The following is a 102,076-nucleotide window of genomic DNA, read 5'->3' as shown; positions in this document are numbered from 1 at the left end:
TAACTTACATGGATACAAACCCTTTGATGGTTCAGTGATCTGACTGGCGCTATACTTACCTGGATACAAACCCTTTGATGGTTCAGTGATCTGACTGGCGCTATACTTACCTGGATACAAACCCTTTGATAGTTCAGTGATCTGACTGGCGCTATACTTACCTGGATACAAACCCTTTGATGGTGCAGTGATCTGACCGGCGCTATACTTACCTGGATACAAACCCTTTGATGGTTCAGTGATCTGACTGGCGCTATACTTACCTGGATACAAACCCTTTGATAATTCAGTGATCTGACCCCCGCTATACTTACCTGGATACAAACCCTTTGATGGTTCAGTGATCTGACCCCCGCTATACTTACCTGGATACAAACCCTTTGATAGTTCAGTGATCTGACCGGTGCTATACTTACCTGGACACAAACCCTTTGATGGTTCAGTGATCTGACTGGCGCTATACCTACCTGGACACAAACCCTTTGATGGTTCAGTGATCTGACCCACGCTATACTTACTGGATACAAACCCTTTGATGGTTCAGTGATCTGACCCACGCTATACTTACCTGGATACAAACCCTTTGATGGTTCAGTGATCTGACCCACGCTATACTTACCTGGATACAAACCCTTTGATGGTTCAGTGATCTGACCGGCGCTATACTTACCTGGACACAAACCCTTTGATTGTTCAGTGATCTGACCGGCGCTATACTTACCTGGACATAAACTCTTTGATGGTTCAGTGATCTGACCGGTGCTATACTTACCTGGACATAAACTCTTTGATGGTTCAGTGATCTGACCGGCGCTATTCTTACCTGGACACAAACCCTTTGATGGTTCAGTGATCTGACTGGCGCTATACTTACCTGGATACAAACCCTTTGATGGTGCAGTGATCTGACCGGCGCTATACTTACCTGGACACAAACCCTTTGATGGTTCAGTGATCTGACCGGCGCTATACTTACCTGGACACAAACCCTTTGATGGTGCAGTGTGAGACTATACACATACCTGGATACAAGAAACCCTTTGATGGTGCGGTGATCTGCTAGGCGCTATACATGTACTCACCTGGACACAAATCCTTTAATGGTCCAGTAGCAATCCCCTAACTGTTGTAAGGCTGATAGGTCCCTGATTCTGACCTTTCCTGCTATCCCGATCCCAACTACAACTACACCATAGGGACTTGCTGCTGATCCATCTGCCATTTTTGTTTTCTATTGGTAATTAAGCCACTCTATGTACAATTGTAATTTAGACTCATCAAAGTCCTTGGTACATGTACATCTTATATGGACCTGTAAAGAAAATTTACAGGTTTTCAATAGTTGTAAAATATATACCGGGGTATCAATTGTAGAAATTTGATAAGAAAAATAAGCTACATTTAGAAATATTAAAGGGACAATTCAGTCTAAGAGAACATTAAAATTTGTACATATATCGGTAAAAACCCAGTTCTAATGGAAATTCAACCAGTTGGTTTTTCTGTGATATGTCAGATAAGCCCATGGTGATGAAATGCATGTGAAATGTTCAAACTCGCTCGCTGTCCGCCATTACACATTGTGGTCGAACATCTTGTATGCCGAACTCTGTCCCTTGCTCATAGAGTGATGCTACTTTTGTCTAGAACTGCTCAAATCGCTCTAGCATTAGTGTGTTTACCTTATTAGGTGAATTATCTTGCCTAAAAAATCATTTTATCACCTCCACAGTGGTTATGTAGTTCATTTGTTTAACGTGCGAGACTTTGGCTCGGATATGGGTACAACGTACATATTTTACCTGCTTAATCGTATTGATCAACGATTTATAATTACAACGGTATCAATTAAAATACTAAATAATGACGTGGAATTTGTCAATATTTTATGTTCTGTGTTTCATAAGAAATATAAAACAACACATTTATGCCATAATTTGCTTATTGGTTATGTAGAAGAATTAGTCTGAGTGAATTGTCCCTTTAAGCATTGCATTTTACATTAATATTTCAAACATCAATCGACACTGGGAAATTACCTGCGGACTGGAAATGCGCTAATATAACGGCAATATTTAAGAAAGGAGATCGGAAGGAGGCTTCAAACTACAGACCAGTAAGCCTGACCAGTGTTGTTTGTAAATTATTAGAATCAATAATAAGGGATAAAATAATGAGTCACATGAAAAGAAATAAGCTATTTAGTAACGCTCAGTTTGGTTTTATAGACAGTAGATCCACGGTTCTTCAACTTATCAATGTCATGGATAAATGGACAGATATTTTGGATGAGGGAGCATGCGTGGATATTATATACTGTGACTTTATGAAGGCTTTCGACAAAGTACCTCATGGCCGACTAGTACATAAACTCGCAAAATATGGCATCGGTGGTCAGTTTTCAATCTGGATCCAAGCCTTTCTGTTTGGAAGAAAACAAAGAGTTGTAGTGAATGGCAAAACGTCGGAGTGGAATCCAGTTTTAAGCGGGATACCACAAGGATCTGTGTTAGGGACCACTTCTCTTTGTTCTCTATATAAATGATATGCCCGATGTAACAAGTACCGGGGACAGACACCTATCTGTATGCGGATGATACGAAAGCTTTTAGATCAATAAAAAATGAAGAGGATTGCAAAATATTACAACATGATATATATTCATTAAGCCAATGGTCAGATATTTGGAAACTCTGCTTCCACCCGGACAAATGTAAAATGATGCGATTGGGATATTCAAATACAACTAAATATGGATACAGACTGAAGGAAAATGCCCAATTTTTAAAATTTGTTGACTCGGAGAAGGATATTGGTGTCACCATAGATGATAAACTTACCTTTGACAAACATATATGTGAAAAGGTCAACAAAGCAAATTCAATCATGGGAGTGTTGCGGAGGACAATGGAATACATGGACCAGAACAGTTTTAAACTTTTATACACGGCATTAGTTAGGCCTCATATTGAATATGCTGTTCAAGCCTGGTGTCCGTATTTGGAAAAGCATGTAACAACAATAGAAAACGTTCAACGTCGAGCAACAAAGCAAGTGCCAGGTCTCTCAACTTTGCCATATACAGAACGTTTGCGTAAACTCCAACTTCCAACGTTAGCATACAGGCGGTCACGTGGGGATATGATTGAAATGTACAAAATACTTTCTGGAAAATACAAAAGAAGTCGCAGATTTGTTTTCAATCAACCAGGGATCAAGTACCCGCGGACATGATTTGAAAGTGTACAAAGAGCATTCAAGGCTGTGCGTGAGAAAACACTCGTTTACCCAGAGTCGTGAATACTTGGAACAGTCTCCCATCAAATGTTGTTCAGTCTAGGACAGTTAAGCAATTTGAATATGAACTCGATTCACATTGGAAAAATCAGCCACTAAAGTATTTATACACTGAAAAAATAAATCCGTGAATTTCTAAGAGTTGACTATTATAGGATTATAAAAAATCCTGTACATGTTAACATGTATGTTGTCAGAATAAATCTATGTATCTATGTATGTATATGTTGAACAGAGTAAACAGAGTTGTTGCCCTTTGTTCAATATATTTGCTCATGATCATGACCTGCAAACTATACATGACATTACATGAAGCTATAGGTCCTCAAATATCTAAACTTACATGTAAGAAACACGTTTTCGGTTCACATGGGCAGTGAGGGTTGTTCGACTTTGCATCATTTGTACAAAATATATCCATATACACGTACTGAGTATATACATACATTGTATGCTTATTTTGCGAATAACGCGTACGAATCATATGCATACTGATTACTAATACTACAAGTGACTGTCATCCATGCATATATGTTTGTACACTTCTGCAGCTGTCAAACTTACATGTCAGTAGTATACGTTTTAATTAGAGTAATGCAAGCACCGGTAGCTGGTTCGGCTATCCATGCCAGTATACACGCGTGTAAACCAACACAGAAATAAGGGAGGTAATTCTATACAGTGTCGCGATATATACTTGTGGTCGCACTACACCAATGTGTTTTCAAAATATATATAGGGATTGGATTTCGCTTTCATGTTAACCATGCTTGTATGGAGCAATGCCTCTAAGAATATATTCTATGGGCGCGTTCGAGTCACAACTTAATAGAACCGATGCCAATATACATATATTTATCCTGCAACTGTCCCGCATACTGACCGATAACTACTGCCGGATAAACTTGTGCTTTATCCGTCAATACGATATGCTTTATCCGTCAATACGATCACGTGAATTTGTTCCATATCTGACGGAACTTTTTCTAACTTGACCCAGAACTTGAACCTTCCGGTGAATGAAACGTCATTCAGTCCCGCTAAAACGTGACGTCACATTCATCGAAATGACGTCATTTTTACGATATCGAAAATCTCGTATGGCGGTGTCGTCTTTTTCTTGGCTCATGACAAAGGTATGTATTGTTAAGTAATTCTTTAATGGGTATTGGTTGTTATTTGAGTATTTTCATTTCCTTTCAGTGATATATCACCCTGAATAGAATTACGGTTACTGTTTGTGAATGCGCTTATTTATTTCCCACGGCAGTAAAAAGGAGTACACTCTCATTCGGTTAAGGGAATGAATCTTTACCTCCGCATCAAAGAAGCGTCTCGCTTCGAGCGAAACAAAGTAAGGAACTGTCAATTTGCTTTCGTTTTGAAAGCCATAATGGTTGCAGGATAAACAGAATACACGGTTAGTATCTTACAATACAAGTTTTATTTTGGTGCTCGACACGGAAAGCCGAGATGACTCGGCAAAGCCTCGTCATCTCGGCTTTCCTAAGTCTCGCACCAAAATAAACCTTGTATTGTAAGATACTAACCCTGTATTCTCTATATATACGTAGTACATGTATCTACAACATTCGAATGGTATCTACAATGTACATGTATATTGCGCCTGTAAACTCCAGTTGCCAGTAAACGTCGAGATATTCAGGGTGGCGTCCTATGGCCATCATTCTTCTTGTGCAAATCAGAGAATATTTTGGATATTTGTCAAAGAAACTACATAAGTTATATGCCATATTACATTTGTAACGAAGCTGCGGTGTTATTTTTTCCGGAAATTAGTGCTGTTTTTGTTGTTGTTTTTTTTAAATCTTTTACTTTTGATGTTTTTGCTTTTGATTCTGATTCTTTATTTCAACAAATTCATAATATGCTTTACTACGGAAGCGTATTAGGCTCACGTACGACAATATTTTTCAGGATAACGAAAATGTTTTATTTGGCGGCCGCCATATAATTATCTCGCAGCTGCCAAATAATTATCTGGCGGCCGCCACTTAATTTATCTGGCGGCCGCCACTTAATTATCTGGCGGCCGCCAAATAAAACATTTTCGCTATCCTAAAAAATATATTTTCGGACGTGAACCTAATACGCTTCCGTACTTTACTCCAAAAGCAGTGGTTGCGCAAATTTTCTCATTAGCAGTTTTCTTTTAATATTCAGAATTTCTTCACCAGTCTACGATAACTTGCCAAGTGAGATTCGAAATATCGATATATCAATTTCTAAATAATGAATATTGATACATAGTATTTTCGAGATGAATACGAACGCAAACATCGGTAACAGGTTCACAAGTATTAATCCATCTCCAGTTGATGCTAAGTACCATCCTGATATAATACATACTATATAGCTAGAACATGTTGGAAATGTGGTTGTTGGAGTGGATAAAAATAATCAGGTCAATAATCCTGAAATGACAAAGAAGCTTGAATTCCAAATTCTTTTTTTTTACCCTAGGCCTGATGCTGACGCTGAACAGAGAGAGAGAGAGAGGGGGGGGGGGGGAGACAGAGAGAGAGAGGGAGAGAGAGAGAGAGAAACTTACAGCATTTTGCATTCTGTATAGTGCGGTAGATCTTTCAAGTTAGAAAAGTGAAATCTATTGAGTGTAAAGTTAGTGTATATGTATAATACTCAAAATTTATAGGACCAGAGCTTGTGGAAATCCTCAGTAATCTAGGTCGTCGCCAGAACAGAAACATACACTGGCATACATCCAAATTGGTTTGTAGTGCATAAATAGGTGCATATATTATACATGTGTACACTTTGATTTGTCCACTTATTGACCCCAAAAGGTGGTGGTAGCTCAAATTACATGGCCAACTTATTTAAACGAAAATTGGACGGTGATATCACACAATTGGTTATCTGTTATCACAGATACCATGTATAATTCTGTGCAAAAGAAGCTGCAACTTTTTCACACATAAAATCATTTATATGTCAAATGTTAAGAGAATAGACCTATTCCATAATTTGTAAATATTTTTTGGATTTTGAAAACGGTCGCCTTCCGTATTTTGTCTATAACTTCATAAATAGCCCCCACATTAAGAATAATGCTTAACTAACCATTATAAAGTAAGACAACTTATAACTTTGATGTGACATCTAGTTAACTTGGAGATATATATTACATCAGTTGTAAGATATCTTGTGTCTTTATAAGATTTCTTTACTATTTACTAGACTGGTCATTTGATAGGAATACAAATGCCATATCGTATAACGCTGATAATATAACCGTTATACCTTTATATAAGATATATAACATGTTTATGTCTTGTAATATATGTGTGGCAATTATTGAAGATATCTTATATTAAAAAAAAAAGTATTTGGTTGTATTTTAAAACCTGTATTGTCATCATGATGTAATAAAGCCTTAAACTTATAATGTAATTTTGCGCAAATATGCCGTATACGTATCGTAATATACATGTATCTGTCAATTTGCCAGTGTCCGCGTACGTACAATGAATGGACAGTTGGCCATGTCGACGCAGGTTTGTTCAGTTACATAATTTGACCATAAAGTAGTATACAACCGTTATTTATTATAGAAAAGACTAAAATCAACAATCATTTTTTTTTTAATTGTATTTCTGTGTTAGTAACTGCTTTTTCAAACACTTTGTAATGATTAATGATGCTCAATTTCAAATAAAAATCGCAAATTGTATTCAAAGCCCTTTTGAATAAGAAAAAAAACTTTGACTTTGTGCTGCAAATTCTTGAGTTTAATTCCTCTTTATATTTTTTCATTCAGAGTTTCATAATGTCACTATAGCCAATTAAGTCGTTAGCTAATATTTTTATATGGTCTATTGTATTGTCCAATGGATTAAAATATATAGAGTAATAATATCAGTTTCAAAATCTGATGCACGATTGTCAGATCGTGGGAAGGTTCCATTGTCAACCATTAGTCCTCATCCAGTCACTATCTCCACCTGCAAAGACAATGTGGCAAATAGCTGTATACAACATTAGTATTTTAATTGATTTACAGTTACTGTGTATTTTGACAGTACTATTACTATTTTTCCGTACAATTCTGTATAGGAGAAACACTGAAAACTGTGGAATAGTCTTGAAAGATAATGAATTGTTCGAGGCCCGTAGGGGCCGATAACTATTTAATTATCTAGACTATTCCACAGTTTGAGGTGTTTTTCATACTTAAAACATGGCACCGAAAGTCACTGGTACTCTCCACTATTACACTGGGTATTGTTTAACTATTAAAGATGCTCCACCTCCGACAGAGCATAAATGACATTCATCATTTGATCAATAATTGGTGTTTAATCGTGTTTACATATGTCTAATTAACACAAAAAAATATAATAAAATAATTCATTTTGCCTGTGGTGGATGCGCAATTAGTATTTTATTCCATATAGGATATAGTGACACGGAATTTTTTCGGGATGCAATTAATTATTTTTTCAGATTTTTAACTTAATGCAAAATTTGAAGCTCAAACTTTTCAATTGTGGTAATGGTGTAAAGTGAGTAACTTTTGTAACTGAATAAAAATACTATATCGTTTGCTCCTGTTTTTGATAGTGAACAAATACCATTCGTCAGCGGTGGAGCATCTTTAAACAGCTCCAGGTAAACTCTTACTGCCTATCTAAACCTTGAGACCTATATGTATTTTAATCTAAATGTATTTAAAACATGGCTGTGATGTCATCTATTGTTATAGCTTGAGGTATAGTCAGAGCAAAGTCTACTATTATCACCTACTACTGTGGAATAGTTACCTTTTGCTGTGGAATAGTTTGTGAGCATAATGAGATTTTAATAACTTCATAACAACGTTTTAATTATATCGATGCTTTGATAACTTTGATTACTCATTATATCACATTAAGATATTCTACTCTTTGAATCAAAAATTGTTGTAAAAAATTGTGACCCTGTGTAGAATATCCCTATCCTTAAATTCATATCCATATATGAAAGAGTCTTATATTATGCACCTTCATAAAATTTGAATATTGTATGTATTACCGAAGGAATCTCATTTTGATAACTGTATACTTTCACTCTCGACTCACTGAAACAGTGCTGGATAGTGGTATTACATTTTTTATTTTATTATTACTTGGTGTATTAAAACTTGATATCCATGAGTTAGATCATGTGATTTTGATTATCTTACTCTCTGTGCTGTTCCAGAACTTATATGTGTCAAACTGTGTCCTCCAGTGTGAAAACCGTTTGAAAACGGGTGTGCCTCGTGATGATGGAAATAATCGTCGTCAGAAATGGTTGATGCATCGATATCTAGATCTTCGTCCGCCTTAGTTGCTGGAGTTACCTATCACACTTCACAAAACGGGGAATTTCAGCTTAATGATAGAAGAAACCTATATTTTGTCCAACTCTTTCATCATTCATTGTTACAATCGTATCTTTATATTTTTTCCGAATTTCGTTCTAATGCGTGGGTCAAAATGGTCAATTGAGATATAGATTATATGATGCAAATATAGTGTATAGGGAGTCATCTCAATAATCTCAAATACCTCTATTATATGTAATTTATGATATTATAAAATAAATGTATTTACCTATGATCAATTTGTCAAATTATCCAAACCCGAACAAGGGAAATTAGGAGGTAATGCTCATGCAAAGTCAAAGTTGTATAACTTGGCCGCGCATGCGCATCCAGTTTGTTTACAGAGACTATTTTCACTGGAAGTTTAGAAAGTTGAAGCGATAAAGTTTTATTTCGACCAAAAGCCCCCTCCGACCCCTTCCTCCTTTGTTTTCTAATTTGCACTTTACATGCTATGTTTGATACGTTGCAAAGTGTATAGTAATCCTCATTGGTTTACACCGAACGTATAATTTCATATTGGTAAAGAGAGCCTCATTATGTATAACAATGAAGGCGCTATTTTAGCCCAACCTTTGTATAAAAGGGGTTCTTTGTGATTACATATATATGTCAACAGATAACCTTTAGTACTAAAAGTAAAGTTGAATTTTATGTCGTCATTTATAGCTCAAATAAATGACATAATTCACTCTTTTACGAACATTAGACGAAGACTATTTTTGAGAATAAGTGATCAACTGCTGGGGCAAAGCATGCAGATTTGTGGAAATGCACTTAAACTCTTTAAAAATTTTGTTTTAAAGCCATTATTCCCACTTTGTGTAGATGGCATTTTATCTACCCAATCGGACAGAGATATCTGCACTTCCGATGACGATGCTATTTCTCTGTCTTACCCAAGACAAGACAGCCTGCACGCGTAGAACAAACCGGAAGTTGTAAAACGTCATTTACATATGCTAATAAAATTAACCTGTGGACAGTCAAAATCACATTCGAACTCGAGCTCGTGCTTCACGGGCGTGCTGACTTTTGACCTAATGATCATCACAAACGGAATTCCCATACCTATTCATATGATTTCATACCCGGTAAAATAATTATTTAACTGGTTTTCATACAGTATTAGTTAGTATTTCTATGACTGGGAGTATTTCAAAATGATTAAGAGTCTTGTTTGTCGCAGTGGAACAAGTTTAACAGTATTTGAGAAAGTAAAATTGAAATCTCCATGTTGATTTATTGATTTTTCTTGGGTTTTGTTCAGTCGCGTATTTGTTGCTTTTAACATTTCTGGCGAAATTTCTGGGGCAGAAAAAGGATCATTCCCTACCTATACCCTGAGAGAAAATTCACGACAGTCTAACCCTGGATCTTAATCACATTGGACCCATATATGCCATATCTCCATGTTATGATATATAGCCGCAATTTACACAGCAATATCAAAAAGAATTTAATGTGTATGCTTTCGTAAAATCGAATCCGATCAAACCAGCGCTCCTAGTACATGTACATGCTATAAACACTAGCAAACATAATGGCATGGTTATTGGGTGACAGAAATATGTACTGAACCCTATATACTTACTAAACTGAAATGTACATTTTTTGGCATATTTTGCTGTCAATATTTACAAACAATCTACTAGTCAACAGTGATATCTAAGGTTAAGACGGATGCATAGATACTTTATATCAACTAAGTTATGTTCAAGTACACATAAGAAGTGATATATAAACATATAAAAAAATCACGTAATATCACGTCGGCTGAAGCAACGTTGTCAAATTTCTGAAACATTCAGTTGGATAGAAAATAAATATACTAAGTTAATTAATGCTTAATTTACTTACTAGTTAACCTAAAAACAATTTATCGTAATTAAGAATAAATATAAAATCATTAACAGTTCTTACATGTACAGCTCCAGTTAAACATACTGGACAAACATATGCAGCTTGGTGTAAACCAAAAAAGCCAAATACAATTCCACCAATACCAGCAAAAGTTTCGGGAGCGATGATGTTTTCAGAGATACCCGTCATCATAACTACCTGTTAAATAATTATAAGCAAAATATCTATCAGTGCTATAATATGTTTGGTGTCAATCGGTGCCAAAGATGGAAAACAACACAGTAAAATGTATGTTATGGATTATGAAAAAAATCATAAGCAATTTTTATTTGAGTAATGAACCTTACATGGAGTATACATAATCTGATAAATATGCAGAAATTACAAGGGAACATTGCTAGACAGATTCTGTAAATCAATGGTTAATAACATTTTAGTGAAAAAGTAATGCAGTATATATTTAAGATATTTCAGGGCTAGAGAAGTTCAATATATATATATATTGTATTTCAAATATCAAATGCAATAGATACTACTGACTACTGCACGACATCGCCAGGAGAAAACTAAAGAAATGAGATGCACCTAAAGATACAGAATAAATCAGTTGTGCCTACCTGATACAGAATATATCTTTGATTCAGTCTGCTTGATGAAATCTATTTGAGAGTGAAAACAGTCTGACATATTTCTTTATATACACATATTTGTGAATGTAAATCACGTGGTCCAGCTGTGATGTCGGCTACGGAACTTAAGTCATACCGCATCCTAAATTATTTATAGAAGCGTAAATTCCCATTTCTTAATATAGAAGTGACAAACTCGAATATGACAACACATAATGTATTGTGCTAGAAATACCTTTTTTGCGTTTAAAAGTTCATAACACGGCACATGTTCCAAACTTGTGTAACATTAATTTTTTATTTTAAATTCTTAATGAATATTCATATTCGTGGCAAACAATATGCCATACGTAACTTGCTATCCATATAAGGAACTCTGTAAAGAATGTTCTGCTTCATGGTACATGAAGATGCACTCTGTACTATAGATAAAAAACCTAAGAAACATATTATTAAGTCATTTATCATGTTTTGAGCTTTGACAATGGCAAATGCCACAGACGTAAAAACGTATTTTTGTAAAATAATTTATGATATTAAGATTTAGAAAACAAAAAATAAAATTACTTAAATATCAATGCAAAAATGAAAATCCCACCAACAACTGGTAACTGACAGAACTTTTCTACCCTAAAGGCGACTACGAATATCATTACGAGTATTCTAAATGTTGTTCAATATGCATTTTGAATAACGAAGAAGTAGGTATTAAAGTATATGATATTCCCCTATACTATTAAAGTGTTCTCGCCAAGTATTTGGTAAATGGAAATACCCAGACTGATATGAATAATTATTGGAAATCCTCAGAAAACTAGGCCACAACACGAGCAGGTATTTCCATTGGCAAGTATTAACTTTTGTCACGCCTAAGGTGCATATGGTAATCGACAGATCTTGACACCATTGATAATGTTTTGATACGAATTAAAAATAAATAAATATCATCTTATGGAGAAAGCAGGGGGAGATAATTGTAATGATAAATGTACTCTAAACATATTTATATAATAGTAAATGTCCTTGGTGTTGGGATTAATAAAATGTGTACATGCTATTTTTTTCAAATGTCAAATGTCTCCTACGATATCGCTAAAAGGAGTTAATCCACTGATGAATAGAAAACAGGAATGCCATTGGATACAACTATGGGATGTTCCATAAGTGATTCTTAAAATACTTAATTTTTGTTTTAATCTCACACTTGTGTTGTCAGCATATAATTGCTGACAATATCATGGTCAGGAGCAGTACTAGTATTACGTAACAGCGATGAAGGAATTATATTATCCGTTTTGGATGGTAGCGACCAACATCACGATCCCAGCCTTGCTCATCTCTTAAGTCTACGATAGCACTGGCCATGTTCAATTCGAAATATCGATATTCATTTATAAATTTATATTGATAAATTGATTTCGAGATAGATGTTGACCCAGATATTGGTAACAGGTTCATTTTATGCGTTATCATTTTTCAGCATTCTTGATACACCAGGGATTACTGTCACTATCGGTATATCTACCCCTGGACTATGTCACATAAAGAAAAACTGAAGGCTGAGATGAGACAGATAGTTTGTTCCTTTGATTTACATGGATATTTGAAATCAGAATGTGTAGCTTTGGAATTTGGTGTCGATGTCTCACTAAACATCAGGAAGTCTCTGCTGGCCTGTGATTGGTCAGTTTTTTTTATCTTCTGTACTGTCTTAGGATTCATTATTACATAGTCCAGAGGTGGATATAACGAAAGTGATAGTAACTTAAAAAAGATACTTCTAAATTATGATTTTACGAAAGGAATGCAATGCATACGCATAATAAGTTTTACAGTGTGGTATTTTTAAGTCAGAAACCGAAAGTGAAAGCTTTTGAGAATAAATTAGTGTATATCATGAAAGGATCAGAGCTTGCGGGAATCCTCAGAAGTCTAGGTCGTCGCCACAACAGATATCTCCCCTGGTATACATCAGATTAGTTTTTAGTGTACAATTATGTGTATAGCTATCACCAAAACACGCAATCAATCAACATAACGTAGGTTCTGTGTAACAAAACAAACAGTCTTCACGTCAACATTTAATGTGAAGAATTTAATTATAATTGATGAATGCATATGAAGTGAACCTACGTGACTTATACTATATATACAAGTGCAAGCTGTGTTTTGTCCACAAACGGACAAAAAACGTAGTGGTAGATCAAAATTACTCGACCAACTTATTTAAATGATAATTGGAAAATTTTCTCATACAATTGTTTAAGTGGAATAAAGAAATGCATTTAGCCTATACAATGCGATGTACATATCTTTAAGTTTATTAGACATGGCCTGCGTTTGAACTTATCATGTTGGCAAATACACAGTGTCGAAGTATTTTGAATGCATATTTTTTTTATCTCTAAAGTCTTATTATGTTTTCCAGAGTATAGATAAAATCATGTTTATCAAATAAACATTAGACATATGAATTTATCTTCATTTAGTTTTGTTCAAATCTTCATAGTTTCAACCATGAGGATAATTGAAAATATGTAAAAATAGAATTCTTATATGTACTTGTCTAAATATATTCTGTGTCTGTACGTCCCGATTTACTCGATGTTTTACAATGTTCACCCTAATGACGCAAGTTCTACGTTTCAAAAATAAAAATGTACTAATTTAACAGAACTTTGTTGTTTTGTCACATTAAAAATATAAACTATAAAGTTCAGTCATTTCCAGTATATGGAAAGCCAGACCCGCTAATTGAAATCCTATGATAACTAGGTACACTTATATAAGCAACAAGACAGACATTCCATTAGCAAACAAATCATTCTCTCCTTCATCTGTTAAATTGGGGCAATGTGTCGAAAATGACACCCTAACCACCATAGCTGACTATAGACCGTCATGGCTGAATCTCTTGGTTGAATAGAAGGTAATTTTCTGACACTGGACACCAGATTTAATACTTGACAGATAATGCATTCACCTAACATTTAAACTATCACCAAAGGGTTATATAAATCATATTGAAAATATAAATACTTTTTCAACATTTCTCTCTCTTTACCAATGTTATTTAAATCTTGTTACAACTTTCTTCATATGAGATTTTAGTATTTGTGTTCCTTGTCAAAGGTTTGCAAATATGTCATTCTTTCTTTTACTAGATAGAACTGATATGCCAAGGTTGTTCAATAGTCTGTATTGCAAATTAAAAAAAAAAAAAAAAAAAACACATCATGTTTTAATTTTTAATGTCTGGTAATGGTGCTTTTATTTTATGGTTGAGAGTAGCAATACATATGCATACCTGTCAACCCTCCCGGACTCTGCGGGAGTCTCCCGGAATTTAAAAACACATATGATATGTATATACAGATGAAATCGAAATCGAAACTATTTGAAATGTAATTCCTAGATCATGTCAATCATAACAGCGTTCGATATAAAAATTAACCCACGTGACTTACACCTAAACAACTGTATTATTAATCGGATCTCCTCTTGATTTACTGCATTTGTTGGCAGATGTAGACGGAGTGTTCTGAATGCTTTATTAGTATTTAAGCAAGTTGGTCCGGGCATTAATTTTACTACGTGGCAGAATTTGGAGCTTTCGCTGCTTTTCATGATAATGAAGTTGTTTTCACTTGATGAAGACATATTTCGTCATCAGGTATGTCATAGTTCTTACATCTAGGTATCAAATTGTACAATTCAATGTATTTATTATATTAATTCAACACCATACGACTATTTTATACTAGGACACGCCAATGAAACTTATGACCATATTAAATGAAGACTGCAGATGCAGTGATCACAGAAACCAATATTTTCTAATAAATATTTACGAAATTTGCTTTTAAATGTCCCTTTATTTGTTTCTTTCCGTCAGAATGATATCCGACTGAATTACCATTTCTCTTTATGCTTTTTGTTGGTAATCTATTACCCTAAGATAATGTAGTTCTACTCTACTGTACTCTAGTTGAATTTTCATTCTATTTGTCTGACATGTACATGTAAGTAACATATAATTTATATGCTTAGTTGCAGATGGCGGAGAGTCATTCGGACGACACTGGCGGTACCGGTGAAGGTCCTAGAGTAACAGACGTCTCAGATGTCACTGCAGGACGGAGTGAACTGAGTGACCGTGTGACATATTAAATGTTTTCTCAGGCTGATTCTCCTACATCTGATTGTCGGCTGGGCTTCAGTTTCAATTCAACTGAGTATTCCACTAGATGCAATTACAAACTTTTATGTGATGTGAACAATTTATCGCTCATTCGGAAAATTAAATTGAAACAGATTAAAAATAATGTTTAAAAAGGAGCACTGGATATCTTTTTTTTGGAACGGACAACATATTTTCATTAAGAATAGAACTGAAGACACTTTATACCAGCAACTTAGGACCTTTATTATTTTGAAATTTTAAATGATTGTATTCCGATCTGAAACAGCACTTATAAAAACAGGAATTAAAATTTGGAAATACAAATATTATTTTAGCTTTTGTTTTTATTTCTTTAGAATGTTTGCATTCTTGTGCAACAGCATAGATCAAACAGTTTACTAAAATTATGCAGTACATATGCCGGGGCAGTAACTTTTAGAGAAGGATAATACTAATATCAACGCTTTTAGTTCCGGTGTTCTATATACGGTGACGTAATGAATACAAACATCGTAAATGTAACAATAAAAAATTAAATTTCAATGTTCTAAAAATAAAACGGGTATAGAGTAGTTCGATAAACAGTACCATATGACCGGTTATTTTAGCTGGTCAAATTTTTCACGATTTGATATAAAAAAACAAGAGTGTAAATTTTAGCGATTTTAAATTTTTGAGATGCCGCTTTTAGGGTATAAATGATTCAACGATTTCTTAATATTTCGCGGATTAAATTTTCGTGATCATAGCAATGTACCATGAAATCACGAAAATATCATCCCCGCGAAAATAAATAACAAATAAGCACAACACCGACATCCGACATACAAATAAAATCAGCGTCAACTCATACAATAGAGTACTATACTACAATACACTGATCCGACCTCATATCACACAGAGAGATACGACACGTTGGTGTGCATACCACAGCAGACCTCATCAGAAACTAGGGAACCCCTTTATGTTTTCAGCTACCAACTAAACGTCTGATATGGAAGATTTGTATTCAAAAGTTTGAATATTTATTGTTTCGTTGATAAATGACGATATTTTTTCAAATTACGTTTGTTTCCAAGACTCCTATCCGTCGTTGTTGGGCGACAGATTTCGTTGCCATAATACAGCACATTAAATGGAGCCTATCACCTTTACAACATTTCGAGAAAAGGTCACTTTCGATTTCATTCATGTTTGTTAATCCTGGACGGATCGACATATACATATACCTGTATACATACACTGATCTGATCAGTGTAAATGGCAGTATGGGATATATAGGAAAAGGCAAAAATATTTAAACAGAATCGCACTTCATGATCTTTCATGAAATTACATTTGGATTCTGTTTAAATATTTTCAGTACGGGACACTATTTTACGTGTTAGTCCTCATAGCCCCCAAATATACGTAATATATACGTTTAAGGGCCTTTTACAATGAAATACTTTGTGAAATAGTTCCCACTTTTGAAACGTTACACTTTAGCCAGTTGTAATATTTCCAACCTCTCTGTCAGTAGTGAAAAGAGGGCATGGGTCATATATATTTGTAGTGTTGCAATCGATAATACATGTACATGTTTGGTATGCCTAGTTTCGGTTCCTCTATCGTGTCTTGTCTGAGTGTACCTAGGCCCCGACACTGGGTCAGGTTATGTAAAACCTCCTATCAGTAAATCTGGTGTCCTACATTGTATAAATAAAGTGTAAGAAAAAACAACCTCTGAAAACGTCTGTTCTTATATTACTTATAATCATCAAAGAAAAATGGCTATAGTAGTTAGAGTGGCATTTAGCGACACTGCAGAAAGTAAGTGTATTCAAAGAGAAAAAGAATGTAAGTATGAATATTTGCCATTGCAAATTCCTGTCTTGGCGATATCAGTATTTCATCAAGCGGGTCTGGCTACAATCTATGATGTTACACACACACACCATCTCCACACATCCTCTCACACACCCTCACACACCCTCTCTCACACATCCTCTCACGCACCTTCACCCTCACTCACACATACATACTATAAATGATTTAATGTACTGGTTTCGATTTGTAATGAGACAAACAAATAAACTAATATTTTAAACTGATTTTTACCTTGTATTAATATTATTCTTAATGATATATCTCTAAATATATGAACCCATTACATATTTGAACATTTCAATTGGAATAAAGACTGCCAACTGTTAAGTCCCTGAGATGTAAATGCATTGTACTACATTAATATTGTACGTACTTATGAATAATAAATTCATACTGAACCACGTGGATGTGAATACAATAATTTGGGTATTTCATACATATCGACAACAATTTGATTTGGTTGGAAGGAAAAGTAAATCACATTAAATTTTAAGATTGTTTTATTTAATTTTGTATATTTTTTTCAAACAACAAAATGTATTTAAAAAATAAGAGGATATAAACAAAGAACAGTCCAGATCAATAAGTAAACAAAGTAGTCATAATAACTCTTAATATAAAGATTAAAGTTTCCATACTGCTGGCGGTCGCCTATATCTTCCTTTTAACAAAACAAATGCATACTTTCTTTTTTACATATATTGAATTATCAATGTTCGTTAATTTCACCATATAGATTTATCCTTAACAAACAATATCTAACGAGATATGCCAGATAGATACGGGCGCCCACCATTGAGTGATCTAAGACTGTCACAGGAAAGAAGGATATGTTCTCCGCTTTTCTCTCCTTTCCCTTAAATAAAAAGTAAACATCCAATATGGCCATGTGTCAGCTATCTTCTCTCCCAATTGATTCCAAAATGTAATGTGTAAAACTGGACACAAAGATGAACATGTATATGACTTTTGATAGAAATATCTTTATTATTTACTGAGAAATGGTAGATACAAATATTTGAAGTTTTATGTTTGAGTACGTATTCAGTGTTAGTAATTTTAACTGTTGACCAAAATTTTGCATTCATTTAGCAGCACGGTAACTTTAAGCTTTCTGTGTATTTTGACAATTTTTCTTCGAAATGGTTCCCCTAATTTTGTCCTCTTAGAAAGTCCAAAACATTGAATTCGAAAGATCTCAATTTGTTGATTATGTTTATTTTCAGATATTTATCTGAAGCCACGTCGATTATCGGATATCTGACAGATACCATGGAAAAATGTGACCACGTCGATCACCAATCTCATCAACTTTTCCTGCTCCGAGGACTGCATACTGAATATAATTCTGATGATTTTCTGGGTCAAAGTGATTCCTCACTCCGAGATGTCTGTCTTTGCCGTTCCTGAATCTTATCATTTCGTTTGGAGCATTCATTTTCTGCACATAAAAATAATACATCGATTACAGACATAGTTTGGCAACCCTGGTAGAGAATGAAATTCCCTACGTTATAATATTAAATTCGATACAATCGTGTTTGTTATCAGCGTGCTTTACTGTATCACCTATTACTATTGATTTTTAAGCAATGCGATCTGAGTTTTGGCGCAAATATCTGTTTCATATTTAACGACACCATTATAAATTCCAGGTCAAAAATACACTTTCCCTAGTCTCTTCATTTATTGTATTTGATTAATATGACATTGATTCAAAGGTGACGTCATAAAGAGTGACATCATTTTTTTATTCCGGAGCATCCTACAATTTCCATTATATGTTGGCCAATCTGAAGAAAAGCAAGGTTAAAATGTGTTTGTGATTTGAATAAACCAAATACTTACATTTGTATGAATGCGTTCACCACACTGGCAGGTTTCATCATTAAAATCATATGTACGTGATGTGTGGAACACATACCCGTGTCTTGGAAAATGTCATCGACATGATCACCTGCCTATAAAGAAATTGATTACAAACAATGATGCCATTGTGAACCCCAGTTATTAATGGCACACTTATACATGTATGTTATTTATGAGTTGTGAAACTAAACCCCTAATCACATCGTAAACCAATTTTGACATAACAAAACTGCAGGAAAAAAACAGCATGTCAAAATTTTCATCTAGGTATGGCACATATACATTGTATCTTTAAAGAACAAATTGGAAACGGGCAATTCTGTGTAGATAACACTGACTATTTAAAGGAAGATTGAATAACATTTCTATCTCACATAGCGTCTCTGGAACTTACGCAGTATTCTTGACGACGAAATGCACCTTTTTCTTCATTGTCCAATAAATACTGTCACTAGATCACAGTTCTCCATACAACAGGAAGAACATTTAACCGTTATTTAAGTGATCACACCAATTTTCACAAATGTTATGTCTTCATCTGACAATAAAATCATTTTCAGACCTGTTTATTTATCAAACAGTCTTTAGAATTGAGAAGGACGGGACTACATCCACTTTAATCTTTATGTTCCATCTTGTAAATGGAACGTCATCATGCTTTTCACTAGCTGGCCGGGATTTAAACCTCGGCAGTGGAGGGGGAAAGGTCATGGGTCACCTGCCCGATCACGTGGGTTTTCCCCGGGTACTCCGGTTTCCTACCGCTTAAAAAACTCTAGCGCAGTTACACCTGAGCTATCGAAAGTGATTTGTATAAGTTATATAACTTTTGCAATCGATGTAAAACAAATAAAGTTTATGTTATACTTATTGTATGTTTATTTTGTTCATTTGTTGTTATTTGTTTAGCCATCGAATTACATCTAATTATTAAAGTGTTAATAAGGACTGCTGTTGTCAAGTTGCTCTACATATGATGGTATATATTTTTCTTTTGAAACATTTGCAGTTTTAAAGATATTGTTTTACATTCATGTTTTAATCGGTTGAAATAATTAAATACTATTTGTTATATACCATTTATTCCATAGGAAACAAAAAGGATGCACGTTAAAAATGCATTAAAACAATTAGATTTCAATATAAAAGGTTTACCTACCCTTAATAGAATCATGCCAACACGGTATGTGGAAATGTAATGTAACATCACGAAAAACAGCTGAAGCTACGGTATGCAATGTAACTCCTTATCAATTGTTTGATACCGAAGGGGACTGCTTTATATACTAGTACAGGTCTAAGTCACGTGGATATCCATAACGGGAAGATTAAGTTGTTGCCTGGCAGCTAAATACACAATCTTAACCTATTGCCAAATTCTTATGCATGAAAAGCAGATGAGGTGATGATAGACACATTCCATCACACAAAATCTCTACGACAAACATTGATAATATAAACATAAGCTCGTAAAGCAATGTTAAATCGCAAAATGACCTGGACGAGGAGCAGAGGAGATGTGCATTGGTCAACAAAGGGCATAGATGTTGCATTAGGAATATATTGAGGAAGTAGTTAAGATTAAACAATATTACTGGGCAGTGTTGTCATGTTTTGCTTAAATGCAAAAGAACAGGAAAAAGTCTTCCAACGAAAGAATAGTGACGTACAGCTCAGAAAAAAAGGAACAGCAGGATGAAGCACGAAGAATGAAGAAATAACACATACAACAGTGAAACATGGAAATAAACTTTCCGACAAAGCTGTTAGCAAAAAGATACAGACTAGTCGTCCATTTTGGAATGTAATCAGCTGTTGATTTAACGTTAGGTGTAAGCCATATCATTTCTAACAAAAAACAACCTTACTTTAATCTAATAATATTTTCAAAACAAGTTGACGGGAGAAGAAATAGACCTTCTTGCTATTTTGGTTTGCATTTGGACTATTTTCAAACAAACTTAGATTTTAAATTTCATTTATGAAACTAGAGATTTCGATAAACATGAATGCGTCACATTTGGTTGTCAAATACAAAAACGTTTTAGAGGTACAGACTATGGAATTTCATCAATATTCTAAATAGCAGAGTTAATTATTGTGATGCTTTCGGTGATCGTCGTCTCAATAAAACCTATCCAAAGGGGACGTAACGCTTTGTAATTAACGACGTCATAACAAGCAAAACACTGCATACAAGGTGTTACTACAACTACATATCCATATATTGACACAAAATTGACACTTTTGAGGCTTCTCTCTAACTTAAAACATAATACAGTCTGACAAATATTTCATTTCCGGGTACCTGCCGATGCTTCTCATACCTTGTGTGCAATCATGCATAGTATATATACACGAAGGTACCCTCAGGACTCTTTCATTAACGTAATGGACAGTTTGTCCACTAATTATATAACTGCCCATGCTTTTCATACTTTGTGTGCGCTGAAACATAGCATGTACAAGTAAAGCAATATTAGTTTAAAAAATGTCGTCAGACGGAGAGGATATGTTTTTGACGTTTTCAAATAATGTGAACACTGTCTTGATTTAGAAGAAGAAACTTCACTGACCCAAACGGAAAACATAATGCCAAATTTAAAATCGGATATTTTTTTCCGAGATAAGTGATGAAAATGACATGCCTAAAATTACACAGGGCATTGAAGAAAATACAATATTCTAGAAGCTTTGAAAGGAATAAGATTTAGATTTCGATTAAAGAGGAAAAAAATCGAGGATAAATCAAAATGGGTCCTGAACGTGTTCACAACCTGGCAAACAGAAAGAGAAAAGGCAGCTTCTTTAAACAAAGCGGTGTAAATTTCAAAGGGCATGCTGGATATGTCCAATGTGACTCTAAATAAGGCATTGGAGTTTCGAAATTATGTGAAAAGGCTGAATTCCATGGACATTATACGAATCATTCCCCATGGGCCACTGCAACTACACGCATGTTTAAGGATGAATTCTTCTGAGGTTTCAGTCCCGTTGAAGTCTCGTTTCAACATAGACCAAAGAAGTTATGAGATTTTCAAATATAATTTATCAGTATCTGTAGCAAGTTGCCAGATGCAAATTTTGTCAAAAAATTACATTTCTATTTTTAGTAGATTTTTTTTATACGGGGATTTTAAGATATGGCCCATTTGGCGGCCATTTTGAAATTGTGTCTTTTTTTGCTTCAAGTAGAGCCACAGTTTTACCATTTTTTACTGAAATTGTTTTTACTTAAATCATTACTGCGCCGGCATTTTTAGCTGTATTAAGCTAATTTTTGCTGCAAATCGTTACTAGGTTCGTAGTAATTAAAATATTGAGCACTAATATGTGAAACGATACACTTTTGTGACTTTATTTTTACATTTAATGGTAATTTGGGCACTTTTATTTTTTACTCTAAAATAATGAAAAATAACAAAAATTCAAATGGGGCAAAAAAGTAAGCACACGGACCCCCAATTTTTCTTCCTGATTTAGAAAGAACAACCGTTTCCCTATTGATATGCAAAATAATAACAAAAGTTTAATACCAGAACTTTTTCTATAAAGGGTTAAATTTGGCAAAAATGGCTGAAAATGGTGCATTTGGTAGCACAAAATTAAGGGGTAGGGGTAGCATAAGTTGTTATTCTGAGAAAAAATATTAGTCTAATTGATCAAAACTGGTATATTTTTAAAGAAGACTACTAGAAAATGAATTCTACAAACATTCATACATGTCAAACACCTCATTAGGAAATTATGGCTTTAATCTCTATCTTATATGGTCAAAACGGCAAAATTCCCATAAAATCCAATATTTTGTCAACTAGGTGTCTTTCAGTGACAAAAGCTCAAAAACGAGCACACGGACATATGTTTTTTCTTACATTTTCTTTTATAGCATGAACTCCTTTTTCCAAAAATCTATATGAGAAAAAAAGTTTAATACAAGAAAATTTTGACTTCTCAGAGGTGTACATCCTTAATGCTGGAATTAGCTAAATATTACAACCAATGATATGTGCCTATCATTCATATTCTGAAGGAAATCTGTAACAATGTGGATTATACCGAGGTTATAATACACAAATATGCATTATTTATGTCCATTACTGTCCATTAAGTGACCAAAACTATCCATTAAGTTGTTAAATTATTGGACAGTGCAGTTCACTTAATGGATTGATTACCAAAGTCCTTCCATTCAGATATTGGACTTATTACACGAAAGATGATATCACAACTATGTTTTAATATAAATACCCCTTCCCCTTTATATGCGAACACGGGCTTATGCTGACAACACTCTTGAAAAATTTATATAGTTCGGAAATAAATCAATAAATCACTTATGTCATTAGATAATTTCTTTTCTATGGCCATAAGGTACCTGCATATGAAAGGAGACATTTGCATCAACATCAGGAGTAAACGGGATGTTTTGTGCATTTAACCGGTCTACTGTAATGTTCCCAGACCAACATTTAGTTGTTTGAGAGCATTTTATGCCATGGGTACATGTACTTTTTCTACCTGTGACTGCATGTGGACAGGTGTTGACATTGAGGTGTTTGTAACTTGTGTGCACTGGTATAAAGATACTCTTAGCTAGCTAGGAATAAACGATTACACAGCTGGAGGAGTTACATTTGTTGGAAAAAGAGGATCTCTACAGAATTGTTAGCGTAGTCCATATCTTGTACCGTATGTCTCAATAATCGCGTAGTGTATTTATGATTATAAATAGTGTAAATAAACATGTGATAGTGTATAGAAATATCATAGTGTTTTCTTTTCCTGGTAAGGCTGTGCCGCTCTTTCCACAGTTACACTGTCCGCCATTATAAATACATATACGCAGTGATAGTGGCCTGGTGATAGCTATGCACCTACGTGTGCACTAAAAATCTAATTTGGATGTCTGCCAGTGGGAAATCCTGCTTTGACGGCGACCTTGGTGTTTGAAAATTTCCACAAACTGTGGTCCTTTAAATTCTTAGTATGCAATATTGTACACACAGTGTAGTGTGACTTTCACTTTCACTTTAGGTTTCTAACTTCACAGGGCTACGCCGTTCTCTTATTATTCCTTCTTGTTGTTATTGTTGCATTTTGTGTTTTTCCGAATCATTTCTCAAATGTTTCTTTAAATAAATAAGCAAAAAGTGTCCCAATATCGAGTCGTTTTATCAGAATCTATTCTTCGATTACGTATGTTTTGTTTTTAGTTTTTTTTCTCAATAAATCCATATCTTCTAATCTTCGAAAAGTCGAACTCAGACCCTCTTAGTGAAAGTTGAATTCGATGCCGCTGCATACCATTATAACGATGCCTATTATATGTTTTTTGAATATAATAACCTTTAATAATTATTGATACAAAATGAATCTCATATTGCAATCTCAGTTTTATGGTTACAAATATTTAGCCTGAACAATATTCTGACTACGGATTGAAAATTGTGAAATATGCTGACGATGGGGAAAGCTGTTAATACACACAACCAGGACAGACTACAAATAGATTTTGACATTTTAAAGACAAAATTGGATTTTTTTTATTCTCAATACCTTTATCAATTATGTTGATTTCGAATACGGATCATGCCTTATCTTATAATGCTGTAAACTAGAAATGTTTCCTACATGAAGTTTTAGTAACTCATATTTAATACGATCAATAATCTTTCTAGATAGAAATCAGACCACAGCACACTGTCTGTGCATGTAAAGATACTATTTATAGAATCATTCTTGTCACGAGGTGCAATGCGACAAGGAAGAATAAAAAAAAAATCACGGCGGGGTTGAAAATTCTTTTTAAAAATAAGGCTAGGGCAATACTTTAGGCAGTTATGTATTATACTTATATAATCTTATATAATCGTCTACATAGCGAGCAGAAATTTCCACTTGGATACTGCAATGTGATAAAGTAGAATTCTATATAGAGTTCAAATACAAATATCACAATACATGTATACAGAATTGAGAATAACACTTTAGAGATCAATTGTACCTACTGACCAATTGTATGGTCGATAAAGGCGACTAACATTCCCTTTGACAACGTTTTACTGTACATTCATTCGCATGGAAAGCCCTGGCCATGACATACCAAAATCGATAGAATTGGTAGTTTTTTCTTCTGCTTAACACAAAGGACTTGTTTGCTCGTATAATGTGACCATGTGGGGTGTGTTGTTCAGTGGCAGCATGCTTCAGTGTGATAGCAGTATACAATACCAGGGGGCTCACTATTGATAGAATACACGACGAAAATGTACCAAAGCTTTCTAAAACATACATACATTCACACACTGCTATATTGTATACTTGAGGTTTCACAAAGTTTTAACAGCATATAAATGAGCATCGTATATGGTGTACTACATATATTATTGCTACTGATAACAAGTTTGTGTTTGACTATTATATCATTTTGTATTTGATTAGAAATGGAAAAAAAATGGATTATGGTCGTGAATAACATATCAACAATCCTGTTGTGTCAGTCTTAATAATTCGCGATAACTCCCCTGATTCCAAAAGAAATTAATCACATTTTTATGCTTTCGCAGTAATTGTACAACCAGGCATAGTTAGAAACATGCAATATAATGGGTTATTGCATTAAGACGAACACATGAAATTAATAAGATAATATTTTATGTTAAATCTGTATTATTCTTAAACCAAGTTTTGAAGTATGATTGTTTGCAGTTGAAAAATGAAAAACAAATCCAATCTGATTAAAACCAGATATTCGAAATCAAAGATATGATTTTAATCAGATGGAATCAAATCGATACGGATAAACCGTTTGCTGTTCCCTTCGAATTTCATGCGCACTATACTAGTACGCGATATTTGTATAACGTGATGATTCATCATCATGGTCTCGTCGAATTCGAGATAAAAAGCCTCGGTTGAAATGTATTGTAAACGAATATGTTCATTGAATTGTCATCTCGGTATGCAAATTTCGATCTAATATTGAAATAAAATTTAAAAAAAAATTAATTTTTTATGATTAATCTTTTATTTTATAACTTGTAAGATTCTCTCAATATGTTGTGATTTTGTCACGACCTTTCAAACTGTTCAATGTCATTTTTCTTGTAGAAAACGACCTATTCTCCTGACAAAGTTCATGGTTGTTAATGGAAGGAACGTTTACGGCAATGGTCACCGGTACGCTTAGTCACGATCCAGCATGTACGTCTCCGAATAAGGTTGTTCTTGTTCCAATACCCCATTCACACTTTGCATCATGTTGAAATCAGCTTTCAAACTGAGACCCAAGAAGACAACCTGATGCGTAGTTGTTGACTCGGGAAAATATACTAGCGTCGATATTGTGGATTTCTGCCGGTAATGACCCATCCTTAGCAGCTTTGCTTGGTACATGGAACTACAGTACAGAAACAAGCACATATAAGATAGTACAAATGTATGTCATTAATCATTAACGTTATCACCAAACTGTAATGGTTTAAAATATTCGTACATTACTTTAAGTATGTTTATAATGAACGCTATATTTCCTGCTGGAATTAATGACATGATTTGTTATCACACATGTATACAACGATTCCTCTTCTCTTTGATAGTAATTAAAAGTTCAGTTTAATAACACTCAATAATTATAAAAGCGTGTATTGGTCATATTTCATAATGTTAACTACCACTTTGATGAACTATATTGTGTCTAAGCCAGGGTGCAGAGCCCACGGCCTTGCTCACAGGTGCAAGAGCTGAAATCGAGGCCAAAAGTGAGAACTGAAAACTGAAAACTACCCTCCTGCGAATGTTGAAATCTATATTTCCATATAAGAAACTAATCTCAGAAGGAACAACTTGCAAGTTTTGAACAAAGTAAAGTTCTAATTACTAAAAAATGGATATATATGTAAATAAAATTTGATAGATATTCGCCTATTGGATGAAGTATTGGTTCTTTTGTAAAGTAATTTAGACAATAATTTGGATATGAAATGAATAGTAATAGTAACAAATATCCGTAATGTTTGTCATTTATTTATTAAAAAATATAGGTTATGATATCGCACGTCCTTCGTTATACATACAGTGTATATAAATCGTCAGCAGCCGTAGAAATGGTAGTGTGTAAGACATAGTATTTCATGATGGATATACATATTGGTGCAAATGTTCCAGTATCGAAATTCGAACTTCTTGAGCACAGTAAAAATAAAAATTTAAAATGTTTATGTCCATCGAAATAAGTTAATGTTAATGCTAAACCACTGGACCAAACCTTAAACCCGATAATTGTAACATGTTATAGTTATTGAATAAACATATACAAAGTAATCTAGAAATAGTCTTTTTATAACATGCTAAGAAGAAAATAGCTAAATCTAAATATATGTTTTATCTCAGTAACAGTTGTAACAGATCTACTTACCTACAAATTTTGCTTTAGGATCGTTACCGAGAAAAGCAGCGGAAGTTGTACAACGTCTGGTATGAATACATATCATCATTGGATTCTGTTATATATAGTAGTATACCAAACTCACGTGAGCTGCACTGATAACGTAGATAGATTTCTAGGAACTTTGTACCGCCAGAAGTTATTTAAAGGTTTTGTTTTTAATTAATATTGGAGATTAAACACTGATAGATAACCTTTGTGATAGATAATCGGATGTCCCAGGCGCACACTGTACTAATACAATAGATGATTCAGTGCGATATCATCATATACCCATCTTGGCCATTTAAAAACTTATCGGAGCCTCCCACTAATAACGCAGTACCAATATGTCACATACATCCCCTGTTTGGATAACTTGATCTGATGCATGCTATTAAAACAATGAACAAGGAATAAGGAAATTAGAGATTGTACCTGTCGTGTTACCCCCGCTCCGAGACTGCGCTAATACCTGTTGTTGTCTATGTTGAAGAGATTCCATAAGGGCAAAACCACCGCATGACTCTGAGCTGGGGTCGAACCCTAACTCGATTCAACCATCACATATATCGTAACAAATCACCTTTAAACATGTCCAAACATGTAAAGATAAATCGTTCTGTAATCCGGTCTTTGTATGTGTACGGACAACTGTCATTTTAAGGTTCATTTATAAGGGGAGGTTATGTTAGAGAAAATCGGAGTACATGTTAATAAAATTCACGTACTCAGTTTGCAGGCAACTTGGCCTCATATCTTATCATGTCCGTATTCGGCCGTCTTGGGGATGGTAAATCCCGTTACCACTCTGCTAACAAAAGCAAAATTGTGCACAGCGAATACATTTATGAAGGCAAATGATCTCAACCCTCGGAATAAGAATCTTACCCCTCGGGTTGAGATTCTCCTGTCACACCCCAAACGGGGTATAAGTTTCTATGGATTTTACCATAGGACAAAGGCAAGCTACACGATATCTTTGTAAGTTCTAAATAATGGTATGACGACGCGGTAACATTATCATGACGCCGTGGTAACAGTTTAACGAGGTCACGGCAACAATGCAATGACGTTGACGGCGACGACTACAGTTCATTCAGGTCACGTCATCCTTGCTTTCATTGCTGACGCGACATAATAAGAGACACTAAGTGGCGCATAGGGTTAGAGAAAAAGAATTTTTCACCCTCTTTGTGGTGAGACCGAAGTGGTAAGTCTTTGGTAAGCAACTTTTGCATTTCTGTACCGATTTAGATAGGCTTTTAACAAAATAACAATGTCCCGCGAAATCGTGAACATATCCCTCGGAAATAACTGAATATACGGTAATATCATTGTGGTTGTAAGTGACTATACGGTAATATCATTGTGGTTGTAAGTGACTATACGGTAATATCATTGTGGTTGTAAGTGACTATACGGTAATATCATTATGGTTGTAAGTGACTATACGGTACATATCATTTGTGTTTGTAAGTGGCTACAGCTATACGGTAATATCATTGTGGTTGTAAGTGATCATGACTATACGGTAATATCATTGTGGTTGTATGTGACTATACGGTAATATCATTGTGGTTGTAAGTGACTATACGGTTATATCATTGTGGTTGTAAGTGACTATACGGTAATATCATTGTGGTTGTAAGTGACTAAACGGTAATATCATTGTGGTTGTAAGTGACTATACGGTAATATCATTGTGGTTGTAAGTGACTATACGGTAATATCATTGTGGTTGTAAGTGACTATACGGTAATATCATTGTGGTTGTAAGTGACTATACGGTAATATCATTATGGTTGTAAGTGACTATACGGTTATATCATTGTGGTTGTAAGTGACTATACGGTAATATCATTGTGGTTGTAAGTGACTATACGGTAATATCATTGTGGTTGTAAGTGACTATACGGTAATATCATTATGGTTGTAAGTGACTATACGGTAATATCATTGTGGTTGTAAGTGACTAAACGGTAATATCATTGTGGTTGTAAGTGACTATACGGTAATATCATTGTGGTTGTAGGTGACTATAAAGGTAATAACATTATGGTTGTAAGTGACTATACGGTAATATCATTGTGGTTGTAAGTGACTCTACGGTAATATCATTATGGTTGTAAGTGACTATACGGTATATCATTGTGGTTGTAAGTGACTTACGGTAATATCATTGTGGTTGTAAGTGACTATACGGTAATATCATTGTGGTTGTAAGTGACTATACGGTAATATCATTATGGTTGTAAGTGACTATACGGTAATATCATTATGGTTGTAAGTGACTATACGGTAATATCATTGTGGTTGTAAGTGACTATACGGTAATATCATTGTGGTTGTAAGTGACTATACGGTAATATCCATTGTGGTTGTAAGTGACTAAACGGTAATATCATTGTGGTTGTAAGTGACTATACGGTAATATCATTGTGGTTGTAAGTGATCATGACTATACGGTAATATCATTATGTTTGTAAGTGACTATACGGTAAATATCATTGTGGTTGTAAGTGACTATACGGTAATATCATTTTGGTTGTAAGTGACTATACGGTAATATCATTATGGTTGTAAAGTGACTATACGGTAATATCATTATGGTTGTAAGTGACTAATACGGTAATATCATTGTGGTTGTAGGTGACTAAAAGGTAATAACATTGTGGTTGTAAGTGACTATACGGTAATATCATTGTGGTTGTAAGTGACTAATACGGTAATATCATTGTGGTTGTAAGTGACTAAACGGTAATATCATTGTGGTTGTAAGTGACTCTACGGTAATATCATTGTGGTTGTAAGTGACTATACGGTAATATCATTATGGTTGTAAGTGATCATGACTATACGGTAATATCATTGTGGTTGTAAGTGACTATACGGTTATATCATTGCGTTTGTAAGTGACTATACGGTTATATCATTGTGGTTGTAAGTGACTATACGGTAATATCATTGTGGTTGTAAGTGACTATACGGTAATATCATTGTGGTTGTAAGTGACTATACGGTAATATCATTGTGGTTGTAAGTGATCATGACTATATACGGTTATATCATTATGGTTGTAAGTGACTATACAGTAATATCATTATGGTTATAAGTGACTATACGGTAATATCATTGTGGTTGTAAGTGACTATACGGTAATATCATTGTGGTTGTAAGTGATCATGACTATACGGTAATATCATTATGGTTGTAAGTGACTATACGGTAATATCATTGTGGTTGTAAGTGACTATACGGTAATATCATTGTGGTTGTAAGTGGCTATACGGTAATATCATTGTGGTTGTAAGTGAATATACGGATAACATTGTGGTTGTAAGTGACTATACGGTAATATCATTGTGGTTGTATGTGAATATACGGTAATATCATTGTGGTTGTAAGTGATCATGACTATACGGTTATATCATTATGGTTGTAAGTGACTATACGGTAATATCATTGTGGTTGTAAGTGACTATACGGTAATATCATTATGGTTGTAAGTGACTATATACGGTAATATCATTGTGGTTGTAAGTGACTATACGGTAATATCATTGTGGTTGTAAGTGACTAAACGGTAATATCATTATGGTTGTAAGTGACTATACGGTAATATCATTTTGGTTGTAAGTGACTATACGGTAATATCATTATGGTTGTAAGTGACTATACGGTAATATCATTATGGTTGTAAGTGACTATACGGTAATATCATTGTGGTTGTAGGTGACTAAAAGGTAATAACATTGTGGTTGTAAGTGACTATACGGTAATATCATTGTGGTTGTAGGTGACTATAAAAGGTAATAACATTATGGTTGTAAGTGACTATACGGTAATATCATTGTGGTTGTAAGTGATCATGACTATACGGTAATATCATTATGTTTGTAAGTGACTATACGGTAATATCATTGTGGTTGTAAGTGACTATACGGTAATATCATTTTGGTTGTAAGTGACTATACGGTAATATCATTATGGTTGTAAGTGACTATACGGTAATATCATTATGGTTGTAAGTGATCATGACTATACGGTAATATCATTGTGGTTGTAAGTGACTATACGGTAATATCATTGTGGTTGTAAGTGACTATACGGTTATATCATACGGTATGGTTGTAAGTGACTATACGGTAATATCATTGTGGTTGTAAGTGACTATACGGTAATATCATTGTGGTTGTAAGTGACTATACGGTAATATCATTGTGGTTGTAAGTGACTATACGGTAATATCATTGTGGTTGTAAGTGACTAAACGGTAATATCATTGTGGTTGTAAGTGACTATACGGTAATATCATTGTGGTTGTAAGTACGGTAATATCATTGTGGTTGTAAGTGACTATACGGTAATGACATAAGTACTATACGGTAATATCATTGTGGTTGTAAGTGACTATACGGTAATATCATTGTGGTTGTAAGTGACTATACGGTAATATCATTGTGGTTGTAAGTGACTATACGGTAATATCATTGTGGTTGTAAGTGACTATACGGTAATATCATTGTGGTTGTAAGTGACTATACGGTAATCATTGTGTGGTTGTAAGTGACTTATCGGTAATATCATTGTGGTTGTAAGTGACTAGACGGTAATATCATTGTGGTTGTAAGTGACTATACGGTAATTATCATTGTGGTTGTAAGTGACTATACGGTAATATCATTGTGGTTGTAAGTGACTATACGGTAATATCATTGTGGTTTGTAAGTGACTATACGGTAATATCATTGTGGTTGTAAGTGACTATACGGTAATATCATTGTGGTTGTAAGTGATCATGACTATACGGGTTATATCATTATGGTTGTAAGTGACTATACGGTAATATCATTTTGGTTGTAAGTGACTATACGGTAATATCATTATGGTTGTAAGTGACTATACGGTAATATCATTGTGGTTGTAAGTGACTATACGGTTATATCATTGTGGTTGTAAGTGACTATACGGTAATATCATTGTGGTTGTAAGTGACTATACGGTAATATCATTGTGGTTGTAAGTGATCATGACTATACGGTTATATCATTATGGTTGTAAGTGACTATACGGTAATATCATTGTGGTTGTAAGTGACTATACGGTAATATCATTGTGGTTGTAAGTGATCATGACTATACAGTAATATCATTATGGTTATAAGTGACTATACGGTAATATCATTGTGGTTGTAAGTGACTATACGGTAATATCATTGTGGTTGTAAGTGATCATGACTATACGGTAATGTCATTATGGTTGTAAGTGACTATACGGTAATATCATTGTGGTTGTAAGTGACTATACGGTTATATCATTGTGGTTGTAAGTGACTATACGGTAATATCATTGTGGTTGTAAGTGACTATACGGTAATATCATTGTGGTTGTAAGTGGCTATACGGTAATATCATTGTGGTTGTAAGTGACTCTACGGTAATATCATTGTGGTTGTAAGTGGCTATACGGTAATATCATTATGGTTGTAAGTGACTATACGGTAATATCATTGTGGTTGTAAGTGGCTATACGGTAATATCATTGTGGTTGTAAGTGAATATACGGTAATATCATTGTGGTTGTAAGTGACTATACGGTAATATCATTGTGGTTGTATGTGAATATACGGTAATATCATTGTGGTTGTAAGTGATCATGACTATACGGTTATATCATTGTGGTTGTAAGTGACTATACGGTAATATCATTGTGGTTGTAAGTGATCATGACTATACGGTTATATCATTGTGGTTGTAAGTGACTATACGGTAATATCATTGTGGTTGTAAGTGACTAAACGGTAATATCATTATGGTTGTAAGTGACTATATACGGTAATATCATTATGGTTGTAAGTGACTATACGGTAATATCATTGTGTTTGTAAGTGACTATAACGGTAATATCATTGTGGTTGTAAGTGACTATACGGTTATATCATTGTGGTTGTAAGTGACTATACGGTAATATCATTGTGGTTGTAAGTGACTATGACGGTAATACGGTAATATCATTATGGGTTGTAAGTGACTATACGGTAATATCATTGTGGTTGTAAGTGACTATACGGTAATATCATTATGGTTGTAAGTGACTATACGGTAATATCATTGTGGTTGTAAGTGACTATACGGTAATATCATTGTGGTTGTAAGTGACTATACGGTAATATCATTGTGGTTGTAAGTGACTAAACGGTAATATCATTGTGGTTGTAAGTGACTAAACGGTAATATCATTGTGGTTGTAAGTGACTAAACGGTAATATCATTGTGGTTGTAAGTGACTATACGGTAATATCATTGTGTTTGTAAGTGACTATACGGTAAAATCATTGTGGTTGTAAGTGACTATACGGTAATATCATTGTGGTTGTAAGTGACTAAACGGTAATATCATTGTGGTTGTAAGTGACTATACGGTAAAATCATTGTGGTTGTAAGTGAATATACGGTAATATCATTTTGGTTGTAAGGTATTAATCTTTTTATGAATTATATTACCTACCATATCATGTCTAATTTTCTAACCAAACTGATTTTTGATCAATACGCACATTTAATCAATATTTATATGAATTAGCTTGTTTTATAGATAATGAATGCTTTTACATTATTGGCAAAACCACATCAGCGTATTGTAAACTACAACCTTATTTATTATATTACGGGTCCTTGTGGAGTAGCATGACCGATTAGTATGTTATAATATGGCTCTTTTTGTGCATGTCGTGTAATATTATCACCATCAAGATAAAAACTCAAACAACCAATTAATTTGGAGTATTTCGTTTTTAATTTCAATATATTAATTTTTTAATCTTTTATTAAATTATGTTATGACCAGAGGAATCGGCAAATAACTGTATATAACATTATAAAATCAGACTGATGTCTGTTGAGATTTACTCAACGTTGTCCTGAACGTATTTTTAAACATAATTAATCAGTTGTTCATTCGGAATCGTCATTTCTAAAAAAATAGATGATATGTTTTTGTTGAGGACTCCACGAACAATCAGTACAAATGCTGTAACAGTCGGTTTTAGATGTATCAACCATAGGTATAATGGACATGGTTACTTCGCTTCACCATTCCAGTGGTCTTTTGTTGTGAGATTTCCTAGAATCTGGAGTATATTTGGTATGTTGTCTAATGTTTCTGTTATAATATGGCATTCTGTATTCCAGTATCTTGATTTTTTTCCTATTCACATCCAGAAGATAACAGTTCGGAGTTTTGTCATCGATTAAAGTTGCTGTACTTTAACATTAAATTATTGTTTGTGGAATCACGTGTTTGATTGTGATTATAAATATTTCCTTTGTCCAAAACATGATCCCTGTCCACGAAAAGGGATTTAACTCCAATCTTTTGCTGCATCATGTTGAAATCAGTTTTATAACTGAGGCTTAAGTCAACAACCCGACGCACAGTCGTTAACCAGAGAAAAAAATGTGTAAGGTTTTATTGCAAACTATCCATATTGGCTGAAAAGCAAACGAAAAAATGTATTTTAGAGATCACTATATATATATAAATGATGAATAGTTTAAGACAATAATACAAGTACATTTATTTCAGAATAATATATTAAGTTATAACATTATTTTCATCTTCAGAAAAAATGTTTATTTCGACGTTTCTTTTACAATGCAACATATGCATTTCAAAAAGTAATGATATATTATCTTCATCATAATCTTCTTCACGAATCCATGATGAAAGGAAGAACAATATAGATACCATAAATTATTTACCAAACGCAAGTATTTGAAAATATCTTTTATCTTTTAAAAGAAATGTCAACACTATGTATGAAAAGTACGTTCATTTGATTTGCTGTTCAATGTCATTCTACCTCACACTTAAGAGTACAGGAGCAGGGCACGACACAACTGACCAATACCACGTATTTAAGTAAAAGGGTCACGATAGACTATTTACACAATCGCTATGGAATGGAAAATATAGGTTATTTTTATACGGTAACGTTCGAAAAATAATGAATATAATTATTAATTTAAATTTAAATGAGAACCCTTAAACGTTTCGTAGTCCTATCATTCACGGAAAAATGACGAAATATCTATAAGGGGAAATACAATTTAAATTGATCCATCACATAACAGTTTATTTACAGTGAAATGAACATTTTTTAGGCAACCAAAGAGAATGGTTTATTTAGTTCCGTGATTAATTATTGCAGAGTAATTGTTGGTAACAAATTAAAAAATTGACGAATTGATTTTATATACATACAAAACAAAACTGTCAAAGCATAATCATTATTACATAGGCTTTGCCAGTTGTTTAATCAAATTGACATGTAACATCTTTGTCAATAAAATTTGATGCTTGAAAAACTGACATTAATTATGTAGTGTTTTTGTATCATTATCATACGAGGATGTTACAAAGAAAATAAAGATGCTAAATAAAGCAGCATGATTTTAACAAAAATATTAAAAGCTAACTTACCGGCAGAATAATCTGAAAAAACACGAAGGATGATGTACTGTGCTGATACGTATACTTGGACTAATAGGCTATAATACAGTTTTGCCTGCCTCTGATATATAAAGGAAGGCGTAAAGATCACGTGGTCGCCTTATCTGAAACATATGCTAAAAGTTTACTAACGATTGGCAGTTGCGTAGCATGTCGAGATGGGACGAAAACAAAATACCTTTCGATTATAAATACCATCTACAGAATTAATACAACATCTATTGCCATGCATGGAATGCATTAACATACATAATTTCTTTCTTTATTCCTCATATTTTTCACATTAAAAAGGTATAATGATATAACTTGATTAATATTTATATATTGACAATAAACGATCAACATTAGAAACAAATGAGAACAACGTATACAAATGGATTTCTTCACATTATATATATTTACTAATAGCTTCACCGGTACCATGGATACTAGTTATTTGCCTTATGAAGAGTTACTTTACTCTTGTTTTGTAAATTGTATATCACAACTTCCTTCTATTCATATGATTTTCAATTTGGCACGAACAGGGAATTCAATGAATGGATATCATTATTGCATTGTAAATGTAAAAACACTGATAAACGACATGAACAAATTCTTTGTAAAAAAGTGAGTGGGGTTGATTGGTGAAGACATGTTTGCCTCCATCAAACGTGAATGTGGTTGGGTGTTTACAAGACATGTTTTTGTCCATCAAACAAACAAGCGTCGATAGTTACACACCATATTCACTAAAACAATTTATTTGGAAACATGCCAGTAGAACTTCATGATCTGTCGGCGACCTGATTGTATATGGATTTCCATCAATTCCTGGTATACTGTGGAGCACAGTAACGTAATGTTTCACTTTCGCTTTAAGACTTCACAGAACTGCATGGTAGATATATCAGTAGTAGAGTATTGTTCAGTACATCCTATCAAACAAAGTCTGTCATACTATTTTATTGGGTATGTATGCTTCAGCCATGTGATCACAATGAAAATTCACAATGTACAAGTATGGTCAAAAACTAGACAACCACTATGACTTACATGTATATATTTGTCCCTTAATCTACCATATGGAAATACCATTCACTTAATGTGTTGTTATTCTATTGTTACTCAAAGCATTTCAACAAACACCCAGGTGTCATTTATTTAGGTGTATGTTGATGTGCTTCCAGTAACCTAAATAGAATACCAACACATTAAGTAAAATGTCATTTAATTCAGCCTTCATATAATTATGCGATATCCATAGCTTACTACCACTTTCATTATATTCCCTCGATATGTCAGCGGTTACTGTCACTGTCGTTATATACCCTAGATATGTCAGGGGTTACTATCACTGTCGTTATATACCCTCGATATTTCAGATGTTACTATCACTGTCGTTATATCCCCTCGATATGTCAGGGGTTACTGTCACTGTCGTTATATACCCTCGATATTTCAGATGTTACTATCACTGTCGTTATATCCCCTCGATATGTCAGTGGTTACTATCACTGTCGTTATATCCCCTCGATATATCAGGTGTTACTATCACTGTCGTTATTTCCCCTCGATATGTCAGGGGTTACTATCACTGTCGTTATATTTACCCTTTGACCATCTCATGAATTATTTTCAGTTTATACGTGTAATTTAACGAATAATAAACTGAAGCATTTAGTGAAAATTAGACTAAAGTACGGGATTTAGGTCAGGACATTATCGGAATCGAAACTCGGTTTACCTACACCGATTCCGAAATCGATTGAAGATATTAAGTTCTACTGGAGATGACAGCTAATGTTTAATGTGTTCATTATACCTTCCTCATTGTTCAGCATAATGTTATTGTTCAGCGCCACAGTAGTTAGGCTATTTTCTGTGTGCACGTAGACAAATGTTATACAGGTAGGTAGTTAGTCTGGCATCGTGCCTCCTGGTTTGGGGTCTGTCTTGAAAAGATCATAGATAGGTATTCCCATATATTATGTATATAACATGACGTGTTTGGAAATTACCACTGATTCTATTTTCATAGTCTTACGTCAACGATACCAATGCATGCTTTTCTACCGAATAAAAAAGACAATGAAAGGTGCTACATTGGTCTTCACATGGCCAACACCGATGGGGAGATATTGTATTTCTTTTGTTTACCAGTACATTTAGTTTAGGTGAAAACGCTCTGACGTTAAATAAAGATTTTTTTCTGAGATCATTTCGAAATAAAACAATGGAGGGTTACATATCAATAACTACATGTTTTTATAACATCCACAATTACTGTTGGTATCTATCCATCTAGTTATGTTTGCAAAATTCTTCCCAAAATCACGATCCATTGCCATATATTTCGTATTAAAATGACATATCCAACTTACTATTGCTGTACACAAAAAAAAATATGTTTTTCATTACAATTTGAAAGCAATGACATTATTATTACGGTGAAGATGCTGAAACCAAAAGGTCTTTAATGCGATTAGCACATCGAATTTAATGGACATTAAGACTCTTTACGGAAACTCTTGATACGGAGTGTTCACACGATGGAGTTTGATAATACACCAGTCTTGTTCCAATTTGACAATAGAAAGAATATGTCCAAAAAATGACCGTTTGAACTCCACTTGATTTCTTTTAAAATTTGCGGAAGAAAAGTGAAATATGTTGGTATTTGTAAAAATAGATGTAATAAATACCGTTTGATTGATATATTGAAAGTCTCAAGATGTATTACAAACAACAACAATGAACTGATTACTGATGATATTTAATATCGGTTTCATGTGTAGTAAGATTATATTTTCTCATCCAACAGTAAACGTTAAATTTGTAAAATAAAATATTCATTCATCTTTTATAAACTGTTTTTCAAGGAATTTTCGAACATGATTAAACACCTCTTTCAATTTTCAGGTTTCTCAAAAATATGGTTCTTTTATCAATGCCCATTCTTGAAAAGAAATTAAATAAGGATTATATACATTCCTTTTGACATTACAAGTTTGCCCAAACGTTGATTTGTCTCATCAGTCTGCTGGTGATATTGTCTACCTACGAATGAATCGAGAATAATCTACCAAAGGAGAATATATATCAATGTTTATTTTACATGTCCATGGTGATGATATGTATGTATTGTCCTAACTTCTCCAGTCCCGTCCAGATGGCGAACGGTCTCCTTACTGTCGCTCAAGTACATTGTACTCCAAACCTTTGCTGCATCATAATAAAACCAGTTTACAAACTGAGACCCAAGATGACAACATGATGCACAGTTGTTGACCTGGGAAAGCTGTCCTAGGGACTGTTTCTTAGAAACGATTCATACTTTCTGCGTTATCAAGCTAGCAAAACTGTATTGCCTGGAGAAAGAAAAAAAATAAACCGTTAATTTTAATTAGTGGTATGAATTTCGAACTATAAAAGTAATTTAAAAAAGCAATGCATGTAGTAGGGACGACATTGATGTAATAATGAAATTGTCTCTTTGAAAAAAATAGTGAGAAACTGTTGAATAATTATCAGATATACAATAACATATATTGGGTCTTAAATGAGTGCTCATTCCATTTGATATTTTATAAAACGAGCCTTAGATGTGTCTATTTGTGTGAGCCTTGGCGAGCAAAATTAAAACATCTAAGACGAGATGGGTTGAGTATGAATGTTTAGAACACATGCCGGTAAAACTTTCATTTTGTTGTTGTGATTACTAAAGCAACTAAATGTCAATTGCCTTAAAAGCGCGTGTTAAAACACAAACACTTTTGTTGTCAAAATTACAGTGCTTAATAAGATATAACGAAGTAAACAAATAATAAAATTTGAATTTGTAACATATCAATGAGAAATATGTGACATTCTGTGTATATATTACTTTTGAGCTGCCAATATTCAACGGCAATTATTGAGTTAAACTCACCAGAAAAATCCGATTAGCAGTCCACGTTTGTAAAGTTGATGTAGATACGTGTATTAGTGTAGTGCTTTGCCTCTTGAGGCCCATACAATGAGGATTTCAGATTTTCACAAGACAAAATATATTTATATATAATTGGCAAAATGTGTCATACTATTGTTCTTTTATGTGACTAGTGTTGGGTATTCATAACGTAGTTTTAACATTGGGTCGTCAGACTCTTCTGTGGTGGTAGTCTACTGTAACTTTATTAGATAAATAAAAAATACACAAATGTTGGTCTCATTTGAAAAATGAAAAAAATAGACAGGTGGTCGTTAAACACGGTGTCAATATATAGTAAAAACGCACTGGAGTCTAAAAAGCGGTTGTTATATCACGAAACACAGAAAAAAACTGTGTGATCAACTGGGAAAACTCCGAGGTATTAGACAGAGAAAGTAAACTCTTGAAGAGGCAGACAAAAGCAGCCTTAATTGTGGATACCCGCAGTAGGTCAGTAGACTCTCGGACATATACTACAAGGCGCAAAGATCAGGAAATGGAATTAGGAAAACTTTCAAAGTGTTTATCATCTTCCAAACCTATTTAGGATTTTGGATCAATATATCAGCTTTTCTCATATTTTATGTGTAACGATATATCACTATAAAGAAACGGCTAAAATATTTAAAATGAATCTTTGTAATTTACTTCTAAACTTAGAAAATTAAGTATGTTCGAATAGATTAAAACAAATAAATAATATCACAAATGTCCGAATATGAACCTGTCATAAACCGCGTGACAATTCTGCACCTGTCCGGTAAGTTAATCAACACCTCGCTGGAAAGGTATGTAGTCGTAGTCACGTGCATCAGTTTCGTTTTTTCGTGTTTAAAGTTTTTGTCCTTTCGTCATTTCGGTCGAAAAGACGAAATTAAAGTTTGTTAATTTGTTTCGTCTTTTCGACCTGAAAAGACGAAAATGCAAGAATTAAGATATTTGATTTTCGCCTTCTTTTCGGGGGGAAAAGACGAAAAGACGAAGTGGTACAAATCAGCCACCGTAGTAATCGGTTTCGATTCCAGCATGTTTTCTCTTTCTGTATTCGTCCAGGTCACAGGATGATCAATAAACTTTTACTTATGTTCGTGGAATATAAGATAATGGTTTCCTAATATGTCATCGCTTCAGTGTTACCTTGTTTAAAAGTTCACTACCATGGCGTGCCAAAATGTACTCAAAGTAAAAACAAAACAATAGACATGAACTAATCAAAAATAAAAACACGTTACAGATAGAATCGTATAGATATTAACGGAGACCCAGACCGACAACCTGAAGCACAGTCAATGTCGTTTAGATTTAGTAAGTCCATTAAGTAATGGATATCGATAAATTAGTTTCTAATTCTTGACAATGTTCTTCTGACGTTACAAAATAGGGTACCGTAAAAGGGAACTGTATTTTTAAAAGATGATATAACAAAATAAATTCTGTACATTTCATCTTGGCACCAAGCAATGTGAGCAGTTTTAAAATTGAAACATCTTTATTTTGCCAAACTGACCAGATCTGGGATCGAATAGACGCAGTACGGTCAGCAAATTATGATCGGTCAGAGTCACTTCCCTTCAATTTACTTTTTCAGTGCAAATGACACGCACGTTCTACCGAGCTGATCCATCTATGTGTATTTTTTAATTAAGGGTTATACATGTACAGCAACTTTAAATACACACTTCACATCTCCTTTGAAGTTAGAAAATAAATCGATTGATTAATTAATATCACAAATATGACATAATATAAATATCACAAATATGACATAATATAAATATCACAAATATGACATAATATAAATATCACAAATATGACATAATATAAATATCACAAATATGACATAATATAAATATCACAAATATGACATAATATAAATATCACAAATATGACATAATATAAATATCACAAATATGACATAATATAAATATCACAAATGATACATGTATGCATTTTTACATAAGGTTGACAGAGTTATCTTCCGTAATTCTTTTGCAGACTAACATAATAAATTAATAAATACGACAAGAGGGCAGATGGAGTAACTCCCCCTTTATCAATTTACTATTCATGTAAACATAAAAAGATAACGATATATTTGTTAATGTTATAATATACCCGTCAAGGCTGCCCAATGGCACCATTACTCTATATTATACAGGCAGAGCCACTAGCATGTGCTATCAGATCTGATAAGAAATAAAAGGAATACAGCTACCAGGATCAGATAATATTGAAACCAAATTAAATATGTTTGCGGACGATACACAGCTTATGAATAAAACAGAAAAATCTATAGAACAAACATTTAAACTACTAAAGATATATGAAGATGCATCAGGTGCAAAAATAAATTATAATAAAACAGAAGGTATCTACCTAGGACCATGGAAAAACAAAGAACCGATATTCAAAAAAATAAAATGGTCAAAAACTGCTGTAAAAACATTAGGCGTCTTTCACGGACATGTGATAAATAACGATAAGATATGGAGAGAAAAAATCCAGAAGATTAAGAGTTGTCTACAAGTATGGAAAACAAGAAATCTCACTTTTAAAGGGAAAACACTAATCATCAAATCTTATATTATATCCTTATTAGGATTTGAGATAGAAGCAAGAGGCATTCCTGAAAAGTATGTACAGGAAATAAACAAAATCATATGGGACTACATATGGGATGGGAAGGTCAATCAGATGGAAAGAAAAGATCCGATGGACTATGTCATATGTGTAATACTGAAAATGAGACTTTAACCCATTTGTTTTTTAACTGTTTATTCACAACACAATTGTTAGACATAATACATGCTAATCTTTACAATAATGAAAGTTTTGACACTGTAAATATGACATGGAATATTGATGAGGAGAAAATGATGCTCGGTGACTGCACTGATAATTCATTGAAAAATGCGATATACATCAGGAATATAAAAAAATACCAAAACAAATTATTTTCTCCTACATCAGCATTTCAAATTTTAAAAGAATTACTTAAAGATAATCTGTCATTATACATAAAAATCAAACAAAATGGGAAAAAGGAATTGAGAGTTTCAAAATACCGAAGTTTATTACAAAAACTGTGACGTTAGAACTACATGTATTTATAATTACTCTTTTATCACTCAAGTATATATGTGAGAGTTAGCTCCCCTTGTTGTTGATATCAATTTTATACTTTTTTGTGTTCATCATAATCCTTAAAACTAATATTATGGATTGATTAGAAGTTAAATTTAAAAATGTAAAAAAAAGAAAGAAAGTACAATGTAAATTAATTGTTTGAAATTACAAATATCAATTTATTTTGAATGGATATGAATGATTGAGAGGTAATTATGAATAAATGATGAATATATCTGTAAATAATGTGAAAGCGGTGAAAGTTTGTGTTCAAGATTAGAATAATCTATTTAAATATGGAAACTTGTGTGCAAGTCCTTCTGTGAAAGGACATAATGTTATTTATATGTCTATGGAATAAAAAAAAATTTTTTTGGAAAAAAAAAATGTTATTATTTAGATTTATATATAAATATTATTTCGTATAAATATAAAACTTTAACCATTTTGCCAAACATCACCTACAAACCAGCGGAAAGATTCTGACTTCAGATGCTGACTGAAACGAGGTACATTTGCATCATTATCATATATATTAACCTTCACAGAACCGCTGCTAAGAAACTGAAGGAAAACGTTACCGACAGGAACAGAGGGAGCAAGTTGTCCTGTCTGTGTTGTAAAATAAAGATGTTGCTTGACAATTAAGGTCATACATTTGGAGCCTGACACTGGGAGTGTCACACTAACGCCAGACAATGATACGTTCCCATTAGCAGTACAGTAAACAGTTCGAAAGGCCTTTCCAGAGTACATTGCATCCTCAAGAAGGGTGGCGACACTGAGCTCTACAACTCCTTTGTGAACGCTTAACAGTTCACTCCATTCCATTTTGTCTATATACCATTTAGTTCCTGTTGTGGTTGTAGTGTTCTGTGTGATATTCGTACTAACAAGCCCATAAATGAACTCTTGAACTGTGCCGGTAGTGGAGACTACAATGATGACTCTATGCAAAAGATGGGGTGGTTCAGTGAAACTTTCTATAATAGCCGAAATAATATCATTCTGAATATAAAGGGAATCAGTTTCAGCGGAAAATGTGTTGAAAACAATTCTGACCCGGTGTCCAGCGTTATCCACGAAGTGACGTAGGTCAGATAGGGAACCGTATAAGGTGTTACCGGAATCCGAGTTTTCGTAAACGAGGATCCAGTCAGTATCTAACATCCATGTCACCTGATCGTTTGATTTGACTGTTGAAATATGGTCACCGTTTCCACTTTTCCAATTCGTTATGTAGTGAGACCCGGAAAAATCCAAAACGTGACTTTGCCATATACAGTCTCCATCGATATTTGAAGTGTACTTATTGGCTACCGAAGGTATCAAGGGGACAGACCAAGGAAACTGGGCGACTATATCAGTTCCTAAATCGTTCAACACATTCAATGGCAAACGACTGTTTTCTACAAGAACCATGAAGTCTTGACCACTATGAAGAGCAGACGAAATGTCGTGTAACATGGTAACAGGTGTTCGGCACTTTCCTCCTGCAAACCAAGTCGAGGTTACAAAAGCTGTGAAATCACGTTCTTTCGAACCCAAGCCTACTATCCATCTCTGCTCTTGAACATACCCCGATGAGCAGATTAACAGTATCTGGTAGCTAAAGAATATGCCTTGGACTGTACTGAAGACCGACTGAGCACATACTTCCTGGTTGTTCACTTCGATGTGACTGATGCTGAATAACTGATCTTTTGAGTTGAGATTCCAGAGAAGTATTTTTACTTCTACGCCGTTTCTGACTTTTTCTATCAGCTCAGATTTATTTCCGTATAAAATATCTCCGTCGTGTGTTGTTTCGAAAACCTTCCCGTAGCTTGATGAACACGATTCTTGCGTCACTGAAGAAAAGGACATGATTTTGTATATTACATCATAAATTATAGAATAATTGTGATAATTTGGAAACATAATGATCGGGAGGCTGAAAGATGCCAGATTTCCAAAACTTCATTTTCAATTTTATTGATATAATACTGTATTTAATTATATGTTTGTTGTGTAGAAACCTTGTTGTTTTCATGGTAGCTATGAGATCTTGAATATAAAAACAACAAATTATGTTTTTAAATAATTTTACGAAATATTTAAACTCCAAACCAAGAAAGTACATGCAAATATTACATGTTATACAGTATGTTGAAACTAATTGATAATGATGACAGTTCAATAATAAGAATGGTGATTTCAGTAAAACATACCTGTAACGTAACCATCACTTGTCAGATTGTCGTTGCCCTGGAACATTCAAAGTGAAAGTAAATGTGTATAACATCAGGAATAAATACAAAGATAAATAATATATATAGATAAAACATGTTGATAACACCATGGTCCAGTTTAATTAAAAAAGAGAGATTAAGAATAAAAGTAATGTTTCACCTTTTTGGAGACTGTACAGTTGTTGACCGTGCTCATTAAAGGAGAATCACATGAGAATACTGCAGAAATATTCTCGGAGAAAGTGGTACAACTAAATACCGGTTCGCCATTTAACGCACACACATTAAGTCCAATGCAAGCTGTGTCGGCCGCGCACCATAATGCACAGCTCATGACAGATGAAGATAATCTGGTCTGGACGTGTGAAAAGTCCCAATATGTGTCATTACCACACCTCCAAAAGTCACCATCTATAACTCCGCAGGTTACATACACGACAAGTGGGAGAACACAACATATTGTCCTCAAACAGGGAGAGGCGATAGAATGTGCCATGTTTTATCTAGACGTTATAGGCTTAATTTCGGTAGATTGTCCTTACTTATATGTTTGACAAATTGTAAGGTCTATTGACCATGTTATTGACAAAGACGTTTCATTTAATCGGAAATCAATATCCATTTGTATCTTCACAAGTGTATGATAATGAACTAAAATGCATCAAATCAATTAACAAAAATGTATAGTATGTAAATAAAATGACACACGGTCAAACAAGGGGTATCCACTTCTAATTGGATCATTTTATTGTTCAGCTGACAATGAGTAGAAACACTTGTCTAAATATGTGTTTACAGTTGTATAATTAGTTAAACAGTATCACAGTTATATGGTCTGTGAGACGTGAAAGTATGGCTACAATTAACGATCATCTTCTCCTACTTAAGTAATACTTACCAGTAATACAGCAAGTGAGATGTTTGTTTGATTAGTGTAGGCATGGCGATATAATTTGAAATAACGATCATCCAAATTCCATGACACTCTTAAAATATGACCTCGATAATAGGTACATGTATACTATAAAGCGCATAATGCTCAGATTTGGAAAGAAAAACTTTGATCACGCATTAACACTGCTCAGCTGGTAGATAACATCAAATCTACATGTTGTTCCAACCATAGCAGTAAAATGCCACTAAATTTGAGAGAATATTTTTTTTCTATTATTTTGCGTCCAAATTTTTCCTTTGACAACGCTTAACTGCGGATTTGAGTTAAGCCTTAGACTCTGTAAGAAAGTATCTTATATCTGTCATTAAAACACCCTTAAAGCGACATCATTTGTTCCTATTTAAGGATGAATTCTTCTGAGGTTTCAGTCTCGTTGAAGTCTCGTTTCGACATAGATCAAAGAAATTCTTAGATTTTCAAATACAACTTATTTATATCTGTAGCAAGTTGCCAGTTGCAAATTTGGTCAAAAAATTACATTTCTATTTTTAGTATATTTTTTTATGCAGGGATTTTAAGAAATGGGCCATTTGGCGGCCATTTTGAAATTGTGTCTTTTTTCGCTTGAAGTAGAGCCACAGTTTTATCATTTTTTACTGAAATTGTTTTTACTTAAATCATCACTGCGCCAGCATTTTTAGCTGTATTGAGCTAATTTTTGTTGCAAATCTTTACTAGTTTCGTCGTAATTAAAATATTGAGCATTAATGTGTGAAATGATACACTTCTGTGACTTTATTTTTACATTTAATGGTAATTTGAGCACTTTTATTTTTTACTCTAAAATACTGAAAAATAACAAATATTCAAATGGGGAAAAAAAGTAAGCACACGGACCCCCCATTTTTCTTCTTGATTTAGAAAGAACAACCCTTTCCCTATTGATATGCAAAATATTAACAAAAGTTTAATACCAGAACTTTTTCTATAAAGGGTTAAATTTGGCAAAATAAGCTGAAAATGGTGCATTTTGTAGCTCAAAATTAAGGGGTAGGGGTAGCATATGTTGTTATTCTGAGAAAAAATATTAGTCTTATTAATCAAAACTGGCATATTTTTAAAGAAGAGAACTAGGAAATAATTTCTACAAACATCCATACATATCAAACACCTCATTAGGAAATTATGGCTTTAATCTCTTGTGTGTATGGTCATAACGGTATAATTCCCATAAAATCCAAGATTTTGTCAACTAGGTATCTTTGAGTGACAATAGCTCAAAAACGAGCACACGGACATATGTTTTTTCTTCAATTTTCTTTTATGGTATGAACTCCTTTTTCCAAAAATCTATATGAGAAAAAAAGTTTAATACAAGAAAATTTTGACTTCTCAGAGGAGTACATCCATAACACAATGCATACAGATATTGACGCATATCTAATCAATGATGACAAATCAGCATTGCATTTCTGTAATTTCAGTCTGAAATATTCAATTTTTGTTTACTTAACGAAACTTAGTGGTTCTTGTTTTGCCTTATGCTTTAGATCTGTATGGTAGGATTTTTTTGAAACAATTAAGGACGTTCACTCTTTCGGATCATTTGGTCTTGAAAATACTAGAAAATCCTGATATATATATCATGTTAATCCTTTTCAGTTTAATATTTATAAGCTATATCCGAAGAGGAAAAGCTAACGCTTTGGCTGTATCAAACGGTAATTACTTACCTTGGTCGATTCTACACCAATAAAATGTTTGAAGCTTTTGAATTGTTTTTCATCATAATTGGGGCAGCGGTGTCTAAATGTGTTGATATACCTAATTCTCCCATAACTATGCATGTTTCACAATGAGAAAACTACATTATGTGATAAATGTCATAGCAGTTGGTTATCATTTATGTTTACACATTCCAGTGTGTAAACACCTACGGCGCCTCTGATTGGTCAATGCCAAGATATCTTGATTCCGATTGGCTTTCAACTTCAAACTACTTTTCATAGCATATTTTCTTAAAAATAGCATTGTATTTACTGTATAACAGGTAAATGCTTATTCAAAGTATTAAATAATAGAATATTACTTCACTATTAGGGCACTATATCTTATGGCGGAAAGATATCATTACACATTGTATGGTGGTTAGTTTCCCTGAATAAAGACGAGAAAATGGTCACAACGGTATAAATGTAGAATTAAAGTTATGGAATAAATAAGTTCCCCAACGCGTGACTGTTGTTTATCATGTTTATATAAACTCTCGTTAGTTAATTTTAAAATTTTCAAAAGAAAATTAACTAACTCCAGTCTGATAAACATGATAAACAACAGTCATTTGTTGGGGAACCTCTATTTATATAGTTCGTTATAGTATTGAAAGTTGAAGTATGTAATTAATATCCACAGATCTGTCAATGTATGATCAACAAGCAAATTCCTAAGCTGATTTTCTTTAAGTTGTGAAATGTTTGAATGTGTTTACTGTATGAATCATTCTATGTTAAAATATAATTCCTGATTGTGTTTCCTTTGCTATATCTATTTTATTCCCATAACAACATGCTTTATTACTTGAAAATTACATATATTTGAAATCAAAACCTGTATTGGTAGTGCTATATCCGGAATTCATCTGATGTTTTGCAAACCGATATACAATTCACATTTAAGTATAGTAGTCTATATAAAACACGAAACAGTTTGCAAGCAGTATATTATTTATTGGTGATAACAAACTTTAGTAAACAAATTAATACGCATCGATTAATGATGATCTGCAATACATTCCCCTATCTGAAAAAGTAGCATTTAACTCACTGTTAACCCACCGTTCTTGACGTCATACCATTAGTCTGGGACTACTTTAGACGTATCATTTTCTATGACTGGCAGTAATGTTTCTCTAGGCATGCGTTTATAAGATGTCTTCAAATAGCTGATTCAGTTCTATACCAATTGAAGCTTTAAATTCAACTAAAAAAGTCAAAATAAAGCACACATTATCTTATTTCTGTACACGGTTACCTTTCACATGTACGCAGGAAAAATGTGCCAGTCATCTATATATGATGATCACTGCCACCGTAAATACACTAATACATCAGTACGTACAATGGATTACGCTATCTACGTATTTAATTTTTTACGAATACCACCACCTCAATGAAAATGTAGATGCATAAAAACCCGATAGAAGTAATATTGAAGAAAGCTTTTATACAGCACACCAACTTTCATTCGAGGCTACTAAGTTTTGAATTTTCCGTTTCAAAACAGTTTAGATCAAATTCACTTTGTGAATTAAATATAACTGGGGTTAGTTTAAATTTCAAAGAGATAAACATTTGCAAAAATAAACACCATCCAAAAGAAAGTTGTTTAATTTATGGACAGTATTATAAAGCATACTTACATGTTTTTACATCTCGAATAACTTTCTATGATTATTATTTTTTTAGCAGATAAAGCTGTAAAAGCCCAAACTTACTCTGTACCTAATTTGTAGTGATTACGTATTACAGAGTTGTACCCCCACGATATGTGCTAAATATAATCAAACGTAAAACGAAGTTGATTTAAAAACAAAAACATTTCTAACACTAATATGTGTCTCTAAATATATACGTTTTGTGGACACCGTTTATCATGAAACGAAACAATTAAGTTTTACCATGGGATACAAATCACGAAAAAAAAAAAATCGACATCGTGTATGACAAAATAATCCAATTACAAATATCTCACACAGCATTATCTCGCCGACCCAAAATCACTTTTAATTATTTTTTTTATAAAATCTAACTGATGGTTTCCTTCAAGAAATATAGTGTTTGGGATGGATTGTATGTTCATGGCATTGGTATTACACGCCATTGATATAGAAGTCATTTCATTCTTCGTTATCGCCGTGTTGATTTACAATAAATATAATCATAAAATAATATTCAGTAAAGATGGCTTAACTGCTATACGAGGGACGTAGCCATACAATTTCCATAATAATAATGTATACCAATATGGTATACAGCATTCAAGGTGCGATATCACAAAATGGCTTCACCAATTTTCACCGAAAATAAGAGACGAACTCACAGCGCTGTTTCCAGAACAAAGTTTTAACTTCTGGCTAACAATAATTCCATATCTTATCCAAAGTTTTCCATAAATCCGTATAAATGTTGTCTTTAAGTAATGTCATGTCCAACAAAATTAATGCTATACCATATGTAAAGCAAATGGTGTAAGATGCACGTCCTATAGCACAATTAATTCATAGACTGCTGTCTATAGCTTCATCTACTTGAGATAGTGAATTATTCTCACTCTTAATGAAGTCTTGTCTGTATCAATATTACACTTCCTCTGGAATATCGAAAAACAGTATCCTCTTCTGAATAAAATTTAGCATCAACAGATGTCATTTTATAATATTTCTATTTCAGTAGTGAATACTAATATCAATAGCACAACAGAAATAGGTGTCATAAATGGGAAGAGGTGTTCCTGTCCTAATACACTGTATGCAGAGCACCAATAAAAATTGTTATTCGAGTTCCTCTCAAAGCTCCAACAGTGCTTACAAATATGTCTGTTCCAAATCACTTCCCTTGCCTCACCCCACACGTCCGACCTGAGATAACGACAAACACAAAATGTAAATCTGTGTAAATGGAAGAGATATACTGAAAATTTCCGGTGACATTGTCCTTCAATACAATATGATGATATCAATGTAACACTTACTTGGGTCTGGATCGCATATATATCATAACACGGCAATCATAACTGGAGTGCCTCTAAACTGATGATAGGAATTACATGTACGACCATAATTATTGTATGTTTAAAGTGAATAGTCGGACAAAGAAAACCAGTCTAAATGCGTTCATTGGCCGTCCAAAAGTTCTCACATATTAATACGACGGTCAAGTTCTGCTTAGTTTCCCAGTTCTGACCATTAAAGTAAAGAAAATTTGAAAGCATTGAAAGCGAGGCTGTGTGGAAATGTAACCACGGACATAGTGAGCCGGGAGGACGTTTTAGAATTCCCATACTTTAAATTAATTTCTTCGTACGCAGACAGATTTTGACGAGAGATTTTATTTTTCCATTTCATAAGAAATTATACTGGATACATTCACACCATTTTTACCGACTTTAGCCATCATTGCCCGACTGTTCACTTTAATGTTAATTAAAAAATACTCACTTCTTGTTTACTGTGCCATTGCGGAATGCGTCGATTCTACCAACAGCGAAGCAAGCGTGCCCCTATATCATCCACATTCAGTTGTCGATACAAGACTGGGAATATTAAGTTTATATTAAATATATGGAAGTATTTTTTTGTCAGAATAAAACAAGAAGAGGCGTATTTATGCAATAGCCTCTTTTATATGAATATAACACATTGTAACATAGAAACAACAAATTGATATCATAAACAATCAAAATAAAAATGAAATATGTTCTAATGAGCCAATTCACTAAATAATGTAAGAATGCATAGATTTCCGATAATGTATACCCACGAGTAGTAATTTAAACTATGACTATGACAGGGTTCTACATAAAGAATCATAGGGATGTAGGGATATTATAAGTTATTTTGTGATGTTATTAGCATATGCACAATATTTACCATTCACAGGTATATATTGACATTCACTTGTCACTTCTACTATATAAACTAACTAAGGCAAAAATAAGTATATGACGGTATAACTGACATCCAAAATGTGACCTTTATGACGTCACTAATGTTGACGTGTTGACGTTAACTGATCACCGTCAAAATGGCTGTTCCACCTTGTGGATTAAATCGTCGTTGATAAACGGTTTTCCTGGTCTAGCTTAAACAATGTTAATGTAGAGACCCTAAAATGAATTGATAATGTAAATATAAGCATTAAATTATCTTTCTATGGTATCTTTGGTCTATATAGATGCCATAGGAAGATAGTTTAATGCTTAAATAACTATCTATACGTTTTTTATAACAAAGGAGGATATATATCACTCATCACAAATAATCGGATATCACTCTCTTGGGTAAATACGGATTTATGTAAATAATACTCACCGATTTGATTGTTTAAATTTGTCCGCTTTATCTAAAGAGATACAGAAAAGATATGTATCAGATGACAATAGCAATCACATTGTATAATATACAGATTGTTCTCGGATCATATCTAGAGTCAACAATGGTCCGCTTTTGGCGATACCCGTACCCGTAACTAATGATGAAATTTATTAACTTGGGTGATCGGGTGGTGTAGTGGTTAAGCCACTCGCCTTTCACCTAGCCGGCCGGGGTTCGATCCCCGGCACGGACGTGAAAAGGTTAGGGGTCACCTGCCCGATCACGTGGGTTTTCCCCGGGCACTCCGGTTTCCTCCCACACTAAGATCCCTCGCGCGCTTACATCCGGGCCATCGAGAGTGATTTACATAAGTTATATAACTTGTTTCGTAATCGATGTAAAATAAATAAAGTTTATTTTATTACTTATATATCTCATAACAACAGTAAACAATAATAATTACATATAAACGATGATCAACGTTAATAATGACTATTTACCGGCGATGAGCGTTAATAATTACCCATAAACGACGATGGATGAAGTCGTCACCAGTCATCATTCGCAAGTAACGACAAGTTGGGAAGAATTCTGCGTGGAGAACCCAAGGGAGATAACCACAGCTAATATTTGACTCAGATAGACAGAGGGACAGACCACAGCTAAAACACTTCACCACGTAGGTCCGTCCTCGATCTGAAGATAAAACGTTATTTTCATAAAATATCACTTATATTTCATTGATAAAAAAACTCGTCTGGTGTTATAACATATTTTATAGTAAATTTCATAATATCTGTAATATATAAATGAGAATACAATATTAACCATTAAAACACTATACCTTGATTGACATCCACATTCGAGAATCCTGCCAAAGCGACAGATCTCCTTATGAAGCGGCTAACGTCATGGGGAAAGGACGATATTCGGCTTTGGAACGAGGACAACTGAGGATTTTCATCCTTTCCAGGTTGGATGTACAACAACTTCAGTTGTCTGGATTTAATCGTTTGATTCAAGTTTAAGGGGGGAGACGTATCGTTCATTACTTGAACGTTGTCTTCGTGGAAATTGATCACACACGTATCACATGGACACATGCTTAGACACGCGTCGATACACCCATTGAAGCCTCCGCTTACATGCCGCATTCTGATCATGCTTTCATCGTTATCATTGAGTCCTGGAACAATTAATCTGGGCATGGTGTAGTGTAAAGGGACCGTTTCTGCTTCCTGGGAAACATATATGTTTCTACGATCCTGTCCACCGTTTTGAAAAGCACATCCTGAGAAGTGGGCATCATTAAGCACATGGTCGAACACAAAGTCGTCGGTAGATTTCTGACATCCTACACAGCGTACACGATGGTTGATGCCTTCGTATTTCAGACCATTTTTAATCAAGGGCATTACCATTCTTGGATGAAACCAAGTCCTGAACGAAATACTTCGCTCTATTTCATAAAAGTCAAGTTTAGCATAATGAACATTTTGCATTTTCAATGAAAAGTAGGAACCCATTTTATTTTGTTAATTTTGATGAAGAAACACAAACAGCTAGTGTAGAGTCTGTTGTTGTAAATACTGAAGCATAGCTAGCTCGTGCAATGTGCTTTCGGTGTTTTCCAACGTTCACAGGTGAAAGCGGGATATTTTTGGCTTGCCTTTTGGCAATCTCATATTTAGGACCATATATACTGAAGAAGTGCATCGGTGATTTGAATATGTAACATACCAGTGTCTTGTTTACATCTACAAAAGATACAATAGAAAGCAACGAACATTAGTATAAATACTATAAAACGCCATCATATTTATATTTTTTAATTGTCTAGAAATTCAAAACGTTCTAACATAACACGAATACGAATAAATCTAAGAAAAGGTATCGATATTACATCAATAGGCACATCTTTTTATCAAAATGTCGAAATGACGCTTTATACAGCAGGAAAACAATTCCTTATTGAAAACGTATTTCCCATCTTTTTAACACAAAATTACCTTAGTAATAATTGAAGGGATGTTCAATCATGCGTGTAGTTTTTCGGTAGTCACTTCAAAGCTCAATGCATATTTATAATAGTCTACGTAAAGCTATTCAGAGCGGCTTGTGACACTGTCATCGGTATAGTCTTACGGGTGTACTTCCTGTTTCATTTATGGAATCTGTTGGGATACATGGAATTAACAAGTCATCTTCTAGTAAAGATTATAGAAATCCATGGATTTTATATTTGATACCGTAAGTATTGGTATTTTATATTCAGTTTCCTAAAAATGTTGATATAACAGAAAACATCTTGTAATGGCAAAAGTGTCCTAAAAAGATACACACACTGATTAAACAAGAATAAATTTAGACATATTTATTTGATAAAATAATAAGTAACGTATGCAACATAGTTTTTAAATTTCGATTATGAACATTAGTATACCCAACATTCATCTATTAATATACACACCCAAACATGGCGTCATTTTAATACGCAATCGAGCGTGTACATTCCTGTTCTATTGTCAATCTATTTTTAGATAATGTTAAAAACTGTGACACTAAAACAGAACACAGAAATGTCCAAATTTCTAAATAGGTCTTATATGATGTTTTTTTTGTTATCCATTTTAAAACATTTACTTAAAACGTCCTATAATGTACATATATCTGTATATTTACATACACCTCTACTGAACAGCAATACGCAGAACATTTACAATTTCGCAATATTCTAATCGCTATAGAGTATGCATTATAAATATAGTAATGGAAACCATTTAGGATATGATTTTACAATTACTAAATTATAAAGATAAAAAAATAAAAATTTAAATAGAAAATGTGTATTTAGACCTTATGTTTACTTGGGTACACATAGGATCATATTGGGTAATGTGTAGAAACGGTCACATGATACACGCCATTTTTCAGGCCATAAATAGATGAAGAGGAAATGAAATGCAAAAGCCTCCTTTTTTACAATTATTCTCAAAATAACTTCATTATAACTTAGCAGTAGGTCTTCACGATAATTTAAGCTTCGCTTATAAATAAATTTTGTGTAAAAAATATCAAAATCAACTGCTCCTGACTCACTTATGTGCTATTGCGTAGTCAAATATATAATGCGCTATGTCTGTCTATTTGATTACACTAATTTTGAGTAGTTTCCTAATCTGTATATATCGCTATCAAAATATATTTGTACTGCATTGTAAGGCAACTTACTTTTAAATTAAGCCTTCCAATTACTCCTTCCTTACTGACCTCTTTTCTGTTGACACAGGATATACTTATCGAGGTGGCGTTGAATAAGTATGGCTAGGTTAAATTGCATGCGGAAGTGAACTACATATCCCGCCATAATATGAATGTTTTACGATTCAACCCCTCATGTCATTTTAATACGACCATTTTCAAATAAAATAAAACAAAAAGCACAGCTTGGTAATTTAATCGTATCTGAAGAACGTCCTACAATAATTAGTTTTTAAATTACATTTTAGTGGAATTTTCGTCCAATAGAAAAATGGCATAAAACCACGAGGCTAGAATTCTCTCCAAGACTAAGTACCTGCTAATTATTTGATTAATACAGAATATATATCCGAAAGAAAATAATTGCATCTGTATTATCTTATCTTATTCGCAAAATATATCTTTACCTAGTGGAAAGTTACTCTAGTACATGGCATTAAGACCCTGTTTAAACTAGTGATATTTTATATACCAATGTATGTATATCACTTCTAAGGTATATTTGAACATAACTAAGTTGATAAGAAGTGTGCATGCATCAGGTCTAACCTCCGGTAATACATTTTACTTGTAGATCGCTGTGTTGTTTATAAAGTTTGCAAAATATGTAAAATAAACTGTACATTTCAGTTCAGTAAGTCCACGGGGTTCGGCACCAAATAACCATGTCATTTTGTTGACTAGTGTCTATTGAACATACAAGGAGCGCTCTCTGACCGGATTCGACTTTGCAAAAGCATATTGAGTCCATTTTGATCTTGTCACATAGGAAGGCATTTCAATTATCTCAAATACGTTTATTTTATACTTTTAGGAACAATGAACATGAAACGAAGACTATTTTTGAGAAAAAAACTATTTTCATTGGAATTAATTTGAATGTCTCAATATATGCCATATTTGCAAGTTATAACATATGGCCGCAATTTGCACTATAATGTCAAACAGGATTCGATGTGTATGCTTCTGTAATGTTGAATCCGGTCAAACAAGCATTCCTTGTACATGCTATTAACACTAGTTAACATAATGGCATGGTTATTTTGTTACTGAAATATGTACATTTTTTTGCATACATGTATTTTGCCAAAATACCAAAGAACACCACAATCTACTAGTCAACAGTTATACCTCCTGGTAGACTTGATGCATACACACTATTTATCAAATTAGTTATGTTCAAGTACGTATACGAAGGGATATATAGGCGTACAAAATATCACTAGTCTAAAATCTTAAAGATACGTATTAAGCTATAACAGATGCATGCTCGTATAATGATTATACTGTAAGAAGTTTTTATGCCAAATGTTATTTCAATGTTTCTACTGTTTTATATATGTTAAAAAACGTTAATATGTTACATATGATATTAGCACAGAGTACTCACCACACTGACACTTAGTATGTCCGGTTGACTACAGGAACACGATTTGTTAGGTTTCTTTTAATTTTTAGCCGTTGTTAATACTGAACAGTCACCGCTGAGATTTCTGGTTAACCAACGATACTGTTTTATCTGCCTTAACAGAAATACTATCTATCTCGTTGGGTACCCTATTATGTGCTAAATATAGTAACGTTTTCTATATAACTGGTCAACCGTAACATAGTTATAACAAAAATATATTTTGTGTACGATGAACAGCCGTGAATGTTCTTTATACATTAAAGTTATATGTGCCGTAACTGGACAAAAATTTTGACATGTTATTTTTTCTTCATTAATCTATTGAAAACAACAATGTTTGATGAATTAAGCTGTGAAAGTCATTCAAATGACTTCAGATGCCTTATAAATATTAGCTACAACACATACATTATATACTGTAAAGTTGTTGTATTTTATGCGTTATGTATGTTTAGATGGAAACATACCTGTAGATATCACTTTACAATTACTAACAACACTGTAAAAATGTGAAATGAAATTGTAGACCACAATTTGGCTTCATGGTCTGACTATAGGTACTCATTTCAATTCACTATAGATGTAAATATCATGATTTTTGGCAATACTGCCAAAAATCATGTTCAGCTCTTATATGTGCTTGTAAAATAAAAACCTATGGATTGAAAGTAGTGTAATTCTCAAAATGATGGTTATTTCTGGTAATGAATAACATATTAAAAGCTGAGTATGAAAAATACGGCACATATAACTTTAACTCTGCATTTTATAAATATTTTTATAATTTTATACATGCAATGTCCTTTTAATATTCATTGAAATAAATAAATGATTTCAGATTTCTTTGTGATAGTTTAGAATGTAATATCAATTATATGTAAAACATATATTAAACAGAAAATGAAGTATAATATCAAAGTAAGATAAGTTCAGTTATTGTGTTATAATGAATAAATTGCTATAATTTAGCCACCCCTATCATATTATCATAAGTGAAAAGAACCATTGATACCAATCGAGATCTTCGTGGTAGTTACTATTACAAAAAAAAACATTTGTCTGAACAACAGTCTTATTGTGTTCAGATGTCATTCTATACCACATTTGCATGATATTGTTTACAACCGCCATTCTCATGCAAACGTCAAACGTACTCAATGTGAATACTGGTGTCAACAAACGTGCATGTTAGATACAGTGTTAGCTCTAAGCCTATAATCATATCATTTACCGCCATCATACGGAATAACCCGACATCCTATCCTAACTTATACCAACACTCTGCAAATCCGACATCCTATCCTAACTTAGATCAACATTCTGCAAATATCGACATCCTATCCTAACTTAGACCAACACTAGGCAAATCCGACATCCTATCCTAACTTAGAACAACACTAGGCAAATCCAACATCCTATCCTAACTAAGACCAACACTAGGCAAATCCGAAATCCTATCCTAAATTAGACCAAAACTAGGAAAATCCGACATCCTATCCTAACTTAGACCAACACAAGGCAAATCCGACATCCTATCCTAACTTAGACCAACACTAGGCAAATCCGACATCCTATCCTAACTTAGACCAATACTAGGCAAATCCGACATCCTATCCTAACTTAGACCAACACTCTGCAAGTCCGATATCCTATCCTAACTTAGACCAACACTAGGCAAATCCGACATCCTATCCTAACTTAGACCAACACTCTGTAAATCCGACATCCTATCCTAACTTAGACCAACACTCTGCAAATCCGACATCCTATCCTAACTTAGACCAACACTAGGCAAATCCGACATCCTATCCTAACTTATAACAAAACTAGGCAAATCCAACATCCTATCCTAACTAAGACCAACACTAGGCAAATCCGAAATCCTATCCTAAATTAGACCAAAACTAGGGAAATCCGACATCCTATCCTAACTTAGACCAACACTAGGCAAATCCGAAATCCTATCCCAACTTAGACCAACAATAGTCAAATCCGACATCCTATCCTAACTTAGACCAATACTAGGCAAATCCGACATCCTATCCTAACTTAGACCAACACTCTGCAAGTCCGACATCCTATCCTAACTTAGACCAACACTAGGCAAATCCGTCATCCTATCATAACTTAGACCAACACTCTGTAAATCCGACATCCTATCCTAACTTAGACCAACACTCTGCAAGTCCGATATCCTATCTTAACTTAGAACAATACTAGGCAAATCCGACATCCTATCCTAACTTAGACCAACACTAGGCAAATCCGACATCCTATCCTAACTTAGACCAACACTCTGTAAATCCGACATCCTATCCTAACTTACACCAACACTAAGCAAATCCGACATCCTATCCTAATTTAGACAAACACTAGGCAAATCCGACATCCTATCCTAACTTAGACCAACACTCTGCAAGTCCGATATCCTATCCTAACTTAGACCAACACTAGGCAAATCCGTCATCCTATCATAACTTAGACCAACACTCTGTAAATCCGACATCCTATCCTAACTTAGACCAACACTCTGCAAGTCCGATATCCTATCTTAACTTAGATCAATACTAGGCAAATCCGACATCCTATCCTAACTTAGACCAACACTAGGCAAATCCGACATCCTATCCTAACTTAGACCAACACTCTGTAAATCCGACATCCTATCCTAACTTACACCAACACTAAGCAAATCCGACATCCTATCCTAATTTAGACAAACACTAGGCAAATCCGACATCCTATCCTAACTTAGACCAACACTAGGAAAATCCGACATCATATCCTAACTTAGACCAACATTCTGCAAATCCGACATCCTATCCTAACTTAGACCAAAACTAGGAAAATCCGACATCCTATCCTAACTTAGACCAGTACTCTGTAAAATCACATCTGACATCCTCCGATCCTAAACAAATCGAATCCTATCCTAACTTAGACCAACACTAGGCAAATCCGACATCATCCTAAGACATTCTGAGTCGACAAATCTGTGACATCCCTACTAGACCAACAATCCACTCCTAACCTAACTTAGACCAATCTGTAACATCCTAGACAAATCCGACATCCTATCCTAACTTAGACCAACTCTATCCTCTGAAAGTCCGACATCCATCCTATCCTAACTTAGACCAATACTAGGCAAATCCGACATCCTATCCTAACTTAGACCAATACTCTGTAAATCCGACATCCTATCCTAACTTAGACCAACACTCTGCAAATCCGACATCCTATCCTAACTTAGACCAACACTCTGCAAATCCGACATCCTATCCTAACTTAGACCAACACTAAGCAAATCCGACATCCTATCCTAACTTAGACCAACACTAAGCAAATCCGACATCCTATCCTAACTTAGACCAACACTAGGCAAATCCGACATCCTATCCTAACTTAGACCAACACTCTGAAAGTCCGACATCCTATCCTAACTTAGACCAACACTAGGCAAATCCGACATCCTATCCTAACTTAGACCAATACTCTGAAAATCCGACATCCTATCCTAACTTAGACCAATACTCTGTAAATCCGACATCCTATCCTAACTTAGACCAATACTAGGCAAATCCGACATCCTATCCTAACTTAGACCAATACTCTGTTAATCCGACATCCTATCCTAACTTAGACCAACACTCTGAAAGTCTGACATCCTATCCTAACTTAGACCAACACTCTGTAAATCCGACATCCTATCCTAACTTACACCAATACTAAGCAAATCCGACATCCTGTCCTAACTTAGACCAACACTCTGTAAATCCGACATCCTATCCTAACTTAGACCAATACTAGGCAAATCCGAAATATCCATTTAAATTACATGAAACATCCATGATGCGACATAATACAGGTAAGCCATGTGTACTCCATTCACAGTGATATGCGTTCAAACCTAAAACAGATAAGCAATATTAATATCAAGTTGTAAGTTTTTGTAACTTTTGTTTAATCTGTATCTTCAGTTAGTACATGTATGTTATACATTATAGATATCTCTAACACTAAGATATAAATACATGTACTTTGCATGTAATGGAGCAGCGCACATATTTATCAATATGTACAGTACATATAATACAGAATTCATATCTCATCGCCTTTAAATCCTCACACAATGTTACCTAATCTGTATATGTATACCAAACACAAACACAGAGAAAGCTTAAAATAGTGCACTACTCAATAACGAATTATGTCTTCCGAGGATGAACACAGCCTTGCTCTACCAGGGCAACGTCTATCCTGATGATTGGAATGATACATTGGATCTAAAAACTGAAAGGGATTTGTAATGGGTGTTTAGTGTTCCCTGGCATATCTGACAAAGACATGATAAAAAAACCAAGAAAAGGAAAGGGTAAAACAAACATTAGGTTTTCTTCCTTCGAAAGAAACTCGCCAAAACTGGCGACACTGCACAACAGAAAGAATTGGGATTAAGATGATACAATAAAACACTCATAATTTGTATCATAATCAAAGTCCTATCCGGGTTAAACATTCCACTGTATTATGCTGACACTTGAATTCAGGAAGTATTTTATATTGAATAGAGTTATTAATTCCCCATTCCAATCAGCGACGTTATATAAAATGGTGAAATTGTGATGATTCAATACAATGGTGGGAGTTAGCCGGTCATCCATAGGCACACTATTCTCATTTGGTATTGAGAGATATACCAGAGTCTCTTTTCCAATAAATATTTGAGTATTATAAACTGACACAAGTTATACATTGTATTTATATATGTGTTGCAACTGCCGTACCAACGGATCAAGAATAATTATCTTGACACAGCAAAAATGTTTCCAAACAGCCAACTATTATTCCTAATCAGTTGTTAACCTCTTATCAATCAATAAAATATGTAGAGATGCAAAAGAGAATTATTGTTATACCATTATTAGGTCGAATCAAGAAGCCAATTTGTGGCCTTCAATTTCATTACACATTTTACAGTATTAATGTTATTGTAAAGGGAATTGTGCAGTTTAGTTTTCGTCTATATCAACATGCCTTAAGCATACTAACAAACTATACTACCTATTTGGAACTTCATAGAATTACTGTAACCCAACTTTCTTTCGCGGCAATTAAATTTCGCGATTTTATTTCGAAAACGTGTTCACGGAGGTTTTTGCGGGATAAAACATCATTAGAATATCCGTACAATATATATTGGGTAAATATTGATTCTTTCACGGATTAACTTGCATCGCAAAATTCGCGAAAGTAAATTGCACGCGAGAGAAAGTTGGTTTACAGTATTAAATTAGACTATAACTATTACTCTAGATATGTTTTGGAAAAAACCACGCATAATGAGTTTATATCTTTTATTAACCATATATATGTGACATTTATCTCTAAGTAGATGTTTTGTGGTGGGCTAGTCACTGTGATGTAAAAGAATATGAGTATATAAAATGCCATCAGAAGTATGTTGGTGAAGCGTACTTGTGATAGATATCGTTATATAAGGTAGCGATGAAAGATACAAATGATTATCGAATAAGTCGTGGCATGATTGTCTTAAAAACGTTTAGTCATCAAAGTCAAGACTGATTTACCATCCGTAGGGACCATGTGAATTCTCAAATTAAACACCATCAATGGAGAAGCAGACGTTTTTGATATGAAATTTTTATCATCAAAACTTACAGCTTACAAGATTTTTATCAATATTTTGCTGCATTTCACACACATTTTGTTTATAAATATTAGATGACAAGAATGACTAATAAATACTCACATACAAACTATGATATCATTGTAGAATAGCATTTATTTAAATTCAATATGTATATTTTATATAAGTTTTAATGAATACATATTGACATGAAAGCATTCAAGTACAATTAACCGTTATTTAGAGTCGGTATATTTAGTTCCAACATTATACAACACAAGCGTTTGAGGCTTTTACAACCGACTATATAAAACAATAATAATATATTATAATACACACCTTCACAGACGTTTACGCTTTAGCGAGTGAGAGGTATAAAATAATTTCAACACACAATGTATATATTATTTCATCAATTCATATAACATTGATTGAAGTATTAAGTCAGAAAATAGTAAAATAGAAAACTATTGACATCAATATTCAATCTAAAACTTATTCTTATTATTGTATTCCAGCTATTACTGAGTTGACTGCTACATGTAGGTAAGGTTAGAGTGATTTTGTGTGGCAGCCGTCATGATCTACACCATCAAACTTATGAATCTCAGTGACTATAAAGAAATCAAATAATGAGATGGTTGTTTGAAGACATGTCATTGTTATATTATAAACTTAGGTACCATAATACAGCATCCTCACGTGTAATCTCAGTATAAAAAATACAAAACTTACCATATTGAAGAAAATGTTCTAAAACAAAACACATATATAAAACCAAAATCCATAATTCAAAGTTAAAAAATAGTTAAATTAGTTTATTATTTATTTACATACCCATAAATGTAAGACTGAGATGTGACCGACCTTGGTATAGATGGACATTTGAAGATTAACAAATTAAACGATCTTTAGTATGGGCTTACATAGAGTATTTAGAGTATTTACAGTAACAAAAGCATCCATCAAATATGTTTTCTTATGCTGATACGCATTAACAATTAGTTACTCTAAATATCGTTATATCTTTAGCAATATATATATATCAATATATAAATACCACACAATGTAGACGATAATAATAACAAAATACCATAGCTTTGGTATTAATTGTTCGGCTTAATGCTATTTATTACCGGTTGTATCTGTAAATGGGTTCTTTGTTTTGTTTCTACCTAATATATTTTTGTCGTGAAATATCATGTCATAGCATTGTAAAATGTTTATCAATAGACAAAAAATATATGATGAAAGTGAATATGTTCAAAAAGTGATTGCAATTATGCAGTGCTACAATCATTATGGTAGTGCAAACTATTTTGTTTTGCGTTTAGCTGCCTAGACCAGCCACTAAGTTGGTGCTGGGTCTGCCTATATACCGAGTAGTGTTAATTCTTAAAGCATGTTTTTTTTGCTGCCTAAAATTAATATTAACTAGAGTCCCTGCTAATTTTCATCATTTTTGGTCCTCAACATCAAGGATTTTTCTCCTTATTTTACTAGAAACAGTAATATTGCAGCACATTTCTGAGATCAGGAATCTATATTGGTACGGAGAAAAACCTTCCTTCGAAGTGAATTGTTTACATCCAAAATTTGGGCACATGGTGTGCCTTGTATATTTCCAGTTTTGTTTCCAAGGATACGGTTCGTCGTAACAAGAATGTCCAAGAGATGATCACTGAAACAATCACATAATTATCCTGTGAATCTCATCATTAACCTCTATAATATACAATACATACAATACACATTTTGGTGTGGAATTAATACAAGATGACGGCTCCCAGGTAAAATTTACAATTGTTTTTTTTTCAATATACAAGTGAATGTGATGACATTCTTTGAAATTAGCGTTAAAGGACCAGACTGAAAACTGTATTTAACCAAGGACAAACTTTATAGTTTCATAATAGTTTTGACAATAAACGAATAAACACCAAAATAGCTACACATAGGTTCCAATAGGTTCCCGGAAATTCCCTTTTGGGCAGAATATTTCATAGAAAGGTTATGCTTCAGACCCTGTTGGTTGTGTTTGGGTTGAGAAATGAATTTAAACAATTTTTTAATTTTTTAAAGTTTGTTTTTACAGAGTTAGATAATTGCAGACTTCGATAAAATTTTGGTCGAGTATTCAATTCAAAAAAGCAATATTAAAGAACCAAACTTGAATATCTGGACAGTGGCAAGCGCTAGTTTTGTCGTCTATGGAAAATCATTTGGTTCTGCGGTCTCCATAAAACTGGAATGTGATTTAAGTAGCAATTCCTTTCATCAACGAACACCTATATACTACTGATCATAAATTATGTCAGTGAAAGGCCGATTATTTTTTTTTATTTTTTTTTTATTAAATTCATCCTTCAAAGCATTCTTTTCATTATACACAAGATATGAAAAATCTAAAACCGTTAACATGCCTCTACACTCCTAGCACACGAGAGGATTTACCATACAGATTGCCGACCGCAAATTATCGAAGCGTTTTAGTCAATCCACAAAATTCCATCTGCAATAAATAATTACTTAATGTTTTTGGGACTGTTGTTCAAGAAATTATCAGAAGTGACAACATAAATGGGGACGACGTCATTTGTGTCGTTATAAGATGATGAAACGACTTTCCAACACAATGGAAATACTCGCAAGGTTAAGATTATTTCAATCGAACATTATTGTGGAAAAACGTACCTGTTGCAATCTCTCTCGAGTGTATCGAGGAATGCGCTGATAAACCAGGAGCCACACTCTGTGTGTCTGTAGGACACATAGCCTGGAGTCGGGCAACAAACGAGGAAATCTGCCTCGTCCGGAGATTGTTCACCTCCTGATGCGCTGAATCCCTGTATCAATGGCAAGGATGGCGGTGGAGGCGTCGGCGGCGGCGGCGGCGGTGGCGGTGGTGGTGGCACTGACGGTGTTGTTAATGATGACCTTGACATTGATGATGGTGAAGATGTTACTGGTGGTGCTGGAGGAGATGGATCCTCAATCACAACTACGTCTTTCTTTAGATATCCTACAACGACCAAATAACAGTTTGGAAGATAAATGAATATAAAAGCGTTTCAGGAATGTAGCATTTAAATATTTTGCAGTATCCCATGAAATGATAGAGATGGTTAATCCTTAACATGTATTGCGTTATTTTTCCGTTTTGGGAAAGTATCAAAATACCGTTTACATTGATGTAAATCAACTATCATGGTCATGCAAAACAGGCATTCATTGAGTCAATATCAACATGAAATTGGACGCAAGGTATATTTATGAATACTCAATGACCCACATAATAGTGACACGAGATCATTCTCTATCATATCTTGTTAAACAATTGAAGTGTGTAATTAAGTGTTTTTCCTCAGGATTCGGCCAATACTTCGAAAGTGTAGGATGGAACATATCTCTCACAATGGCAAGTATCACGATAAAAGGAAGATCACAATGTATGTTAACTGTTATAGAAACCTACTTCCTTGCGGTTCCGATCCCTGACATGCCTGTATGAAGAACATTTTCGGTTTTCCTGCAAGTGTTTTACAATCGGTCGCTTTGAAGTACTTGCGAAGCGGAACGAAGTCAAATTCAACACAATTTGTATCTAAGAGTTTTCCATTTTTGCCATGGGTAAGAATAAATATCGCGATGCAATCGGCATTCTCGTGATCAGTGTCTGATGCAAGGTCCCTGAGTCTGTCATTTATTGTGTCGATTGAGCAATCATCATGTCGCTCTACGATGAAATGCAACTTGCGGAAGATCCTCTGAATACCGTCTGAAATGAATAAGTGAAATGATATTCATTCGCATTAAGACAACAATGCAGGTAAAACGTTTGTTTGCTAGATAAAGCAAAAATTTCATATGGTTTGCAGATGACCCCTGCAATCTTTCCAAACCAGTTCCCATGTCAACATTGAACTGATAACGTGCCATTAACGTTATTATTCACTACTTCATATAGAGGTTACATGTAGGTTGCATATAGAGTGGTTGATGGATAAGGAATTTTTTCACACGAGTGAGATATTTTTTTTAGAATTATTAAATACACGGGCGTTGGCGAGTGTCTTTTGTAACTTAAAATATAAAAATAAAATAACTTACGAGAATGAAATAATTCCATATCCAATATCCCCGAGTTGTGTGACCTATTTCTACCACTATCAATTATCAAGTACCAATTACATATGCAATAAGGTGTAGTGATATCTTCATAAGCAAAAAGGCAGTCATTAATTTTCAAAAATCTTAATTGTATGAATAACAAATCATTTTAAGTATAAACAACGATACCATGCATTCCTACCTACTTAACGTCTGTTTTTCTTATAACAATTAACTACTCATTATCAAACTACATGTCCATGCGGGCATGTTTACAGCAAAGTGATATATCTACTTCTCTCCAAATTATCATGAAATCGATTTCAACAAAATTACAGGAAGGGTCCTCGTACGGATAGAAAAAGCCTCGATACTCCAGGGTTTCCGATTACTTACGATCTCTACACCCCTGGACTACCCTATAGTTAAACTGGAGGCAACATAATATAACAGGTATTTAGTCCTTTGATATACATCAAAAGAGCCGTGTAACGGTACAATGTGATTGACTGTGTGACTTTGAAGTAGTGCGTCGCTCTCTATGTAGTCTTCAATGAAAATGTTTGCAGGCTTGTAATTGGTTCAGACTTTTCCCCCTGAGCTACCTTCAGTTTTGCTATGAGATAGTCCAGGGGTGTAGAGATCGTATGTGATCGGAACCCGTAGAGTATCGAGGATAGACTAGATAGAACGATGGCCTAATACATGTATCAGTTTTGAGTCGATTGTTTATGTTACGAAAAAGAAAGTATGTATTCCTATGCCGTCACACATCCGATTTCAACATTGGTGTGTTCTGTATCTGTATGCGGCGATAAGATTACATCAATATGACGTCATTCATGTATTGATAGCGTAGACAATTTATGACGGGAAACTGAGAAAAATGTAGTATGGGTCGAAATCTTGACCAATCAAAAGTCTGGAAGGTCATACAAGTGGAATATCGATATATTTATCCAATGCGTATTGTGGTATTAATCCACTTACTAGTTACATGTAACTAGGTGCCCTTAAAGAAAAAGAAAACATCCACCAACATCCAACGAATAACCCTATTGAAATATATCATTTATCTTCGAAACACTGAAATGAAATGACCAAACGTAACTACATCAATGGTACAATAAAGCCCTAAAATGATTGTAAGTGCAACAAGCTCTAGGATCATGAAATCTAAGGCCCTTAAAGAAAGTTAAGACTAAGCCAGTCTAATATAACGTAAATTCCTATAACGTCATGCGTAATTGGTTAATAAAACAATAAATATATCAAAGTGACATACCTGCATCAACGGAGGAACCTGTTCGGTCCTCTATCTTAATATCTGGAGGGTGACTTTGGGACTTATTGAATTTCTCAATATTAAATATAACAGCTGTTCCTGTAACAAAAGCACAGCTTCTATCAATGAACCAAAAATCTACTTCATGTAATCAATATTTCCTTATGATAAGAAACGAATTAATGTTGTAAGGATTGACGTGATATTGTTATTGTGTTGCAGTATATAATTATGTAAAAAGAACCATTTATGTACAATAAGGCAATAACGTTATTCAATCATGCATGTATGACTGGTATAACGGTAGTCATGTTTCCGTTGTCTGTAAGTAGAATACACCTCTTGTTATGATTATTTTTAAATATACCGTAAAAGGTGTGAAATATGACGTCATCATTCTTAGTGTGAATCAGTGACGCCGTTTCTCACATTTTTCAAACAGATTTTATTTCAATCCTGATTCCCGGGTCCGGCAACATAAAACTATTTTCAGGCAGATTTTTTACTCAAGTGTAAACTTGAGTAAAAACAATCTGTCTGAAAAAAGTTTTATGGTGCCGCGTCCCGGAAAATAACATCCAGTCAAGAACAACACGAATACTACCCCTAGGTATACTGGTCATTCTGTATTCTCCTGAATCATCATTATCTACTCGATTGTGTGTACTGCGACGTTTAGGTTTGGCACCGCCTGAATCTGAAAAATAACGATTCAGTATTATAAATATACAACTATAATGATAAACATTGATATAAAATAAATGTATGAAGGAGACAAAAGGGAGTTCGTTGGAATTCAATTGTCTTATGCGTCATCTTTAAAATAGCTCCAATCATTATCAAGTAGTAACTGCTAAAATATTAATTATTCTGAAGACGAAAACTATCTCTTAGTATAAAAAGATATAATTTGATTTGAAAACTCGCTTTAGTTCTAAGCACACAAGTGTCAATAAAATAACAAGATCCCATATTTTGGTAAAATGTGCTTGTATAACAACCTGTATCTGGAATCGAGGTTTGGTTCCTTCCTTCGTCAATTTGAGGCTGATCAGCGGCAGTTGCATTCCGTCTAGTCTCTGATAAGACAATAACTACGATAAACAAAGTTCACAATTATAGCTTAATCGATCAATTATTAAATGCTTAGTGAAAGCTACATCTAAGAAAAAAGTTCAGCTATAAGCATAAAATTTGCTTGATAATATTTCGGTTATCAATTACTTGGCTTTTGCTGTTGTCTCTCTTTGTCCTCTCCAGTACTGTTGGAATCTTCATTCTCTGCTCCTATTCCAAAAGAGAACGATAAGATTATTTAGTGTGAGATCAATGTCATATCAATGAAGTCATATGACGACCGATGTAAGCAGAAAATAGTGGAATTTGTTTTTGTTTACAAAATAAATACATATTTCTGATTTCGAAAATAACCGTTATAATAATTTTCTTTGTTATGTAATTTGCTTACATGAAATAATGTTTCGTTTGAAATATACATTGTATTTGTAAATGAGTTTGACGAAAATAACAGCAACATCAACCCTCCCATATACCAAACTATGATAAAAAAAATCCAAAGTAAATTGAAATCTTTAGCAAAATATTTTAAGCAATGATAAGCATGCAGGCTGGCGTTGTACGTCTTTGAGTATTATTTCAATTGATGTTTTTCTCGGCCAACATGAGGCCGTTTTTCCTCACATGCCAGTAAAACTACATCCTTATAACAATACACCTTGTGTGGTATCCTGTCTTTCCACACACTTCCGACTGGTCTGCGAAGGGTCTTCCTCTGCTCCACCTTGTGCACCTGAATTTCAGATATTGTAGCAGAAACATCTATTTAAAATTTAATTGTTCTGCTGGTTCTGCAAAAATGTACTACCATTTTTGATACAATATCAACAACAAGCGATATCATAAAAATACAACGGAAGGAAAGGCAACTTACTTTTAATAATTATAAAACTTATTTTACAACAAATAAAAGATAAGTAAGTGGACGAAAAGGTAACAAAATATGGAAAATAAAACAGCTATAATTAGTAGAATAGATAAAAAATATGTATAAAAGATGAAACTAAAGTCATAGTTGAAAACGTCTGCTGACGACAGGAAGCCATCGTCTTCGATACTGTAGGGACTATTATTACTGACAGGAGAAAAAAAAACTGGCCAATAACCGGCCTGCAGAGATTTACTTTGAAGATAACAGAGAGAGAGAGAGAGAGAGAGAGAGAGAGAGAGAGAGAGAGAGAGAGAGAGAGAGAGAGAGAGAGAGAGACGCCCAAAGTGTACCGTTATACGATTCTTTTGATGTACATCAAATGATTAACTTACCTGCTGCTTCCATTTTACTATAAGATAATCCAGAGGTAGATATAACGTCAGTAATAGTAATCCCTGGTGCATCGAGGATGAGATGCCATAATCTACGTAACTAAAAAATCCGAAAAATTACCTTCAGTTTCCTGTTCCAGGGGCTGATCGTTTCCCGTCAAGTTGGGTACAATTTCTTAAAAGAAAATTAAATAATCAATTAAACACAAAACTGCATGTGTGTTACCAGCTCTCTGATTCTTAGTAAACAGCGCGTTAACGTTAAGACACTCCATCTCGAATAAATGACACACACACTTCGATATAAAATGTATATATACCGTAAACAGAAAAGGAGATATTAGTTCCTCTAAAAAAACGCCAAAAATAAGGTAAAATCAAACCTTGTGCCTCGTTTGGGTTTTGCGGATGTTCGTTGGCCTGTTTTGGTTCCACTTCCTTTCCCTTCGTTTGGGTTTCTGAAAAGTGAGGAAAATAAGAAATGTTTATTTTAGTGAAAAAATATACCTACAATGTATATATTCGCTATATATCGGTTTTTGGGTCAACCACACTTAGGCTAGCATAATTTTGATAAAATTTTATTCTTTAGTTGTAGTGATTTTTATTTTGCATTGGTAACCGTTATTTCTTGTTTTAATCCACATGGTGGATCATTAACAATAAATTTAAATGTCACCCTTTTTAGGGTGGCCATTTCAATTTTATTTACTTGTTGAGTTGTTCTTGATATGTGTGGAGGGGCATGAAGAGTATTTTATAAAGTAGTTCGTACCTTGAGCCTCCTCCGAAGACTGATCTCCCTCGGGCAGTTTCTGTGTGGTCTCTGAAAAGTAAGTTTTATCAAAATGTTTAAGACCAACGTATTCCATTTTTACATTTCTTACAATGCAATAAGTTCAAACTAGGCTATTAAACTTTTAATTGGTAAATCAACATAATAAGCAAACCAAACTATTTTGCTTAAAAATTTGGTTATATTTTATAATGGTGTTTTTGAGATTAGTATAAGGGTCATGGAAATCAATTACAAAAGGAATTAGGGATGGTAACGATTTAGTCAGTCATATTGTTATTACTAGTAGCTAACTTTATAAAAGATATCATTGTTATTGATTGCTATCAGTGAAGAATATTTCGGCCAATATCTATTGTGTGAACATCTCATAGCCATAGTGTCTACTCTATACAATAATAAACGTTCTTAAAGTAAATTCAAGTGACTGCTCATGTTAAGTTCTACCAAGTTTATATCAAAGTTATTACTTAAATCGATTAATTAAAGAAGTAATTTCTTCTCAAGTACAAATCATAATTATTAATTAACTAATCCTTCCTAATAAGTAATTTAAATTATTTTCGGTTATATGTACCTTGTACTTCCCCTAAAGAGTCTGTGTTGCTTACGCTCGTCTGTTCTGCCGCTACTTCAGGACCAGTTTCTGTAGAGAATAATGTACGTAATGTCAGGTTTCCCTATTTGCAAACTATAGTGTCTGATCACCTATCTTCAGATAGAAATTGGAGGGCCTACGTTTAACTGTTTTAGTTACTTAGCACAGTCGATGTCATTTCTCTGAAAACGTCTGGAACAGTTTACGCAGCGCATACTTACATCACTTTGGCTGTTAACGAGGGCATGAATTAACAGAAATAACTGCAACAAATAGTTACGAACAACACGGTAAGAATTATCATTCATTAAGAAATACTTAGGCTTATCAAAATGGCATTCTTTATTGGTTGCACGATTATTCGCTCACTAGTACCCTAGCTCACATTCCTTTTCCTAATTTGCCCATTCTTTCATTTATTCTCCACTCTTCCCCTCCTTCCTTTCTTTCCTCCCTTTCTCTCATCCAACCACTCACGCACACACCCCACTCATTCACGTAGACATCTTAAACATCACTTTGATTTCACATAATACATGTACATATTTTCAGAAAATTTCATGCGTGAGGTCTAATACGAATTCAAATATCCCGTGAAATTGTTTTATAATTCAACAACTCGTATTAGGAAACTTCTAAATAAGCTGAAATCGATAAGACGTTACCGCAATTTTGCAATATATCATTTGTTTAACAAAGAATATATGATAAACCAAACGATGTTACCTGTAGTTTCATTAACTTTTGACTCTTTCTTTTCTCCCGCTGTACTCACGGCGAGCCTCTCTTTAAATCCTTTACAAAGGTAAACAAAACAATAACACCGCATACTTCGCATTTAATCCAACATTGTTGTTTCCCTTATTTTAACCACAGAATCCTCTATAGTATAGAAAACACTATTATACCTTTATACCAGTTATCATAACTTACATAAATGTTTATGTTGTGTGACATGTATAGGATTTAAAAATACAACATTTTAACTGCCGCATATTTTCCTCCAAGATAATTAAATCATAGGATTTTATTTTCAAAAAATCTCGTACTGAACGAAGTACCCAGTGGTATGAATCCGAAGCATAAGATGCTTACCTGATATTTTCCCATTGTGTTTTTTCCATGCCGTTATACCACGATGTTCCATTGGATCCAAAAGTGCTGTGTCTAGTGTATGAGGATGTAGGATTTTCTCATCCATAAGTAAACTAAAGAAATCTAGTACCGTCTTTGCTTTTTCTAGAGATCTCTTAGGAACATCATCGTGTGTTATGTCCTTTAATATGATCAGGTCCTCCTCGTCTGTCAGTTCATTAGCTATACACACTAACAAGACTCTGCAATCATGTTTACATGAAGGTTTCTTAGTACACATGTAGTATCGAAGTTTAGCGATATGTGTAACTTCGAAGAAATAATCCAAGCCATTATTTTTTTTCGTATGAAGTCAATATATGTTTCAGACAAACATACCTAAACACTTGTTGACAGCTTCTAAAAGTAAATTATGTTATCTTCATTAAAAACATGGATATAGAATTTAGAACAATAAATACAAAAAATATTTTATTGCTATTTTTTCTCAGCTGTAAAAAACACCGGATGTTTGAAGATGAGGATAGTTTGACAATGTCAATAAGTTAACATCACAAGACTATTTTATTAATCTAACCATCATCTAAACTCTATTGACTTGTTATTGTAATGTACAATTTACCTAAATTCATCAAGACGCGTCTTTCCAAGGTCATCAATATCCTTCATTACTCCTGAATACAGATTTTCTCCGTCATTTGAGCAGGCTTCGCTATATTTGGAAGCGAGATCTTTTCTACCAGCCCTCGCTAAACACTCAATCACTCGTTCGTAATTCTGGTCTAAAGACAACTCAAGAAACAACTTTGAGCCGTCTCTTTGCAGTTTTTCGGCTGAAACGCATCCATGGTAGAGGAATATGATTGTGTCAATATTGTATGGTTTCAGTTCACAGCCAATGGCATTTGCAGTTGATCTCCGTTTTGCCTTATTGATATCCATTCTGAAAACAAAATATACTGTTTATGTCATTGTCACCAGCTAAGTGAGACACTGACCAACTACCTTAACACCGTATCTAAAATAACCAGACAGATATATGTTCCTATCATAGATTTACTTAAACAAACAGATGCCAAAATGTTCTGAAATTGCTTGATATTTGTGGGTGTATACAGGTAAAACTATGTATTGTTCTTTAGTAATACTTTTACCGGATTATAATTCATTTGAAACTGCATCTTTCAAATCTCCAGATACAAAAGTTATAACAACTTAAGGATTTCCATCTATTTCTTTATGTAGCCATTAAAAGGATGGGAGAGGAACCGAATCGTATTTTTATTCGCCATATCTCGCAGAAATTAGGTCAAGCATTCTAAAATAGAGTTTGTGCATATATATGTGTATGCTTTATGTTAAGTTTCGTGTTTAAAATCAATATTGTTTTGTAAAACATTTCTTAACATTATATGTATTTGTATATGTCTTGAGCGTAGATTGCGAACACGAATTGGTATCATGATAGAGTAAAATCGGCCAAATACACACATACCCAATCCGAACGTGTATACCCTATATTAACACACATACACAACACATATGCCCAGAGAGAACCTTTAATCCAACCACTATAGAGTTTGGACTTTTGATATCTTGCATGTATTTCTATGCAATTAAATAACACCTAACTAATTCAAAGTGTTTATTCATTAAGACTTATATAGCTGTTTCTCAGATATTTAATATATAGTAACATAAAATTATACTTTTGAACAACCTCAAAACGAAAGTAGAATAATGATATTTTAATTGTGATCATTAATATAATTTTATGAATACAACTTTTAAAAAGATAAATATGAGTACTTACTGTTTTCGTTGGTACAACTGGATAAATCCACAGAGTTAGGAACTGTTATAGTGCTTCCTTTAGTGTGAAAAGTTCCCCCGGAAGTGATCTCAAACTGACCATGAAAACATTATTACGAATTCAAACATTGTATTAACCTGTGCAGTGTTATGAATTCATCTGGGTTTACTGTTCTGTTGTTTTTCAATCCATTTGTAAGTTTGTTTGTGATTTGCTTTTTTTCTGAATAATTCGTCAAAAGTTGTAATTTTAGATTAGGTTCCAAGAACGAAAAGTGAAAGTAGCACACTTATACCGCGAACACATTTATAACGTGATGTTTGATTCTAAAAATAAATATTGTAGTTGATAATATACAGATTATATATTAACATGGTAAATAGGCCACACTTTTTTCAAGTAGATTTTATTTTCAAAGACAATGATTGAAGTTGATTTTGATAACAGGTATATTAACCTAGAGAAACAAACGGTTAGACTGTACCTTTTTGATAGTACATTTTAATTAAAAAATGCATTACATTGCATTGCATTAATATGTTGACCACTCTGTTGTTATTTGAAATAAGATACTGTACAACGCAATGTGTTTAGTTGACGATATTAAGTTTTCAGGTTGCTCTGAAAACACGAATACCAATACGACGACGGGTGTTTGGAAATATACGGTAACTTAATGACGCTCCTATCCATTCACAAAAAAGTGGACATATTTAATAATGAATTACAGCTTTTATAACATTTTTAAGTGAACACCCAAGCCAATATTTGATAGAACATTGCTTACATGTATTTATAAAAGAAAATTTCGCTTAATGGGGACGAAATGTAACTACAGAGTTTGAATTTTATTTCTCATTATCATTAGACCTCATTTTGTAAATTAACTCCACTTGTTGCACAGTAAATAATTCTAACCCCAGGACAATTAACGGTTAAGACCGCCGTGCCTCACTCACCATAGAAGAATAAACTGATGCTCACGAAAACCTCAGTCTATCTTATTGTCCTTTTTAAGCAGATGATTGCTTTACGTCGTAGTCGATTCTGCAGATGGACGTATATAATATGTTATCATTTCAGCTTTAGCTACTCTTTATAAAAACGAGTTTGTATCTTACGGCAAATCGTTAAGAATCTATTGCAGAACCTCAACACAAGATTGTTGATTGTTAAAGTTTGTCCGCAACTAGAACGAATATACGTACCCAGCCTAGTATACCTTTCGCCACAATTTTCTGTATAGGAGTCTTTACATGTCACATGTCATCACTATTGTAAGGGCTTTCCTATTAAAATCTCCCGAGGTCTCCTCTTCACAGCGCTTTTCTACTCCTTCAGATGCCTTCTGTACGTCTGTAGTACTAGTACCTTCTCCCCTTTTCAACACGTTTTAGTATTTCTCTTATGTTTTATCATAACGCCATGTATATTACACTATAAACATCTGAGATGTCTTTAATTACTTTAATGTTTTGAAATAAGCTAGCTATGATGTGATCGACTTAACAAAATGTTAGAGTTGTAATTGAAAACTACCGTAATGGTAAAGAGATTAATTTTTTACTCACCGAAACTAACCGAAGGCAATACATTCCACGGATACGGCTTGTTAAGGAGTTTGCACCACACTTATACTATCCATATACGATTGAGAAGAGTCTCGTCTCACACGAGAAGTGACATATTTTTTCTCAAGAGCGTTTCTTTTAATATTTGTGAATTAGAGCTATTAGATTTTGATCGGGACATCATTATATCATTTAAATATTGGAATATGTTATATTGACTGAACTAAGTGAATGTATCTTCATGTGAAACTGAGAGAAATTCTAATACAATTGAAGACTGTTAAAGCAATAATTTCTATCATACTTAAAATTAACAAATGTGTCAAATTTCGTATGATTGGAGCTATTTGTTGATTCCATTGATAAAATACTTGTATTATTGACTTATTTACAAGATATATCGTACATTAAACTTGAGCGCATATACAAAGTACATCAGTGTGAGTATTGTACAATTTATAACATTTGCATTATCAGTATTTCATTATTCATCTCACGAAGGCAAAGCACGAAAAACACGAATACATGTATATGTTTTAAGATTTATTTACAAACTTTGGTAAAAAGAAAAAAAAATGCAAATTTTGTAAATAGATATGTACTGAAGACACTTAGAACTCACATCATTCAGTCACCAGACTTATTTATCTTTTTTGGCTCTCGCTTTTTCAAGTTTTTATTCTTTGCAAAATACTTTGTTGCCCACATTCATGTTATATGTTGCCTAATTTATTTTGGTAACTATGAGACATTTTGCGAAATAGCTCATTTTTACCTAAAGATGTCAGAAAATAAAATCAAATATTATTAATCTAAAGTAACGTAACACTAGACCCTAATCAATACTACAGTACTTATCATCATAAACCAGAAGTATCCTGTATTCAGCTTGTATTAAATAATCAAGGCGACTGACACATTTTGGTCTGTCAGTCAAACAGATACAATAAACAAATCTACGATTTCAAACATCTTTTAGGGGAAATTTTCACTTCTGTCTTCTATTTATATACATAAATAATCAAATAGTGGTGAATAGAATCTCTTAATACAAAAACACAAAGGGACTAAACAATATAGAATATAGAATATATATGTAATGGCATTATATATCGTTTTGACTCACGCAAAACAAGCTCCGTTGTAGTTGAATAGAATATTGAAACCCATTTGTATTTAATAAAATATTGATAAGGTATTATGTCATTTATTAACATACAGGTAGTTACATGCCAACATGGCCATATTAATTATTATTGAATAAAGGTTATTACATAACACCTGAAACTTCCGAAAAGGGTCAAAATGAAAGCCATTATCTTTTTTTTCGAATTAGACAGTTTTATAAATAATATCATTTTAATAAAATTTTGTTTAAAAATAGATTGAAAGAGGATTAAAAAACAGGCAAAATTTCACTCCAAGGTTACAAAATGCATATATGTACAAATGAATTGAGTGGCTATTCTATATATAAGTATAGGTTACTTTCAGTATAAAAGACTTAAAAAGGTTGATGCGCAATATACAAACTTACGGATAGTTTCAAATATCAAGGATGTGCAAATATTATGACAAAAGCAGAAAAGAGGAAGGAAGTTTCGAACAAAACTGTATAGTACAAAAAAATCCACTAACGGAAAATAAAATTGTATCACACTAAATCACATTATGCTTTGATTGTAACAATAATATTACAGAAAATGTTTAAATAGCCAATAGCCAATTAAATCGGCTATTGCCACATATTGCACCAATGAAATACAAACTTTGTGAAAGAATACTTTATAAATACATAACATACTCTAGTATTAGAATGAAACTTGGAAAAAAATCAAATTCACACAAATTTGAAATATGCAATAACCACACATAGAATAGGTTTCAAATATTCATCGCACACATTTGAACATTCATTGCTCGAAGCATATTTCATATTCTGCAACCAGCATGGGCATTGTCGGAATACACATACAACATATATTTGTGTTGTATTTGGCACAGAGGGATACAGCTCTATTTCAATGTCAACATGTGCTTCGTAGACTTCACCCTTAAACTATCTTGCAACCAACATTTGTATTATTGGAATACACTCGCCACATATCATTTTAGTGTATTCGGTACTAGCGGAAAACATCTGTATTTCAAAATTCCAGCACGTCTGCCGATTCGATTAATCATTTTCTGAGGCCCAGTATAGTTTGATAAACTTATTTGAAACACTATTTTCATCTTTTGACTTCAATTCAATATCTTATTATGTTGTAATATAAAAAGTATACATGGTCTGCGTCTAAAACAATAAGTGGTGTTTTGGCTCCATTTCTTCCTGAACCCACGCCAATAAACAGCTAATATTTTCTTAAACTTATCGTGTATTCGCTATGTATATCAATTATACAAACACAAATAAATCAAGACGTTCTACCGCCGACAAAGCATACACGATTCCCATCATTTGAACAATAACTGTATCTAAAGTGTATATATGTGTCTAATTAACACAAAATACATATAGATTATATCATTTGTTTTTGCTTTTTGTACATCCGAAATTAGTATTTCATTCCATATATGTCATAGTGCTATGGAGTTTTTTCGGGACGCAATTAATTATTTTTAATATTTTGATCTGGAATTAAAATAAGAAGCTCATACGTGCATTGGTGTAAGGTAAGTAACTTTTGTAACTGAAGAAAAATGCTTATTTGTCTGCTCCCGTCTTTGAAGTGAAAAATACAATTCGTCAGCGTGGAGCATTTAAGTAAATAAATTATATATGATTCAGTTAATGTTTTCCCTGTTTCCTATGTTCAAATAATTAGATAAATTGCATTGGAAATACTACATTATTATTATCATAAAATCTAAACAAAAAATAAACTTACAACCATTCAATCAAAGTTATCTCGTACATTTGTATTTTGACTTTACTCAACGAATATCTATACATTTTCATAGATAGGTAACAAAAGGTATGCGAATGGACATAAACATTTTCCATGTATGTGTACTTCTCGTGCATCATGTTTTTGGAATGATTCTGAGAAATAGATCCCCACGTAGACTTGAGTGAATTTCTAGAGACTGTACACATGGTATATCTTTTATGTTTCCAGTTTTCTTTACCAGCATACGGTTGGTTTGATGAAGGATCTCGACGATACCAAGGCTGAAAAGACCCAATCATATAATGTTTGATGAGGTTGATAAAACCGTACTACACGTGTATGATACAGATGAATAATATAACTCTACAATTAAATAATTTTTAAAATGTGATTAAATGCTGATGATTTTTTTTCTGTTTCATGATTAATAAAAGGTGACGAAGAGAGGATTTATAAGCACATTTTGACACTGTGTGTCTGCGTCTCGATGGCACGTTTATGTTGATTGCACTAATAGCATTATCAAGTTTATATCAAGTACACAGTAACTGAATCCAAGATAAGATCAGAGGAGTTGATTTTGTTGTTATATTTGAAAAAGTTTCCATCGTTATCAGAATCACAAGAGCCATCCCTTATATGGCGTTCTAAATTACTTTTCCTTTATAGGCAGAAGTATCCAAGACCTCAGAGTAGTCCAGTAAATACTTAGGCATACGTAGTACCGCATTTTTAAGTGAATGGACAAAGAAGACACGTATTTATATATCCCTAAAGTTTAGGCGGTAACATGGCGCAACTATTAGAATGAAGGACTATTGGTCTTGAGATACTGTACTTTTGTATACCTGTTACAATTTTCCTCGAGCGTTGTAATAAATGTACTGATAAACCATGACCCCTTCTCTACGTCTCTGTAGGAAACATATCCCGGAGGAGTTGAGTAGCAAATTAGGAAATCCGCTTCGTCTGGCGACTGGTCAGCAGTACTACTGCATGGCGGTGTTGCAGGTGGTGCTTCCGGAGGATCCGGAATCGATGGTGATGATGGCGTCGGTCGTGACCTCGGTTTGAACACGACGGTGTCTGTTTCTATATGCCCTTAGAACAGACAACAAGCCACTTTTAGCAAGAGACGTTATTGATACCTTGTTCTTCTGATAAAGTGATATCTTGTATTTAATACTGTTATTACTTTTTGTTCTTTTTTATGTTTTTTTTCAAATAAAAGACATAAAAAATTTTGGAGATATTTAGTTTGGTCACATTTAACAAGGTTTTCACAGTCCACTGACCATCTTGAGGAAAGCTCGAGTAATTTTAGAATAAATTCGGGAATTTGCGTTACAGCACATTTTTGAGAAAGGCTTAACTATTTTCTCTTGTTAAACCTAACATACCTAGTACTCAGTCAAATTCCTACGATTGTCAATTCATTCCATACTCAGGATCATTTATACGAACAGAATGATTAGGTTTGCCGTATACTGGTAACTTTGGTAAAAATCAAACTTCAATGCTAGCTCATATCTAAATATCATATATTTTCTCAGCGGAACCAGTTGAATTTATCGACAGAAAAAATAAAATACTGATAGTACTCAGAGTCAGGCATGCCTTGTGAGGTAATCCAATATCAAAATGTTCAAATCATTCTCCGTTTACAAAACTTGTGAAGTTTACATATTTGTTTAATGTCTAATGAACCAGAGACACATACATATTTGTTCCTTGATTTTTTAGAAAATAAGGATGTAAGAACACAAAAAAATAGTTCATTGGAAATGTAGATTTTAACTAACCTAACTGCAAATAGCATATCATTGATATACATTATTTACACTTGTTTCATTACATGTAAGCGATGTAAATCAGCAAAATAGAAAAAATAGAAAAACAAACAAACAAACAAAAAAACAAGAGGCCCATGGGCTTTAACTGTCATCTGACTATTCGCACAATACAACATCTCAAACAATAAAGTATTGGGAAACAATTAAGGCAATACAGAGAACTCTTTAATTTGATGAATTTGGCCTTGAATGAAAGTCAAGGTCATTCGTTTGAACAAACGTGGTAGCCCCTCATCCCAGCATGTCACAGGCCCAATAGCAGGTCTCTAGGCTCTTAGTTATTCACAAGAGGTCAGTTAAATATTTCAGCCTTTTTGACCCCTGTTACATTGAATGACAGTCAAGGTCATTCATTTGAACAAACTTGGTATCCCTTCATCGAAACATGTCACAGGCCCAATACCAGGCCTCTAGGCATCTTACATATAGTTATTAAGAAGAAGTCATTTAAAGATTTTAGTCCATACCAGTGACCTTGACTGATGGTCAAGGTAATTCATTTGAACAAATTTAGCGGCCCTTCATCCAAGCATTACACAGGCCCAATATCAGGTCTCCAGGCCTCAGGTTATCCACAGGAAGTCATTTAAGATTTTAGCGGCCCTTCATCCAAGCATTACACAGGCCCAATATCAGGTCTCCAGGCCTCAGGTTATCCACAGGAAGTCATTTAAGATTTTAGCCTATTCGACACCTGTGACCTTGAATGATGGTCAAGGTAATTCATTTGAACAAGCGTGGTAGCCTTCCATCCCAGATGTCACAGACCCAATATCAGGTTGCTAGGCCTCTTAGTTATTCAGAAGTCGTTTTAAGATTTTAGCCTTTTTGACCCCTACGACCATGAACCAAGGCCAAGGTCATTTATTTGAATAAACTTGGTAGTTATTCATCCGAGCATGTCACAGGCCCAATATCAGGTCTCTAGATCTCTTAGTTATTCAGAAGAAGTTGTAAAAGTATTTTAACCAATTTGACCCCTGTGACCTGGAATGGCAGTCAAGGTTATTCATTTGAATAAACTTCGCAGCCCTTCATCCCAGCATTCTGCGACTAAATATAAGTACCCTGAGCCTTTCGATTATTTTAGGAAATGTCGTTTGAATGAAAAGTTTTAATTTTAGTTATCAAAATTTAAGACTATTTACTACACAATTCTGATGTGCTAGGTATAATACTGTCTTCTATATTGAAAAAGACATTTGTCAACTACATGTACATGTCATTGCCTACCAAACACCCGACCCGCATTTATCCGATCTAGGTAGTGTGTGTTTCACAGCCATATTTTAGATTAATTACGCATATGCATGTTCCATTGCTGGAACAGCTACAAAACAATGGCCAGTGCATTTCATTATATTTTATTCAGGGAGGGAAATTCATCAGCCATTTCTTGCCTCAAACAGGACGGATATTTGGCATATTTTTGACAAATACAAATAAATGAAAAGTGAACTTTCCGCACTTGTTTTGTCTTTAATATTCATGAACTTTCCCCAACAATGGAGTGCACTGGGTACACGAAACAACTTTAAAATCACTGAAGAGACGGGAACTATCTCCAGCATTGCTGTGATTTTGTTGAAGGGAGTCGAAGTCTCTTTATCCGAGACGCTTGCTATGCCTTAAGACATGCCTGGCTATAAATGCGTCAATATGCCCCACTTCTAAACGCGTTATGTACATTATTTTTTTTTCTTTTGTTTTTCTTTTTTTGACATTTAACATTTTAACATGAACGGAGTGTGACAACTGATTTCCCCGTTTTTTTGTATCATATGGCCGGGGAGTTGGAGTGTTTGGTGTCATTGGAGACATGTTTCAATGAGATAGCAGTATAAAAATGGCATACCACGACTTTACCGCGTCCTCCTCAAAAATATAACTATTCATGTATGCATTATACTAAATCCGACTTTGAAAAACAAAAACGAGAATGCAAAAACCTGACGTTATCGTGACTTCACAATAGAAACATTGACGTTGCATATTGATTCGGAAAAACAATCCCTTGGAAAAACCATGGAATCGTATGTGTAAATGTATTTTATTTTATCAAGTAGTCTGGAAAATTAATTAAAAGCATTGATGTCACTACTTTTAATCTCATCGGGTTTAATTAAAAAAAGAAGCTTACAATAGACCTATTGCATTAATTTAAGACAGCTTTGGTTTTTGGTTTGTATATTTACTTTCACGTTTGTATATATACAATCACGTTGTATCAACATCTTCACTCAAATATATATATACTAATAAATGCAATTAAATAGCATTTATTCATAAATATGCCTGCAATATAAATGTTAACTGCAAAAGATTTAAGAATCGATGTTGTATTAGATAAGTCTTTACATCATTTGTTGGTTACACAGCTGGTAAACATTTGACATAACTTATTTGTACATTGTATATACTAGTGTTTCTGACGCCTCTTGCTACGTTTGTGATTAACTATGTGGAGATAATAAGTTAGCGCTTGGTAAATGTAAATTGTTCACTATGATTAGTGATTTATACCCAAATTATGTATTAAATGTTCTCAATTGTCTCTAGTTTGTCGGACTTCTGCAGCATTAACATGTCTTATATCATCGTACACCATGCGACCTTACATATTTAGTCTTGTCCTGGGATTAAGTGCAGATTGACATACTATTAGTTTTGAAGGATGCAATGGTGCCATTTCAGAAATCTTACGTTGCCATGGTAACAAAATAGAGGTTTTTGATTTGTCGAAATTGGTATTAATTTTTTTTCTGATTGCAGTGAATACTGGTCATACGGTTTTTAAGGATGCCAACTACAATGGTAGCACCTTTCAAAATCTACATTATCATGGTAAACAAAAATAAGCTTCTACTTGGCTGAAGTTCAACAATTCGATTATGATGACAATTGGAGTATATTGTATCTTATTGCCATGGCACGACTTGGGGGTGAGAATGTCATACAACTGGACAGGCTATTTTTTTCTTCGGTTGTCTTGAAAACCACGTTTGATTAATTATGCCGTGAGTGACAGTCCCTCCCTCCCCCTGTGTGAGGTCATTTGTTTACATTTTTGAAGGCTGATCCCAAGGACGCAATCTCGGCAGTCTTCAGTTGTATAACATGTCTGGGGAATTAAATGTTGTTTTTGTAAAAAAGAATTTTTTTAACAATCTTTCACTATTTTATTACCATTTTATAATGAGCTAAAATGATATTCTGCATCATGTTGCAGATCTAGGTGGTTCGAGTCCCCTGCATTACAGAAGACCACATGGGCTGCAATAAATATTATTGAAATATAAATGCACGGGTCTTACTTCCTTGTGGTACAGATCCTTGACACGCCTGGATGAAGAACATCTTTGGTTTCCCAGCAAGTGAAACACATTCGCTAGCGATAAAATAACTGCGAAGTTGTCCCAAATCAAAATGTTTTCCATTTACATCCAACAGTTTCCCATCTCTGCCATGTGTGAGAATGAATATCGCAATACAATCGAAATTTCTAAGGTCAATATCAGATGCGAGGCGCCGATGCCTACCCTCTATCACTTCGATTGTACATTCATTGTCATTGAAACGCTCAACGTCGAAATTCAGCCCTCGAAAGGTATATTCAATTCGATCTGTGAAGAATAGAAAGTACAAAATCTTACTGCAAACAACTTGATTTATCACAGTAACACAAATATGGGAACAAAAATCACATAATATATGCTGTTTTCCTGTGACAAAGACAATAATGCAAATAGATATTAAGGATTAACATACGCTCATTTTCGCTGGATAAAGAATGACATGAACGATTCTCTCTATCAATGCAGAGTAAATTAAATCAAACCTGCATCAACAGAAGAACCTCTTCGGTCTTCCAATGTGAGGTTTTCGGAATGACTTCGGGAACGGTTGAATTTTTCAATGTTGAATATAAGGGCTTTGCCTGGAAAAGCATTCATTAATATTTTCATTATTATTTTTAATGAAAATAAAACCTCGATTCTACATTAAAATCGATATAACTAGCAGATGATATTACAAAATTGAAATAAAAATTATAAGGAACAAACAACCAACGAAAAAATCGCATTTCTGTGTATAGAAGATGGAGAGTAGGATGCTTTTTGGACAGATCGACCAGTATTATATATACAGTTGTAATGAAGCTCCAGCATCCTTTATTCACAGGTAGTGTTGGTGTAAATTTGGTATGTCTAGTTGTGCTTTACGTCTTAATTTCATGCCATAGAAATGAACAGATTGACCATATGCACTAGAACTCTTATACTGGCACTACGGTCTATAGAAAGCAATTCGTTGGTTTTTAGATTAGCCCTTTCAAGATTTTTGTCATATAGAATCACGAGATATACAAAGCACTGGTTAATCACGGTAAGAATACCTTGTCTCATCCGGTAGACTTCATCCCCCACCTTTTTCGCAGGTTGTTGTTTTGTTCTATGGTATTTAGGTATCGTACTGGAGTCTAAAAATAATTGTTTGTACATGTTATCACAGAATATCATGTTATTTCCTATTGTGACATCAAAGACAATTAATTAATGTGCTGCGCGGAATTACCGTATAATAACTTAAGTAAAGAATATGTATTGTTCAGGTATATTTTAGACGCATACTTAACAACTACTTTAATCTATTATATTTTGTAAAAGTTCCTACTTTTCCCCCCTTTTTTCTATTTTGTCGAACGCATTTAGAGGTAAGGCAATGAAGACAAAATACGAATCAAGAACATGCCATAAAATGATGATTTGAGTCACGAAGATTTCATGAAAAAGATGATTTTTTAAGTATTTCTCATGGAGTGCATATTACAAACACTTCTACAAATTGACACATCTGTTTGTCTCTTGCTTCTTGCGATCAACAGATTTATTTTGTATTTAGAAAATATGGCAAACCTACCTCGGGTTTCTTCTCTGTCCTGTCCAATCTCGACCACTTTCGCAACAGTGTCTATGTCATAGTAATAAACGATTAACGTTAATGTCAGTCTTAATATAACGGTATGGCATGTTACATTGGAAACAGCGTCATTCTACCCACCGTTGTAATTCAGCGTAACGATTAATCCTTAAAAAATATACTTACACGCAAGTACGGGTGTCCTTGCTTTCTTTAAGCGTGAATACATGTATAATACAATATCGTTTAACCATTTCATGTCTGTAAATGTTTACCATAAGTAATGAAATATATAAAAGAGACACGTTTAACGTTTGATTTACAATTAACCATTCTAACATGAGGCTTTTATGATAAGTTAATTTATATACAAAAATAAAATCGGCCTTTCAGCACAGCCGTCCCTTGATTTATAACTTTGAGTTCAAAAATGTAATATGAGGATGTTTTGATTTAATTTAACGACATAAAGTTCCCTAAAGAGAGATCTGTTCAGTTTTAACGTGTATTATAAATAGAAGTATAAACGTGCAAATGGAATTTTCGAGGGTATATCTAAAGTTTATTCATTACAGATAAAAACGCGAAATCACTTTAACACACATACTCTTAATAGCGTATACATTACAAAAAATGAAAACTATTTCATATAGAGTTATGTAATCTAATTTTAGTAGCCTATCATGCAACATTAAAATGTCAGATTTGACCATAAGAATAGCACTTTAAGAAGATACTTAAGTCAATATAATGTATTTACATATTTACCATTAGCTTTATCTGAGTTTGCTGTGTTGTCATTGTCTGTCTGCCATATTGTGTCAACGATTGAATCATTATCTGAACAAAGAGAGGCATTTTAGGTTAAAAACAACATTTTCGCCACACAGTGCCAACATTTTATATTCTTATTATTTTTTATTATAAAAAAAACATGAAAAGAAACTGAGAACGCTATCACAAAACCTATAACAACTGACTATTTTATCTAGTATAAAATAGCCACGTATACCTGCGATTTGCGTGATCAAGGACTCTACTGTTCCCTCTGCTTGACTTGAAAGGAGCCTCTCATTCAAACCTGTAAATAAGACATATTATGAGTACATAAAACACAAGAAAAGCTCTGGTTTCTCAAAGATGCATATATGTTAGAAGTTTATTTTCAAAACCTTGAAAATAATCATATTTCTCATTCTTTCTTTTACTTCATTTTTATTCAATGCGAGTTTAGATATACGATTACCAAACACAATGTGGGCAGCATTTAAAATCAAATGTTTATCTTTTTGACTTAACATAATAAAGGGCCGCCATAGCCGAGGTTTTTAGGTGTTCTGACCCATTACCATTGACTCTCTACCTCTTGGTTGTGAGTTCGAAACCAAGTTGGGGTAGCTATACGGTACTTTGGCATTCATTCACGTCATCAACTCTACACATCCTTATATTGACTGATAAATAGGACATAACACAAAATAAATTAACTCAATTAACATTGTTGATATACCTTGGGTTATTTGCGGTATGTGTGTGTCCTCAGTGATTGGGTTATGTTCAGCTTTCTGTGAAGCTTGTGCATCTTCACAAATGAAAAAAAGACGTTTAAATAATGCCTTCAAAAAGTGGTAAGTAAGGTGATATCATTTAGATATTGCACACAATAGTTTAATAATTTATTGATAATGAACATTACATAAACCTGCAAAGCTTATATTTCATTTAATTTCGAGTTTGTAAACTCTTTTTAGGTAACTGTATGTCTATCTATAACCTTCTGGGGTCTTTTGATTGGTCGAGATTTTTAACTTTGGCCCACAATACTTTATTTTCAATGGTTTGATGAGGGAAGAAAATGACACTTAAGCATGCCTACATATAGTTCGACAACGAGTAGTTATCTAGATCAGTCTTTATAATCAAATTGATATAATATATTTAATTTTATATCAATGAGTTTCCATTTCTGCTTATGAAGATATCGCTAAACTTTATTTTCATATATCGGCAAATGTTGTTTATCCTGCTTGTGGATGAAAAGCAAAAGGCACAGAGGGCCTGTATCGCTAAACTGGTTTGTAATGCCAAATAATTATATAATGTTTTGAATATAATATAATTGTTTCTTTTCTGAACGAATTTAAAGATTTACCTCTAATTTCCCTATTGGGCCCCACTCTTTCTGTTCCAGGGGATCAGAGCCAAAATGTATACATACTCTATTCCCCTTCCCCCAAGAATGTTTCTGGCTACATTTTGATGCCATATATGCATAACTTTATAAATAATAGCGATTAAAGGAATTATCTCTATTTGGCCCTTTGGGTCAGATGAGCTCAAAATCCAGATCCAACAACCACTCGTTGTGTAATCTCTATATCCCGCATTTGAATATTTACCTTGTGCGCCATATGTGCTTTCTAAATTGCCCTCGTCTACAGTGTCCCATACTTGTACTACATTCGGAATATACCCTGAGTAAAGTAAAACATTACTTAAGTTGACATTATCATCACCGAGCTGCTAATTATTTCTTTCATACAACATATTATATTTCAAATAAAGCAAACGTGCTAAAAGAAAATGTAAAAACATTCAATAATTTGATAATGTTATTATATAAAAATATACCCGCAATTTGACTGATAAAGGACGCTTTCGTTTCATCTGCTTCACAAAATCGTCTCTCAGTGAAATCTGCAAATAGATAAAAAAAAAAAAGATCATCGAGCAAAAGTTCAAAGGTTGCATACCTTAATACTTAATTCCATGTATTCTAAGCACATATTTGTTGACATGGTTATGCGGCAAAGTAGAGCACACCGAATAGGGAATACATGTAAATTTATGTTTTAAATCTGTTTCTATCTAGTTATAGGTATCTTAACGCTTTCTGCATGCGGGTTGTGTTAATATCATTTGTCAGATATATATGTGTAAGAGTTATATACAAATCCGTAGAATCATACTCCTTTGTTGGTCAAACTCCTGACAAACTTGGATAAAAAACAGCTCTGGCTTCCTTGCAGATGTAGAATTTGCTCTGAAACGCTTTCTAAGTGGAGCTAAATCAAAAAAGTTTCCATGTGCATCTCTAAGTTGTCCATCCCTGCCATGTGCAATAATGATTATCAGGACGCAATCAAAATCCCCATGGTCAACTTCAAGCGCAAGGCGAATGAGTCTTTCATCTATCTTTTCAAATGTGCAATCAGTAATATGCTCCACGTTGAAATTCAGGAAACGAAGTTTATTTTCAATGTCATCTGAAGGTAGAAAAAGGTCAAACTAAACAAACGGGTATTATTGTGTTATTATATGACAATTATGTTACAATACCGAAACAGACATTATCATTTCATAGTAAGTATCAGTACCCATTTATACTTTAAGCTAGAATCCAAAAATATTTCTTAATTTTGCTTAAGTGAACAGTTTTTCATGGTTATATTTTTACATAGATTTTCGAATACACGATTTATGTATATTATATCTTAATACCAATAAGGGACCAAAATATATATAAAGGTCAGAAACTACGTAGCATTACATGTTTTTCAATCATGATGCAAATTCAAACTTATGTCAATTTATTTCGATTGCGTAATAAGTTAAACAACTTATACAAGTTACTTTCGATAGTCTGGATGAAAACGAGGGATCTTAGAATGGGAGGAAACCGGAATGCCAGGAGAAAACCCACGTGATCACCTGACCTTTTCACGTCCATGCCCGGGAGTGAACCCCGGCCGGTTAGGTGAAAAGCGAGTGACTTAACCACTACACCACCCGATCAACCAATATTTATAACATGGTATATATAATACCTGCAACATATGGAGAGTCAGTTCTGTTCCTTGACGTCTGTTCAGTTAGGTGGCTTCGGGAATGGTCGAATTTCTCAGTGTTAAATATAACGGCTTTTCCTAGAAAATAACATTACGTACTATGAAAAGAAATTGATTTGCAGAAAATTATAGCAATATAATTATTTTCATTTCTTTTTATACTAAGGCCGACTTTCTGATTGGCAGATTCGTTTTCTTCATACTTCTATATTTACATTTTCAAGGAGGAAAAGGTCGAGAATGGTGCGAAAACAATAGAGACGTCGATGTTGTGTATTGATTTGGAAAATATAATCCATTGGAAAATCAATGGAAGTTTATCATTTTATCAAGAAGTCTGAAAAACTAATTATAAGTATTGATGTCAATATCTTTTTTTCAATTTCATAGGGATATGAAATAAATTTTGATTAACACAGTTTACAAACTAATTTAATTCATACCCCGATGAAATCGAAAAAATAGTGGCACAAATGCTTAGTTACGATTCTGTATGAATTTTTAAGAATCTTTTCCATGATGATAAGAATAATAGTGATTTTAAAAGGAGTGAAAGCGGTCAATCGTCGTTTATATAAAACTTTAAAACATTACAACAGAAACGTGTCTGGCCAAATTTCGTTGATATCAGTAACCTAAACAACAAAAACGCTATATAGTCAGATTCAACATTTGTGAAAGAAGAAATAACAGAAAAGACAAAGGCCTAATGATACTTTGTATATTATATTGGAGCAACGTCAGCGGATCAAACCCTGTCGTACCTTGTACGCAAGGTAATGCTTCAGGTTTGCTGAGGAAAAGCTCAGGAAAGGATACAAAGAGAGTGAGAGAGTGATAGTAACCGCTGGGGTTTTTAGGTTTTATATATGAACCATAAACGTACATATTATCAAAAAACAAAATGATTTTGGACAGGTTATCAAAATGATGATTATTCGCATCCGTAGTGATTGCTATGTTAACGACATACAGACAATAAAGTAGTGGTGATATTACATGTATAGCAACAAGAGATCCCAGAGGGTTCTTGGCGCCCACCAAAGAATGATCTACGTCTGACAATGGAAAGAGGGATGTTTTCTCTGCTTTTCAAACTTTTACGACATATGCAATTTAAGAAAGATCCTTTCAGTACTCTCTGAGATATATAACAATAAAAAACTTCAATTATCAAAATCCAAAATGGCAACCTGTCGGCCATTTTGGTAACCGATCGGTCCAAAAATGCAATATGCACAACTTAGGTCCTAGGGGAATCTACATATAAAATTTGAGATCGCTTCAGTACATTCTGAAAGATAGCAGTAACAAACTTCAATTATCAAAACCCAAGATGGTGACCTGTCGGCCATCTTGTTGACCAATCAGTCCCAAAACGTACTATGCATAACTAAGGTTCTAGGGGAACCCACATATAAAATTTGAGACAGATTGCTTCTGCACTTTCTGAGAAAAAGCGGCAAGAAGCTTCAACTATCAAAATCAATAACGGTGACCTATCGGCCATTTTGTTGACCAATCGGTCCCAAAATGCAATACAACTATGTACAACTAAATCCCTAAGGAAACATGCACGTGAAATTTGAGACAGATCATTTCAGTACTTTCTGAGAAATAGTGGTAACGAACTTTAACTTTCAAAATTCAAGAGGCTGCCTGGCGGCTATCCTGCTGATCGATTGGTCCCAAAATGCACTATGCACAACTAGGGCCCTAGGGAAACCTACATATGAAAGATCCCTTCAGCCCTTTCTGAGAAATAGCGATAACAAGAAATGTTAACGAACGGAAGGACGGACGACGGACCAAGCGATTTGAATAGCCCACCATCTGAGGATAGTGGGCTAAAATATACATACCGCTAAAATATGAGTTCATATAAACGAAACAATTTATATTGAAAATACCCATATACTTAAGATGTTCCCTACTCTTTTCTCTATCCAGCAGTACAGTAATGTTTAGAGGTTTGGTTTCTGAAACAAATGACAAAATATGGAATTCTCGAATGGTAGTAAATTTTGGCGTAAGAATTTGAAATATATTTCATATGAAAATTGCATGATACCGAATATTAGCTTTCAAGCAAAACTTCTGCTATTTGAAAGACAAATAGAAAAAGATAAATAATATGTTACTTAATATATGTTAATAAAAACTCTCTAACCAAAATGACAAAGGAATGTTCATAATGACCTTAATACACATCAAACTATAAAAATAATGGTTCAATGGTTAAGACAACAATATTGACATTTCGATATAGGACGTTGATATTATCAAAGACACGATGATTATAACATTATCAAAATTACCATCCTAGTAGCACTGAGTTCTCGTCATACAACGAATGACGTTTGTTTATTGCATCCATCCAGTATTGAATAAAAGATTTCAGTACATATTGGAAATACATTAACCTTACATGTAAAAAGAAAATAGAAATATTAATAATAAATAAAGTATTTGCAAGAAACACATATGATAAACATTTTTTTTATTCTTGATTAAGCATTCGTTTCATAAAGTTTACAATGTTTTGTTTACCTGACGTTAACAATACTGAAAAGCGATTCTTTTTAATTCACACATTTTTCACTATCATTATCGCGACAATCAGATCTATGATATTATATGTATTTCAATTCTATTCTTTACGGTCTTTTAAGTTTTATATTTTGTTTTCAAATACTATCTGTCTAGATTCTGGCATCATCAATGGTTCTAGAATGTTCTATTGTATACTTGCATTAATAATTACCTTTGGTCTCTTCTCTGCAATGTCCAGTCTCGATCACTTTCGGTACAGTCTCTAACAAAAATAACTTTGGTTTTAAGACATTCGAGGGGGTAGTTACCTTTTATTCAGTAATGACTTATATTACATTAATTATTACGGTAAAACATAAAGGACAGTTACATGTCTAGTAAAACTTGTACATTTAAAGAAAATATAGAGTGTCATCTAAAGCATTACCATTTAAAGTACATCGGTTCGGTCTCTCAATTTTAAAACATCAGTATTTTTGTTCTATTTTGTCAAAGCGCTATATGGCATTGTATTGTGGATGGATTTTACATATGTAGGTATATTTTTAAAATCTTGTAAATGCCTATTTTAAATCAAATGATCAAATTGGCAATGTCACAATATATCGTATAAACTCATGCAGCATTACAATGGATAGTTATGCAATCTTACCATGTAGATACTTTAATACGCTCTCCGTATTATCCTCATGTTTCCTCAATTTTTCTTCAACGTCTGCAACATGTCCTAGGTAAAGTAAGGCAATATTTAGCTTAAAAGTGTGCGCTCTGACATTTTCGTTTTTTTTAAATCGATTGAAAAATCTCTGTTACATATAACATAGTTATTTGCCCTTTCAATTATATATCGAATGCGACGTTATCAGTTTGTGTGAAAAATACGTCGTTTTCCCTGCAAAAATTACATTATACTTAAAATGCTCATTTAAGAGTTATGGTGGACCATCATTACTGAATAATTTACCAGAAGATTTTCATAAAACTCAATTTTTTAATATTCTAGTATGAATGCAAAAAAATAGATTTGCATCTTGCATTCATTTTAAATCCATTCATCATTTTGTTCTTTATTTTCTACGACTATGATTTAAAAAAAAATAAACTAAATCAACTTTAATTAATGTTATGTACATGTAGCATATAATCTATCAATTTTAATTTTTGCCATAATTAAATATACATAGTCTGTATCCACTTTCTTTATATATCCTTTTTTTATGTCGACCACTAGGAAGACGAGTCTTTTTTTAAAGTGTAATCGACTTGAGATAAAATAAATTACTACTAATATATTATTACAAGCTAACCGAGACAGATTTCTTCTGTAATACCTTAACGTCACTGATGCTCTTTTCAACTTGCTATAAACGAAATCTTTATTAAATCATCGATACAATACATAACAATGCGTTTTGGTTTAAAATGTGTCTTCATAGTCATTTTAAAATCGAATGACAGCGAAGGTCATTCCTTTGTACAAACTTGGTAGTCATGCATGCTATAGGGCATGCATCAAGTAAGCATATTGGCCACCTTTGTCTTCTGGAATTACAACTGACTGTATGTATTGAGTGTTATTGTACCTGAAATATCGCGTTACACTTATGATAAAGTACACAATAGATTAATTAACCAGATCCAGATTTAATGAAAATTGGCAGATAATTATCAAATTAAAATAGAATGATAATTTTAATGCTTAAAATAATAAGTATGTTTGTTTTTGGCAAAATTGCTTTAACAAAATGTATGTACAATGCTTCTTTTGTAGTATACTGAGGCGGAAATACATTTCTTATTCGTTCTATTTAATTTCACAATGAACTTCCACCAGTTTTGTGATGTTGCCTGCTGTGATAGGATAATGAAATTTAAAGTTAGCGATAAAAATATAGAAATTATGTTCAGAAATTACCATATCGTAAATAATAAAAAGCAATGTTATCATATTTCAATATGATGTTTGTCTTAACAATTATAAAGTAAAGAAATGAAAATAAACTGTTTCTAGCAACCAAATACAAATTGACAGTATTTATGCGATGTGGAAAAAAGTGAATTTAAACTTTTTGTTTATTTTTATTCATGTACAACGTATTCACACTCTGTCTTTGGTAACAACAATCAATCGGAAGTAACAAGCCATATAGACTATGAACGTGTATATAGGGATGTAAAAGAGTATACCTGTAGCTGTCGTAATGAGGGATGCGTTCAGCTTTTCAGCTTCACGCAAATGGAGCCGTTCTTTAAAGCCTGTAAACAGACACCAAAATATACCGCTATATTAAAGGTACCCATATTCCATAATTCCGTAATTGGTTCCGACACACATGCATTTAAATATTTGAAACAATCAACTACGATATCTCTGTCTTACCCAGGAAAAGACAGCCTGCACGCGTAGAACATATTCGCGAGATCAACCGGGAGTTGTAAAACGTAATATATATGCAAATAAACATTAACCTGTGCAGTCCAATTGGACAATCTTTGACCCCGTGCTCATGCTTCATTCGCATTCGACTTTGACCTAATGATCACCGCAATCAGAAGTCCACATGGCTTCACATATTTGGTTGGTGTTTATCCGATAAAATACCTTTTAAATTGTTTTGATACCGCAGGTGTTCATATTGCTTTGACTTCGAATATTTCAAAACAATTAAGATTCCTGTTGTACTTTTTTAAACTTTTTTTTTCTTTCTTTTTTTTTTTTGGGGGGGGGGGGGGGTAAAGGGGCAGAAAAGGGATCATTCCTTACCTTGATGGTAGGACAGGAAAATATCTATCCGAAGAAGAAATTCACAACTGTCTTACCCAAGACATGCCAAATGCTAGACTGTCGTAAATCTCCTCCGTAGGGAGAGACATATTATTCTCTTACCTCAGACAGGTATATCCGCAATTTTAACAATGTCAGATTTTTCTGTCTCGCCCCAGGGTAAAGACAAGATACACGAGATCTTTGCACGTGAGATACAAAGTGGACACAAGGTAAGAGGGAAAAAAATAATTCAACCTCTTACGGGTAAAGTCGGAGATTTCAACCCTCCGGATAAGATTCTTTAGCTGTCAAAAACTCGGTAGTGCCTTGTGTTACACAACTTAAGAATCTAACCCCTAGTGTTAAGATTCTCCAGTCTCATCCCAAAGGAGATTAATAGAATCTTACATGAGTCTGTGAAGTGGACAGGGATATCTCAACCCGAGTGAAAGATTTTTGCCGGTCAACCCGAGGCTTGCCGAGTGTTGACGGCCAAAACCTTTCACGAGGGTTGAGATATCCCTGTCCACTTCACAGAACCATGTTTGATTCTTTTTCTCCCATACTTAGTAAAAAAAAGATGAAATTCCACTTGAATTCCAGGTTTTCATCGCACCATTACCGCAGGAACGTCGTTATGCGTCTACAATGCGCGCTGCAGTTACGCCGCATGTATTGATGACGTCACGTTATTGTCTAGCGCGTGTGAGCTGTCTTAGACCCCTATAGAGATATGTTTTCCCTAGCAGCCACGGGATACCCCTGTGAAGTATGGGAGAAAAGAGATTCTGTTTATCTATCAGTATATATAATTCAACGACACGAACATGCACCTGATATTTTCCTGGAGTGTTTTTTCCATGATTTTATACCAAGTGTTTCCATTGGCTCCAAAAGTGCCTCTTCCAGTGTATCAGGTTTTAAATCCCCTCCCTCCATAAGTAAATTAAAGAAGTCAAGTATCGTGGATACTTTTGACAGTCTTCTCTTGGAAATATTAGTTGCAATATTTTTGAGGTGTGGAAGGTCATCCTCGTCAGTGAGTTCATCAGCTATATGCACCAGTAAGGCTCTGAAGTCATAAAAAGATTAAAAGATTTTATACTCTTACGCGTTACCCGGTTTTCTAAGTCTTTATATTAAAATAGCATTTTATTTGTTCAGTTGTGCAGAATTACTGTAAAACAATGTTCTTTACTATATTTCGCGATTTTCATTTCAAAACAAGTTTGCGAAGATAAACATTCGCGGAATTTTTCCTATCAATATAAGTGATGTAGATATTAATGCGCAGAAATCAACTTTTCGCGAATTTATTTTGATTACGGAATTCGCGAATTTCAAAGTAAATCGCACACGAAAGAAAGTATGTTCATAAGTGTTTAAGACAAATGTCTATGCGCATAATTTACTGCATAGAAAGAGATAAATGACAACAATTAGGTGACTCACCGAAACTCATCTAAACGAGTCTGCTCGAGATCACCAAGGTTTTGTATGATTTGTGAAAGAGAAGCCTCATTTGAACATCCATCAATCAATTTTTGGGCAAGATCTTTTCTACCAACCCGAGCCAACCCTTCCACTACATGTTCGTCATATCCATCTGTAGCTATTTCTGATAGTATTGTTGAACCTTTCGTGTCTTCATGCATTTTTCGAGTCGAAACGACGTCATGAAAGAGAAATTCCAATGCATGGATATCGTAAGAGGAGAGTTTACGTTCAATGCCTCTTAGCTTTGATATTCTTTTTGCTTTTTCAACATCCATCCTATATAAAAAAACCAATAACATATTACAATTATTTAAACAGTACGAATGTATCAGGATTTTCGGCTTCTTAGCCATCCTCAGGTGGATGTAAACAAAAACACATATAAATACATGTAACATAGAACCAAGTTCAAGACTGGATTTTACACAGCTGATTTTTTGTTTCCATATAACTGAGGATGACCAAGAGGCAACAAATTTTGAAAAGAAGAGATTTTTGCACTGTTGAACGATAGTTTGAAAATATATTACAATTATAATGAGTTGTTTACAGATACCACATTCTAAATCAAACGTAAACAGTGATGTGAATCATAAACAAATTAAAGTTTACTATAAGGTGATGATAATTCCATGGACAATGAGACCCATATCACACATTTACAGTGACTGCCAGTTTATTGATGAGCAAAGAAACCCTAAATACTTGTATATATCTTACCAAACAATTTGGGGGAAAAACGGAAAAAGTTTGTATATTTATTTGGTTGCAGCGACACAGGTGAATTTCTCGGATACCTTAAAGGAGTAGTAACTTACGAATGTTACCTTATGATTTTACTTTTATTAACCATATAAAATGCACCTTTACATTAAACTAGTCTTCCAGATAATCGGTCCAAAGTGACACCCATCCAATTGCAATGGAACATGTGTCTAAACAACTTGTTTTACTGATGTATTATAATGGTTTGTCTCAAATTGTATATCAGTAGCAATGCTACATAAATGATTCTAACAGAATCACGACGGAGTGCTGAAAGTTGTAATTTGTTCAGCCAGTAACCTGTCATTTAGACAGAATAAACATGTATTCACGACTGTCGCATGTAAATCACACATACATGTACATACACATACATCATGTATGTGTTTATAACATACATCATGTATGTGTTTATAACATATTTCAAGTGCCCAAATTGAAAGTATAAAATATGAAAATAACATTTCGCTGAAATTTCATTTGAAAAGTCATTAGAACACTTACTTCTATTAGATAAAAACTATGCGTCGTGCTTGCAACTGCTCAAATACTGTCTCTTTGACACTGGTAGGATGTTTACTTCTTGGAAATGCTTCGCTTGACTGACCTGGTATTTATACCTGTTACGTACGTTGTTCTTATCTGTTTTATAATATGCACGGGTCTACACATTTTACTCACACAGTCTTAACATTAAAAAACCCTCGTCTCGTTTAAATACCCATTTTAGCAAGATAATGTAGATACATTGTTTCAAATAAATAATTGAAATCACTGTGTGATTTATTATTTTTGTAGTAAGAAAAGGATATTTCTACTTTATGATCAACATGAGCAACACAACTCAAACTCTATTTTTAAAATAGCAATTCCCCTCCCTATCTCCAAACACTATTCGTATTGAAAGGAAGTTGGACATCTAGTACATTTGAATAGAGTTGAACACATCCATCTCTACGACTTGCTTTGATAAAAAGGACAGATAACCGCCTATTTTTATCTTGATAACTACTATCCATGCACTAATGATTCTACTATGAGTCATATACTAGTATTTTACAGGCGATGCTACATAAATGATAAAAAAATCACAATGTAAATTATTATTAATTCATCTCATATACTTACTACATAATTTCGGATCTATGGAAAAATGTTTTGGCTATGAATTTATTAATATTAATTAGATTAACAAAAATATCGCTGTTAAAATTTGAAAATACATGTATTAATATTAAATTGTGCTAATATTGACGATCGCTAAATATCTTTGTTGTCTGGAAAAGGGTATCATATTAAACTACTATGATTATACGCATTTAGTTAATAATATGACGTGTGCATGTATTTTTATTGGTTTAATGTGTGTTTGCTTGTTTGATTAATTAACGTCCTATTAACAGTTATGGTAATGTAAGGACGACCCCCCCATCCCAAGCAACACACCTCACCCGGTGACATTTTACTGACAACGACAAACCAGTCGTCCTACTTCATATATGCAAAGCGCAATGCCGGAGCAGAAACTTTTATAGACCTTGATGTGTCTCTGCCTCGGGACAGAACCCAGAGACTACGTCACAGGGGCGAGCGCTCAACAGAAGGCCAAAAGTGAGGTGGTGTCAAGAGAGATGTTAGGAAGAATAGAAAGAAATGAACAGATAAGATCCTAAATTCAGTCACATCTTACGATTATGCAATAGAAAGAGTAGGGAGAGCAATTCTAACGTCTAATCTGCAGGATTTTGGTTTAATTTAATCATGTTTGCTTGTTATGTTATGTGTATAATGTTTTTACATAAAAATTTCTCTGATTTTATATTTCACATCGCTATTGATAAGTTATTTATCGGCTAGTTCCTTACAGCTAAGATAATTACCAATTGGGTAATGTAGACTGCGTAACATATTCCGACTCTAGCACAGCTGTAATGTTTTCCGGTTGAAGGTATCAACAAAAGGTCAAGATACACAAAGATGCAGATATTTAAAAAAAATGCTTTAAGAAATAAAGGAGACAATGCTTTCTACCCTGGACCGTTCTGAAATGACTCTAGCATTTAATAGGACATAAAAAGTAATATAAGCTTATACCCAACAAGGATTTTTAAATTGTATTGACTAATTTTGATTCAGATCTTTATGGTTATTTGGATTTGCAGGACATGTTGATCAAAGGACAGCTTGAATTGATGGTCGTAACCTCCGAGGCATCCTGATATTACGTACCCTGGACTATCTCATAGTAAAGCTGGAGACAACAGAACAGGTAATTTAGTCGTTTGACGTACATCAAAAGAGCCGTATAACGGTACACTGTGGCTGACTGTGTGGCTTTGAAATTGGACGTCGCTCTCGCTATAGTCTTCAAAGAAAATCATTGCCTGCCTGTGATTGGTTCAGATTTTTTTCTTCTGAGCTGCCTCCAGATTTACTATGAGATCGTTCAGGGGTGAAGATAACGTCTGTTATAGTAACCCCTTGAGTATCGAAGTTGCCTCCAAGGTGTACAAAAGTTCTACAATTCAATAACTAAATAGAGGATTGAGTATTTTATAGATATATCAGAAGATAATTCCTGATATTTTATAAAAAAAAATAAATGATCTTTATAAATCCATTACTGTTAGTTTGCCATATTATAGATTACCTAAACTGAAAGTAAAATAGTAAAATGTTAAAACGGTGATAGGTATGAGTTATCATACTTCATATGAATTTTGTAAATGTTCTTTGATGAAAATTAATGGATATAGCAGGTACATGTACTTACTTTTCTCTGTGGATAAACGTAAGTGTAATGGGCCTTATTAGAGTATTCCTCAAAGGTTATCCTACACGAACAATCTAGGAAGTAAATTATCTTTTTGCGATTTCCCATGATACCTTGTAAACGTATCAGGTACACTCATCAATTAGGTCAGTCGGTATAATTGTTTTAAAATAACAATACGTTAGGCATTGTATTTATATACTTGCTAGTTTATGCATGCACAGCATACCAAGATTCAATAAGTATACAATTTGGCATGTAATATAATATCTTACAGGCCTATAAATCATTAATTTGTAGTTTAGTTTTGACAATGTAACTTTTATTAACTTTTGATTTAAACATATTTTATTGTTCAATTTTATATACAATGGGATTGGGCACAAGTTTTCCATCTTATATGAAGTCCTCTCCCTACAGAATTATAATTAATTATATAACAAAGAATACAAAAATGGCAAAATATACATATTTACATATTTACAAGATTTTAGAGAGAGAGAGAGAGAGAGAGTTTATTTTAATAAATGTATATAATTACTCATTTTATTGAAGTGTATGTATTTGTGATCACTCCCGATGCTGACGAATGAAGTTGTACTGATCGCTGTTCTTGTCTCGCTGTTTTACTTAAAGTTCATCACATCCCGTGCCTTGGTATCTTTCTCCTGTCAATCTATTGCTTTCTTAATTACATTTCTCTTCGTTCGCCAGCATCGGAAGGATATTAAGAAACATTTTTTATTACATGTAGTTCATATTATAAATAGGAAACGTAAAGGAGGAGGGAGAGGGTTATAACCTATTACAGTCAGTTATATACTGTTGAGTGCTCTGACATATTGTTATGTTATCTTCAAGAGATAAATCTGGACTTCCATGTAGTAGTAACTTATTGTAACCACATACACTATTGATTATTTAATTAAAAGGGACTCATCACAATAGATGTTGCTAAGGCAATGGAATTATTTTCAAGAAAATAAGGAAAGAATAAATAAAAAAATATAGTTGAAGATTGATTCACTTGGCCTAAAAGGACATTGAGCGTATGCCATGGCGCGGGGTCCGTCAATATTTTTATTAAATCGCTGCTAGTCATAGAGTTTCACGGATTGTATCCAAATTTGGACATAAACATCCATAGGAGAAAAAGAACACAGTTTGTATACAGGAAAATAGACATTGTATTACTAGGAGTGGGTATGAACGGGACCAATTGGAAGTAATACTTTAAAATCCTTGAGAAAATAAATACTTAACAAATATCATGAACATGTACTTATATAATATAAGCTTTGCATAACATATCATGTAAGCGACGCAGTGTCTTGTTAAGAAGATCGTAAAAGGCGATTAAATTTAGGATCTTATCTTTTCTTTCTTCCTACCTTACTTTCTTCTTCCTAACGTCTCCCATGCATGACACCATACCTTTGGCCTTCTATTGAGTGCTCGCCCCTGTAAGGAAGGCTCTGGGTTCTGTCCCCTGGCCGAGACATACCATAGTCAAGTAGTACATGTAGTTTCTGCTCATGCTTAGAGCTCAGCATAAAGGGAGTGGGACGACAGGTTCGCCCGTTGTCAGCATAATGTGACCGGGTGGGGTGTTTTGCTGGGTACCTTCGGGGATATACCATTATACAAAGGACAGTAGTTCCACTATACAAGATACAACACGAATATACCGCGGTCTCCCACAACACACACCCGCACTTCTTACACGCAAACAAACAAAAATGTACCAAAATATCGCATGCATGTTCTGCTCTATATACGGAGGCTTGGCTATTTTTCATCAAACATATTTCTTATCTTGAGTAGATTCACCTGTCACCGTCTTACCGCTTTATTTGGTAAAACTCCCCATTCCGTTAATTATAATGTCATGACTATTTGATGCAAATTGTGCAGTATACTGAAGTCGTGTTTTTTTTCCTGAG

The 102,076-nt window shown here is 33.8% G+C and overlaps 4 protein-coding genes and 5 long non-coding RNA genes across 24 annotated transcripts in view; 1 reads left to right on the top strand and 8 right to left on the bottom strand.

Annotated features, from left to right (window-relative positions):
- Positions 1-3,968, bottom strand: part of LOC138334241 (biliverdin reductase A-like) — a 78,565-nt gene extending 74,597 nt beyond the window's left edge. Inside the window, exons 1-3 of one of the 5 annotated variants that reach the window (XM_069282871.1) lie at positions 3,862-3,952; positions 2,349-2,422; positions 1,083-1,312 (exon numbers count right to left, since the gene is read on the bottom strand). In XM_069282871.1, the coding sequence (XP_069138972.1) occupies positions 1,083-1,222 (140 nt within the window). In that variant the 5' untranslated portion in view covers positions 1,223-1,312; positions 2,349-2,422; positions 3,862-3,952. Of the gene's footprint in view, positions 1-1,082; positions 1,313-2,348; positions 2,509-2,840; positions 3,485-3,640; positions 3,828-3,861 lie in introns of those variants that run through there. The other 4 variants (XM_069282889.1, XM_069282864.1, XM_069282896.1 and 1 more) reach the window with 4 other exon arrangements.
- A 3,077-nt stretch (positions 3,969-7,045) lies between these two features.
- On the bottom strand, positions 7,046-11,318 carry LOC138334290 (uncharacterized). The gene is made up of 4 exons (XR_011210085.1): positions 11,164-11,318; positions 10,607-10,744; positions 8,501-8,659; positions 7,046-7,280 (listed from the first exon to the last, which is right to left on the bottom strand). It is a non-coding gene; the product is annotated as an uncharacterized lncRNA (long non-coding RNA).
- A 2,769-nt stretch (positions 11,319-14,087) lies between these two features.
- On the top strand, positions 14,088-15,687 carry LOC138334014 (uncharacterized). Its single transcript, XR_011210067.1, has 3 exons — positions 14,088-14,104; positions 14,701-14,848; positions 15,226-15,687. It is a non-coding gene; the product is annotated as an uncharacterized lncRNA (long non-coding RNA).
- Positions 15,688-17,709: 2,022 nt separating this feature from the next.
- Positions 17,710-20,404, bottom strand: LOC138334295 (uncharacterized). The gene is made up of 3 exons (XR_011210088.1): positions 20,256-20,404; positions 19,076-19,188; positions 17,710-18,668 (listed from the first exon to the last, which is right to left on the bottom strand). It is a non-coding gene; the product is annotated as an uncharacterized lncRNA (long non-coding RNA).
- Positions 20,405-25,736: 5,332 nt separating this feature from the next.
- LOC138334008 (uncharacterized) lies at positions 25,737-27,955 on the bottom strand. Its single transcript, XR_011210066.1, has 2 exons — positions 27,516-27,955; positions 25,737-26,498 (listed from the first exon to the last, which is right to left on the bottom strand). It is a non-coding gene; the product is annotated as an uncharacterized lncRNA (long non-coding RNA).
- A 6,344-nt stretch (positions 27,956-34,299) lies between these two features.
- LOC138334000 (uncharacterized) lies at positions 34,300-37,860 on the bottom strand. The gene is made up of 3 exons (XR_011210065.1): positions 37,843-37,860; positions 36,009-36,142; positions 34,300-35,017 (listed from the first exon to the last, which is right to left on the bottom strand). It is a non-coding gene; the product is annotated as an uncharacterized lncRNA (long non-coding RNA).
- Positions 37,861-38,777: 917 nt separating this feature from the next.
- Positions 38,778-57,130, bottom strand: LOC138333959 (uncharacterized). Of its 6 annotated transcripts, none has more exons than XM_069282713.1 (9): positions 56,985-57,130; positions 53,178-54,090; positions 52,857-53,029; positions 52,331-52,361; positions 51,458-51,552; positions 45,508-50,878; positions 45,327-45,363; positions 39,949-44,966; positions 38,778-39,388 (listed from the first exon to the last, which is right to left on the bottom strand). In XM_069282713.1, exons 2-5 carry the CDS (start codon positions 53,857-53,859, stop codon positions 51,494-51,496), a joined length of 945 nt encoding a protein of 314 aa, XP_069138814.1. In that variant the 5' UTR covers positions 53,860-54,090; positions 56,985-57,130; the 3' UTR covers positions 38,778-39,388; positions 39,949-44,966; positions 45,327-45,363; positions 45,508-50,878; positions 51,458-51,493. The 6 variants fall into 6 exon arrangements, with proteins under 6 accessions (XP_069138814.1, XP_069138800.1, XP_069138808.1 ...); XM_069282699.1 differs by lacking the exon at positions 56,985-57,130 and adding an exon at positions 55,565-55,692; XM_069282707.1 differs by lacking the exon at positions 56,985-57,130 and adding an exon at positions 54,343-54,481.
- A 5,217-nt stretch (positions 57,131-62,347) lies between these two features.
- On the bottom strand, positions 62,348-74,973 carry LOC138333932 (caspase-8-like). 5 transcript variants are annotated; one of them, XM_069282616.1, is made up of 16 exons: positions 74,693-74,973; positions 73,502-73,838; positions 72,880-73,121; positions 72,511-72,579; positions 71,764-71,832; positions 71,166-71,216; positions 70,774-70,848; positions 70,512-70,565; positions 69,786-69,860; positions 69,275-69,337; positions 69,052-69,144; positions 68,655-68,747; positions 68,051-68,149; positions 66,131-66,433; positions 65,350-65,677; positions 62,348-64,336 (listed from the first exon to the last, which is right to left on the bottom strand). In XM_069282616.1, the coding sequence occupies exons 2-16, from the start codon at positions 73,819-73,821 to the stop codon at positions 64,189-64,191; spliced, it is 2,082 nt and encodes a 693-aa protein (XP_069138717.1). In that variant the 5' UTR covers positions 73,822-73,838; positions 74,693-74,973; the 3' UTR covers positions 62,348-64,188. The 5 variants fall into 5 exon arrangements, with proteins under 5 accessions (XP_069138717.1, XP_069138709.1, XP_069138727.1 ...); XM_069282608.1 differs by having other exon boundaries at positions 73,502-73,822; XM_069282626.1 differs by having other exon boundaries at positions 69,052-69,129; positions 73,502-73,822; positions 74,693-74,972.
- A 1,820-nt stretch (positions 74,974-76,793) lies between these two features.
- LOC138333952 (uncharacterized) lies at positions 76,794-100,261 on the bottom strand. Of its 3 annotated transcripts, none has more exons than XM_069282654.1 (19): positions 100,134-100,261; positions 96,551-96,871; positions 95,932-96,170; positions 94,519-94,587; positions 92,984-93,058; positions 92,543-92,593; positions 91,689-91,757; positions 89,758-89,856; positions 88,900-89,196; positions 88,562-88,627; positions 87,441-87,512; positions 86,943-87,011; positions 86,699-86,770; positions 85,931-85,981; positions 85,407-85,490; positions 84,849-84,947; positions 84,325-84,633; positions 80,006-80,258; positions 76,794-79,438 (listed from the first exon to the last, which is right to left on the bottom strand). In XM_069282654.1, the coding sequence occupies exons 2-19, from the start codon at positions 96,868-96,870 to the stop codon at positions 79,291-79,293; spliced, it is 2,442 nt and encodes an 813-aa protein (XP_069138755.1). In that variant the 5' UTR covers position 96,871; positions 100,134-100,261; the 3' UTR covers positions 76,794-79,290. The 3 variants fall into 3 exon arrangements, with proteins under 3 accessions (XP_069138755.1, XP_069138776.1, XP_069138765.1); XM_069282675.1 differs by having other exon boundaries at positions 91,713-91,757; XM_069282664.1 differs by lacking the exon at positions 100,134-100,261 and adding an exon at positions 97,865-98,007.
- Positions 100,262-102,076: the final 1,815 nt, after the last annotated feature.

The sequence above is a fragment of the Argopecten irradians genome, chromosome 1, assembly GCF_041381155.1.
Source record: "Argopecten irradians isolate NY chromosome 1, Ai_NY, whole genome shotgun sequence".
NCBI classification, from domain to species: domain Eukaryota; kingdom Metazoa; phylum Mollusca; class Bivalvia; order Pectinida; family Pectinidae; genus Argopecten; species Argopecten irradians.
Note: the sequence above shows the minus strand (reverse complement) of the source record. Positions and strands in the feature narration are given on the sequence as shown.

Bases quoted from the DNA above. Each gene is read 5' to 3' on its own strand.
- LOC138333952 (XM_069282654.1), bottom strand. From the start codon at position 96,870: ATGGATGTTGAAAAAGCAAAAAGAATATCAAAGCTAAGAGGCATTGAA. The intron at 89,197-89,757 runs GTATTATATATA...TTCTACCTTCAG, and splicing joins TGACTCTCCATATGTTGCAG to ATGACATTGAAAATAAACTT. The intron at 84,948-85,406 runs GTATTCTTACCG...ATGCTTTTCCAG, and splicing joins AGTCTACCGGATGAGACAAG to GCAAAGCCCTTATATTCAAC.
- LOC138333932 (XM_069282616.1), bottom strand. From the start codon at position 73,821: ATGGATATCAATAAGGCAAAACGGAGATCAACTGCAAATGCCATTGGC. The intron at 69,861-70,511 runs GTAATTTTTCGG...TCTGAAATTCAG, and splicing joins CCTGGAACAGGAAACTGAAG to GTGCACAAGGTGGAGCAGAG. The intron at 68,150-68,654 runs GTAGTATTCGTG...CTTTTGTTACAG, and splicing joins AATGACCAGTATACCTAGGG to GAACAGCTGTTATATTTAAT.
- LOC138333959 (XM_069282689.1), bottom strand. From the start codon at position 45,843: ATGGCACATTCTATCGCCTCTCCCTGTTTGAGGACAATATGTTGTGTT. The intron at 45,364-45,507 runs GTGAAACATTAC...TGAATGTTCCAG, and splicing joins ACTGTACAGTCTCCAAAAAG to GGCAACGACAATCTGACAAG. The intron at 44,967-45,326 runs GTATGTTTTACT...CCTTTTCTTCAG, and splicing joins AAGTGATGGTTACGTTACAG to TGACGCAAGAATCGTGTTCA.